Below are 111,250 nucleotides of genomic sequence, written 5' to 3'. Positions count from 1 at the left end.
TCACAAATGGTGACATTTGTGCTTGCAAGTTCACCCAGTCGGGAGCAGAAACCGTGTCACACGAATTATCTGACCACTCAGCCACAACGGGAAACTTTGGAAAAGCTGACTGCTTGGCAGGGAATGCATCCAAAGGAGCTGTTGTGTGCTCCTCAATAACCCACCTGGAGCCACGTTCTGGAATAAAGGACCGCTCTGGAGTTAGTCACCCCTCTCTGCTGGGTCTCAGGAAGGCTGATCACAGTGGTGCATGACCATGCTCACTGAGGGGATTGTTCCTTGCCCCCTGGAAGATGGGCATCCTCAAGCCCATCTCAGCACCCCAAATGCTGTGTCTCCCTTCCCTGCTGGGGGCTCTCTGCTCTCCAGTGAGGGCCCAGTGATGGGTTTTTCAGAAGTTCACATTCTGAGCCTGCAAATGTCTGTGAGAGGCTGCTGGAGATGCCATGCTGTGGCTGTAACCACCCTGCAGAGGCCACGGAGCATCGTGTTCATGGCCATTTGCTGTCCTTCACTATGAAATCACTCCTTTTCACTCTTCTCTTACTTGTTGCTCTGCTGCACAACCTCCACACCCTGGTGTCCCTTCTTATCCTGTGGCCACTGCTGACTCCAAGCCCCAAGTGCTGCTTTTCTCAAGGGCTTGCCATCAAGGTGAAAAATCTCCCTCATCCCCTCTCCCAGCCAGCTGGAGAGCTGGCTCTTCTGTCCAGCCAACAATTCCCAGCACAAGATGGTTGTTCTTCTAAAGCAGGAAAAGGACAAGAGTGGAGAAAGCAAAAGAACTTTTGTTAAACCAGAGATGTAATGAAAGTCCTGCAGAAAAGGAGAAAATACTGCCTTAGAGCTGGCATTTTGGTGTAGAAGGTAGAAAACAGCCTGAAAGTAAATGAAGTGCACCTCATGAGGTGGAAATAGAGACAAGCAGAGGCCAGGGGAGTTTTGTCACCTGGCCTAGCATACAGCCTCTGTCTCCTGCTGCAGCTGCATCCAGGACTGAGCTCACCAGGTCAAAGAGCCTTTGCAATTCCAGTCCCAGGTTCCTGCAGGAAAGGTTTCCCTCAAGTTGTCCTACAGGACAAGTGCTCCATCATCAACCACAGTGCCATCTAAACTCCCCCAGGTGCTGGCAAGGAAAGACCACAGGTCACAGCCCTCATGGACTGGTGGGGCTGACAGCTACCAGCAATGGCTTGGGCAGCTGTGACTCCTGTTTTGGAGACTCTGCATCCTCTGATTCACAAATGCCTCTCTGCTTGGACACACCATGTGCTGGATGTTACATATTCCCGAGGAAATGCCTCAGAGTGCACTCAGAGGGTCTTTGTCGAGTTAAAGATCCTTCACCACTTTGCAAGGTAGTGCAGACTGGTCCAGAGGAAGAGGAAATGTTGACCATTCTTAGGAACTGTGAATGGAGGAAATGATGAGCAGAATTTGCCTGCAGTCCTGTGTGTCCTGTGCGCTCAAATCTCTTTAAGTGGAGCAGGGAAAGGGTGGTGGGAAAGGAGAAAGGATTGTCCATGGAGGTGAGTTCATGCACCACCTCCCATTCCAGCCCGTCTTTAAGCTTAGGAGGCTGCAGACAATGTTTAGGTTGGGTTTTCCTTCACTCGAGGAGTGCTCTGGCCGAGCAAAGGTGCTTTGGTTCTGAGAGTGCAGAAGTGCTGTGCTGGCTGTGGTTGTTGATAGCTGTGGTTGCTGAGGATTAGCTCTCGTGCCTACAATGAGAGAACATCACTCCCAACGCCACAGCCTCCTCCTGCCATGCACAGACAGCCTGCAGGGTGACAGTGACACCGTGCTGAGCCTGGGGCAGGAGGACAGCCTGCTGCAGCCACACCCGAGGCGGGCCATGGGGAAGGCAGCCTCAGGGCTGAGGTGTGAATCCATCCCCTGGGTGCTGAGGGATGCAGAGCCCCAGCCCCTGAATCCGTGTCTGTCTGTAGGTCCCCTGGCTGATTTTCTCTTTGTGCTTCCATGGTGGTGTTCAGGACGAGCAGTGATGCCCCTTGGGACTGGCACTTCTGATCATGTTATGACCGGCAGTGTGAAGGGCACAAGGCAAGGAAAAGGCCCTTTGGCCCCTGCAGACAGTTAAGAAGTGCCAAAAGATGCCTCCCTGTTCATCACTGTTAGTGATGAGATCTGCTCTGGCACTGAGGGCTGGGCCCATGTGCCCCATTAGGCCTTCCCATCTCAGAGGGTGCAGCACCTCTCACTCCTAGGGATGCTCCTTCCCACCTGCGCCAGCAGAGAGTCCCATTCTGAGTCAGAGCTCCTGGTCTGAGTCATGGAGCTACAACAAAAACATCTGGAAGCAGCAGCGGAATGGATTACAAGGATCTAGGTAAAAAATTCCACTCCTGACCACCACATGGAGGTGAGGATGGTTTCAGCTCCTCTTTCTCCCTCTGTCCCCACAGCTCTCCCATCCCGAGGAGGGCCAGGGCTCAGCACCAGCACCCAGGAGGCAGGAGGAGCTGAGAAGCCCAGCTGCTGGTCCGTGCTGGCTGCAGGGACAATGTGTTCCCAGAGCAGGTGCCACCTGCCTCCTCCAAAAGCCCTGCAGCATCCACCACCTGCGCCAGGGGACACTGCAAAGGTGACAAGAGAGGGTCCCTGGGGACACCTGCACTCCATTCTTCTGTCAGCCTCTGGGGGTCAGGCCCAGATCTCCTGGAGTCCTCCTGTGTGTTTATCCCGTGACAAAGCTCATGGTGTGTCCTGCACAGGCAATGCCCCTTCCTCCAGGTCACGGATGGATTAAATTGGACGGGACTGGGGCCAGTAGTGACCCCTGGGGAACAGCACCAGTTACAGGCCTCCAGCTGGACTCTGTGCCACCATCAGAACCCTCTGAGCTCTGCCACTCAGCCAGTTCTCAACCCACTGCCCAATCTCAACCCCTCGATCTCCCCACCCTCACTACGAGGATCTTGTGGGAGAGTGTCAGAAACTCTGCTGAAGTCAGGGCAGACAGGAACCACTGCTCTCCCCTCATCCACCCAGCCATTCCATCCCCGAAGGCTATCAGATTGGTCAAGCATGATTTCCCCTTGCTGAACCCATGTTGACTACTCCTGGTAACCTTCTCTTCCTCCACATGCGTGGAGATGACATTCAGGATGAGCTGTTCCATAACCTTTCCAGGGATGGAGCTGAGCCTGACTGGCCTGTAGTTCCCTGGGTCCTCCTCCGTGCCCTTTTTGAGGACTGGAGTGACTGGGCTTTTCTCCAGGCCTCAGGTACCTCTCCTGTTCCCCCTGACCTGTAACTGTGATGAGATTATGGCTCTGTGACCACACAGAGATCTCTAAATCTTCTTGTTTATCCCCCATGCCATGTGCATTGGTGCACAGGCATTTCAGAGAGCTAATGGAGCATGAACGTTTCCAATAAAGGGTGCAAGAGGAACCCCTAACCTGTCAATCTATACCCTTCCAGTGTCACACGGTGCCAGGGAGCTGCTCTGCTCAGTTGCTTCCCTGGAGCAGATCAGAACCCCCTTAACCATGTTCTGGATCAATAGGTCCCCACTGGTAGTGCCCCATTCCCAGCTGGGAGGTTTCTGTCTTCCCAAATTTGGTCTCTCTCAGTTTTGACTGGACACCTAAGCCAACTTGCAGGCTTCTTTCTGTGGTGGAGGCACTGCTGAGTCCAGCTTTCAGTGTGGAGATGCAGGAGGACACATGCAAAATGTGCTTTCTGAAGGCATGTCCAGCTCTGGGAGAGGTGTGCTTCCTTCCTCTAGCACTCCTCCTGCCCAGGACAGGGCATTTGCAACACATTCCCACTGGGAACACCATGTGTGCCCCTCCTTAGCTCAGCATTTCATGTGGGATAATTCACATGGGCTTTTCCACGGTGCTTAACCACTGCAGTGGTTGCAGGAGGCTTTGGCTGACAGCTCTAAACAGGTGGCTGAGCGCTGAGTGACTTTTATGACCTGAAAAGGGTGATAATTGTGCCAAAATTTGCTCTCAGGAGTGTTATATGGCTGTCATGAAACGCAGTTTGTGCATTATGGGTTGGGAGACAGTGAGACGTGTCCTGCTCCTGAGATGGATCTGACAGTCCATCAGCCCACTGACAACGAGCAATCTCGGGTCATGCCTCAACTTCTGGAGCCAGTTCAGCATTTGGAGCTGGGAAAACAGAACTCCTGTGTAATTACACAGCCCTGTGCAGCCTGAGGGTGGGACAGCTGTTCAACAATTCCCTGTGGGAGACAAGGATCATACCAGGGTTTCCCACCACTCCAAGTGGGGCTGTGCCCGGAGGGAGCCACTGCTTTCCAACAAAACTCAGTGTGTGACTTCCCAAGTGCCAAACTGGCAGATGGGGAGGTGAAGAGAGGAGCTGCAGCTCCTCCAGTGACTGCTGGAGACCCCTCAGACCTGCCAGCGAGGCAGGTGAGGTCCCTCTCTGGAAGAGTAGGAGAAAAATCCCCTGTATCTGCAGTTTGTTTGGGAGCTTGGGAGTGCAATCCATGTGATGCTGCGTTGCCTGGCAACAGGCCGAGAGTGATGGAGCACAGGGCAGGTCTTCTCCAGGCTGGGGAGCAGCAGCTCCAGGCACGGTGGCTGCCTGTGCATGTGCAGGGAGCTGAGGGAAGGGGGAGAGGGACTTGGAGTGAAGACGCGGTCACAAAAACATACGGAGAACCAAGAGGGAGATAAAAGTCTAACTGAGGGGAGGAAGAAAGAGAGAAGTCAGGGAGGGGAAAGGAGAGCCCAGAGAGGACATCTGGCCACTCAAGGAGCTGCAAAGACTCCTGGCTGTCACCTCCCAGGGACAGCTGCTGTCTCTCCTCAGGTGTGTCCCAGCTTTGACATAAGAACTGCAGGAAAATGCAGTTCTCCTCTGAGCACCTGTAGTGACTCTTCACCTCTGAGGGATTCATTCCCACAGTCCTGCTGCCCTCACAACCTCAGACAAGTCTGGAAGAGGAGTGCACTGATTTGGGCTGAGGGAACTGTTCTGAGCAGTGATCATCCACACAAGGCTGCACTGGGAATGGCACCAGCTCCCAGAGAAATCCCTGGGAGGGTCCCACTCCCAGTTAAACTGTTTTGAGGGGGAACTTGGGCTAAGGGGTCAGGCAGGGTCAGCACAGAGATTGTGAATCTAAGCTTAATTTCCTTTCCCTGGAAATAATAATAGTGGTTTGGAAATAATAATAAGAATTTTTAAAACAAGAAAGAAAATTAAAAGAGAGAGAGAAAGAGAAGGAAGGAAGGAAGGAAGGAAGGAAGGAAGGTAGGTAAGAACAGGGCAAATGACATGCAAAGCAGGTGGTTTCCATCCATACTAAATACTTTTGGTCTCAAAATCCCTCTCAGAGCCACAGATCTCCCTGTACATCTGTCCTTGCATTTGCATCCAGAGCAGAGGGGACCCCCTGCCAGACATCCCCAAGAAATTTATTGAAGTGCTGTTTTGCCCCACACACAAGGTTTCCCCAGACCTCTCTGCTCACATTTCAGCTCATTTTCATCACTAAATCAGGGTGGAGGCTGAGCTCAACCCTCCACACCACTCCCCTGCACCAAAACTGCCCCTGCACAGAGCACATCGCAGAAAATGACATCTCCATCCCTTTGGCCACCCTCTGGCTTCCCCTTTTGCTGTTTGAGCCTACCCACACCATCCCACAGTGTCCTCAGGAGGAGGAATTCTTCCCTGTTTCCTCTGGGACACAAAACCCAGGGTATTCTGTTCACACTCACACGGTGAGGGAGCAGTGGGGTTGTGATGGACTGTGATTTCCCCGTGCTGAGCTCGAGAGTCTTCATAATTAGAACTTTTACCTCGGTACTTTCCATTTTGGTGTTTTTTCACCCCGTCTGACTATAAACACTGCTGTAACAGGACTTTGACCTGGCAGGAAACTCCAAATACAGCAGTTAATTCATCCCAATTTGAAAAGACGAGCAAAAAATACTTCATCTAAGCACAGCTGCTCCTGAAATGTCAGGATAAAGTTTTGTTTTAGCTGTACCTTCCTTGTCATTTATAATGGGAGGCAATACTAAATTTACCCTGATAAGTACTGCAACACTCATCAGAACAAAGCCTATTACAATTTTCTGTCATGAGTACGGAGGGAAAAAAATAATTCTCTCTCTGCAGAACATCTCCACTTTGTACCGTGTTTTCCGAGAAAATTAATTCTCTTGCTCTCTCTTTAAAAATTCAGGCTCAGCACAGCACCTGGGAGCAGCCGGTGAGCTCTCCTTCCTGGGAGATGGTGCTCCTTGCAGGGTGAAGCAGCTGGAGCCCAGGACGTGCTCTGGTCACACTGGCTCTGTGTCAGCTGCACTGCTGACCACGGCTGTCCTTGCCTCAGCTTCCCAAGGAAAATCAAGTTTTCTTTTAAAGAGTAACACTCACAAAATCTGGACAGAGGAAGGTTGCAGCGTGTTCCCTGTGAATCCTCTCCCAGCCATGCCCGTAGCAGGCTGCTGTCCCTCTCAGTCCACTGCCTTTTCCCAGGCAGAGCTATCTGTAATTGAAGCAATAGCTGAAACATCTGATTTTCCACCACCCAACACCTCCTGCTGCAGCTAGCACCAGCCTAAAGTGAGGGAATAAAGAGACATAACACTTCACTAACATGCTACATTTGCTTTTTGCCAGTGCCAGCTGCTGCAGAAGGTGGTGGGGAGTGAGTTGAAGCTGGAACAGGAGATTTTGGGAAGCTGTTGCCCTAAATCCAGGCCACATCTCACATACAGAGTGACCCCAGGTGTGGATATAGGGGTGCAAGATTTCTCAGGGCATGCCTCTTTTTTCCTCACCAAAAGGTGCTTGTTGGGGTCCCTCCCCTGCCGTGTAGCCCTGGGAGAGGGGCCCTGAGGGCACAGACACGGGGCTTCCTGTCCCTGCTCAGCCTCGTTCCCATTGGTTGGTTTGTGTTCCCTGCGCGGGCAGAAGGACCCTTGGTCCCGTGACTGGAACAGTTCCTGGGCAGAGCTCCGGCCATGCGGCTGGAGAAATAAACATCTCTGAAACAGCTAGCAAGAATCTGTCTGTCCGTATATATATTTCCTTTCCACGGGACTCCTGGTTTGATATATGCGTGTTGCAGGATCCCCACTGCAACAAATGGTGGAGATTTGTGAGCAGAACGATCCCCGATCCCTAAGCGACTGGTTTGTGTGAGTAAACCCTGGAAACTTTGGATTCCTCTTCTTGGTTTTGCTTTGCTATTCCGTATCTAAACTATGGAGGAACCGTGGGAAGACTCTTGGCTCTCAGAGCCGCATATGGACATTTATCTTAAACTTAAAATGATTCTTGAACAACGATTTGTAAATTTTAGCTTGATTCAAGCTCAAAAAGAACTGAAACACTTCCTGGCATGGTTGTTTAAGAACTTTTTCTATGTTTCTTGGGATTTAATTATTACCAAGGGCTTTTGGAAAACCGTTTGGACACAGTTAATACTAGAGTCAAAATATATGCCGATGGAAGAATATTTTCGTGAATATTATTTAGTTACTGAGACTGTTGAGCAATGTCAGCTGTGTCCTGGTGAAGGGAAGCCTGGCGCAGGGACCGTGCGGCCCAGGCCACGTGCGCCGAGCGCTCTGAGAGCAGCAGCGAGGCAGTTCCCGCGCGCGGGCGGAGCCACGCGAGCCGCAGTGTCGGTGGCGGAGCGGGGAGCGGTGGGACCCGGCGGGACCCGCACGGCCGCGTGCAGCGCGTGGTGGAGCGAGCCCCGTGAACGCCCGACCGAGAGGGGCGGCACGCGGGCGGCGGCTGGCGGCGATGGCGGTGGAACGGAGCCGCGCCCGGCCGAGACGCGCGCTGGAGCGGAGCACGGGGGGGTCGTCGCTCGGGGGCCCGGCCGAGACGTGGGTGCAGCGCCCGGCAGCGGCAGCGAAGCTGCGACCAGAGGAGGCGACGCACGGAGGACTGAGCGGCGTGGCCCGGCCCGGCCCGCACAGCCCCGAACGCGACCCCGGGAAGAGCCCACAGGCACGAGCAACCCCGACAATTCCAACACGGGAGCGACCGAAGGAGAGAGCAAAGACGCAGCGAGACAGAAAACAGCAGCCACTCGGAAAAAGGAAAAGATCATAGCAACTAAGACCTTAGGGATAGTAAAATGGTATAATGTTAAGCAAAATTATGGTTTTATAACAAGGTATGACAACCAGCAAGACATATTTGTGCATAGAACTGCTATTAAAAAGAATAACCCTGAAAAATGGATCCCAAGCTTGGGAGATGGAGAAGTGGTGGAATTTAATATTGTACTAGGGAGAAAAGGGTTACAAGCGTCGCAGGTCACTGGGCCTGATGGTGTTCCTGTAAAAGGCAGTATATATGCAAAAAATCGTAGTCATGTTAGACAGTATCTCCATTGTAAGCCCCCCCTACAGTTTCCCTTTCCTAATCCCACCTTTCCCTTTTACCCTATGTCCTATTACCCCCAGTGTATTCCCAATCCGTTTTTTCATCCATGGTTTCCCTCACAAAACCATGCTTTTGCCAATTGTTTCCCCAAAAATCCCTTTCCAATGCCGAGTGGGGGATGAAAAGGGGGAGGGAAGAAGTTAAACCCTCTCCTGCCTCAGTTTCCCCACAAAGCATGCTCAGAGAATTCTGTCTCCCTTCTGTCAGCCCTAAGATGTTCCAGAGAATCTGTTTGGACATTTAAAGACTCAGGAGGGTGGCTTGTTTTGTTTTGAAACTGTTCTTGTTATGTTTATCCAGTTGTTTTCATTCTCCTTTTATTAAAATAAAACGGGTGAGGTGTTGGGGTCCCTCCCCTGCCGTGTAGCCCTGGGAGAGGGGCCCTGAGGGCACAGACACGGGGCTTCCCTGTGCCTGCTCAGCCTCGTTCCCATTGGTTGGTTTGTGTTCCCTGCGCGGGCAGAAGGACCCTTGGTCCCGTGACTGGAACAGTTCCTGGGCAGAGCTCCGGCCATGCGGCTGGAGAAATAAACATCTCTCTGAAACAGCTATCAAGAATCTGTCTGTCCGTATATATATTTCCTTTCCACGGGACTCCTGGTTTGATATATGCGTGTTGCAGGATCCCCACTGCAACAGGTGCTTCTAATTATTTCTGTTCAGGCTCAAAACTGATGTTTTCTGTGCTCACCAAATCCATTGAGGGGAATGTTTCCATCTAGAGAAAGTCTATAGGGGAAATTAACTTTTCCAAGGAAACAGCAGGGAGGCGAGAGAACAAAGCAACTGGAGGGAGAAGTGTAAAGCACTCCTGCAAAGCTGCTGGGTGCAAACCTCCTCCAGGACGGGAAGGCAGCTTCCCTCAGGAACGGAAAGCAGGAATGGCCACAGCGCTCAGCTTTCCTGTGGGATGTGCAGGGAGGGGCTTGCACCTCTGGGCTGGGCTGTGCTGGGACCCAGCAAACCCTAAACTCCCAGTTCCTGGGAACGCCACCTTTTTCTTTGCTTGCTTTGGTGTTTCTGGCCCTCATCCGCAACCCAAAATGCTGTAGGAGATGAGCAGGGGCTGGGCTAAAAGGCAGGCACGGTGTGGCCCCACAGAATCACACCACGGGCTGAGTTACACGTTTGGCTGGTCATGGTCTTCCACAGCCAGCAGCTACTCACAGTGGGCTTGCAGATATCAGTGATGCATTTTTGCTCGTTTCTCTAACTGAATAAAAGCAAATCCCCCCCGCTGCCTTCCCTGGGGTCCCAAGGGAAGCCAGCTGCCGAGCCTAAAAACCCCACAGCTCAAGCTCAATTTAGGCCTTCGCAGCTTCTTGGGTCGTCTTTAAAGGAGGACGCAGCACACCACCATCCTCACTGGAGTGAGCTGACCTGTATTTCTGCTGTTCCCTTGCTCCAGTCTCTGCTCCCTGGAGCAGGGGAGGCTTTTCTTCCACGCTTGGAGAGGACAAAGCACTTGGGAGACAAAACCATAAGGGACAGGCTCCAGAAGCAAGGCCAGGGGCAAAGACAGAGCTGGATGCCTGTGTCCCCAGGGAACCTGCACCTGAGGTGCCTTAGCCAGCAACCACCCAGCAGAAGGAAGAGCTTCCAAGCCTGCTTCCCAGTCCCCCATCCCAGCCCCTGGCTGTGAAGCTGTTGCCCAGACTGCCAACACAATTTCTTCCAGCAGCAGCTGCCCAGCTTGCAGAGAAAACCGAACCAACAAATCGGTGATGCCCAGGCGTTAATCCCAGAAACACTGGTGGCAAGAGAGCTCTGGGGATCCAGCCCAACCTCCCCTCACACCGTGAGCCATCCAGCAGCACGGGACAGCCCTGATCCAAGGGGATTCCTGTTTTCCCAGGCTCGGGTAGGTGCTGGTTGATGTGCTCCTGTTTTCTCTCCCAGCACAAGCCCTGTGCCACGTCCCCACGATGCCACACTGCCGCCTTTTTGCCCCAGGCACAAGGTGTGACCTCAGGACCAGGCAGCAGATCCGCTGCTCCCCTGTCCACGGAGTCAGCCAACACCCTGAGGGCGTCTGTTGTGTGCTGGTGGTGCCACTTACATTTACACCCACAACTCTTGAGGCTTTAAGGGCACTGCAAAGGCTCTTTGCCTTATTAAATTTAATTCGCAGTGGAAGTGCAGGGGTCAGGAGGAGGCTGTTTTTCATGCCAAGATGTCCTGATTAAGTCAAGCACCGATGATGGCATCTTAAAAGCAAGGAAGAGAGGTAAATCACCTCCCAGCACCGGAAGTTCTGGGGGAAAATCACCAAAGAATGCACTTGTTAGGAGTCAGAATCAGCCATCCCTCTGTCATACTCCTCTGCCAGGAGCCCGTGGCCCTCAGGAAAGCAGAGTGGCCCCTCACGACACAGGGGCTGGCAGGCTGCTGTTGGCATGGCAACGCGGGATGCCGGAGCAGGGACCGCTGGGCGGGAGTTTGCAGTCGGCAACGCGGAGAAATGTTTGATAGATTTAAAAAACACCAACCTCACACACTCTCGTCGTCTCCTTCCCTCCCTCCTCCCTCACTCACTCACTCCACCTTGTGCTGCCAAGTTGAATAACGGCGTTACTGTGGTGGGAGAAAAACGGCAGGGTCTGTACCCTGGCTGCCAGGGAGAGGGGCAGGGAGGGTTGAACCACTTTTTTTCCTGACTTTTTTCCCCATTTTCTGCCGGTATCTCTCCCTGTGGAAGCAAAGGCAGGCGGTGGACAGGGATCTGGGGTTCCAGCAGGAGGTTCAGGCTCTGTTTGTGCCCTGATATCCCATATTTCTCATCAACACTCTGGACTACTTTACCCTCCCCACTGCAGGATAGAGAGGGCAACTCTGGCTTACCTCTTTTATTTTTAAAATGGTTTAAGATCCAGGGCTTTTCAAGCATTAGGTAATTCTTGTTCACCATTAGAATTCATGCAGAATGTTCCTTAGGGAGCATAGGGGAGTGAAGAGGCAGAGGGGTTAAAAAAGCAGATTTGTCTGCATGACCAAAACCTTCACTGCTTCCACAGGGGATCTCTGGGATGCTGGAGAAGACACCAGGACTCCCTGCACAAATGACAACTGCAGAAGTCCCTGCTCTCACTCCAGGGGTGACGTCCCAACCCAAAGGAGTTTGTCCCCCACTGCAGCAGGCAGGCACAGGTTACCCTCCTGCACGTAATTTGGGACAGTGTGACAACCACACGGTGTCCCACGGGTCTGGCTAATGCCAGGACAAACATCCTGCTGCTTTTGGTCTGGGCATGATGTCAAGGGGAGGTTTCACTGTGGTTCCAGTTTCTCCCTGTCCAGGGCTGCAGATTGCTCCAGGCTGCATTTCAGGTCTCGTGAAGGGGCTCACCGAGGCTCCCCTCCAGCAGCATCCAGCTCTGCAGTGGTTCTGTGAGCCTCATGCTCCACACCAGGGCTCTGTGTGCTGCTCCTCCCCAAGCCACAGGAACCAGCCTAAAGTGAGAAGTGACTCTGTGTCACCTGTGACACCTGGAAACACTCAGGGCACCCGCCCCTGAAGAGTTTTTCCTTTGTTACAGCTGTGTGACAGCCCTGAGAGTATCACCAGGCCCCACCTGCCCCAACCAGCCCCACCTGGGGGATGGGATGTCCACCTATATCTTCCCCAGCACGGAGGAGGGCTGCTTCTCTGTGGATCCTCCTGCAGCTCATATCCAAGAGGGAAGGCAGCCAGCAGAGGTATTTCTGGAAAGAAGGTACCAGTTGAGTCCCCTACAGTGCAATTTCTATTGTAATGCTTCCCAGCTGGGCAGAACATGAGCCAGTTCCTGCTCCTAATCCCTCCTCAAGGTAGGAGTGAAGGTGACCTTTCCCTTGGCAAGAGGGACAAGAAATGTTCTGAGGTCACCATGGAGGTTGATGCCAGAGATCAGAGTTTTGTCACCAGAACACACCGTGAGCTCCAGACAGGGGTTTAGGGTCTGATGTTTTGCACTCAGATGTGGTTGAGCGTGATCTGAAAGAGGAGACAGTTGTGTCCTTTTCTCATGAGGGTGAAAAGGCAGAAAGAACTTGGTCAGTGGGAAGAACCCAGGTCCCCGCATCTCCTGGGCTGCCTCACTTGGGCATCCTGCACACACAGGAGCACAACTGCTCTGCAAGCCTGGCTGGTGGCCGGGTGTCTCCATCTGTGAGGACAGACAGGACCTTCCCATGGCTCAGGGGATGTCTCAGTGACAGCAGCTGACGTGTTGGCTCTCACCAGGGACTGAGTTTTGAGTCCTTTCCTCAGTGCTCTGCTGGTACAGCCACCTTCCCCCTGACCCTTGCAGAGAGGCACAAATCCCCCTGGATTTCCTTGGAGAGAGGTTGTATGGTTTTGTGTGAGAGCTCAGCCCTGCTGCTGCTGATGGCAGAGGGAGGAATCCCCCATCTCTGGAGGGGGATGGGGCTGCTGTTTTCCCATAGCTCTGGTTCGTGTGCAGGGAAGAGGAATCCGCTCCAGCAGCTCGTCACTGCGCCAGCGCCAATCGCGGGCGGCACAGGGAATCCCTCTGCAGGGAGCAGCTCTGCTGAGCCCAGCCAGCTCCTGACAGGGATCCTCCACGCAGCCCCCCTGAGCAGCATCTCCCCTCCATCCCCCCCCAGAGCAATCTTCTGAGCTTCCCTCTCCTCTGTTCTTCTGTCTCCCCCAGCACAACCACCTCTCTCTCCTGAATTTCTACTGCCTTGCTCCACGCTGCTCTGCAGCTGTGCTCAAAATAATTTCTGCTCAGGGAATTCCTCTCCCTCCCTCCTCCTCTCTCCTGCAGTATTTCTCACTGGCCTTTGCCCTAAGAGATGTAGTTGAGGATTAGCCCAAACATCATCTCCCACTGGTGATCTGTAGCAGACTGGATGACTTTAAAACCCTCCTGCAAAAACATCTTGTTTCCCAGAGCATGAGAGAGGAAGGCTTTGCTCTCCAGGTGGGGTGTTTGCTGAGGAATTATTCTAAGCCCTGAATACCTTGGTGAAGCGCTGTGCTCACCCAGGGCACTCCCAGCCTGAGAAGGAACAAAATCTGGGCCTGGGAGCAGCAACTTTGGCACTGCTGCCAGCACCCATCTCCTCTCCAGCAGTCACCTGTGGTACTGGGGGGAGCCTCTGCATCCACCCCACAGACTGCAGTAAAATAACGTGCAAGTAATCACCTGCACACACAGTCAGTGTATTTACTGATTGATAGGTGCTGTGCCTCTGTGGGAGGTCTCACAGGCTGGGCTGGGTCAATCCTGGCAGCAGAACTGTGGGGCAGAGTTACCTGGACCATGATGAGGGACTCAGTGTCAGCAGCCCTCAGAGATGGGTCTAAGGCACTGCAGAGCCTGGGGTTTTTTTCATTTTTGATGTAATTAGGTATTGTTTCTTGCTCCTGCCTCTTATTTTAGCCTTCTTCCTTCTGCAGTGAGCTGCTGAGTTTTGTGATTCCTTTGCAAAGTGCTGAGGGGATTTGAGCAATTACTGCCCCAAACATGCTGGGTTTTGCCTTTTGAGCTGGACCTAATACTTGCTGAGCCCTGAGAGCAGCCTGGTTGCCAGGGTGCTGTGCATGCTGTAGTGTGTGTGTGTGCATGTGCTGCAGCTGCTGCTCAGAGACTCAGTGAGGCACGAGGAGGAGGCTGTATGTATAACCTCCCTTTTGAAATACTACAGCAGCCTAATGCGAGCTTGTGACGGGGCTAGAGCAGCTATTTTTAGCAAAACGCTTCAGGTGAGTCGAAACTTTCCCCTTTGTTGCCTGCATCTTCAAAGCTCTTCTTTCAGCCTGGAGAAACAAGGCTAATCAGCCTCTGTTGCTTCCCAGTTCTCCCAGCAGCGAGTCTGCAGGCTCTGGGATGCTGCTGCCAGCACGGGCACGATGTTGCAGCCAGCTCTGCTCCGTGCCTCAGTGCTGGGTGAAAAAATGAAAATAAAAACACCATGGATATGAGAAAGCTGGGAAATTCCCTGTGTGGCCTTGCTGTCCAAACAGGCTGGGATGTACCAGAAGCTGCTCTTCAGGGTTTCTCCAGACCGTGACCTGGATGAGCTGGAGGGTAGGTGATGCTGAAGCTGTAGTGCCAGGGGGTTGAGGAGAGTGGCAGTCATCCAGAGACTCTGGAGAACCCAGAGAAGACCCCAGACCAAATATCCCCATTGGACCAAGAGGAAGGTGTATGGGACGTGAAGGGTGTGTAGGAATGGGTGCACAGACTGCCAGGGCAGACAAGCCCAGGGGTTGCTTTGTTGGGGTCCCTCCCTGTGTTGAGCTGTTGTTATGTTGCTGCGCCACAACTAAAACACTTAAAGGAACCAGATGTCTGAGACTCTGCTATGGGAAACCCAGAGTGGAGTGAGCAAGAAAATACTGTCCGGCAGTGAGAGTGTGGGCTGTAAGGAGTCAAACGAGGAACCTGGGAAGGGACTTTGCTTCCAGCAGTGACAGTGGTGGTGCAAATGTGACCCCAGGAGTGGCATCTGAAGGGTCAGATGGCAAAGCTTCCTTGACAGTAGCTTTTTATTGTGGAATGTCCTCACCCAGCTGCGATAAAAACAGAGGGGGCTGAGGATGCCACCCACCCACCCCGCACTCCTTGCTGAGGAGGAAAATTGGGCTGGCAAAGGGCCACAATCTTAAATTCATTGGATAGCACTGAGGACTGTTTGGCTTTTGTCTAAAAGATCCTTCTCCCCAGGTGACTGGCAGAGCCAGGCCCCCAGGGAGAGCAGTTCTGTCTAACCCACTTTTAGACTGTGCACTTAATGCAATGAATCTCCTCGCTTTTCTCCAAGATCTTCACTTACAACAAGATCCCTTGGCACCCTCTTTAAAAAAAGAAGCCTTGCTAACATGCCTTTATTGGGCTGCTCTTAAAGCTGGCACAATTAAACAGCACAGATAAGAGCTGTTATGCAGCCTGCATTCAGTTAGTAAATATTAATGCTGACTTTTTTTTAAGGTGAGTGGTGTGCTCCAGTGTTGCTGGCAGTTAGCTTGGCTGGTACAAGAAATGGCTTCACTTTTGATAAGGGTTCAAAGAAGGTTTGAGCTCTTGGAGTTTGAGGCCAGAAGGGATAATCTGAATAAGTCTTTTTTTCTCTGTCTAGTGTATCCTGAAGTTTCAGCTGGTTGACACTTCAGTTGATGACGCCAGTAACTCCAGCTGGATGAAGGCAGAGGAGGTGTTTGGCCAGCTTATTAGAAGGGCTGTATTTTGATTTATAGATCTCTTGTAAACAGAAGATCCCATGCAAACAGACATGGAATGCAGTAGCAGCCAATGCAATATTTAATTACCCCTGCCATTAAAAACGTGTGGTTTGTGACTTTTTTCCCCTAGCTAACTTCAAACTCTGAAGGTCACTTCTGGCAGAGAAGTGTTTCTCCATCCTCCAAGCAAGACTTGTTTCTCACCTTCTTCCCCTCTCATCCCCCATGGTCAGACTAACCCAGCTTTATGCTGAATTTAGAGGGCTTTGCATTTGCAGCTTCATTTTTAATGGTGTGAGCACCTGCAGTGTCCTACCATGGGCACAAGGTGTGGGAGTTGCTTAGCTGGGCGAGCAGGTCTGTAGCTCCTCGAGTGTTCATTTGGCATTTAAGCTCTCACTGGGAGCTGGTGAGGATGCCCAGAGTTGTCCCTCCACTCCAGGGGATTACAAATGATCCCCGTGGAAGGCCTGGGATGAATGCCAAGCAGCCCGTGCTGTCAGGGAGATGCTGTATTACAAATGCAGCTTATCATCACTCCAAGACTCTGTCTGGGGCCCAACAGGTCACAAAAGGGAGAGGAAATCTGGCTAAAAGTCTAACTGGAAGGCAGATGCTAATTCTCGAGGCTGCCACAGGTCCTAACCAGTAACAATCCCATGTCTTGTTTGCTTTGTGCTGTCCTGAGGCTGCCGGGGAGGTGCCGAAGGTTTCTTGGCCCCTCTTTGCACCTCCTTCACTCAATTCTGCATCTGCAGAAAGCAGTGTGACTTTTGCCCCATCAAAAACCTAATTGGACACAAAACAAAAGCCGGGCTTGGCTGGTGGGAGGCTGGGTTGTGACACTTTACAAGGAAATACAGAGAAAGAAGGCAGTTTATGCACCTCTATCGTACCTTGCAATGTAAATCCGCATTTAGCACAGGGAATTGCTGGCTCCGTGGGGATTGAGGGCTGTTTGGCAAAGCAAGCACTCTGCCATCAAATGAAGAGATCAGCCACGCTTCCTGGAGCCAGCGAGCCTGGGTTATATTTAACCCAGCAGTTTTCACACTGGGAGAGTAAGTACATACTTTATATCTCATTTCTGTCCTGGGTGCCATGGTGCATCACAATTGTGGCAGGGGTGATCCATTCCCCATTAACACCTTTACAGGCTGCTTAGCACATCTGAGGCTCCTGGAGGGTGGGGGAGAGAGGAGAGGGAGGCAGAAGCAACTGCAGAGCCTGAAGCCTCTGGTCCTGGCTCTCCTCCTTTCCCTGGCTGGCTTTGTGACATCCTCCCAGACCTGCAGGGAGTGCTGCCGGCAGGGAGCTGAATTCGCTCTGGAATGTTAGAAGTGGATGAAGGGCTGAAGCAAATGGAGGAAGAGGTGCAACCTCTCCAGCCGAGGAGTCTGGGACAGCTCTGGAGGCTGAGGAAGTGCTCTCCTTCCCCCTGTAGGGCTTGGCTTGGACCAGGGTGGTCACCACTCTCTCTTGAGCCACCTAGCTCAGAACGGGAGTGACCCTGATGGGCCAAGGCTGAACCAGAGCAAGATGAGCAGGAAGGACCGAGATTGGTGCTTGCTCTCCTGTCCTTCCTCTCCTCACCCTCTGGTAAATGCTGTTCCATGGATCTGGTGCCCTGTGCCTGGCAGCCTTGGGGATGGCTCTGCTCAGGGCCCACTGTCCCAAGAACACAAAGACAGGAGGGGTGTGATGCCTCAGCCTGGAAAAGGGGGTCTCTAGGCCTGGAGCAGGGAAGGAGAGCAGATAACGCCTGGGAATGCTGAATGCCCATCTCACCCCAGAGGTGAGCTGTCCCCTCAGCCCTGCCTGCAACAGCAGAGGCAAAGGGGACCTCAAATGTCATGCTGCTCGTTGTTTCTCTGTACCCTGGGGGAAGTTGTAGCATCCGAAGTCTTCAATTAACACCAATCAACACCCGTTCTCCTCACGGAGAGCCAGGAGTGGAAGCTGATGGGGGGAGCAGGAGCAGAGCTGCCCCTGGGGCACTGAGCACTGTGACCTTCTGCCCTGTGGAGAGCTGAGGTTTTCCTGCCCCTCCTGTCTGTCCCATGGAAGATCTGGCATCAACAGCTCTGTTTACAGGTATACATGGAGAGATAAAAATGCTTTACAGGAGCAGGCTTATAGACCAGGTCATCTTAAAAAATAGGGGGAAATGGAGCATGTTATTATAGCAACATGCTCAGTGTGGCAGCAAGTCTGGCAGTCAAGAGCACAGAACCTTGCAGGACCTTAGGAACCCATCCTGAGCAGGTTTGGGAGAGTGCGAGGGGTCTAAACCCATTTCCTACACGGCAAAGGCAGTGTGGATGCCTATCGAGGCCGAGGACGGGCTGGAGATGTGGAAGAGAGGCAAGATAACAGGGTCTGGAAATTGCTGACCAGATGTGTGATGTGAAGGACAGAGTGTCCCGCCTGGAAGGGAATTGCTCCCTGAGAAATGGGTCTTGGGGCATGGGGTGAAAAGAGGGGCAATGCTGGCAGCTTCATTTCAGGTTAATGAAAATATGATTAACAGTTGTAATTAACTGATGAAGTGCTGACTGGTTCTCTGCCCCCTCCTGATGATTGATGAGGTGCAGACACTGCCCGTGTCCATGGTTTCTGCTTATGGCAGCTCGAACCTTCTGCCTCTGACTGGGGTCTGCAGGGGGTTTCTGTGGCCCTTGCTGCTGAGATGGGCGTGTGCAGCTGCCCTGCAGCCCAGGCTTGCTGAGGCTGACCCCAGCCCTGCCTGGCTGGGAGGTTTCACAGCAGGGAAGGGAGTGCTGCGGCAGGAGCGGGGTGAGGATGTTGATCTGTGGTGGAGCAGCTGCTCCAGAGCCAAGCTGGGAGATGAAACCTCACAGAGGGCTGGGGCTGAGCAGGAAGGGGGCATTTCCTGATGTCAGGGGCTCTTGTGTGCCCTGGAACTGTGACACACGCCCAGCCTCGGCCCAGAGGGACTTGTCGAGTGCTCACAGGTGGGAGCCGATGTCCCAGGTTCACACTGAGCTGAGCTTTTGTCAGCAATTGCCCGAGGGAGGGGCCCAGCACACAAAGTGCTGACCTGCTGCTGCATCATCCGCTGAGTGAGTGCCCCTCTCCTCTCAGCAGCACGTTCGTGGCAAGGTCACCACTGCAAAGTGCCAGCCACGAGTGATGCTCCCTGCCTCCGCCTGGGCCGGGCAGTGATTATCAAACTGTATAAACAGGACTCCAAGTGCCCATGGAGCTGAACTTGCTGCCTTAAAAACCTAGATTAAACCTGCACAAATATGTGAGAGCAATACTGGAGGAAGGCACTGTATGCATGAAATGAGCAGGGCGACTGCAGGGGTGACAGGGGAGCGACTGACTCTCGGTTATTCCAGTATGAGGGCAGCATTTGTCCCTACAACGAAGACAGATGGCACCAGAAGTGCCCAAGGCAGGTCAGAAACTGGTGCTCTGTCCCATCTGAATAGCTGCTGCTTTCTCTGGAGCAATGGTTAAGGATGTGCTTTTTGCTGTAGAGGGGAAGAACGGGGCAGGTGAGCTATATTTTGTTTGTCTGATTACATATGCATGATCTAAAAAAAGTGACTCTCCATTTTCTCTAAGGGTACCTGATGAGCATTAAAAATACAATTGCAGGAATAATCAGGTCAGACTTCAAACAAATGCAGGGAAACAAATCTGTTCAAGAAATAGATTCCCTGTTATGTCACGCTTTGGCTGAACAGTCCTTAAAAAACGATCTTCCTTTTGGAGATGAAACCAAGGCTTTTCAACCCAAAAGCTGTGAGTGGCCAAGGAGTTCTAGTGGGGAAGAAAAGCAAATCCCACGGTTTTATGGGGCCCCTCCAGAGCTTACAGCAGGGTATGGCTGGTGCAGGGCTTGTGCCTCTGTGGCTTAAAATAGGTGCAAACAGAGGGATAGGACCCGAGAGGGTGTGGGGGTGGCCCTGAGGGCAGGGGACTGACCCCAGTTCCATGAGCCTTGCTGCCTGTGGGGCAGGGTGAGCCTGAGGAGAGCAAGGAGCCTCTTGCAGTGAGCCCGTGGTGTGCCTGTGGTAGCCTAAGCTTGGTGCAGAGTTGCTGCCTGGGTCTGGTTGGGAGCTGCAGGGATAAAGCTCTTTGTGATGGAGCCTTTTCTCCAGCAGTGCCCGGGTTAGAGGTGCTGCCAGCTTTCTGCGGGGTGTTAGCACGGGTGTGGGGAAATGGAACTTCCCCATCCCTCCAAAACAAAGCCAAAGTCTTCTCAGATGCCCAGCTGGGACAGCCATGTGGGCAGAGAACCTGTGCAGATCTGCAGGTAGGGTTTAGCCCCCTGCCTTTGCTCCTTACCTTGCTGGGGAGGTTGCGGGGCTGGAACAGCAGAGACTGTAGCTCTAAATCGACTGAAAAGCAACAACTTGAAGAAGGAACTGTCCATAGCTCAGCTTGAAAAGAAAAAATCCCAGATACACGAAAATGCCATCTTACAGTCACTTTGCCTGCAGAGGGACACTTCCGTGCATCACTGGGATGCAAATGCTTGAATAAGCTTCAGTTTAAATGGAAGTTCATCTGGGAAGGGAAGGCAGAGGTCTCCTGTGGGCATGGCCACTCACCAGGAATGAGCTGGGTGACCTGAACAGCTGTGGCACGTGTCTGCAGGTGACACTGCTATGGTTGTACAGCTTTTCATGTGAGCACGGGAGCCTTGCAAAGGTACTCTGGGAACCCTGGGCTGCCAGAAGTCCTGTGCAAGAGGAGAGGGGTGAGGGAAGCTGCTCTGTTTCCATCTGACTGGAGAACTTTGGCTCTACTGGAGTCTGGAGAGAGGCTCTGAGATCAATCTCCTTCCTCAGGAGCCAGGGAGCTCCCTGCCTGCTGTTCCATCAGGTATGAATATGTGTAAATAAACCAGCCATGGTTTTGCACACTCAGGTCACTGCTGCTGCCCAGCATCCTGTTGTCACTGTGCTGGGGCTCTGAGGGGTCTGTCCCAAAAACAAAAGCCTCGTGCAGTGCTATGGGCTTGGGGCAGAGCGGTTGAGAAGCAGCCCAGCAGAAAAGTGCCTGGGGGTGCTGGTTGGCAGGGGCTGGACATGAGCCAGCTGTGCCCAGGTAACCCAAGACCAGTGGCACTTGGCTTGTATCACAAATAGTGTGGCCAGGATGGCCAGGGCAGTGATTGTCCCCCTGTGCTGGGCGCTGCTGAGGCCACACCTCGAGTGCTGTGCTCAGTTCTGGGCCCCTCAGTTCGGGAAGGACATTGAGCTACTGAGGCAATGAAGCTGGGGAAGGGTCTGGAGCACAAGTCCCATGAGGAGAGGCTGAGGGAGGTGTGGGGCTGAGCCTGGAGAAAAGGAGGCTCGGGGTGTCCTTATCACCCTCTACAGCTCCCTGACAGGAGGGCACATCCAGGTGGGGGTCAGGCTCTGCTCCCAGGGAACGAGGGACAGGATCAGAGGACATCATCTCAAGCTCCACCAGGGGAGGTTTAGGTTGCATATCAGGAGTAATTTCTTCACAGAAAGGGCTATTAGACATCAGAATGAGCTGCCCAGGGAGGTGCTGGAGTCATCATCCTTTGGAGGTGTTTAAGCAAAGCCTGGACGTGGCACTCGGTGCCGTGGTCTGGTTGACAATGTGGACAAGGTCCGTCGGAGGTTGGACTCGGTGATCCGGGATGTTTTTTCCCACCCCGTTGATGGATTCTGTGGAATCCGCGGCGGGGCCGGGGCCGCTGTCGCTCCCCCCGCGGCGGGCAGGGGGCGCCAGACCCCGCAGAACACGCGGGGGACACGGGGACAGCGAGCCCCGGACAGCCCTGTCCAGCCCCGGACAGCCCTGTCCAGCCCCGGACAGCCCTGTCCAGCCCCGGCACAGACAGCCCCGGACAGCCCTGTCCAGCCCCGGCACGGACAGCCCCAGACAGCCCCGTCCTGGGGGGCACCGGGCAGAGCAGCGCCAGCCGCGACAGGGACGCGATTGTCCCGCTGTGCTCTCACCTCGAGTGCTGGGGCAGCTTTGGGGTGCCACAGTGTTAGAGGGATATAAAGCTGTTAGCGTCCGAAGGAGGCCACAGGGATGGTGAAGGGTCTGGAGCTGCTGAAGCCACTTGGTCTGCCCAGCCTAGAGAAGGACAGGCGTCAGGAGCCTGCAGTTTCCTCACAGGGGACAGCGCCCATCTCTGCACTGTGGTGACCCGTGACAGGACCCGAGGGAATGGCTGAAGTTGTCAGGGGAGGTTTAGGTTGCATATAAGGGACAGGTTCTTCACCCAGAGGGTGGTTGGGCATTGGAACGGGCTCCCCAGGGCAGTGGTCACAGCACCAGCCTGACAGAGGTCAAGAAGTATTTGGAAAACACTCTCGAGCACATGGTGTGAGTCTCGGCGTGTCTTGTGCAGGGGCAGGAGTTAGAGTTGGATCCTTGTGTGTCCCTTCCAGCTCAGGGTATTCTGTGAGACGCTCGTTTCCCGTGGGGTGGTGGGGCTGCTCAGAGCTATGGGGTGGCAATGCCTGTTGGGACCAGCCCAGTCTGGATGTGGCTCCTCCACTGGACCCCTCTGGGACAGCACGCTCGGGGCTGGGCACTGCACAGAGATTTTCCCCTCTGGAGCAGTTGACTCCAGGCTCACATTGATTTCCATTTGAGTCGGGCACTGCCTAAAAGGCCTGGAGGGAGCTTGCACAGCATCTGTATTGCTGCAGCTTCCAGAGCGAGCCTTGCCAAGGCTCTCTGTGTGTGAATAGTTGAGGCAATCCCTCTGCAAGCTGCCTCTGAGGGATGCCTCTGGTCTCCTGACACAGGGTGTTCTGCTGCTAATCAGTGCCAGGGCAAAGTGGTCCTGACCTGCACAGCCCAACACCTTCCCAGATGTGGTTTCCCTTCTCCTGGCAATGCAGGGAAATGTGTCGCTGTTCTCATCACAGTGCCACAGAATGGCCTGGTTTGGCAGGGACCTTAAAGACCATCTCATTTAAACCCCCTGCCATGGGCAGGGACACCTTCCACTATCCCAGGGTGCTCCAAGCTCTGTCCAACCTCGAACATTTGCAGAGATGGAGCAGCCACAGCTTCTCTAGGCAACCTGTTCTGGTGCCTCACCACCCTCACAATAAAGACCTTTCTCCTAATATCCCATCTAAACCTGCTCTCCGTCAGTTTGAATCTATTCCCCCTTGTCCTGTTGCTCCATCCCTTGTAAAGAGTCTCCATCATTTTTGTTGGCTCCTTCAGACCCTGACAGGCCACAATTAGGTCACTGTGAAGCTTCTCTTCCCCAGGCTGAACAATCCCAATTCTCCCAACAGAGCTGTTCCATCCCTCTGCTCATCCTGGTGCTTCCTCTGGACTTGGTGCAGCAGCTCCACATCCTTCCTGTGCTGGGCCTCAGTGCTGGGGACAGCTCTGCAGGTGGGGTCTCACCAGAAAATGTTCCAGCAGCAAGGACTGGGGCAGGTTGTCATCTCCCAGCACCAGAGCACCTTCCCAGGTGTGCAGTCCCACTGCAAAACACCTCTCGTGGGTTTAGGGTGCTCCTTAGACCCTTCCTCACTCAATTCCAGGGCTGGGAGTGTTCCTTGCTGTGCATCAATTAGTGCTCAGCACTGCCTGGCTCCCGAGGCTCTGAGGTTTGTATGTGAAAGAAAAGCAGCTTCGCAGTTTCTTTGCTTTGCAAACTGGTTGCTATTATCAGCTCAGGTTCAAAAAAGTGTCTTCAGCAGCAAGTACTAAACCCTCTTTTTTATTTCCTTTTTTTTTAAGAGGAATGTCTCAGCACAAGAGTTGAACCTGGTTCAAATGGGTGGTTTCTCATCCATTTTCACCTGACAATGCTTTTTTTTTGTTCTGGTTTATTTTTTTAACCTTCTAATGGGAAGACTTACCAGGCCTTCCACCTCCCTCAAAGTGATGAAATCCCCTCATTGCTTTTCAGGCTGGTGAAATGGGAGTGAAGAAAGGGACTATGGCAGTAACTACTTGCTCAAATATTTTGACTTCTTTGTCACTCAGGTGGAAATAGAAGGATAAAAAGGAGAAAAGAGCTGGTAGAGATTGTTCTGTTTCCTCTGAAAAATTCATCTTTCTTACTGCTGGTCTGGCTTGTAGAGAGCTTGAAGTGGAAATGTAAGACCCTACAGGAAAAAAGAAAAAGGCAGTTTTTTCAAAAGTTTCATTTTACATTTTTGAAATAAAAAATTCTAGGGTTTTTTTGTTTGTTTGTTTTGGTTTTTTTTAGACGAAAGGTAACAAATCCAGTGGAAAAAAATAGTTTAAAATTAAAAAGGATCACATCCTGGTAACTCTGGTTCTTCCTAGTGGGGCAGCTGATGTGCAGCAAGGTCTCTTTGGTTCTCGGCAATGAATCTCCATCACATTATTTCATTCTTTTCTTCCTAATTCTCCACTAGTTCCTTCCAAGGGATGTGGAGCCCCCTCACCTGCTGGACTTTGTGTGCCCCAAAAGCAGCAGGAGATCTCACATGTGCCTCAGTGCCAGGTCCCCTGGAAGCACTTTGGACAGAGAACCAAGACAAAATGAAAACTGTCCCCTAAACATCACCCAAGATTTGGGGTGGGGATGTAGAGTGGGGGAAATGGCTCAGTTGTACCTCCCCTCGTGCCAGGCAGGGAAGAGGCTTTGGACAATCCTATTTCTAAACGTGTCACAGCCCCTCTGAGTGCAAACCCTGCTAAAGGACAGCAGGGGACACTGGGGCAAAGAAATTTCCCTGGACACAGCTGTAGGTTGTGCTATAAACGTGGAAAAGAACAAGGCTGTTGTAAAGTTTATCCCTTGGGAACCCTCACAGGAGGCAAAATGCTGGAAAACAAAGGTGTCAGGGGCAAGGTGCTCTGAAGATGGGGCTTAAAGATCCAAACCAATCTACCTGAGGATGACTGGGATGGAAAGCAGTCTGCCTGCAGGAGCTTCAGGTGTGCAGGACCACATTCCCTGAGGAAGCCAAGAGCTGCAAGCGGCCCAGGGAGCCTTTGCAGTGGTTCATGAGCTGCCAGGCACAAAGTGTCCAGAGCAGAGCCCACCCAGATGCCTGCCCAGCTGACCACAAGAGTGGCTCTTCCACACTCGCCATCAAAAACATCACATGGAAGGCGGAAGGTTAAATCCACATGATGAATCCTCTCCTGGCCAGCAGCAGTTGGCCATCCCCAGCTGTTCCAGATGTGTTTGCTGTGGGCTGGAGGCCAAGGACAGCTGGCTGCTGCTGCTCCGTGAGGCTCAAGCCGCAGCTGTGAGATCCAAGCCAGGCAAAGGCATCAGATGGCTGAAAATTCCTCCCCAGAGCCTGTGGTGAGACCTCATTGGTGTGGCAGTCCTGGGAGGGGTTGCCAGAGCTTCCTAGGTGTGCTTTAATGTTTGTTAGGATGTCTGGAGCCTGCTTTCACAGAGCTTTTAGGGTGTCAGCTCTGCTTTCATACGTGTGCCTTTCCACCTTTCTATGTGCCCGCTGTTCCTCTCCCCTGACCTCTGCCCCCTGGAAAACTTTTCTTTTACAGCCAAAGGGTTTAGGGTTAATGAAGTACTGGCTCTTAGATCAGCCTGTTCAAGAAGTTGTGCTTCCCTGTTGGCAGCTGAGCTTTTTTTGCAAACCTTCTGTTCTCTGCCTTGATTTTTCATTAGTCTTTTTGGCCTAAAAGTTTTTGTTTGGGGTTTTTTGATTTTGGTTTTTTTCTGTGCTGCTTTTATTGTTGTTTGTGCTTTTTTTTTTGGTTGGTTGGGTTTTGGTTTTTTTTCCCCTACCTTAATTTTTAACCTTCTGCTCCTTACCAAGCTTTTCTGTGCTATGCATGCTGATGTTACCGAAATGTTTAAGCAGTGAAGCCTGAAGTTCAGGGAGATGAAAATGGAATCTGCCTTTCCTACCTTACCCCACCCCTTGCTGGGCATATGCATCAATACAGCCCAATTACGTGACCCCCCACTGATCATCTCCCCAGCACCTCTGCCTCACTGAGCACTTGCACTCAACGTGGCTTTTAGGGTGGTTTTTTTTTTTTATTTTCTTTTGCCTATTGAACAATCTGCTCCTTTGCTCAGTAGTACTCATCACTATTGTGTTAGAGTGCTTCACACATGGTAATGAATTTAATTTCACACCACCACTACTGGAAGACAGGTTATTTTTAGCCTCTCTTTAAATTTGTGAGAATTGACATGCAGAGCTTCAAGCAGGAGAGCAGTGGATGCTTTTGGCTGTCAAGCTGGAGATCTGTGGGGTCATGATTTTGGAATACTTAACCCCAGAGGGTTCTCTGCAGGGCAGCTGCCCCTGAGTAAGAGTAAGGGGTGCCTGGCACCCCTGTAAGTCAGGCCCAGGAGGTCTCTCACACCTCTGGGAGCCAAAGCACGTGGCTCCCCATGGAAACTTGGGATCAAATCCTTCTGTAAGAGCCAGAGGCAGCACCTGCTCCCACAATGTGCCCTCGCAAGAGGAGCATCCTCTGTCTTCCTCCCTGTCTGCTGTTTGTCCCTCATTATCAGCTACAAATAGCAGCTCCCTGTAAACAGGAGCTGCTGCTCCTTCATTGTGCTAACTCCATCTGGGACAGACACATCTGGAAGAGCTGGAGGTGCTGTGGTGAGGTAATGGGATTCTGTAATTAAACACCACCTTAATTTGCTGCTCTTCTATCTGTGTATGAGGGCACTGGGGCTGCTCTGAATCCTGGCATTCCTGATTGGAGTGCTTGACTCTCTGACCTCGTGGATATTGCTTCTGGAGAGGCTTCACAGGCTGCTGGCAGCAGACACTTGTGGCCATCGCAGTGTTTATGGGCTCTGGTCCCCTCCCCACGTGCTCTGGCTGCTCTTTATGACCCAAAGTCCTGTGTTTTCAGCCCAGCATTTGACCACCGTGGCCTTGTCTCAGCTGTTCCCACCTCCCCCACCAATCCCAAAATCCCCACACTCACATGTAGAGCTGTCAGACACTGAACTCCCTCTTGTCCTTTTTAATTATTCCAGGTCTTCCCACCCCTCCAAATACCTTCCTCAGCTTTCTTTGTCAGCCCAAAGGAGACCCTGGTCCCACCACAGCTGGGGAAGCTGAGCTCAGTTTACAGCTGCAGCCAAACAGCAGCACAAAGGTGTTGCTGAGCTTTGGGGAGAATAAATCCCCAGGGAAGAGTGAACTCTGCCCTCAGGACCTGCCACACCTGGACACCGAGTGTACTTCCATCCAAACCAGATGTATTCCCACTGTGGGTGCTCCGTGGGTGTTTATGTCCTTTCTGAAGGGCACTCAGGTTGGTTCAGGGCTGAGTGGAGTCCAGCTCCCTGCAGCAGTATGGGAAATATATGTTCCTTTATCCCTGGCATTTCTGCTCCTGTTCGTAGTGATGTTGGCCAACACTGTCAGGGGTAATGATATGGACTTCAGGCAATGCCATGTGATCGTTTTCCTCGTGGATCGATGCTCGGGTTGGCTCAGCAACACAGCCACAGAGCAGGGATGTCAGCGAGAGATGGGAGAGCAGTGCAAGTGGAAAGGAAGCCGGCAATTCCTGCTGGAATAGGTGACTAATTGCTGTGCTTTGAATCCAAGGGATTTGAGAAATGTCTGTACAGAGGCTGATTAATTAGTGGTGATGTCATTCTACTGGCAATTCCAGGGCAGGCCAGCTGAAGCATCACCTTTGGATGTAGATATAATCCTCGACAAAGTGTTCTGCATTGGAGTGCATAATGTGGAGCTGCTTTAAGGCAGCCACAGGGAAGCTGGAAATGCTGCCACTGTCAGGGCAGGGAGTGGGAGTTTGCCCTTTTGTTGTGCAGTTTGATTGAGGAGCTCGAGTCTGTGCCTGTCTGAAGGTGATCACTTGGACTTTCTGAGTCCTGGAGAAGTTGTAGCTTCATCCACTTATCCTGCTGCTCAGCAAGAGCTTTCCTGCAGCATGCCCCTCCCTGGCTTCTTCGGCATCTCAAGACTGCTTTACTAAACCCCTACAACCGGCAAAAAAAAATAGGAAGGGATGAAATTCTGCAGGTATGTCATGTTGGGCTGCCTTGCTGAACCTTGCTGCCATGCCCTGCAGGAAAAAGCTTGAATTTGGATGAATCTTTGCAGGTTGACAAAATGGCCCTTTGGAAAAGGTTTCTCATCTAGGGACAAAGCTTCCACCATTCTTTCCTAATAGTGTTGAAGTAGAACACGTGGGAGGGCTTGTCTTCCTCTAATGGTCTGCCAAAGCCTTTTCTACCTGGGGGCTGCTTTGGCTTTGTGGAACAGGTAGAAATAAGCAAAGGACTTCTGGGATTATTGGGGTGAAGTAGAGCCAAACCTCCTCCTTCCCCCACAGCTTCTCTTCAGTGTCTTTTCTTCTCATAGGTTCTGCTTTCTTCCCACTTCATTCTTTTTTTTCCCCCTCCTCTTTATATAATTTTTTTCAATTTTGTTGTTGGCAGCTCCTCTGTTTCAGATCCTCTTCAAACTTAATTAATGTGCTGCTTATTCCCTCTTCCAGATCGGTAATTATTATATTTAATAGGACCAGATCTAGTCCTGATCTGTGCATTACCTCCTGCTATCTCAACTCTTTCCAGCTTGCCAGGATGTTGCAGCTCACAGCAATGCAACAGCACCATGCAGAAAGGTCAGAGGGGCTTTCTTGGCAAATAAAGAACAAAAACATATCAGGCCTAGGGAAACTCAGCTTGTGTTGTTAAACAGAAGGTGGAAAGAGAAGCTGCTGGAGTGGTTCTTTTCCTGCTGCAGCTCCTGACAGGTTAGATGGATCCAGATCTGCAAATCCACAGAGCAAGGCCCCCTCTGCTGCTCCTGGCAGAACACGTGAGCCCACTCCCTCTGTGGAGCGGGACTGTGGGCTCCTGGAATTCAGCAGAGCTCTTTCTTTTCTCTCTGCCTTCCTAAGTATCATCTCTGCATCTGCTAATTGTCAGGTTTTCATCAAAATCTTGGTGGTTTGCATGCGGGGAAATTTCCACCTATGGAAGAGGGAAGGAAAAAAAAACCCGTCCTATTGACAAGCTGTGTCGGGGGCCCTTCGAGGACCTCGGGGATGTGTTCCACACCACCAAACTCTGCCTCCACCACTCCCCTCCAGGCCAGGAGAGCTTTCTGCGGGCTGCACAGCTAATGCCTAACGCTTCCCACTGGTCTTTTGTACGAGAAAAGTAACAAAGTGGCCTGATTAACCGGGATTGAAGGAATTAAGCCCGTGTTTGTGGAGATAGTGATCAATGAGGTCCCCCTTAACACACTTGTTACTCTGGGCTTCCTTTGATTGTCATGTCAGGAGCTACACACCATAAATTACCTTGATGGATTCCCCTGTGCATCTGAATTTAAAAGAGATGAGGCAGAGGGTTATTTTAGTTAATATTCCAGTGTGTGACTTGCCAGGTGCTGTGCAGCTTCTGCCTTGACTCATAACCTCTGTTCTTTCACTTCTCAAGCCCCATCCCATGGAAACAGCACTGCAGCCGCCCTTGAACCTGCCCCTGGGCTTTCTGTAGCTCCCATATTCCCTGACCCAAGAGTCCTTTCTGCCCGGGCCATTCCTTAAACAGTTCATTCCTTGAGGAGGGAGCAAGCGCTGTGAGGCTGAGGCAGATTAATTACTGACACAAACTCTTGGCAGGACCTAGCAGCTACTCCCAGGTGACCAGCTGGGGCTGCTGGCATGGATCCTGTGGAGAATTAGCTAGAAAAGTGTTCCTGGGTGCGTGTAGGTCCACAGGAGAAATTTTGGTGCCCCCCACTGCAGCCCATTAGCTCAGTGAAGTGAGAGGCTGCCTTCCTCGGATTAGAAAGCACTTGAGGATGTCATTTACTCAGGCAGATTTCCCAGCTGACTGAGCATTCTTATTCCACTAATTACAAATCAAGAAGGTGGTGTGTGCATTGGCTCCCAGACAGGAGGAGCTCTCCTCCCTAATGGTGGGGCTGGCTGGACTGGGGGGAAAGCAGAACAGATCCTGATCATCATTATCCTCTCCCTTCCTATCAGCTGGAAAAAAGTAAAGCTCTCTCGGGTAAATCCTGCGAAGTTTGGTGCTCAGATGCTGCAGCCTGGTGCTCTCTACATTACTGGGCCCGAGTCCAGCCCTGCAGGTGAGTTCTGTCAGCACTGGGGCTCACTCAGAGCCAGGACCCCAACTCACTCTGGCTGCTGCTGTGGAGTCCCCAGAATAGCCCAGCACCTTCCATGAAGGAAATAACTAAGCTGAATCTTTGGTAGGTTATGACCAACCTTGTCCTGTTGTAACTGTTTTCAGCTGGTGTGGGAGGGAGAAGACATAGGAAAAGTTGCTGGTTTAAATTTCCCAGTACTAAATGCTGGTGGCTTTGGGATATGGAGTGGAAACCACAGCCCAACCAGCTTCAGGGCTTCCTGCTACATAGGGCTGTTCTGGATCACACAGCTTGGCCTGTTGTGAGCATTGCTGATTTTGGGGAAGTTCCAGCATCTCTTTTCTCATTTTGAGTGTCCCTGGGTCTGTGTTTTCCTACTTGGCTGAGGCAGGCTGCATTTCCAGAGGCTCCATGTCCCATTGCCAGGCACTGAGAGCAGCAGAACATCTGCCTGTCTCCGCGCCCTGTGGCGCTTCCTCCCGTGCAGAGCTGTTCTGCTCCGCCGTGAGCCTTCCTGCCATCAAACGCACAACTCTCCTGGCTGTTTGTCTCTGACCTGTTTATGCCAAACACCCCCTCCTGAAGCAGGCAGGCCCTGGGAGAGCACTGCTATCAGCTGTACATTGGTAGTCACAACTCCAGCTGGATTCTCCAAAGCACCGTGCCAGGGAGGAGCTCCAGCTGCCTGCCCTGGGACCCACAGCCTCGTGCCTGCCACAGTGCTGGCCCAGTTCTGGCAGCAAACTGGTGCTGGGGCTTCTAATGCGTGTGAGTGAGTGTGTTCCAGAGGGTGGGGGTCACCATCGGTCTCGGGGAAGGCAGGGAAGGCCAGGACTAAGGGCTAAGCCAGGGCCCTGGCAGGGAGGCACCAGTCCCCCAGCCCTGGCACCAGCTGTGCAGATGGTGCAGCACGAGGAGCTGTGGGAGTGGCAGCAGAGCCCTGGGGCTCTGAACTGCTCCTTTTTTTGTGCCTTTCTGCCAGGACAAGGCTAACACACAAACCATTTCTGAGCAGTTCCTCCTTTCATTAACCCAGCCTCAGCTTCCATGAGGGTGGCTCCAGCAGCCAGGGCTTGCAGTGGCCTGCCCCTTGTGGCCACCTTAATATCATGAAGAGCTCTTGTTACCTGAGTCTCTGCTGGTTTTTTCAGCTAATTAGAGCTGGTAAAACACCCCCCGCCCCCCCCCCCCCCACTGTTAGGCATTGCCTCAGCTTCCTGTGCTCCCTGTAAACGTCACCAAACATAACAACATCTGAATCCTTCCAGGGACCACGGCACAGGCAGTGTGGTGACATTTAGAGCCTTTGTTAAAGGAGCAGGTTCAGCTGAGGTCTGTGGGAATCTTCTACAACCACACTGCATGGGTGATGCTCCTGCTGGATGGAGAGGATCCCGAGATGGCTGTTTTGAGGGAAGTACACTTGTGGTAGATGTGGTGGGTCCTGAGTGCACCAGAGTCCACTCTTCCCTGGGGATTTATCCTCCTAATGGTCTTTGCACCCAAAGCTCAGCAAGAGCCGTAAAACCAGCTCAGTTTATCAAGATATTATGAGACCAGGGTCTCCTCTGAGTTGACAAAGAAAGCTGAGGAGGATATTGGGAAGGGAGGGAAGAGCCGGTATCACACACTGCATGAAACATGAACAGAGGGCATTTTCCAAACGCTTCAGCTAGCGTTGTCAACTCCAGCAATTTTTAGTGTGAACTTCCTCATATCTGGCCCTGTTTCAAGTTCTAGGTTTTGGCTCCGTGCCACTCTATTCCTTCTGAATAAAAATTGAGTTCACAGCTTTGTGGGTGCAGAGAAAAACTTGGAAGGACCCTGGATCAGAAAAAACCAGGCTCAAACAGGGACTCTCAAAGCCAGCCTTCGTGAGCACTGGATTTAGGTGTTAGGTATCTAAATTGTTTAAGAATACTTGGAGTTGACAAGCATGTGCAATGTTAGAAATAGAAATGCTGAGGCATCGAAAACCTTATGGCTCCACAGGGAGATTTTTGAACTGATGCTGCTGTTGTAACTGCAGAACAGAAAAGAGGGAGTATGTTGAACAGGTCTTTCTCTCCAGGTTTATTTTTGCTCTTGCCAAGGGACTGCAGGACAAATACAGTCTCTTTCAGGCCCATTAGCTTTTATGAATTTGTTCTACTGCCGGCACACAGCTTTTGAATTTTGACACAGCTCCCCCCTGCCCTAAGAGCTCTGGTACTTCTCCATGTAGTTGGACCCAGCTTCTGGAGATTTGGATGACATGTTTTGTCATAGAAACAAGACTCCAGCTCTCTGCTCTACCAGGATCTGCCTCAACACAGCCCTTGAGCTCTGCAGTGCCTTGCAGGAAAGGATTTTTAGCTCTGTGAGCTGTTGTCCGGGTATGCACGTGGAGCATCTGTGTGAAATGAAGATAAACAACCATCCTAATGGTCACTGCTGGGTTTCCTTGGGCATGTCTGAGCTATTGGTAAACCCTCAGATACACTGGAACCCTCAAATAAGGCAACAAAGATTGTGGTCTTGTGTAGAAACAACACGAGCATCCCTTGGGACTATGTATCAGTAGAGATACATAGACCAGGGAATGTGGAAAGGTGAGGAAAAAATATCTTTTCCACTAGTGCACGTTTGGTTGTGGCTTGTGAGGGACCTCAGGTGTGCCACTGGGTGGTTGTGCCTTAGCCCATCACCTTCCCACCAGCACAGCCCTGCAGTGCCCCAACAGCTTCTGAAAATGGTCATTTTTCTCACTTGCTTTGCCAGGCTTCTTCTTCAGTTGCCCAAACGTCTGGTGGCAGGAGCCACCTTTGCGTTTGTCTTGGCAGGATTTAGTCCCAGCATTATCAGGTGCTTGGAATTTATGGGCGAAGTGACAAACTGCGTAACACGTGGGATGCAGAGCAAAAGCTCTCTCCGTTTTCTGAGGTTTAGAGGGGGAGTTTCAGCAGCAAGAACAGGTTTTGCTGTGTGTTTGAGAGGGTGAAAGGAGCATGTCCTGTAGCCCCTTCCCATGAGGAAAAAATGTGTGGGGAAAGTCTGCTCCTGTGGGGACCAGCAGATTGTAGTCACCTGCTTTGAACTGTGCTGGGGTAAAAGAGTTCTTGTGCTGTTTCTGGACACCAGGGAGAGCACAGCATTTTAGGTGGCTTTTGTCCCCTCAGGGCAGGCTTTGTGGGCTTCACCATGGACATGGAGGGGAAGTAGCTGCCTTGCCAAGGGGAAGGAGATAGTGCCTTTCTCCCTCAGCCCAGTGCCGTTGCTGGGGGTTGTCCCTGGACTCTGCTCCCTCCCCAAAGGCAGCAGAGCTCCAGCTCAGTGCTGGTTTGTATGGGTGGCTCCAAACCACCAGCTTTTGGATGCTGTCTCTTTGGATGGATATTAGACTTTGCTTGAGGGGTGAAAACGTGGTGCCACAGATGGCAAACAGCAGCCCCAGCTGGGAGGCTGGGACAGTGGCATCCAAGGCGAGCCGTGACCCCGCGTCCAACCAAGGATGAAGACGGGTGGCTGATTTATGGCAGAGAGGAGCTGGGGGTCTCTCCGTGTGGAGCTGGAGGCGAGTTGCCATGGAGATGGGCTAATAAAGCACCGGCAGCAGCCGGCTCTGACGCTGCTCCGGTTGCAAAGAGAGGGCGGGCGGGGAGAAGGGGCAGCTGCCACGTGGGGATGGAGAGAGAGAAGGTGACACCAGCAGAGTGGGACAGGAGCTTGGTCGGTAAGGCTGTTGAGCTGTCCCTGGGTGCTTTAAGACTGGAAGGGAATGGGAGAAAAGAGCCCTCCTCTCCCCACTCTTTGGGATGCAGGACATCATCATGGTGCTCCTTGGCGGTCAGTGACCAGCAGCTTCCAGGGAAAGGCAGAGGATCTTTGTTCTGGCCTCCTGACTGCTCCAGCCACCTGTCTGCAGGCTGGCTGCTTTCCCTGGCAGCAGGAGAGGACTCCAAAGTGGATGTCAGCTTGCAGGGACCACCTCACACAGGACTGGCACAAAGGAGTCCGCTGTGCCCAGCACTGGGTCCTGTTTTCTCCACATGCCAGCTGCTCCATGCCAAGGCGAGTGCCTGCACACCAGCAGGACCTTTGTAACTGCACTGTCCTCCCTGTGCTGATGATCTTTCATCCTTGGAGCTGCTCTGTGCCTCCCAGTGCCCCTGTGGGAGGTGTTACTGGGACATGTCCCTCTCAGCATGCTGCCCTCCTGCCTTTCAGCGCTGGAGAAGCTCAGCTGTGCCCTGGCTCAGTCCTTCACTGCAACATACCTGTAGCCAGCTTCCTGGGATGCTGACTTTGGGTGTAGGGTGGCAAGAATGGGGATAGGCTGGACTTGCCCCCAAGAGCTGTGTGTCCTGGGGCTGTGCTGCACGTCCCTAAGCTCTTGCTCCAACCTGCCCCTGCAGAATGGACCCTCCTGCTTGGCTGTTGTAGGGCTGAGATCTGCAATTCCATTCAGTTCAAGGGCATTGCAGCGTGGACCTAAAACCAAGCAGACTTTTATTCTGGCTTGTTGAGCAGGTTGATGGGAGGGAAAGGCTTTGCTAACTATTAGCAAGATATTCCCAGGCTGCTGTACTTCCATTTTGAGAGATTACTCTTCGGTAATATGGTGACAGCCATATTTTAACCTTGATCACCATAAGAAGGGTTTTGCCTCAAAGCCATGAGCTGCTGGACTGTGCCAGAGTTCAGGGAGGTGTTCCAGCAGGTAAAGGCAGAGACAGGGAGGTTATACAGTTTAAAAAAGAAATAAAAAGCCTTATGATGGAGTGATGCATTAAAAGATAATTGCTTACAGGTTTCACAAGATGTTTTTATGCCTCTTAAATTGATGAATGCATCTACAGAGACTGATACTCTTAATGGAGGGTTACCTTTACTTCTGAATAGAGCAGAGATCAAGGCAATTACAACCAGATATTGATAACACTACCCATACCCCCCAGAGAAAAGGTTGTCTAAAATAGGACTTGTTAAGCTACCTAATACCTGCTTCCCTGGCTAAAGCCTCTTCCTTCCATCCTGACAGCATCCCCCGTTGTCCAAACCCCTCCTGTGCTACTGCTGGAGAGCCCTTATGTCTTTGATACCATCCTCATGCACTATCCAGATGGTGGGAGCACTCACTTCCCTTCTGGGTCAGTTGGTTTTCGGCACTGGCTGGGATAAAGGAAGATTTCCATGGCTTCCCTTGATGTCTCTGCAGGGCTAACAGGAGGGGTGAGCAAATCATGAGGGGCGGGAAGATTTTTGGGATCTCTGGTGCAGCCTCTTCACTTCAGGAGGGCTTTGACTGGTGGATATTCTGATTAATGGTTTGGGAGCTGGAAGCAGCCCTCGCTGTGGTGCACAGGTGCCTGCTCTGCCAAGGATTTGCAACAGTTGATTATGGCTTGGGTTAGCACACCTGGAGGGGCAGAAAGGGTTACAAAGTGCACATCCCAATTTGGGAGGTGTACCTTTCTTGGGTGCTGCACCTCTTGCTCTGCTCGTGGCAGCTCACTGTTCGTGTGGTGCTTTCTTTTCTGTCTGACTCCAGTTAGTCTCTTCCCCACCTCCACAAGAACTTGGCGTGCACTGTGGCTGCAAGGGGAGGGATTCAACTTGATTTTTGGATTCTTGGAAGAGCTTTTCCAATAAAGGGGCCTTATGCCCAAGACTAGTTCAGGCTGCTGACAGTGTCAGAGACCTCTGAGCAGGGGAGGCAGCTTTTGATTAAGGTGTCTCAGGGCAGAGTGAGAGGTGTTGCTCTTGAGGAAGTGTGTGTGGCTGTCACTGATGGAAGAACAGGCCTCAAGAGAAGCATGGTTTTCATTGCCTCTGACTGTTGTTAGCACTACTTAAATGTGTAAATCTTGGAACGTTCTCCAATATGAGCCATTTAAAATCCTGAGTCACTTCTGTCTCCGGATATGCCTGTCTCGCTGATTCTGTTTCATGCCTCTTCTCATATCCAAGGCAGCTCAATGCCAGCAGCTGAATCAGTTTGGAAAGGAGGAAGAACAAGTATTAGGATGACTTCTGCATGGAAGGCAATCAATGTTCTTCAGGAGGCCAGTTCCCAGGTCTGGTCCCATCCCTGGGCATGGTCATCCTGGTGTATTCACCAGTGGAGCATCACCTCCCAGTGGGAAGATGGTGGGGCCAGATCCTTGGGGCTTTTAACCAAGGGAATGGCTGTGCCTTGCGACTCCCTGTGGGCTCTTCCCTGTTCCCTTGCCAACACTCTTTTGTTCACAAGCATATAAATGAGGAACAGAAGATGTGTCTTGGAGGAAACGTGGATGTAAGCAGGAATTCCATGTGAGGAAGTATGGCCAAATTGTGCTGCTCGCAGGGCTCTTCCTTAGCTGACCATGCCCTGAGTAGGAGGCTGGACTAGCTGCTGATGTTCTGAAATCTCTTCCAATATGAGTTTTCCTATGATCCTATGATTTGTCCTAGTTTTGGAGACCAGCAAAAAGCTCCTCTGCCAGCGTGCACACACAGCTGTCTCCTTGAGTGATGCTTTATATTATGGCAGGAGGAATTCAATGCAGAAACAGACTTTTTTTAAATGGCAGCAGCCCTATACCACGTACTGGGTGCTGTCATTCATGTGTGAACAGTCTAAGGACAATTAAAGTGTTGGCTGTCCGCACGAGATCTCTAAAGTAAAGTCTCTGCTGCTTAGGCAAAATATTTTTCAGAGAACAGAAAATAACAACTTGAAGGTCCTGCTGCTGCAGAATTGTCCTGTGAGTATTTAATCTCCATTGTCTGGGGTTGGATGTGATGGTGAGGGCTGGAGAAACTTATCTTGATTACAGTTTGCGGTGGTTCAGCGTTCCTGTAAGAGAGCCAAGTGTTGCAGTAACACTAAGGACGCCTCCTGCTCTGGTCTAAAACATGGCAGATTTGATTGTGGGGGCAGTGGCCAGGTTTTGTTTGCGATGTTGGTCTTCAGGTCTTGTGAGCTCCTCAGGTCTTGCCTGTGGACCCTGCCCAGCAGAGCAAAGCAGAGCTCTGCTGGCATTTAACCTGCTGCTTACAGATACATCTGGAGACATGGGTTAGTAAAGAGCACCCTCAGATCACAGGGGGCTGAAGTTTGGCTTTGAAAGAGAGATGAGGTTCTCTTCCTACTGTCCAGGAATATGTCACGATAAATGCTCCTACCTCCCCAAAGTCAGGATGGCTGTGGTCTGCAGGAATGAGGTAGAACCGTGATTGCCCCTAACTTTCTCCTGGAAGCAGGAACTGGGTCATTTTCTAATACCTCAATGCAGAGAACTGACAGTTAAATTGGATTTAATCACTCATGCCTGGAGGGCCCTTGTCCTGAAGTATGTTTCCGTGTTATTTTAAGTATTCAAAACCAAGAATATTTTATAGAGGAGCTCTGGGGTGGTCAGCACTGCCTGCAGTGATGCTCCTTTCTCTCACCCCGCACCCTCAGTGATGGAGGGCTGGTTCTGTACCTTGGAGTCAACTGCGGCTGAGCCTTGCAGCGCGTGTTTAACAAGGAGAGCTCTGCAGGGACAATATATTTTGAGTGCGCCTTACTGTCAGCTTTCGCCTTCCCAGCTTCGCTGCCGGGAGGCTCTGCAAAACCTCCCCAAGCCCAGCCAGCTCCGGCCAGCCCTTCGTCTGGGCTCCCTGCATTTCCACACCGCTTCTGCCCTTGCTTTCTCTGCCCACTCCTTGCTGCATTTTAACCTCACTTCCTCCTCTCCCCTTCCCCGCGTTAGTTCCCCTCTGCCTATCGTTTTATTGCGATATACGCCTCGGCAACCCCAAGTTGCGGGCCAAACTTCCCTGCCCCGGCGGAAGACCCGGGATTCGGCCAGGCCTCGCAGCGTGGAGGCAGCTCGGGGTGCTGCCCACCTCCTCGCCGGAGCATCAGCGCCTCGAGGAGCTCCCCCCTTCAACAGGTAGGGAGCAGCCAGCCCTGCTCTGCTCATCCTCCTGCGCCGAAACCATGGCGGTGCTCTGAGGCCGGGGCTGGGCGGAGGACCCCGGGGCATCCATCGCTTGGGGAGGTGGCCCCAAACCGGGGCAGCGACAGCGACCCGTCCCCGCTGCCTACGCTGCGGGGCGGGCAGCTCGGCACAAAGCGGGTGGGTAAACCCTCCTCCGGCGCGCGGGGAGAAGGAGGAGGAGGAGGAGGAGGAGGAGGAGGAGGAGGAGGAAGGCGGGGGGATGCTGCTCCCCTCCCTCCCTCGCTGTCTGCCTCGCTCGCCGCGGCCGGAGCAGCGCGCAGGCGGCACTGGCAGCCCCGGCCGGGCGGCACGGCGGGCTGGGGCGCGGAGCCCTGCGCAGCGCTGCGGAGCCCAGCGGGCTCCGGCCGCCCCCCGAGCCCCCCGCCGGGGCAGCCGGCGCGCCGGTGAGTGCGGGCGGGTGGGCGGCGGGCGCGTCCCCGCTCCCCCGGGGCATCCCCGGCGCAGACCCGCCCCGGCGGGGGCGGACGCGGGGGACAGCGCGGAGCCGGGCCGGGGATGGGGCTGCCGGGGGCTGCGCCGGCCGCCGGGTATTGTGTGGGGGGTCGGCGGACGATAGGCGGAGCGGCGGGGGAAGGGGGGGCTCGGCCGGGCGGCCGCGGGTTCGGAGCATCCCCGCTCCCGCAGCAACTCCCGCGCGTGTCGGTCCGGAGCGGAGCCGTGCCCCGGTGCTCCCCGCCGGGCATCCAGCCCGCCCGCCTGGCACTGCTGGCTGGGGGACGGGGAGAGCGGCCGCGGGGAGAAATGCCTGGAGGAGAGCAATCCTGAGCCCCCCCTGGCTGGAGCCGGACCGGGAATGCAGGGGAAGGGCTGAGCGGGGAGAAAGGTGTAGTAAAGCAAAGTCAAATTTCCCCCTGAATCCTGCAGCCAGGCCTAGTGGGCACAGATGCTGTGTTGGGCTGGGGAGGGAAAGGAGTTTTGGGGGCTGCAGTTTCTGAGGCTGGTACGAGGGAAGGGGGGGGGGGGAAAGAGGTCTAGGTCTTTTCTCCTTCTCCCAGAGTTACTAGGACTGAGATACGGATCATTAAAAAGGAATAGCCTAATGCAATTAAGTGGCAGACAGTCCCCACTGCAACACTTATCCATTGTTCCTCGCTCTGCCTTCTGCCAGAATGGTTCTCGCCCGGACAAGAGAAGTACAATTGAACAAATAGTTCATTTCCCTGGCCAATTGCATCTGTAGTGTCTCCCTCGAATCTGCTGCTGACTGGCTGCAAATGCAGCAGCGTCCCCAGACAGAAACAGAGAGCCGGGACCCTCTGGTGAGATTCCCGCTGCCGTGGGCTGGCAAGAGCAGCTCCCAGTGGCTGCTCACCCGAGTTGTTCTGATGGCAAGAGCAGAGCAGGTTTGCTCCCTCACCTCTCCATCCCCTTAGTGCCCTTCTGGGGAGTGCAAAGAAGAAAAACAGCAGGTGCTGAGGCAGGACCAGCCCACACCTAGAAGATGCTACTTGTGGTTCAGGCAAGTCGTCTTTCTGTAGTCTGTCTCTTAACTTTTTCCTTGCCCTGGAGGATGTGGGATTTTGGGGTGTTTTGAGGCGATGCTCTTTCGGTGGCGCTTTGCCAGCCTGCCCTTCAGCCTGTGCCCGTGGTGCCCGGGTGCCCCGCAGTGCACAGCGGCAGGAATGCTCAAGCCTGACCCTGCTGCTCCTTTCTGAGAGAGCTCCGAGCAGCTGGAGGGATTGCGGCTGCACCTGGGCCCTCGGCACACGCTGGCCCGGAGGCTGCTGTGTCCTTTGCCCTGGAATCTCCTCCCGGTTCAGAGCGCGTGGGGAGGCACAGATGCATTGTCTGCACTGCTGCGAGACACCCTCGGCACGGGGTGACTGCTGCTTTTCCTCGCTTTGGAGCTTCTTGTCACAAGTCTGCATCATGGAGCTTTTCTCCTTCTGTTCTTTCTGCTTTCCTCTCCCTTTGTCTGTAGACTGCCACCTGTCCCACTTCACTCTCAGCTTCTCCTTCAGCTTTTCCTGCTTAATGTGTCCTTTCACCTCAGTTTCTTTTTGTCTAAGTAGACCGTGTCCTCTTCAGCCTGCTTCTCTCAACACTGGAGACAGAGCCCAGCCCCTCATCTCGGTCAGAGTATTCCTGCCAACTGTTTACAAAAAGTAGCACAATACCCAGGCTGAACACTGACATAATTACATGCCCAGCCAGAGAGTGTAGTAAATAATCCAGCTTTTCAGGCTTTTGCCCAGTGGTGAGTCTTTTGCCATCTCCTTTGCCCATGGGCTAAATGTATTATACTTGGCTTGCATTTACTCATATTCTAGAAGCACAGAGTCGGTGCAGCCATGTGTGGCATTACAGTGGATGTATAGGGATGTCTTGCACCATACACACTCCCTGTGCCTGTGTGCATCGTGTGTCTCAATCTGCTCCTGGGGCCAGGCTCTGAAAGTCGTGCTGGGCTCCTGCGGGGGCTGCCAGGGCAGGGACAGCTGCTGAGGTGTGGGGATTGTTCCATCAGCGAAGGAAAGATGGCTCTGGGGTGAAGGTCAAAAGCACCAGCAAAAGAAACGCAGGGCTTGGTGTGCAGTTTTCCAGAGGTTGGTGTGTACATGGAATTGCAGACCGTGGGTATTGGCAGCACAGTTGTATTTCCAGTTGTGATTGTGAGCCTGTCTGCAGTTGCTTTGATTGTGAGTCAGTCTGTCTGCAGTTGCAGTAGCTGTGAATCAGTGTCTGCCTGTAATTATGTGGGTGAATCAGTGTTGGCTTGTTACACTATGAGTGCAAACGGTTTCCCATAGCAGTTGTGGGTGTGAATCACTCTACAGTCCCTCTGGATGTGTTTTTGAGTAGAGAGATGCAATACTTGGATTAATTTTGTTTTGATGAGGAAAAACTGTCAAGCGGCTTCTCATTTTGGAAAATTAAAGCTGGGTTGGGAGTTGGGCACGGACCTTATTTCTTCGTTACCAGCAGAACAACTTAGAGAAGAAATCCACTTCAAGGCTTGCTCCCAAGATTTACATGTTGATCTAAACCTTTAATTTCTTTGCCTGGTGCCTCTGCTTACAAGTGTCTTCTTCTGCTGGCATCCCTTGCAGAGCCGCAGACAACACATTTGGTAACCATCACGTGTGCCTCGTACCTTCTGCGTGTGGCAGATTCACGGGGAGGTTGTTTATGGCTTGCACGGTGTGTGTGTGTTTGCAGGGACGAGCCGGTGTGTGCCTCTTGGGTAGGTGAGCACAAACATTTCCACGCTCGGGAGTCGAGGACTGTGTGGCTCCTCTGCCACGCGCCCCTCGCTGCGAGCCAGGGCTGTTTCTCCACGTAGGTGGTAAACAGCAAGTTTCATCCAGGAGGACGGAGGTGCTGCTGCCGGTTTCTTGGTCTCTGATTTCTGCAAAATGCTGTTGTAGCTTCTGGCCTTCAGCAGCATCTGTGCAGCACCAGAACTAGAGGCGAGCTGGAGAAATTCGGGCGACCTCAGGTGATGGAAACAGAGCACTGGGCTGGATCCAGGCTCCCAAAGCCAGCCTGGCCCTGTGCTGGCTGGTGCCGGTAGAGCTCGGGGCTGGCAGGGCTGGGCTGCCTCGGTGTGTGCTGAACTGGGTGTCTGTGCCTGCGCCGTGCACACGGGCGTCCCAGCGAGCTCATTTCAGAACAAAGGGATGCAAACAACCTGGGAAGCAAAGGGATGTTGAGACAGGGGTCTTGTGAAACACCACGGTGCCTTACTCTGCCGTTTCCGGGCTTCCAGATGAGCTGTGGCTGCTCATTGCTGCCCCTGCCCTCAAATGAAAAGATGTTTTTATTGTGAGGCACCCTCCTTTTCAGCTGGAGTGATTGAGAACTGAAGAAAACCCTCGCCAGTGGGGACACAGGGCAGCGTGTGCCTCGCCTGTGTTTATTGCTGCTGCGCTGAGCACTTGCTGGCTGCGGAGAGAGCTTGGAGCTTTGCTCAAAGAAGCACTGAAGAGGCACAGCAGTGGTCACCAGAAGCCTGGTGTGCTCACAGAGGGTCAGGGTCAGCTGGACAGAGCACAGCCCGTGCAGGCTGGATGATTATGCAGTCCTTGAGGGGTGTTGAAGGACCTCTCCTGCTGCCTGGGACCTGTTTTGGAGAGGCTCCAGTGCAATGAGGAAGGGCTTTAATGAGCTTCTTGTGCTGTGTAAGTGCTCCTGAATTTGGGGGTAAATATGCAGGTGTTGTGAGGTCACGTACAGTGCTGTGCTTGGCTGAGCTGCTGTGCAGGTGGGCAGATGGTGCTTGACACCACCAGGCTCTGGATCACCCTCTTCTTCCTGCACAGAAGTGCTTTGATCTGGGATTTTGGGCTGAGGCTGCCTCTTCTTCCCAGTCTGATTTCCAGCTGGCTCCCAGCATCAGCTCCTCGCTGCACAGCCCTCCCCGAGATATCTGACTTGACAAAAGATGAGGAACTACTGCTGGTCCTGGGGGCTCAGTGGGGGCTGCCAATGCTCAGCTCCCCTCCAGCTGATGCCACTGGTGTCCCTGCATGGCATGTGGGGATGCTGATCCAATGACACCACAGGTGGACAGCAGCTCTGGGTGCAGTGCTGGGGCAAATCTGTCCTTTGGGCTGGTTTCTGAATGCTGCCTGGGTGGTGAGACTATTGCTGAGTGAATCAGATGGTTCCCCTGGCTGTGTGTGTTCCCAGGAGGCAGTAATTTGGGTGAGATACCCATGTGACTCTCACAAACATGCCCGGGGGGGTTTATGGGCCTCTTCTGCCTTCATTTCTTTTCTGGTGCTTGCAGTACCCCCCTCTCTGGCCGTTCTCTCAGGGTTTTTTTGCAAGCTTTACCTTTCATTCTCCACCTCCAGAGTTCTGTGTCTCTCCCTTGTCAGCAGTAAGCCTGTGCTAATCACTCTTTCCTGGGAAAGCACTTCAGAATATTTAATGGTTTCTAGAATAAGGGTTTCTGGGAAGATCAGGCTCCTTGTGCCAAGTCAGGAGATACCCAGTGTTGGCACAGTTACTAGGGTACCTAGCTGATTTGGAAGGTTCCAGCACTTTTTTTTTAGTTCCCAGACCTGCTTCAGTGGGAGCAGGGGCTGGAGCTCATCGCTGTCATGAGGGGAAGGAAGGAGGGAAGGTTTTCCAATTCCTTGTTCACAGCCCATCCAGCAGGAAGGCTGTATTTCCCTGGAGTGTCGATGTCGGACAGAGAGCGTGTCTTGGGGAGGAGTGGGAATGCTCGTGAAGCCCTTAGGTGCGTGGTTATGGAGACACCTGCCAAATTCCGTGTGTTGTAAACTCCAAGCGTCGCTGGGTTCCAGCTGCAAAGCGTTAGCAGGGCTCCTCAGAAAACCTGCGTTGGATTCGGCTGTGGGGGTTACCAGCGGCTGCACAATCAGTGCTGAACGCATTTGCTAACCGTGCCATTAAGGAACGAGCAGTGGACAGATGGAGGGAGGAAGAAGTGCAGGGCTGCTCTGAACACACCCCATCCCTCTAGACTCCATCTTGCACACACACAGATGAGAACCAGAAGCTCTGAGGAGATGTTCTTGAACTTACATCAAAGAGGGGGTCAGTCTAAAGAGTTGTACCACTCTTTTCCGAGCTTAGAAATTTGGGCATTCTGCACTTCTTTCCTCATGGACACTGTGCAGTTTTCCCTTCAGCAAGTCCTAGTAAGAGATTTGAGGGTTTTTTTCTTCTTCTTCTTTGAGGCTGTTAACAGCCAATTAACATTCCTAAACCCTCGCTTGGTTACACGCAGTTAAATGCACGTTGCCTGCATCCTCCCCCCGCTTTCCAGAGGATCAGGGATCCCTGCAGGTATTCAGATCAAGGCGTTGGCTGATTAAGAGCTTTCCTGAGTGGGAAGTGACAGCTGAATAGCCTTGCACGAGGACAGCCCCAGCACGGGCTGGAGGAGCTCCAGTGCTGCTTTTCCGGAGGCACACTCGTGGGTGTTCCCATCCCTTCCCTTTGCTCCAGCTGCTGCTGTGCACCGAGGGACCCCTTCATCTGCTCTGCCATCAGCATCCTCTCCAAGAGCTACTCTTGTGTGCTGAAATCTGAGGAGATCAGTTACTGGGCTGTTGGAACCTCGAGAGTGATTTTACAAGCTGATTTTAGTAGGGAGGCTGCGTGGCCAGTAGCTGTTGGGCTTCTAAAGCCCTTTGCACCAGCTGGGTTCTTGTGTTTGCCTGTGGCTGGGCTTGCAAGAGCCCCAGGAGAGGGAATAAGTGATGCTGAGAGCTGCTGTGCCATGGGAACCACACTGGGATCTGGCTGTGGGGAGCTTTGGAAGATGCCCTAAACTGTCTGAATGGTGAAACCTCCTCCTCTGCAAAAGCCTCCGTGTGTTTTCCACCACGTTTCCTGCTTGGCAGCAAGGTGATGAGCAGGACTGGGTCTGCTTCTCAATCCATCTCCAAGTGTAAAGTAGCCAAAGAACGAGGAAAACGCCCTGCAGCCTCTTCTATCCAACTTCCCAGGGAAAACACAGTGCAAGAACCGAAGGAAAGGGATAGGAAACAGTGCCAGGCTGTTTTCTAGGCTTTGTCCTTCCCGAGCCCGTAAGTGCAGCCATAGCAAACCCCCATTTTGGGGACGTTCTCAGTGTGAACAAACTGAGATGTGGCTGGCAAAATATTCACTTGGGCAAGTAGTGAAAACAGATTTTCTTCCCAGTGTGGGTGTGTAGAACAGGTTCTGATGCTTCAAATGAGACTTAAGCATAAATTTGACTTAGTTCAAGCAGCCCTGTTACCCTTGGCTAGCATCTTCCTCATCAGAACTATCCAAAGTAGAAAATTAACCTTCACCTCTGTAGAATATTGAAGGAAAACTCCATGAACAATGTTTAGTGGAAATGATGTTGTTTAGAGCTTCTTGGCACCCACATGGAAGGTGTTCTGGATTTTATCACTGCTCCTGACCCTCTGAATTACCTTGTTCCTCCATTTTCTGGTACTCTTTTCTTCAGCTTCACTTTTCTGCTGTTGGTGCAAAATGTTCCCCACCCACGATCTCACCAAATCTGATCAAGATGGTCCCAGATGTTCTAGAGGAGTTCCTGCAGAGCCAGGAGGCACCTGCTGCAAATCCAAAGTGTCCTCGTTTGTGTGGAGATCCCTGGTCAGAGTCTGCTGGCTGTGCAAATTCTGCCCAAACAAAGCATTTTTTGAAATCAGCAGCTGAATGGGAAAATGTTGATTCCAGTGAAAATTCTCAGCGGTGTTTTTGGGGAGGGGAAGAGTGAAGAGAGCAGTGGTTCTTGTATTTTTTTATATATCTTTATTTTTTGCTTTTGGCTAGTGTTTGAAATTGCCTTAGGGAAAAAAAATCAATTAAATATTGTTGTATAATATGCAAGTTGAAGTGAAATGAAAGGGAAAAGTTGAAAGGAAATCCACTGAGAAGCTGCTCATTGAAGAAGTTCTGAATTTGCCTTGTAAGGAACATCAACATTTTATCTGTCCTTGTCGTGATTTGGATCGAGTCTCCCTGAAATGTTGGAATTTCCCACAGAACAGATGCTCAGCCAGTTAATTTGGGCTTCATCAGCAAATACGTGAATTTCCAAGGCTGTGTGTCCCTTTGTCCGCTGGAAGGTGGCGAGAGCCAGAGGAGCCATCCCAAATCAGGGCTTTTCCCACCAGAGCTGTGGGTGTGTCCATGCCAGAGGCTCCTGCAGCCTCCTTTGCTGTGAGGATGAGCTTCCCCGGCTGGAGCTCAGGTAGAATCCTGATTAAATCAAGCCTGAGCACACTGTGCCTCAATTAATCCTTGCATTAATTTTCGAAAGGATTTTAAGTGAGTGATGGGGAGGAAGATAAAGGCAACCAGGGCCAAATGCTGGGTTTGTTTTTTCCCCTGTGCCTGCTGTTAGTGACTATCTTGCCAGAACAAAAGCTGAGGTGGGTGGTAAGGACTGGTGGTGTCTGGCTCTTACCTTCTGCCTGCCTGGCAGCTCTTGTGCTCCTAGAGCTAAAAAACAAGCATCACGCTCAGCCTCCAGGAAGACTGTAGGGCCAAAATGCTGGGCGGGGGGGGGCAGCTAAATGCAGAAATGTGACAAAACATCAGCCAGCCTGGCCTCGTGCCTCTTCTCTCCCAGGGGCAGGGGTAGCCAGGTACTCCTGTGTGATCTCCAGGTGTTTCCATCCCGCTTGGCTGAGCCTCCTGCTCCCTCTGCACGGGATTTCTGCTGGGGCTTCACCTCTCCCATGTCCCTGTGCAGAAACCCCTGCTCCTTGGCAGCACTAAGGTAGCTCCCCTGCTCCCTTCACCCTGGGGCAGCCTCACCTGGCTGAGATTTGCTGTCCAGCTGCTGGAGTTTGGCTTTCCCAGCACCTCCTTCAGTGCTGGAAGGAGCTGCCTGAGGCTCTGCAGGGTTGAGTGGAGGAATGCAGAGGTCCCATTTGGCTGGCCACCAGCATCTTGCCCTGGTTTCTGCGTGCTGTGATTGACTGGAGCCTTCGCTGCTGGCTCTGGGGGCTCACAGGGGCTGGCTGTGCCTGGCTGCCACAGTGCTGAATCCCCCGTGTGCCAGACAAGGAGCGTTGTGAGGGGGAGATGTCACGACAAGCTGTATTTATCCAGGCTGTTGCTTGGCAGTGCTGCTCCAAGGTGCATCAACATAATGAGATACATAAAAGGAGAAGGCAGTTAAATGTGCAATAACATCACAATAAAAGTAAAACTGAGCATTAATGAAAACTCTGAGCACGCTAAGTGTAGTATCGTCGAGCATTCCCACCACCTTGGGCCTCGGTGGTCAAACTTAATAATAATTTCTGGCAGTGTCATTACCGGAATTAGATGAGGGTTTAACTGTCTAGAAAAAGATGTTGGGAAAAAAAATGGGTCTTGAGACTTCACAAGTGGTTCTGCTGTGTGGATGTCACCGAGGTAGCAGAGGCACCGGGTGAGCTGGGGACTGCTGCGAGGGGCAGGTGGTGACTGGGACTGCAGGGCGAGGTGGAGGGAAGGGATGGGTGAAGAATAGCCAGTGTGGTTACTTTGGAAATGGAGCTTTGCACTTGCTGCTGAAGCACCTGGGGAGCTGCAGGATCTGCCGTGAGGGTTTTATGTGTATTTACCTGCTCGGCTCTCACCCCACAATGCAGCTCCCCAGGGCCAGCAGTGCTCCAGGGCACACTGCTGCCTTTGTTTCCTGGGGGTTCCATGAGATTTCAAATATGGGACCCCAGAAATACTGACTGCTGCCCAACATTAAAAACTGAACTGTTTGCTTTTCCCTAGTAAATAAAATCTCTTTTCTCTCATTTCCCTCCCTGGCAGGTTTTGGAGGCTCGTTTTGCAGTGGCTGAACGCTGACACCATGGCGCCGAAGCTCCCAGGAATGGGGCCCTTCTCCCTCCTCAGCCTAGGAGTCCTAGTTCTGCTTCTGGCTCTTCCTGCTGATGCTGGGTAAGGTGGTGAGTGCTGAGCTGTTGGCCAAGGCTGCAGTCCTCTTGCTGAACTTAAATATCCTGGGGTCAGTACCTGCATGAAGTAGCCCAGGGCAAAGCACCAACAAGGGTTTCTGCTGTGTTTGACCCTCCCCTTGTCCCTGTCCCCCTGCCTTTCACCCAGGGACTGTTCAGTCCCTAACGTGGCTGACACTGGCATTATTTGAGGTGCTCTCACTGAGGACAGTTGTCAGCATTTTTTGCAACAAAACCTATTTTCAGCTTTGGCCTCTGCACGATTCATTCTGAGCAAGGACTCTGCTTGCCTGAGTTTTAACTTGGAAGAGAGATTCCCCCCCGCCCCATTTAATATTTTAATACTATTTTAAAGAGCAGAAAATCAATCTGCTTCATCTGTTTGGCTGCTAATGGTGTAATGACCCACGGGCAGCACACCTGAGCTGCTGCAGCGCTGTGGTTATCTGCCAGCCCTGGCTGGGCACGCTGCTCTCCTGTGCCTGGGTGTGCAGGCTCTGGCTGTCCTGGCAAGGAGAGTGCTGCTGCCAGCCTCACCTTCCCAGCCTCTGGAAGCTGTCTGGAGGAGATGAGAGCCTGTTAGTCCGTGACTGCATCCCACCAGAGCCTGTGCTGGGTGAGCTCGGGGAGCCCTTTGAGGAAGGAAGACAGAGATGCCGCCAGCTGTGGGGAGAGAGGAGCTCTGCTCAGAGGGACAGAAATGCAAATAATACATGACTTCTATAAAACATTTAGAAAAGCCTTTAGAGTGCCAGGTATGGACACTGAAATGCTGTCTGCTGTTACAAGTCCAGTAGGGATCAAGGACCCTCATGCATGAGAAGACGTCAGTGCTGCCCCTGCCGCCCTGTCCTGCCTGTTTTGCTTTGTCTGCTTGGGTCTGGCTTTGCAGCTGCATCCTGAGCCTGCCTTGCCCTGTAAACGCTGACCCTGCCCTCCTGCAGAGGCACAGCCAGCCCTGGGCTCTGCTCTCTCACCTCCAGCTGCTGGGGCCAGGTCCCCTCCCCACGATGGCTGTGGGGGTTGTCCCCATCCCCTGTGCCTGCAGCTCTGCCCTCCTCACTGCTGCCTTTTCCTCCCCATCGCGTATTCACTGGAGCCACTGCTCCCTCGCCACCTGCCACGCAGGGATTGCTCAGAATATTGGTCCCCAGGAGGATTTGCTTCCTAAATTGTGTGCAAAGGGACCCCTGTGCCACTGTGGCACAGCTCCCCAGAGAGCCTATGCACAGGTGGCAAGGTAATGACTTTTCCTCAAGCCTGTCCTAATTAAATTTGCTGTAAACCTCTGTCCTTCCTGCCTAAAGGATTTTAATTATTTTAAAACCCTGATCCCCCACATCTCTTTGCAGTTCCTTTGTGCCTTGCTAAAGGGCAGCTTTAGCTTTATGTTGAGGTGAGGTGAGGCAGCCCAGAGCTTTGCTGGGGAAGGAATTATTAGCCCAAAGCAGGTGCCAGGCAGAGGTGCTGCTGGCTCTCCCCTGCCTGCACCTTCCCTTGTCCTGCCTAAGCTGCTCTTCCCCCAGCACCTCCCGAGTGAATCCCACACTGCTCACATTGAAGTCAAACCCTCAAATGCCAGGCTAAGTAAAACAGCTTTGAAATTTGTAAACTCATTTTTCCCATCACCGCTGAGCCTCCGCCAGGAGTTCCTTCACAAAAATCCGTCCTCTCACTCTTTATATGATGGGTAATTTTTAAAGATAGCTTATAAAACATTAATGAATGAGCTTTCATGAGCATGCTAGCTATTCATAAGTTATAGATGGTTATATACTCATCAGCAGACACTGGGACAGATTGCTTTTAGCCATGACATCTATTGAAAGCTGGTACAATTGAAACCCCACTAATTACTGCAGGCATTTGTTAAATTTCTCAAAACTCTGCTTACCTGCAGGGAGTTCCAGCCCCGATGAAAAGCCAAAAGCAGCATTTTGCATTCAGATGGAAATCTTGAGGGCTGTGATGCAGTTTGTAATGTCAGGGGTGGTTTGGATCCGGCTGGTTGTGTTAGGGCTGGGTTAGGTGTTATCCCAACCATGCCTCACCTCCGTACCCTATGGAAACTGGGATTCCAGCACTGTGTTACCCTCCTGTGCTCCTGGAGGCTCAACTTCCTGGCTTGACCACTCCTGCAGGTGTTGCTTTGCTAAAAAGCAGAGGCCAAGTGGTCCTGTGAGAGGTGGGATGTGACCCCTCAGAGAAGTGGACCTCAGGCACTTGAAATGCAATTTCCCAGAGTGTTTGGTCAATGAAGCCAATGAAAATTAATGTCAGAATTGCCCAAAACGGAGTATTTCAATTAACTGCAGCATTCTAAATAGTATTGATTCAAACTGACTCTAGAAGTACCCGTACCCTGCTCTCAATTTTTCCTCTTTTGCTAGGAAATACTCTTTGCTCTATTTTTATCTCACAGAATCTGGGTTTTCTGTTGGGTGAACATTTTGATAGAGAACTCCAGGCCAGCTCTGGTACTTGTCACCTTACTGACCCTGCACAGTGTATTTACAGGTGCACCAGTAGTGTCAGGGGTAACCATTCTGACCAGATGGGATGCAGCAGGATTAAGCTTTGAACTCCTTAAATAATATCCCTTTTCCTGTAGTTTTTTGTTGGGTTTCTTTTTTCCCCTGGTGCATGCTCAAACCAGCGGCTGCACACAGCAAAGGAAATAAGGCTGAGGTGGGAAGGAAAGGGGCAGAAGTGTTAGGAAGTGACAATTTAGGGGCTTCTCTTCCCCCAGGATGACGCTTCAGATGATCATAGGTGCTGTCCTTGGTAACTGTAACCATGAATTTCACCTCCACCACCTCTGGTTTGTGGCATTCGTGGTCTTCCTCTGGCCAGTGCTCCCCAGTTATTCCCCTCTCCATTTAGTTCCAGTTTGCCAGTCAGGGCTTCCCTGCTCCTGAGAGGCCGCTGGAGCCACTGCTGAGCATCCCTCTGCTCCAGCAGCCTTTTTTCCCCTGCCTGGCTGGGCTCCCTCAGCCATCCTTCTGCCTCTCTGTGCCTCTTAATCATTTTTTTGGGCCTCATTTGTCTCTCTCTTATTTCCTCTTCCATCTTCCTTGAAAACTCTTCATCTCTATAGATTTTTCTTTTTTGTTTCCTGTTACTTAATCTTCTGCCTTTCCATTTGTTTTGGTCCTAACAGCTATTTCTGCTGGGGAAAGCTGTGCTTGAAGCCACAGCACTCTGTGCCATCTGAAATCTCTTTTAGAGGCAGGTGGTTCCAGAAGGACTCGCAATCTCCTTTTCTGTTGATTGAAAGGAAGACACAAAATGCAAATGTATTACTTGAGCCCCTTGTGTTTGCAAAACTGCACTGAAGGTTTTGTTCAGTGAGATGTGCTTTTTTTAGAGGAATTTACTCCTTGTTTTATTCCACCTGGGGCAGAATGTGTTCTGAGAAGATCATCTTGTTTGGGGGCTTCCAGGCTTCTTGTGCTGAGCAGAGATGGGAATGTGGAAACTCATTTGTTTTTATGAACAGGGAAAGTTCAGCAAACTGCAGAGATGGTTCACTGAGTGTTTTAATGATCAGGCTTTAAGCCTGAATTCTTACTTTTCTGTCTCCCCTCTTCCCTGGGGCAGAGATCTTTGAAATGGCTCAATCTGGCAAATCACTGGTGTCACTTTTTCCATGCTGCCTGTAAGGAGATGGTGGCACTTGAATGACTGAGCTTCCCACAGCCTCTGCTCAGAAAATGCCCCATCTTAGGGGCAGGCAAGGGACACTGGGGCAGGCTCCCTGTTAAATTAGGGCTCCTAAACCACTCCCTGTTCTGCTGCTGGCTCTGAGCAAGGAAAGGTGGGAATGGGGCAGCAGGGAGGCCTCAGTGGTGAGGTCTGTGGGGAGTTGATCAGAAATGCCCTGTGGTGAGTCCTGCAAACACATCACTCTATCAGAAGCTGAGCCCCATCCTGCAGTCCAGGCTGGAGCAGGAACCAGCATCCCTTCATTCCCTGTAGCTGCTCAGAGCATGCACAGCGTAGATTTCCCTCCTAACCTTTTTTCCCTGGTTTTTCCCCGCTCTGTGTGTGCCAGGCTCTCTCAGAAGCACGTCTCAGACGTGGTGGATGACAGCAAAGACAACATCACCATTTTCACGCGCATCCTGGACAGGCTCTTGGATGGATACGACAACCGCCTGCGGCCTGGGCTCGGAGGTCAGTCGGGTGCTTCCCACAGCTGTGTGGCTTTAGCAAGGAGAGGCAGCACAGATGACTTTTTAAAAACTCTGGTGCTGTCAGGAGGGGAGGCAGGCTCAGTGCCAGGCTCAGCCTGTGGCTGGTTCCCCATTTTGAGCCTGTGCTGTTTCGCTGTTTGATATCTCGTGGGCTGAGAGGTGCAAGTCCCTGGGTGCTGTGGTGGCCTGTGAGAGTGAAAGGACAGGCCTGTAGATGGAGCAGCTGTGGATGAACTTATTCCTGCTGTTTTAGAGGCTCTACCCTTCTAGAAATGCTGATATATTCAGAAAAGAAAGACATCGAGGGGCTGGAGCATGTCTAGAGAAAGGCAGCAGAGCTGGGGAAGGGTCTGGAGCACAAATCTGATGAGGAGCAGCTGGGGGAGCTCAGCCTGGAGAAAAGGGGGAGACATTCTCACCTTCTACAGCTCCCTGAAAGAAGGCTGTAGCCAGGTGTGGGTCAGTCTGTTCTCCAAGGTAACAAATGACAGGACAAGAGGAAATGGCCTCAAGTTGCACCAGGGCAGGTTTAGATTAGATGTTAAGAAAAAAAACTTCACAGAAAGGGTTGTAAAGCACTGGAACAGGCTCTCTGGGGAAATGGTAGAGTCACCATCCCTGGAAGTGTTGGTGTGGCACTTGGGGACACTGAACATGTGCTGAACATGCTGGTGGTGCTGGGTGGACAGTTGGACTTGATGACCTTTTCCAACCTGAACGATCCTGTGGTTCTGTACCACCAGCTTGCAGAACCTTCAGCTCATGTTGGCATTGCCTTTTAGTCAGTTTGCTTTGCTACAGAGCCTCTATCTCCACATATTCTCAGTTATTTCCTATGCAGCTGTCACCTGGCAAGCTCTCCCCCTGTGCTGCTCTGGGCACCGGGCACTCACCCAGGCCCTGCTGCCACCATTGCTGCTGCTGCAGAGGCTCTCTGCAAGCTCCTGCACTTGTCTGAGGTGCTTCAGAAAGCAAAGCCGTGGCAGTCACCTTCCCACCTAATGCCTACAGCTCCAGTCAGCATGATGTGAGGGGGCAGAAGGAATGGGGAGGTGTGTGGGGAAGGCAGCTGTGAGGGTAGGGAGACGCGGGCCTGGCTGGTTTCCTGGTGTGTTGTTGCTGTGGCAGAGGGGGCCCCTCTCAGGTGCTGACAGCTGTGTGTCCCTGGGGCTGCCAGGGGGATGTCCCTGCACTGCTCTGAGCTCTCCTGCCCAGCAAAGGTGTGCTGCTGGACCATGACTTCACCCAAAGCTGGAGTCACCACATGCTGTCCCATTTTCTGAAGGTCCTGCTGCTTTCCTGAGCTCTTGCTTGCTGATGGGATCTCCTGGAATGGCACTTTCCTTCCTCAGAGCAGCCTTTGCCTCTTCCCAGCCCCCTGTCCACCTCTGTGCCACAGCCCAATGCCCTGCAGCTGCCCTTTGAGACCACGCCAAACCTGGGGAAGAAGGGCTTTTCCCGTGAGCATCCTCCTCTCTGCTGTGCTGCGGGACGCAGACAGGAAAGGGTTACCGTGGCTGCATAAGCAATCAATCAGTTTTATTGCTTTTGTTGCTTGTTTCTTTCCCCTGGAATTAACTGTGGTCCCACTAATAGCTTTGCTTCCTCAAGTCTCCCCGAAGGCTGTATTGATTGAACTGAAACGGGTTCTGCGAGAGGACTGAGGGGGCATTTGTGTTCACTGCAGGCTCAGCTGCAGACAAGCCCGTGCAAAGTATTAACAAGAGGACTCCCAGGAGCCCCTTGCTGGGGGAGTTCAAACCTTTCTTGGAACATCTTTGCTCTGTTGCTTTAGATCCTTTAATAACGTGTTTAACATAATAAATTGCCTTTGCCTGAGCCAGCCACTGCGTGTTTAAAGACTGCTTTCACCTCGGTGTTCCCCTGCTGAGGTACTCTGGCAGACCCAGATGGGAGGTGTTGATGAGGGCTGCAGGTTTTGGGGGCTCTTGATTTGAGTGAGCTGTCCTCAGTGTGTTCCTGAGTGCATGGAGCAGCCTGGTGAGCCAGGCTCTCCCCACTTTTAGCTGTTTTTCCCAACCCTTGGAGGTCTCTCAGGAGGAGCATTAGAAGCAAAGACCTTTCCCACTGCTGCTGGTGGCCAGAGAAACTGAAATGGTCCTGCAGACTCCAGAGTTTGGGGTTGATGGAAGAGCCTGGGGTGGCAGTCAGCAAGAGATGGGCTCCTGCTGTCCAAGGCTCTGTGAGGGCTGGGAAAGTGATTGCTTTGCTCCAGGTGAGCAACTGTGCTGCTGTGGGAACGTGTGATGGACAAGGAACATTGGTTTTCCTGTGAGACAGCACTGGGCAGTCCCTGCAGTCTCCCCATTTCCCTCGGGAATGAATTCCACTTGCTTTTCTGAAGATGTCAGGCAAGAGCATCCATTAGTACCCTGCAGTCCATGGAAAGGGCAGATGTGATGATCTTGTGCCCACACCCAGGCTGGTGGAAGGATGGAGTTCCCTAAACTGTGCGTAACCTGTGGGAAGCAGGACATGCAGGCTCTTTGCTTGGTTGATTTCCCTGTTCTGGATGGGATCCCCCTGCAAGCACTTGGGGTATGGAGGGCTGAGCAGGGTTTGGGGCTGCAGCACCTCTGAGGGCTCTGCAGTGCTGTGTGTGCTCAGTGCTGTCCCCCTCCCTCAGCTTCCTGTGCGCCGGGAACCGAGCAGTGTTTGTTTAGACTTTGGGAGAAGACACTGTGTAAGCAGCAGAGTGTTAATGTGGTGACTTCTCCCCTCAAGATAGCCTCTTTGTATTTATTTTCTTATCCCCTCTGTTTTCACCATCTGCTGCCACCCACTCTAATAGCTCCCATGCCAGAGCTCCTCTTCCTACCAGGATGCTGCAGACATGAGCTGAAGCAAGCCCGTGCTGAGGCTGCTCAGGAGTGCCTGGTGCTGCAGAGCCAGGCTCCAGGTGAGGGTGGCCCTGGGCTCCCAGACCGGACACATCCTGTGCAGCCAGGGGTCTGTGCTGTCCTGAGGCAAGGGGAGCTTTGTGAGCACAGTCCAGGCTGACTTAGAAGAAGAAAGGCAGAGGGAAGGTGGCTGTCAGACCCCTCCTTCTGCACTGGGGACATGACCATTTGTGTCCCAGTTTCTGGCAGGAGGTTTCTCCCTGTCTCTGCCAGCTGAGCTAGGGCTGGATTCCTCTTAGGAACAGACCCGAGTCATTCCTTTGGCCCCATGACCACTGAAAGACAGTTTGGGCTTGGGGAAGGGGTAGCTGCATAAACAGATCATCTTCTAGGACTCAGTGGGGGAGGAGAGGAGGGCACTGTCAGCAGATAGCCTGTGCTTCCCCTGGGAGAACACGGGGCAGATTGGTTATTAAGTCAGAAGAGGAGCAGCAATGGACCCCAAGGGAATGGAGACATCTGTTGTCCTGGCCAGCTTTGCAGGATCAGAACATGTCCCAGGAGAGCTTCTGTGGACAGCACGGGCCTCTGCTCCTGGTGTGGAGCTGTGAAGTCGTGCAGATCCTCTGCCCAGCCTGGAGGGGCTGCAGTGGGAAGTGTCTGTTTGTAGCTCTCAGGTTCTCCTTGTTGGGGCTCCCTGCAGAGCCTCATTTATGCACCTGGAGCTTACCTGGAGCTTGCAAGAGCAGGAGAGAGGAGATGTGGCCAGGAGAAGGAGGTGGAACTGTCTGACCAAGGGAGAGATGCTCAAGGAGTGGGATGCAAATTATGGGACCATGAGTGATGCTTCAAAGTGATGGATGCACGAAACTCCCCTGTGTGCCCCTGCAGTCCTTCCAGGGCCAGTGTGCTGTCCAGCACAGTGAGCACAAGGGTCAATGCAGTGGTTGGGGCTTTGAGGGTCAGTGGTGCTCCCTGGACAGCTGTACCCCCTCTGCCTGCTTTCCTAACTGATGACATTTGGGCCCAGTGTGCTGCAAATGAAGCAGAGCCATCCTGGGAATGCCTGGGCAGGGGCAGGAGGGGACATTTCCAGGCTTTTCCTTCCTTACAGCCTCGAGAATGCTTTAAATATGCTTTGGCAATGCAGGGCTATCAGGGAACACCCTGCTGTTCAAGGAGGAGGCGTGTGGGACCTTTCCACAGCTGTTTGCAAAGCAGGGCAGGGGTTTCTTCCAGCTCAGCCAGAGACTGCCTGCTCCACGGGGCCAGGGGTGTGCCTGAGGTACATCTGAGGTAAGGCTGAGGAACCCAGAGGGCATCTGGAGCAGTGCTGGATGAAGTCTTTGTATTGAGTGGCTGGGAAGCATTCCAGAAAACTGCTGGCCTTTTCCAGGGCATGCCAGGAGGGAAAGATTTTTGCCCCAAGGAAGAGGAGAAGAGAGTAAGCTGGTCAGTTTTCTAAAAGATGAGTTGTAAACATCCCAGATAAGCCAGTTTCTCCAGTTGCAATTAAAAAGCAATTTGTGCCGTGCTAAGCAGCTAGGCTGGGATCAATCAGTGTTATCCCTCCTGGATGCAGCATAACTGACAAAGTAACTCGTGGTATTTCCTTGAAGCTTCTACAGCATCTCTGGAGTCCCTGAACAGCTCAGCCCTGCTGAGGGGGTGGTGGCTGCTGAGCATCCTGCCAGGCCAGCTCTGCACCAGGGGTTTCTGGACACTGAGGAGCTTCCTGAAGTGTCCATGGGGTTCAGCAGGACGAGCAAACACAGGCATCTGCATTAAAGCAATGCCATTCCCCAGGCAGAGCAAGGCACTTCACCCCTTGGGATCCTTCTTGCTTGGGCACAGGGCGTGGCACGTGTTCCTTGTCCCTGGGCTTGGTCCCATCCAGGCAGAGGAGAGCCCCAGCTTGTACCCTCCCAAGTGGGCATATCCAGAGAGTGAAAGCAACCCAGGCTCCTCCTCCTCTTCCCCACTGAGGTGTTCTTTGTGGCTTGGTGACAGCACTTCCCAGCCCATGTTGGGCTCAAGCAGAACTCGGTGCAGTCAGGGCCTGCTGCTCACTACAGGACTCAGATCAGGGCTGCCCACCTGGGCCAGTGGTGCCTTTTATCTATCCTTACAGTGTCAGCTCTGTCTTGCCAATGGTTTTGATCTACAGCCACCTGTTAATATTTATCCTGCTGTTGTATTTCCATTATTATTTTGTTGGTGAAGTGCACCTCAGTTGGGGTTTCTCTCGTTTCCTCTTTCTGCAGTGCTGTGTTTCCTCCTGCTCTTTTAATGGTGGTGTAGTCTGGCAGGATGGCTCCTGAGGAACATCTGTATCCCTGTCTGGCCACCTGTATTTCACTAATTCACGTGCTGATGGCCAAGAGGTTTTGGATCTGGGTTCAGAGCAGCTCCCTTTAGGCTGAGACATTCCCAGGAGATGCTTGGTGTGTTACACCTCAGTGCATCTGTCATTTTGGCCTGAGCTCCTGCAGGTAAGGGCTGGTCTGTCACTGTGGGAGCGTTAAGGCAGAGGGGCTGAAATAGTCAGAATAATTAAATTACAGAACTTCCTTCTCCTGAAAGTACAGTACTCTCCAAGAGGAAACAGCGAGACCTTATCTGCCTGGCAGCATCCAGGAAGAAATCTGTTTGCAGTGAAAGTAACCTATAACAGAGGTAGAAATTGTTAAATTGTCCAGATTGAAGTTTACGGAACTTTTATTTCCTAAAATCCGGATGAAACGTTGAAATTGTCCTTTTCACTCGTGGGTAGGTTTTTCACCTGTGTGTGATGAAGCTGCCTCAAAAACATTATCTAGATCTACTGTTTGTGTGAGAGAAACACGAGATGACAAACAGAGGGGTCCTCTGTGGTTTATTACAGTTTCTACGCTTTCAGGTCTGTGTTTAGTCTGTTTTTCTGTCTTAATGTTCCACTTCTCCCAACTTCTCATCTCTTCTCTCTGATCTGACTTCATGCTTTGTATTGATTACTCCAGGGAGGAATTTGATCCTTTCTTAGGAAAAAAATCCCCCAAATCCAGGTCTTATCTCAGATTTTTGTCTTTGAGCTTCCTTGATGAGTTTTAATTTGAAGCTGAGGCATTGCCTGAGCAGCGTTTCCTTCTGTTTACCTTTCTGGGCAACGGGGACCCTGCTCTGTCTTGTCAAACTTGTGAAGTCAAGATCTGTGAACAAATTAAAGAAAGGTTGTCTCCTCCTCGGGGGCAGCTCTCCGAAGACAGCTTTGCCATGGATTCTCCTCTCTGGTGCAGAATTCCTGGTGGTGTTGCTGTTTAAACCCCTGGTGCACGGCGAGAGCAGGCTCTGTGTGAAAAGGCTTGCACACATCAGAAGGCAGGCGAGGAGCAGGGCCCTGACAGCTGTGCCTAAGGGTGGAAGTCTTTTCTTAAATAAGTTATGAATGTGCTGAGGGCAACAAGCCTGTATGAAAGCTTCAGGGATATCACAAACACTCGGGAGGGGTCAGGAACCCACTGTGAAAAGAGATTGATTGATTGCTTTTGGTGTGAAACAGCACCTGGCTTTGGGTCAGCACTGGGTGCTTTGGGAGCATCTGGCAGCTGCCAGTGCCACTGCAGAGCTGTGAGTGGGTCACCACGCCGGGTCCATGCCCAGCCACCCTCTGAAGGGGCAGCTGTGTGGCCAAAGTCCATCACCAGCTGTCCTTGCTGTGCACGCTCCTGGGCTCTCCAGAGCGCCCGACCAAGCCCTCAGGCTGTGGGGTTGTGATCTGTGAGGAGGGGAAGGTGTTTCTCCTGCTCCTGTGGATGCTGTTTTTCAGCTGGTGCCTTCCCTTGCTCTGTGTGTTTGCAGCGAGGAGCTGCTGACCCTGCCATGCACCCACGCAAGAAGATTTTCCCCAAAGGGCGAGAAATTTTTCTTGGAAAGGAAAAGAAAGGAAAGCCATCTGGAGGGGATTTTTGCCCCAGTAATATGTACTGGAGTAACATTTCAGAGCTCCAGTGCGGGATCAGACACCTGCAGTGAAGCAGTGTGAACATCGGGCAGCTGATCCCTGCCCGAGGGGGAGCTGTGGATGTGTCAGAGACGGAATGATGGTGTTTGTTTGTAATGACTCTGGAAGGCGATAGCTGATGTTTCAGCATGTTGAACATGTGTTAGATGGGTTTAAGAACATTAGTAGATGATGTTATAGATGGCTATAAACTGCTTGTGAGGATGTCTTTATTGATCTGTTGGACTATGGCAGCTTCTCCTTTATTAGAATTTCCATTCGTTCAGTCCCATGTAAAGGATTTATAATGTGGCTTGGATATGGATTGAGAAATAAGATTTTTTTTTTTTATTGGATGTTAGAGTTTAAAAACAACTTTAATTGGTTTGTTCTGGGAAGCTGGTGGTGTAACAACTGGTCAAATAGTGAGGAAACAGCAGCTATTTCATTTGTTGAGCTAGAGGATAAAATGCTTGCAGCAGTTCATGTAGTAATACAGAGGCACTGTTTATGTCTGATGAGGCAAAGTCATTGATTGTGTTGGTGGTGAATCCGTCTGGAAGAAGCAATCAAATCCCATCTATGTGAGCCCCCTGTGGCGGGGGGATTAATGCTGCTGGTTCAGACCTGTTAGCTTCTTAATGCTGTTTCATTTATTTCAAGGTTATTGTTTGATTAAATAAAAATACTGGGGTGTTTGTGAGGGTGAAAGATGCATGGGGCTTTGGGGAGTGCTGTGAAACTGTGCAGGGTCCCTTAAGCAAATACTACTAAAAGTCAGAGGGAAATACCCTGTTGCAGTAAGTGGCAAAACTCTCACATGGTGGGGCAGGAATTTCCTGTAATATTTCTTTGTCTATGAACCTGTAACTTAACTTTAAAAATGTGCCTCTGAAGGATGTGCAGCTAATGTTTGTAGAAAAAAAAAAAAAAAAGAGTGCTCATGGAATACTGACAATTATAGGCACAGAGTATAGCCTAGAGAGGGATTTTAATCTGCAGTTTGCATTGTGAGAAAAGGACACCCTGTTCTCTTTACCTGCTGGAAGGATATAATTCAAACAAAAGTTTTGATAACAACAAGCATGGAAGAAGCATATGATTTTTTTTTCCCCCCCCCCCTCTCCCAACCTGCTAGAAAATCCTATTGATGACAAAGTTCAGGCTGAGTCAGTGGCTGGAACAGCTCGTGACTGGAGAGAAATAAATTGTGTCTGAAAAGTCCAGAAGCTGTTTCAACATAGCAAAAGCCATTTCAGACAGCTCTGGTTTGGAAGGATCGGTTCTGATATGAGAAACTTTGTTGAGGGAAAGGGTCTGAGGACCATAAGAAACCCCCCCAAAGCACAGGCATTGGCTGGGTACGGTGCCAGAGGCTCTGCACAGGGCTTAGTGCATCCTTCAGAGCTCTTGTTGAGGAAGTTTTGTGTCCATGCAGGCCAGATCAGGGGCTTTTTGCTGTCTGCATTCCTACTTACTCACCTGAGTACTTATCCCATCACGTGGATGTCACTTTAGCCAGCTGTGGCCACTGTCCTGCAAAAAATGAAGGTGCAAATTCTGCTGGGCTTTTTTTCCCCCCTCAAGTCGTGTTTTCTGTGAAGGGTCTGTGCACAGGTGGGAATTGAATTCCAGGTTTTTGTGCATGAAAGATTAGAGCTCTTCCCTTTGGAGAAATGCACCTGGTCTCGCCTGAGAATTTGAAAATGCCTTTTCCTAGAAAAGGGCCTTGTCTGCTTTCATGAGCAAGGGTTAAAGAACAAAAGCATGAAATCTCCTTTCTTCTCCCCTGATCAATCTAGCCATCATTATGAGAGCAGCTTTCTGATAGCTTCTCTTTGTCATGTAATGTTAATACCATTAAGTCCACTTTGGCAAGGGAAGCGATGTATAATTAATTTGCAAATCAGTAAAGTGGATGTGATTTTTATACAAAGGAGAAGGTCTTTAACTGCAGAAGGCTTTGTGTGGGCATGGCCATGCTTGGATGGGACCCCCCTGAAGCATCCCTCTCCGAGCAGTTCCTCTGTGTGTCCCTCTGGGGACACAACTTAAGTGGGGCCCATTTGCTGCCCTCCAGCAAAGGGACTGAGTCTAACAAATAAATGGGAACCAGGTGGGGCAGGGCTGAGGTTAGGAGTGTGCAAGAGCCTCTGAACACCTGCCCAGTGAGTTGGTGGAACCAGCTGAAAATACCTTTAAGACTTTGCCTCCATCCACTTGTTTTGTTGATTTAGGTTTCTTAAAGCTTTGGCTCTATTGGAATTATTATTATTTTGATGCAGAAGGCATTAAAAAGGGGAAAGGAAAAAATTCCAAACCCTATCCGGACTGATTTGTTCCCAGAAATATGTTCAATTTTGTGTGTATAATTGAAAGGGGCTAAATATAGCTGTATTAATATTTATGGACCTTATGTTGGAGTCAATACAAGAGTTGCTGTTCAAGGCAATTAAGCTTTACCTTTTCACATGTAGGATTTCGGTGTTTGGAGATGACATTAGTGGTGTGACCTGCATCCAAGACAGAAAAAACGAAAAGCATGCCATCATCTGTCGAGTGTGATAGCCTGTATTTAGTGCTGTTTGCTGACAGGCAGTTTGTCTCCAGCCAGGGTGATCTCTCCAGAGCAGGGCTGCTGTCTTAATAGCAGGGAAATCAGTGCTCTGGGAGGCTTGCAGGAGAATCATCCCTGCTGTGTTTTGGGAGGAACTGAGCGACGAGACTCTGGTGACATCAAAAAGTGACGATTGCCCACCTCTGCTGCCTCTGTAGGTGCTGGGGATAAAGGGAAAATGATGATGGTGGCACTTCATGGATCCCATTTGTCTTCACACCATCCACATCCCAGAGCTGAAGCATGGGAAATGTGACTGTCAGGAGTGGAAGTGCACGGGGCCAGGAGGGCTCTGTGCCCTGTCCCTGGGCTCGGGCTCTCTGTGCCAGTCTGCAGGGCCAGTCACAACCTTCATGTCACCAAAGCACCAGGGAAAACAAATCCTGTCCAGGGCTCTGAGCTGCTGTGGGGAGCGCGTGCACAGGGAATGAGGTCGGGGCTGTAACGATGAAAACAAGTCAGTTTGCGTTAGTAACGAAGGCAAAGGGATGGTGTGCTGGATTTCTGAAGCACTGCCTTTCAAGGGAAGGGTATCACTGGGATAACATGACAAGAATCCCAGCAGTGGCTGAATTGCCCTGCATTGCTGCTTTTTGGGAGCTGCAGCTCCTCACTGCTCCAGTTAACAAAGAGCTGTTAGATGCTGTAAAACCTCTCACTGATGGGGACTGTCTGAGTCCCGCCTGTCTCCTAAATTTGATCGATGTGTCAGGCTTTTCCTTTCTTCCATCTGGCTCTGGCAACCGCCTTTGGGAAGGAGAGCTGCAGCAAGGAGCCGTGGCTGGGGTTAACCTGCCCTCCCGAGGGCTGCAGGTGGAGATTGTCTCAGTGATGCTGATCGTGGTGCTCATCCCTGCTCCAAGGACTCTCAGATTCTGAGTGGGTGTGTTTCTGTTCTTTCCCTGGTGCGTGGTGTGTTTTGGTAGCTGGAGGCCTCTTAACCTCCTTCAGTAACCATCAGGGGGGTGCATTTTCTGAGGATTTTCATTAGCTTTGGCTGCTGGAGGACAATGACTGCTTAAACAGGGAGGGAAAAGTGGAAATCAAAGGGCACACCTGCTGAGGTAAAAATGGGGGCCATGCTGTCGGTGGTGGAAGATGAGTTTTCAACTCCAAGTGGCCCTTTGGAATTCCACCTCAGCTCTGGGGATTCACTCCGGGTGATGCTGACCCCAGCACTGGTATTTCCAATTACTGGTAACATAATCCTGGCCCGAGGGTGCTGGCTCCAGAGCAGAGGAGTTTTCCTTGGTGTGCCTGTGAGTGAGCCAGTCCCACCTCATCCCTGTTCCTTAGCAAGGGCAAGCCAAGTCATACATTAAGGAACAAGGAAATTGCACCAGTTAAATTTAAAAAACTCATTTAGCTAAAGCAGTGTAAGCGTCCATGAATATTTATCTGATGTTATGGAAGCGTGTGGACTCCCACCTACTTTATTAAATTGATTTTCAATAAAAATGCAAGTGGAAGACGTTTGATTAATGGCTGGTGGGACGGGACAATTAATGTGAAGCCTGGAGTCAGCAAGAAGTGTCCCCTGAGCCTGTGTGTCCCGGCTCGAAGCTGGGCTAAGAAAACGTTTCTAAACTCCTCCGAGGGACACCAGCAGTGTTTATCCATGTGGTTTTCTAAAACAGGGTAAACAGGAGCTGCTCTTTGGCTGAGGCTTTGCTGAGGTCCTGACCTTGAAGCTGGCGTGTGGTGTTTGCTCCCAGTGCTCTGATTTTCCCTGCTTTTCCCACCCCTCGGAGGAGGCTGCACCTGAGAATTAAAGCCAGCAGCACGCTCCGGCGCTCGTGTCGGGTTTGAGTGAGGCTCCCTGGGCCTTTGCATTTAACATGCCTGGGATTAGCTCCATCAGCCTCCAGATCTGCTCAGCTCCTACCAATTTCCTCGCTCGGATTTGTCTCCTGGAGGAAGGCAATTTGGAGCTGTAATGTTACAGCTCTATTAAGGATCTCCAGCGCGGTTTCCCGCCGGGATCCTTGCGGGGCTGGTGCCGCCTCTTTCCGAGGAGCTGCTGGGAGATGCTGATGGTGGGGCAAGTGAAGGTACCTGGGGGAACCTGAACAGCCCTGCATGGCCTGGGGGCTCCCCTATCCCAGATGGCAGCAGAGCTGGAGGCTCCTTGCAGCCTGGAATAGAAACTCCCCGCTGGGGTCTTGTGAAAAATCTCGGGAAGCTGCTGTGGGAGGGATGTTACCTGTCCCGTTCTCTGCAGGGCTTTGCAGAGCCATGGGTGTAGGGTTTGGGGGGTAATGGTTAGGGGCAGGCATCGTGCCTTGGTGGGGCAGGGAAGGCTGGGGTTAGGCAGGGAGGTGGCTCCATCGTCAGCATCCCTCAGCTCCACCCCTGTGGGGCATGGAGAGGTACCACAACACCCTGAACCACTGAAACTGCTGCCCAAGTGGCCCCAGATAAATTATACCTGGGGCATGAATCCTTCCCCCAGCCAGGATGGGAGCCCCATGCCCAGGCTCCTGCACCGGGGAGAGGGATGAGCGTTTTGATGCCGTCACCCCTTCCCAAGGGGCACATGGCACCCAAAGAGCTACAGCCAGGTGGCACAGGGAGAGCATCCAGGGGCAGGGAGCTGCAGGTGCTCCTGCTGCTGCACCTCCAGCATGGAGAGGCTCGTGCAGTCTCTATTTTGCTGTTACTTTGGGGTTTTCTCTACATGCCAATGTGGCAGCAGAGAATAGGCACAGACACTGTCAGCACATGCTGAGCTGGTTGGGCACTCCCCTCATGCTCTGCTGGGGAGCTGGGCATGGACAAGAGTGATGGGAACAGGAAGGAATTAAAAAAAAAAAAAAAGATGGGAGCAGGTGCTGGCAAATAGCTGTATGGCAGGAAAAGAGAGGGAGAGTTGTGGTTGAAAACAGAAGCTGAGGAAAGGCAGATTGGCAGGCAGCATATTTCTGGAGACAGCTCTCTCCTCTGTAGGCTGAGTCACCTAAGAAACGTGTCAATAAAACACACTCTCGGGCACTGTCTCTAATAAATATATATTTAAGAGAGACATTTCTTCAAAACTTCTGCTAGGAGATGTCGAATTCTGAAGGGATGCCATGAAAAATGACATCTCCCGTGGAAGCAGGGAGTTGCCATGGGAACTGGAACGCTTTGAACATACATCACTAAAACAAGAAAACGTTTTCCCCAGCAAAGGAAATTAAAAATTACATACATCTGGAGGCATCTGCCCTCTGCCTGTCTCTGATGGGAGTATCAGAGTACCATGCAGCATATCATAATTCATGTAGCGGGCAGGACTGACAATTCCCTATCAGGTGCTGAATTTCTGTGAGTAACTGTGATAAAAAAAGCCTTCCTGTCCTTGGGACAGGCAATGCTGGTGCCTGAACAGTGCTGGGGAGGGGGAGGTTCAGAGGCAAAATGTAATTTCCTCTGAAATTGTTTTGCTCACCTGGGGATAAAACAGCAGCCTGAATGCACAACTAAGCCCATCTTGCCACATGGGCATGACTCCACTGCTGCCAGGGTTTGCTGGCCCCATTTGGCAGCCAGCAACTTTTCCTGGGAAGCAGGGGGAAGGCAGCTGAGAGGAGCACAGTGCAAGTTTGGGGGTTTATCTTGTGCTTTGGAGACTCTGTTTTTCCGTGCAGCAAACCCAGGAGGAGTTATTTGCACCTGGCAGTCAGTGCATTTCTTTCTCTCCTTTCTTTCCCAGTGCCTTTCTTGGTGCGTGCAGAGGTGGCACAGGGTGAGCTCAGGGGAAATGCTAAATTGACCAGCGCAGGGCAGTGTGAATTAAATCAGTTTATTTGCACACTGTATTGGCATTGCTGAAGTAAGTGAGCGCTGGCCACACAGCCCAGTGACCCGTGTGTGACAGGGGACGGACAGCTCGCTGCAGAGCTGGGCTCTGGCACAGCTCACACCACACTGGGGTGCATAAAGAAGGGAAAACGTTTGTCTGCAGTGCCCTGGCAGTGGAGGAGGTGAAGGATGCCAGAAGCATCACCGGAGGGACACTGTCTGAGGAGCTGATTGAGTTCTCCACTGAAGGAAACGCCAGCCAGGAGCTAATGGATGAGGGAACCAGAGTGCAAATTACAGTGTTGCTCCCTGCTAGGGTACTCTTGTATCTTGTCTCAGTACCTGGCGCTGGCCTCGGGGGACAGGCTTGAAAATTAAACGGGCCCTTCCTCTGAGCTGTACAGCAACCCCCAGGAGTCACTTTCTATTTTTTTATTTCCATTTTTTGCCCACTACAGCCCATCACGTGGCCTGGCAATCCTCAGCCTGCAGAGCAGCCTGGAATGAGATACAGCCAGAGGCTCGGGAAGGCAGCACTGGGGCTGGAAGGCAGGTGGGGAGACCGAGGCACAGCAGAGCTGCCTTCACTGCATGCTCAGTGCCACGGTGCAGAGAGCAGCAGTGGTGGGGCTGGAGCTCGGGGCTCAGCCTGCAGACCTCGTGCACCTCACTGAGACATTTCTTTTGTTCCTTCTCCCTCGGCAATGCCATAAATGTAATGCAGTGTGTGTCTCATTTGGTTTGAGTGAGACTCCGTTCAATTTTGGGGTCCTCATGACAAGAAAGACATTGAGGGGCTGGAGCGTGTCCAGGGAAGGGAATGGATCTGGGGAAGGGTCTGGAGCACCAGGAGTGGCTGAGGGAGCTCAGCCCGGAGAAAAGGAGGCTCCGGGGAGACCTTATCACTCTCTACAACTCCCTGACAGGAGGGCGCAGCCAGGTGGGATTGGTCTCTTCTCCCAGGCAGCCAGTGACAGGATGAGAGGAAGTGGCCTCAAGTTGAGTCAGAGGAAGTTCAGCTTGGATATTAGGGAAAATTTCTTTACTTAAATGGTTGTCAAACCCTGGAACAAGCTGCCCAGTGAAGTGCTGGAGTCACCATTCCTGGAAGTGTTCAAAAACCACATGGATATGGTACTTGAGGACACAGCTTAGTGGTGGTGCTGGGTTGATGGTTGGACTTGATCTTAGAGGTCTTTTCCAGCCTTAACGATTCTCTGATTTTTCTTGCATTCCCCCGCTTGCTTCCTGCCTTTCCAGTCTTTGCAGCTGCTTTCTCTGTTGTCTCTCAATGATTATCAGCTTGGCAACAGCAGCTTTGTATTGCACCTTTGTGCTTATCTTTTTCCTGGGGATCCGCCTGATGAATTGCAGAGCTCAGTAATTGCTTTACAAACGCTAAGGATGTTACTGGCACCGATCTGAAGGTTTTGCAGCTCCTCTTAAAGCAACTGTGGCCTGTTGGGAGGTGGTGATTTCTGTTAAAGAAAGGCTTGCTGAGCATGAGTTAACAAAAGGCCTCGGTGGTTTTGGGAAAGAGAGTAAGCAAAAAGCTGCCAGGGACAGTCTGCCTGAGGAAGAAGCTTCAGAGGCACACGGGGTTCATGTAGGTTGTGGAGAAGCCTGGTCTAATAAGTGGTTTTGCCAGGTGGGTTGTACATGTGTGAAGGGGTACAGCAAAGGCCCCTGTGGCTGCTTTGTTCTGGTGCCTCATCTCTCCTGTGTTTGCAACCTCAGCCACGGCACTGAGGCACTGAACCTGCTGCAGTCCTTCCTTGAGGGTGCTGTTCTCCAAGATCCTTTGATATGGTCAGCAAGAACGCTGTCATTGATCCCTAAAGGGGAAAATTAACTTAAGATGAAGTTAAGGCAGGCCCAAACCAGAACACAGGTGGTTTGCAGGTAACACGGAGTGGTTTGCCTATTGCTGAGGTAGCAGACTGGCATTTTTGCCCTCATGTTACTGCTCCTGCAGCAAAATTCTCCTGGCTTTGGTTTCCTTAGGGCACAGCTGGATGTACCAGCTGGCAACACGGCGTTGCCTGACTGCTCTTCCCCTGTCCACAGGGACCAGCAGGGATTCCCTTTCCCAAGCGCCTCTGGCTTAGCCATCAAGGACAGGCTTTAATACTGAGTGTGTTAAATTATGCATGCTAATTTATATTCACACGTTTTCTCACTGTATTTATAATATATAACAAACACGTTTACGTAGCATCTCCCTTCCATTACCACGGGGTCTCAGAGCACTGCAGAGCCTCTAAAAGCATGCTCATACATACATATTCCTCCTCTGTCTTCCTGGCATCTGAGGGTGTCCTGAGTCCTTAAAATAGTAACGACAGTAGCTTTGTTCATTCTGTCTTAGTTCTGTCTGTGGCAAAAATAGCACAGCTAATTTGTAGGCTCTGTTTGTAGTCTGTATGTGTGAGAATGAGGGGTGTGTGTAAAGCCTCTATGGCTGCACACCCTCCAGCACTCGCTGCTTCTGACTCTTTCTTCTATTCCTGCTGGACTGGATGTTTATCAATAACTTGCACCACATCCTGAGTCTTAACCCCTGGATGTGTGTCTTAACGTGGTGATAAGAACACGTGCACGTGGATAAATGGGGGGGAAGCTAAGCTAAACTACGTTCTGTGGAGCCTTGTGGTAGGTTTTTAGCCAGGGCTTCTAGTGGTCTAAGGCTTATCACACCCATCTTCCTGCCTTTTGTCTTCTATAAGCTTTAGAGCCCGCTGGCTGATCTGAACAGAGCCTGACAGAAAAGGTAGGTAACTCTGAGATCTGGAGTCCCTGCAAGATTTGTGGAATTATGAAGCCGAGTGGAAAAAGACCCAAAGCAGAGAGAGGTAACTAGGTGGGATCAACTGGTGTTAGGCATCAGAAAAACAGGGAGGAAAAGCTGATCTGCAGGAAGCAGGGTTTGTAGGCTCCACTGCTGGTGAAGCAGCATCTCTCCTCGGCTTCTCTGCTGGATAAAGCTGTAACCTGCACCCCACAACAGGTGGGTTGTGACAAGGGTGAGAAAATGCCTTTCACCAGCGTGGGAGGGTGCGAAATCCCTACAGCACCTTCTGCAGCAACACCTGGACTTACCCAGCGTGCCAGGTGAGCCTGGAGTCCCCTTATCCAGTGTGTGTCGAGACAAAGGGGCAGTGCAGCGAGGTCAGACCAGAAAACTGGGCTGCTTTGTGCTGTTACTCCCACAGAAGTGCTGGGGAGGGAGCGCAGTTACTCACCCAAAAGGGACCAGCAGATGCCCCCTGTGCCTCTCAGCACTGTGCTGAGGAACAAGGTGTGTCTGACTCCTCTGCTTTAAGCAAGAGTTGTGCCTTGATCCAAACTCAGTTGGTTATGGAGTTGTGTAGGTGTAGAGAGAGCTCAGACCTGGGTCAGAGCCACGAGCACATGTACAGCACATTTGCAGGCTCTTGAGGGATTTCTCTTCCAAAAACTGAGCTGATCTTCCCCACGCAACCTGATGCCTTGACGTGACTACCTAAAAACAGAGGCTAGATGAGAATAAGAGACTAAAAGCAGGTATTTGTTTGAAGGGCCTTCAAAGGTACACCCTGAGCAGTCAAAAGGCTACACCCAAGATGGACCCTGGGTCATGGGTTCTTCACACTTTTATAAGTTTGGTTCATTTGCATATCAGGATCAATTCTCCAATTACAACTTCAGTTAATGATGTAATTACCCCAAGTTTTCTCCTCCTCTCAAGGCTTTAGTTTACACATTTTGGGGCCTGGAACAATCAAGGTGTCCTTGAAGAGCAAACCTAGAGAGGTTTGTTATGTCTGACCAGCATGAGAGAGCAGCAGCTGACAGGCCACACGAAACTCAGTTACACACCAGGCAGTGCAGGGTTTGAAAAATATAAAAGGTAAAACCTAAGGCATCAAACTCAAGGAGTTTTCCACATCCATCTATGCCTGACAGCGTGCCATAAATCCCAGACAAGCCACACTCAAGTGGTAACTGGGTCACTTCATGGTCCTGCAGCTCATTCCCGCAGAGGACATTGGTTGCAGCCATGTGAGAACTCTGCATCTGCAGCATGGGGTGGGAGACAGGGAATAAATCTATTCCCTGCCTCAGCTCTCTGTGGCCCTGCTAAGAAAGGGAGGCAGGGCAGGCTGTCTCTCTGAGGGTTTGACAGGCATCATCTCACTTCATCTGTGCCGAAGAATTGAGCACATGTAATTGCAGACCATGCTGATCTCTCTCATCACGTGTGAGTGGCTTCGTTGCTGGCTGTCTCTCGAGACAGCCCCTGAAATTCTTTTGAACTCCTCGTTCTCCCTGAAATATCCAGGTTGAGGGGAGAAAGGAGAGAAGCACAGCTGGAAGTGACACCACATGTGTAGCTGTGTTTACAGATCGGATGATTTCTCTCTAGTCTGGCTGGAGGACATGCAATTGTAGACACTGATGTGCCATCACACCAGAGAGAAGGTAGTAATTAATCACCATGGCTCACAGAGCAGCAACTTGGGAACTGGCTGTACAGCAAATGCTGGCAGTGCCAGGGGATTGGAGCAGCAGCAGTGGGTGAAAAAAAGCCACAGCACCCCAGGATTGGGGAAACAGGCTCGATGCTTTCCTGGCGAGCAGCAGATAGCCTTGTTCCCCATCTGGATGTGATGCCTTTTTGATCATAACCCTGCAGAAGTCACTGGGAGCGTAACTGAGGGCGTCAGAGCTGTTACACAGACCCAGTTATTCTGGAATCAAGCAAGTAGCCAGGCAAAACTGTGTGAGAAAAATCGTCGGTGACACGGCAGAGCTAGATAAGGATCCAACCCAAAGGTCTTGTTGGCAATCCCCTGCAGGCTCTTACTCACCCCTGCTTTTGCTGAGATAAGACATTTGTTTCAGACGTTTCTATTGTTTCTTTCCTTACTATGTGGTTTATTCTGCAGAGTACAGATTTCCCAGTGCTCTGTCCTTGGCTGACCCCACTTTGCAGCAGATGAGCATCCTGTCATCTTTAACCACACTGTCCCAGGCCACCAGCCTTCATCCATGGACCCTGCTCATCCTCACCTCTGTGCTCCCTAGAGAGAGGCAGGTGCCATCAGAGGTGGTGAGGTCTGGGTGGGCTGAACTACCTGTGGGATTACCTGCAGGGCCAGCGGGGTCTCAGCTGTGTCGTGGTGTTTCTGCCCAAGTGAGTTTTCCTGGAGACGTGGGGGTGTTTTAGGCAGTTCAGGGAATTAGAGCTGATGCTGCTGTTACCTCTGTCTGGCCTCTGAAGGGCTGGGCCAGCTGCCAGCCCCCCTGGTGGCACTCCTGGCCCTGCTGGCTGCCATTTGGCCCTGACAGGACCGAGACATCCTGTGTAGGTTCTTGCCACTTCTTCTCAGAAGAAGAACACGTACACACTGCTGTCCACTTTTGGGAAAGGTGCCCGGGCTGAGCTGCCAGACAGGGGTGAATGTCTGTGATAGGAGACTTGGCTTTCGCTTATGAGCAAGTAATTTCATACTCAAGGTTGCTGGGCTGCTGCAACAGCCAAGCAATGTCTGAAAAGATGTATTTTTACTTTGGGACTGGGAGTTTGAAGAGGCTGATCATGACCTCTGTCTGTGTTGTCTGAGATCCCCCAGTCATACCCAGCTGAGGAGAGAGAAGGGCTTGTGCTGAGACCTGCCTGCATCTCTGCACTCCAGCTCTGCTCTCCCTTTCCCTGAGGCTGGAGGGAATGCCAGTAGGTTCTCATTGTTTTTGCCACCTCTGTTCCCCAGCCTTTCCCTCCTGACCCCAGCACAGCCTCTGCTCCCAGGATGCCTGGTGTGGAAGCACTCCAGGTGCAGTAGGGATGTTTGTGGTCGTGACATTAGCAATAGCTCACGCTGCTTTGTGGCCTTTTGTGTGGCAGGAGCTCTGTCAATGTCCTTGGAGTCAGCTTTATCCCCTGGCTGGGCTGGACAAGCCTAGGAGGCATCAACAGCACTGCAGTGATGTTCACAGAAATGTTTCATTCTCTGCTGCTATTTCTGAGCTCCCTCAGGAAAAAAAAAAAAAATTGCAAGAAAAGCAACTCTTAATGTGTGTGGGGGAGTCTTACTGCCCCCACAGCAGGAGAGCAGCAGTGAGGGCCACATCAGGGCTTTCTGGTGTGTGCTTGGTGATGTGATGTCTCCATTTCTGCAGCTTTAGGTTGTGGGCAGAGGTCACCCTCTCCTCCTGGGCAGCTACCCCTCTGCTTGTGCTTCCCTGTCCTCTGCCAGCACTGGCCTGGCAGTCCCAAGTGCCGAGCCACAGCGAGGGTGCCACGTGCCACACCACCCAGAGGTGTGCCACACCACCCAGAGGTGTCCCTCCCTTCTTCAGTGCTTCTCTCCCTGCAAGGAGACACCATTCAGCTCCTGCTTTCCAAAACAAGGCAGCACCACAGGTTAAAAGGCCACCTGAAAAACCACGGGTAGGGACTGGGAAAGGCAGCCCATGGACTGAAGTTGTCCTGAGGAGGGAGAGGAGGCACCCGAGGGTGGAGTTTCTGGCTGGGGCTGGAGAGTGACACCTCTGAAGGCAAGGGCTGCCCAGGGCTGTGGTGCAGCTCAGCTCCAGTGGGCTCGTGGAGCTTGTAGCAAAGGTCATGGAAACCTCTTTTGTTCCAGAGGCTAAAAGTGGAAGGAAAATTAAATCCCCCCAGTGGGAGGCTGAGAAGGCGAAGAACGAAACACACAAAGAGCTTCTGTGTGCAGCTGCAAAAATTACCTGCTACTGCCTGTTAATTACTATGGCAAGGAGCTGGGGGAAGGTATGAGGTGGAAGTCAGTAGTACAAGCTGACTTCTTGTGTTTCCTTTCCCAGGGATGCCGAGTTAGCTGGAAAGCACCGCCCTGGTGTCCGGTGTGGTTGCTTTGGGTTGTGTGATGTGATGTGGGAGAGAGCAACGCTGCATCCCCTCTCTTCACAGTGACACTGCTGTCAGCACAGGCCGGTGGGAATCCTTCCCGAAGGATTCTGTGTGTTTGAGGGGACACTGAATAAGGGGACCTCAGAAGCTCTTGAGCTGAGGGTAAATGCGGTTGTCTAGGAGGGAGTTAAGGGGCACTGTCAGCTTGTTCCTGCCCTTCTTAGGTCGTGACCACACCTGGAGGTGGGATATTGGAGGCCAGAGCAGAAACATCTCCCTCCAGGAGCTGATTGGAGTGGATTGAGGGTTTGCACCTCTGAGTGCAGAAAAACCTGAACCCTTCTGTTCTCAGCCACACCACCCCGCACAGAAACACCAGCACAGATGGATTTGTCACCTCCGAGCTCCCTTCAGTCCTCGCACAGCCCTGGCGCTGCCTGGAGGAGGTTCCCATCCCCTGGCTCATCCCGTTCATCCGCGCCGGGGCCGTGCAGCCTCCCTGACGTCAGCGCAGCATCCAGGAATCCCCTGCACGGAGCCGCAGCGCCTTCGCCCCTGTTTTTCGCAGCACACATCGCTCGGGAGCCCCCAGCGCCCGGCTGCAGGCACATCATTCCGGCTGGCTGGCGGCACAGCCTCCGGGAACCCCCGCCCGCCGAACGTGCGCTCAGCGCAGCCCCAAACCTCCGCAGCTGGCACACGGCGGCCGAGCCGGGGCATCGCGGGGTGATTCCTCAATAAACAGCTCTCGATGGGTGCAGGGCGAGGTTTAAGGCGAGCCTGCTCGGCCCCCGGTGCCCCCCGCCCAGGATCCCCGTAGAGGCGGCTCTGCAGCCGGGGAGGGAGGGGCAGCGAGGCGGCGTAATTTGTATTCCAGCTCTGCCGCTGCTCCCGGTGCTTCCAAGAAGAGAGTAAAAATAGCACTCTGTCATTTTGTAAATAATAGCTATCTCCTCCCGGGCCTGGGGAGTCACGAGCGCTTACGGGGGGGATTGCAGGAGAAACGGGGGGTGTCTGCCTTGGGCCAGGGCATGGAAGATGGGCAGGACTCGGATGGGGGTGCAGGGCAAATGGAAAGCCCAAAGCACCTCAGCAGCAGCAGCTGCTGATTTACACCTTCTGCACAGCCGGGGAAGTGACAGACCCTGCTGGTGTGGGGCTGGATCTGTCCCTCTCCTCAAGGCTGGGAGCGGGGCTTGTGGCGTACACAAGCAGCCAGATCTGGTAGCAGATTCCTGGAGGAGAGGGGTAGCTCTTAAAAAGCAGGCAGGTGTAGGAAGTGCCATGGTAACACTGTGGGAAGGGTTGTTTTGTTTGCCATTTGCATTGCAGATCTGCCCAGCTGTGGGGGATTTCTACAGGTGGGAGCAAGGCAGCGTAGCCTGGCAGGCAGAGAACGGGCTCTGTAGCCCGTGGGACCTGCAGCACCTTGTTCTGCTCACACACCTGCTCCACATTGTTTCTAGAACCATGGTTGTGCTGAAGCTGGGGAATAAGCTGAGCCTATAAAAGGGCAAAACCCCCAGACAAGGGAATTGGCCTCAAACAAATGACTTGGGAACATGGCAGGACACTTGGATTTCTAAATTCAGTTAAAATACTGAACCTGAAAATCCCTTGCTCTTCCAGTTTCATGTTGGCTCTGGGGTCTCTTTTGCTTTCCTGGTGCAGCAGCTCTGCAGGGTGGCTGGAAGGGGCTTGTGCAGCCCACCAAGGGCTGTGTTGTGCCATTCCTTAGGGCAGCCAGAGCTGGGCTCTGATCCTTGCTCTGCTCCAGCTTCCTACCTGAACCCAGTCCTTGCATTTTTGTTTCCCTGGTAATAAACAGGTCTGGCAGCATCCACCTGCCACCCCAGCAGGCTTGAAGGCTCAACCTGTGCTTGTAAAAAAATTGAATTACAGGGAAGGATGCTGCTAGGAAATGAAAAATGCCATTTTGTGTTCTGCAGCAGTTCTAGGAAAAGTGCCTACCCCCCTATACAGTCCTTAATTATTAAATCTTTGGGGAGAACTGGGCAAGACAGCCAAGCTGCAGTGCGAGCACAGCTGTGGATTGAGCAGAAAATAAGAATTTCCCTGCCATGTCTCTCAGCAGAGGCAGGAGATGCTCTTCTCTCAGCTTTCTCTTGCTGAAAAAGCAGATGCAGTTTCTTCTCGTTCAGGCTCAGGGTGGATAGGTGTGAGGGTGAGGAGGGGAGGCTGCCAGGGTGGCTCCTGATTCCTCTGCAGGAGGAGGTCTCACAGGCACAGAGCTGGGAGCAGTGCAGATGCTCTTGGGCTGTGGGAGCACAAAGGAAGCGAATCTCTGAGGCTGGAGCTTGCTCTGTTCTGCGGTGTTTCACTTATCTCTGGATTTCCCAGCCCTGCTGAAATCCCTGCTTGCGTAGCAATGATTTAATTTCAGAAATCCCTCCGGACCCCAGCCAAATCCTGCCCTGAGGAGCACATATTAACAGGGAGAGTTCAGTCTGGCTTTTGTCATGAGAGGTGCAGGAAGCTCATTTTTCTCTGTGCTGAGGGACATCAGGGAGCCAGCGATGAAGCCCCAGCTTGTCCCTTCACTGGGTGCTGCATGGTCTGGCCAAGGGGTAAATCTGCCGTCTGGAAATGGGGGATTCTCTTCAGACCTGGGTTGTAATTAGTTATTAATATTAATAAGTTATTATTAGGTTCTTGAAGTTTCCTAATGCCATTATCTGTGATTGGGTTTACCAGTAGATTGAAGGGTCGGGAAGGGGTCTCTGGAGCTCTGTGACAGCCAGGTTACAGCATGATGAGGACATAAAGGCTCATTTAAGGATTGCAGGATCACATCAAAAGGTGTCCAAAACTAATTCTGCCTTTTTGTCTTCTCCTGACTTCCTGAATCCCTTCCCCTGTGCTTGGACCCAGAAGAGCACACTGTAAGTGCTTTCATGGACCCTTGTCCCTCTGGTGCAGGCGACAGCTCATCCTGCACCTCCCAGGGACTGTCTTCCCCAGCCGTGGGTGGCCACAGCTTCTGATCTGCTGTCCATGGCTGCAACTGAATGCCAGGGAGGCAGGAGGGGAGGGGACGGAGAGTTCTGTGTTTTCTCCAAGACATAAAGAGCTTTCTCTCGCCGCATGGGGTAGTGGGAAGAGCCTCGCATCACTGAATGTTCTCTGCTGTGTGCCTCATCTGGGGACTTGTTTGGAGGGGGACTGAGAATACCCAGAGTGTTTCAGCCTTACAGAAGGGGCTCGTTTTGTTTAGACTTCTGGGTGTTTCATAAAGTGTATCGCGTACGTATTTCTGTTTAACCTTCTTTTTATTGCATCAAGACGAGATCAAGGGTTAGTTATATAGCACAATAACACCAGCCACGGGCTGCATCCAAAGCTTCTCAGCCATAATAACTAAAGACATGTATACGTATATTTTAGCCATTAAGGAGAAAACCATGCCAGAATGCATTATCTTATTTTGGGATGTAAAACTTTGAAGCACAAACCTAAGCTTCAGAGTACTGCAAAATAACTCTCAGGGGACAGAAGGATTTCCATAACTAAATTAAACAATGGGCCGTCCAGGCTACTTGCAAGGCTGCTGCAGTGGCCGAAATTGGGTACTGTGCATAAAACATGAACTCTGCTTCGCAGCTTTAAATTGGTTCTTTCATTAGGAGAGCAGCTCTGAGCCAGCTAATGCCACACAACAGCGTGATCTATCCCTAAAGTGGGGAGGATTTATGGGAACTGAGTGCTGAACTCAAGGCAGCTCATCCATCATGTTTTGAGCACAACCCAGTGGGCAGAGCATAGGACTGTAAATCTGGGAAATCGCCGTGCCTCGATTTCCCTGCAAAGTGGGGTGGCAGCAGAGGTGTCAATTAGGAAACATGCCAAAATCCAAGGGAGCCAAGAAGGAGAGCTTGTGTGCTGTTCAGCACGTGCTGGTGGCTGTGTTCTGCACAGCACTCCAGGTTATCTGAAGGCACGTGGTTAAAATTGCCCCTGGTTTTAGCACCCGGGCAGGGAGTGGGGCTCTGTGGCTTTGCAGGGGCAGCGAAGCTGCTGCTCAGCATCCGTGAGGGAATCTCAGCCCAGGATGCAGGGGCAGCACGTGATGTGGGCGAGCAGCAGCTTTGTGAGAGCGAGGCACTTAGGAGAACAGCAAGCACGGTGGCAGTAAAAGGCAATCAGAATATTGATTCTTTTTACATACAGATAAGCCTGGAGCTGTAACGAACCCAGGGTTTCCTAAAACGGCTGGAACATTGCTAGGCTGTTTATCTGGCTGGGAGACACAAAGGGATTTCAGATTAAAAAGGAGTTTCAAAGCATCAGGGCTTACCTCTCTACTGAAAATGTGTGGATCTGTACGAGGGTAGGGATCCTACGGCCACACTGATTCTGTAAATATGCATTGTCTGGCCGTGTGGGACAGATTTGTCCTCAGTGTAAGTGTGGGAAGCAGCAGAACTGCAGTGGAGATGAATGTGCCCAATTACGAGTGATAAAATCAGCCGTTGTTTGGGGCACAGAGCACGGTGCTGAGGGTTCAGCAGAGCAGGAATAAACACCATATAACAAACCTCAAACCCTTCCCTGCACAAGGAAATTCAGCTCTCTAATTGCTTTTTTTTCCCCTTTTTTTTTTCTTTTTTGTCCCAGACAGTGTAACCGAAGTCAAGACAGACATTTACGTGACGAGTTTCGGCCCTGTCTCGGACACAGACATGGTAGGTGCCCCTGGCTGGTCACCCCATGGGGAGGGATGGCTTCTCCTCACCTGCTGTGGATGTGTCCCACCCTCATCCCAGGACAAATGCGGGATTTTCCTAAGTGACAAGAGCTGGTGGTATCTCAGTGCCAGGGGTTGTTTCTCAGGTGTGCTTGCGCTTTTGGAAATCAGTTGATAACTGGAGGAAGGCAGATGCTCCCTGGGAAGAGGGGACGATGCCAGAATCAGGTCTGGTTTGGTGGCAGTGAGAATGATTCACCATCAAACCATCCTCAGTGCCTGAACCGGAAGGGAGGCAAAAGAGAAAACAGAAAAAGCATGAACTGATTGCACTATTTTGACATGTTCAGGGAAAATTATTAATGAAAAGGCCTGCGGTCTGAATTTAGGCTTGTATTCCCACAACAGTTTGTCTTCTAATTAAAACAGGACTGTGGAGCATAATTAATAGTGAGGTTTCTCGACAGCATTTCTTGCAGCTCGTATTCCACACGCACCCAGAGAAGGGTTGGCTCTGGGTGGTTGCTCAGGAGTTCCAGGATGCCACGTGAGGACAGTTGTGCATTCAGGCCTGACACCCTTCTGCGTGTCCAGCCCTTGAGGTGGCCTGGTGCTGGCATAGCCCGGGCCTGTGGTGGGCAGTGCCATGGAGGGAGCCCCTTTTTGGGGAGGGAGCAGGCTGGAGCAGTGTCCTGTGGCTCTCCCAGCCCCTCCAGAGGTGCAAGGGTTTAAATTGCTGGGCTGGCATGGCCTGAACATCTCTCCAGCTGTCCCACTGCAATCCTGTGCTGGCAAGCAGAGGAGCTGGGGGAGAATAAAATCTCCGTGTTTCATGGAGGTGCTCGCTCCATCACTCAAGCCTGCGTTGCTTTAGGAAGACCACTCCCTCCAGGGTAGGAAGTTAAGTTGGTGTCAGTGTAATCAAGATTATGAACCTCATCTGAGTTCTCCCTCTCTCTCTCCCTGCTTTCCTACCACAGCAGAGACCCATAATATATTCAGCAATCGTAGCCCTTGGGGAGTATCTGATAATTACTTCCAAGGTGGAGCATATTTGATTAAGGGAGTGTGTATAATGAACTGTGAAGAAAAAAAATATGAGGTATTGAAAAGAGGAAAGTATTCTCTGCAATGTGATTTGACAAAATGAATTTAAAATTAGGAAGACAGTTAAGGAATAATAAATTATTTCCCCTCCGCGTGCTTTCGTTCCATGTATTTTACAAATGCATAGCGAATGCGTTTTAGCTCTGCTGCTAAAAGTGAGCCAGAGAAACCTCATCTCCTGGGGAAGCTGGGGAGGGCCTGCTCTGGGGCTTCCTTTCATCTCGGGAGAGGGGAAGTCCCTCCTTCCCCGCCGGCATCTGCCTGGTGCTGTGCTCCCACCCCTCCCACAGCCGTTACTCAGTGCCTGGGAAGCGGCTCCGGCGCATCCCGAGCCTGTAATTATGGTGATGGAGGAGAGGCAGGTGAAGCTGCCGTGGGCAGCAGGGGAGAGCAGCTGCTTAGGAAGGGTGGAGGAGGAGGAGGATGTGGAGACCTTTTCACCGAGGTGCTCCAAGGGACTCCTGATCTCTCTTTTAGCTGGGAAAGCAGAGCCTGATTGGACCTGACGCACGCCCCGATCTTCGGTACTGAGCTCTTGCAACTTTGCCTCAGTCCCAGGGAAATTATACAAAGGCAAACAAAAATCGAAGGGGATTTTTTTTGTTTCGTGGATGGACTCTGAGGATGGAGTCAGACTTGATGTTTTCAGTCACTTCTGTAGGCAGAGAAGAGCATAGCATGGAACTAAGTGTGCTCCTTGGAAGGGGTGAGTTGGGAATGATGCTTTTATGGAAAGAAGCATAGAAAAGAGGGGAAGACTCTGAACATGATTTCTCTTTCCTTCAGGAAGGATTCCTAAGCATTAAAGAAGAAAAGCAGGGCCTTGGAAGTCGTTAAAAATGTTTTCCTTCTTTGTCTGGCACTTTTTAAATAGGAACAGGGAATGAGAGAGAGTTCTTCTCCTGATAAGGACTCTCCCCAAACCTCCCGGGACTGCACACAGGCTCCTTTCTTTGGGTTTACCCCGAGAAATAACAAATTAAAGACCACTTCCATGAAGGGGCAAAACACCTTGTACAGGGCAGAGCCCACAGGAATGTGGAATCTCCTCTTTCTTTGCCCCAGCCAAGCTCCAGAAGGTTCATATTTGAGCAGGGGTGTCTCCATGGCCAGGGAGCAGGGATGGATTTATTTCTTGAGATGCTTCCATTCTGCTGCCATCTGCTGCAAAACCTGTAGGAATCTCTCTGTCCTGTAGGAAAGTGATGCACAGCAGTTTTTAAGCACTGCTGAGAGGTGCTGCAGGAAAGAAATCACTCACAATGATAAGTTTAGTTGGTCGTGCAGCCTCCAGGAACCCATAAATAAAGACTACGAGTCTGCAGCAGCAGGGGGAGGAAGAACAGTTGGGACAGACAGGTTTTCCAAAGACCCCATCTCACCCTAAAAGTGGTTTCTGAATCTGCATTCGCTGAGAGAGGAGCTGGCCTTGGCTGCAGGGGTTCAAAGAGGTGACTTCTACCTGCCCCAGCTGGAATTTGGCCTAGGAAATGGGTCCCTGCACCTGCAGAGAGAAGAAAAAAGAACAAAAAAATAAAAGAAGAAGAAGAAAAGGGAAATAAAACAAGGAAAAGAAGACAAAAGAAAGTCACAGGATCTTGTAATGCAAGTCTGTGAAGTCCTCGATTCAATGATTTTCTAAAGGTGGCCTGGGGAACAAAATAACATTAAGACAATGTCATGCAAGTTAATTTCTTTTTTTTTTTTTTGTGAGCAGGGATATAATTACCAGCATCCTGGCCAGATTCCATCTCCAGGATCTTTATTTTTGCCTTCTAAAATACCTGTGCAGCTGCACATAATGGCCTTCCTCCTCTGAAACACCTGGATAGAGGTGCTGGTGCTGCAGGGCTACCCCAGCTCTGGCCACTGTAGGCTGTGCTGCAGCTTCTCTGCAGCGCTCAGAACCACTGACACGCACATTTTGACATCACGGGTAAGTCATTATCCAAAACGTGGGGAATCCCATCTATCCTGCACTGCTGTTAATCCCTGCTTCCTCTTGAACCACACTTCACATCACCTCAGGTGTGCCAAAACCCAGTTTGCCCGATGACCGAAGACGCCACCTCTCGAATCACCTCGTTTGCAATGAAGAGCTGAGTAAAACACGACTTATTTTTCTCCCCTCTCTCCCCAAAGGAGTACACCATTGACGTCTTTTTCCGGCAATCCTGGCGAGATGAAAGGCTGAAGTTTGATGGTCCCATGAAGATCCTTCCCCTGAACAACCTGCTGGCCAGTAAGATCTGGACTCCTGACACCTTCTTCCACAACGGGAAGAAATCTGTCGCCCACAACATGACAACACCCAACAAGCTGCTGCGCCTGGTGGACAATGGCACCCTCCTGTACACCATGAGGTGAGTCTGTGTCTCCTTCCAGGGAATTCCAGGTCCCTCTGCACATACAGGCACCTCAGGGTGCATCACAGCAGGGTTTGTGCAGGCTTCCACTAACTCTGTTAGCAAACTTGAGTCCTACCCTGCTGCTTTCCCTGCTCTCCTTGTTTCCTCCCTATGTACCATCCCTGATCCTCAGCTTGGCACATTTTTACAGGTGGATTTTTCCTCATCATCCACATTGATTTTTTGCCTTTATGTGCCGAGTTAGAAGTGTTGGGATCTATAGTTTGTGAGGTTAATGTGCCACCTGGCTTAATTTTCTTCCTGACCTGTGATGGGATATGAATAAGGTATCCAGTGTTGGTATGGGAACATCAGGATGGGAGAATTTGTTATTCTCCAGCAGCTTGAGAACAGATCTAAATTTGTTCAGCATGTTAGAGCAGAGCCATTTCACACATCTAATGAGACCAAGCTTGCTTGTGACAACAATGGGGTTGTTTTTTCCCACTTTGTGGAATAAAAAAACCCAAATCTATGTGATCAATGCACATCATTAGGGAAGAAAACCCAACAAACAGCTAATTAAAAACTGTGATTTGGAGAAGCCAGGGCTGCAGGAGCCATAGGTTATAAATGAAACAGCAAGCTGCTGATAAATGCACGAGAAAGGTATTGAGTTGGTTTTGGCAAGGTGTAAATCTTTGTTTTAAAAAATTATATTCTCTGTCTCCATCTCCAAGCCAGTCCTAACTAATAACAGGCTTCATTGTGGATTCTGTGTGCTGAGATGCTGCACTTTCACCTCTGGTTTTGAGGACCAGGCAGAATTTCATCTTTTCATAGTTAAACTGGCTGTGAATCTACATGGTGTCAGCAAGTTTTACAGCCTACATTGATAAACAATGCCTTGCTTTCGTGCAGCAGTTCTCAAATATGAGCTAATCCTGCCACTGCCCTGGGGGTTTAGGTCTCCACACATCAGTGATCTCACATTAAGGCAGATGGGGTAAATGAAGGGAAAAGCCCAACTTGACTCAAGGGCTCCGTTCTGCTCCCAGCTCTCTGACCTGCAAGTAGACAACTCACACTCCCCCCGTTTGTATCACTGTCTGACTGTAAAGTATTACAGGAGCTGCTGGCATAAGACAGCAAAAAAAAAAATACTGAATTTCAGGGCTTTTATATCATTTCACTACTTTATTCAGCAAACAGCCATTAGCTTCAGCAAGTTTTGTGTGACTAAGAAAGTATTGGATTTATTTTTCCATTCAGGGCTGGGCAGGTGCCAGGATGGCAGCAGCATCATGGGACTCTTGGGAATGAGCTTCTAGAAGAAAAGATAGCCTTGGGATTTTTTAAAATAAATTCAAACCATCCTTCAGTTTAGCTGTCTGCTGAAGAATTGGGGAGTGAAGGACCTCCTCTTATATGTGTTCCTGCCCCCCTTAAATACGTCCCTAAGGCTTTGTAAGAGGTGAGGAGCCCACTCAGAGGCTGAGGGCTGGATATGACACTTCGGTCATGTGTTGAATTGCACAGAACCAGGAGCTCTTGTGCACAGAGATATTTTCTTTACCCAGTGTGTGAAGCCCATGTGGTTAGAGCTGAGCAGATGACCACAGCATGCTGGGACAGAGCAGGACTCCTCTGGGATTGCAGTTAGACACATCCAGGATGGGATGTCTGTCCTGGGGCATCTGATGATTCCCTTTCTTCCTCTTGGTGCTGCTCAGGACCACCAGGGTATCAGAAAGGAAGATGCAAGGGCACAGACTGCAGGGCCAGGACCATTTCTCAGGCTCAGACACCAAATCCTACCTGGCTTTGCCACTGAGGCACTCCCACCTCAATTCCCCTGTCAAATGATGATGAGGGTATCACCCTCCCTTGTTAACAGCTGTGAAACCTCCTCCCAGGAAAGGGCTGGAGGGAGTCTCTTGTTTTCTGTCCAAGTGATGCATTTGCTGTCCTCCCCCATGCCCAGGGACGTGCATGTGTGTCCTTCTTAAAGGAAGAAGTAGAACCTTGAAGCCAAACTCACACAGCTGACATCCAGCAAAGTACAAATACCAAAGGGGTACGCTCTGCCCTGCTGGTTGGGGGGAGAGTTTGGACTTCCACCAGATTTCCAGTGGCCTGGCAGCACTGCCCAGTTGCAGGCTCAGTTTGACTCCTGAGAACCTCCTGCTCCTTTCCCTTGTCCCAGCCAATATCCTTGAGGGATCAGCTCTGCTGATGTGCAATTAGAGGCAGGTCTCTTGCTCTTTATCCTGCTGGGAAAGCCAACTTCTCTTAGTCGAGGCTTACAGTTATAGATGAACTTGCTCTGGTGGAACAGCAAGCCTGACACATGCATCCAGCAAAATTACGCCTGTGTGACAATATTTATAGCTCCTGGAGAGAGCCTCTTTATCACTGACCTGAGCTCCCAGGCACTGCACAGCAGCTGTAGCCGAGCATCCAGAGATTTCCTTGAGTCACAGCGCATGCTCCTCATGGATCTGTGCAATGTCACAGTGCACACCCCTGACCACTGACAGGCCTTGGCACCTGGGCCACAGAACAACCTTTGTGACCGGAACACTGAACTGCATTTCTCTATTGCCCAGGATTGCTGATCCCTCTGCATCTTCCCTGCTCCTCTGGCTGCCTCAGACGGCACGGGGGGTACAGTTTTATTATGTAGCCCTGCCTCTGCAGTCTCTTTTTGTGGAGCTCCTACACGATCCAAGTTGTTCACAAAAGCCCAGCTATGGTCTCTAAGCTCTGGTGTCAGACCTGAGTGCAACAACCTGGGAACTGTGCACGGATTTACATAAGGAAGAGACAAAAGCTCAGCTGCTGCAGCCATCTCTGGCTGTACTCTGGCTCGAATTGTGTGGGGCACAATGTTCTGGTTCTTCCCAGCCTTGAAACATATAAAAATAGTGAAAGTTTAATGCTGTCCTGATGGGATTCAACTTTGTGAATCAAGGCTTTGAAAAGCTCTTCTGCTCTTAAACAGGGCCTGTCAGAATGGCGTGTTGAGGCTTTGGGGTTATTGTCACAGTGGTTCCCAGACAATGTGTGCTCAAGTTATGCACTTGGAGGACGTTTTCTTTCCCTGTCCAGCTGACACATTCACTGCATGCCCAAAGACTCTGCCTTGAGAGCCTGTGCTGCTGAAGACAACGTGGAAGGAGGGTCTGTGCACCCTCAGGTGAGCCAGAGGCAGAGCAGGAGGGAAAGCTGAGCCCAGGACACACGCAGACCTACAGGCGCTGTGGAATCCCAGAACAGGTCCTCTACCGACAGCGTTTGAGCTTCCCACGCTGTCTTTTGAAATCACAGAGCTTTGCAGATGTCTCTCCCCCAGCAAAGGCTTTGGGGTCTCTTTACTGGCTGGGGGTTTTTTAGCCCCCAGGCAACTTGTGATTGCTCCAGGCTTTGCAGCACCCTCCCACACGATGGAGGTGCAGCCTTTCTGCAGGAGCAGCAGCTGGGACATCACAGCCCAGCTCTCCTGGGCTGCTTGTCTGTGTCCCACGCCAGGGCTGATCGTAGAAAACATCACAGACGGATCCAAGCAGACCAGAGCTTGGCTGGCTGATAAAAACACAAGCAGGCAACAAGGTGAGATTTGCTCCAGCTTTTCCCTGCCAGAGCAGATCCAAAGACAAAAATAATCTATTTTCCAGGCTTGGCTTTGTGCAGGCAGACTTTTTAAAGGAAAGTGTCCCAGGAGGGAGAAATCTTCAGAGAATACCTTATCTCACTGCATTTCTGCCATCATGGGCTGAAATCTCCAGGGGCTGGGGGAGGATGGAAAGTGAAATCAGCACTTCCAGATCCCGCACGAGCATCCTAGAAGCAATTTGGCTTTCAAGCTCAAACCCCGGCAATTAAACCTAACCTAGATTCTCCCACAGCCTAAACCGTAAACACTGCTCGGCCTGACTGTGGTTATTAATGAACCTCCTGGAGAAGAAATCAGGACAAAACTCCAGCAGTATCCCTGGCATAAACAAAGGCAGCCCTGCCGTGCAGGGTGCTGTCATGTTTTTGTACCACTCGCACGCCGAGGGATTATTACATTTGCGTCCCAGAGATTGGACTGAGATCCTGGCTCATCCTGCAGCTGCACGCAGGTAACGACAGGGGCTCTAATGACACATCAAAGGCTTTGCTAAGCTCCTGGTAACCATGAGAACGCAGCTGAAGAGGTTTGTTATCCCGTCAGCCCTGGCAGAGGGATGCTTAGCCTGATTCACGCTTCTTGCCATTGTGTTGGCGCAGTTCAAAGGACTTCCCGTGACTTTAAAGAGGGAAAAAAACACCGTTTCTGTCCTGGGTGTTCCACTTTTGGTGCCACTGTGCCAGCAAAGTGAAGAGAAAACACGAGGAGTTTGGGGTTTGGCTTCAAGACAGTTCTGCATAAGTTACTGCAGGCTGCTGGGACAGATGAGCCAGAGGATATGACTGCTGGCTGCTGTGATTTCTGGCAGCTTGGCTATTTTTTACGTGCTCTTTAGTCTTTCTAAGGACATTTTGGGGCTCCTGGATGTGAATATCCCATCAGAGCAATGAAGCAAAACCCAGTGAAGCTCTCTGGCCATCAGCTCCCTTGCACAGGGCGAGGGGCACAGATGAGAAATTCTGCCATAAACCCCTTTACCCAAATGCTGCAGAGGCTATGGTAATTGTCTGGGAAGGGAGAGACATTCCTTGCTGACATTTTGATGTTTCACATGTCACCTGTGAACCTGCTGACCTGTGGCTGGCTGAAGCTGCTGAACCAGACTCACCTCACTGGAAAATGTTGTGACTTTTCCTTTTTTATTTAATTTTGGGAGACTGAAAAACTCCTTCAGCTGTAGGTGGAGAAGTGGCAGATTAGGTTGCTTTTTCAGTGGTTTTTTGATGGATTTATTGTTTTATTGCTTGCTGGCTCAGCTAATAAAACAGGCTTTCAATTTAAAATGCAGGTGCTGCATTCCCAAACATCCAGGGAGTCACCCAGCATCCCTATGAAGTTGTCTGGTTCCCTTGACAACACTTGCTCTGGTTGGCCATGGCCTGGAGAGGGCAGGAGGGTATGGCCAAGGCCAGTCTCTGCTGCTGTCCTGCTCCCCTCTGAGGCTCTTCCTGGCTGCTCTCAATGGCACAAACCCACCAGCCCCACAATCTGCAGTCCTTGGGGTCGTTCAGCCTTATTCAGAGTGGCTGATGATCGCAGCCAACACTTGCAGAGAGTGCAGTGGATGGAAAAGACTTTTCTGGGTTTCTTGGGGTGAGTTCAGGATGCATCAGAAGGAAGGCACGGCTCAGAGATGAGATCCTTTGGAAAAGCCATCTTTGGGAACTCCTAGCTAAGAGCCTTTTGAAATAATAAAGCAATGAGTGAAGCAGATATAAAAATAGGAAGGTAAAAAGGAAAATTCTGGTGTGGGCTGCTGTGGGAGATGGGGGAAATGCATCAACATTTCCCTGACACAAGTGACAGTGACAAAATGAGAAGCAAAAAGTCCATTGCAGTTGGAAAAGACACAGAAAGAGTTGAAGAATAAGATCTGTGAGAGTATGCTTGACAAGCTTGCCAGCCGTGAGCTCCCCAAGTGAATTTTGAGCTGGCTGAAGAGAACATCACAAAAGAAACAGAACTGGAGGAGCAAGGCAGTCAAGTCCACACCGAGTTGCCAGGTTTCATACCTGCTTCTGGAAATCCATATTGGAAAAGAGAGGCATCAGAGCAAATGAGCAATTTGTTCATGGTGGCCTTCAAGTGTCCAGGAGAAAAGAATTACAGCACTGTGCTTGTAGGCTTGTCAAAATCTCTGTCAGTCTTCCATGAGTCTTGACTGAAGCCTAAAGATCAGGTCTTCTACTTTATCATGTAAAACAGGTGCATTCAGTGCAGTGATGAAGAAGAGATCATCGAGTCAGGGGGAGTGATTTGTGTCCAAGAAATTGCTTTGGGCACACAGTGGTTCTTGGCTGGGCTGAGAAAGCCAGGCTGGAGCCAGACATGAAGCAAGCAGGGCAGTCAGCATCCCTCTCTGTCAGGGTATTTACAGGACTTGGTGTTTCCACGGGCATGGATTCAGAAGGGACTGGCACACTCACTGTAGGCGAGGTCCTTGGTCTCTGGTGCCCTGAATTGTATTACCAAATTTAAAAAACAGTCTTCATCTTTTTTTCTTTTTGTCTGTCTGCCTGAAAGAAATAACCTTTATTTTTATTTTATTTCCTTTTTCAAAAAAAACCGTTATTCTTTGCTTTCAGCAAACAAAACCCAAAGCCTTTATTTTTTCAGGGTTTATTTTGCATTTGACTAAGCCTCGGTATTTTCTGTGAAGAATATCTTAGCTGAACATTTTTCTAGCCGAAGGAAAATATCTCAATAGTAGCTTCTTGACCTGAGTTTTGCACAAGCCACCTTCAGTCTGTGCAGTTGCCCTTTGCATCCACATGTTGCTGCTGTCGTGATTTGTTTGCTGTTTTGCTGAGCCATCAGAAGCAAGTACTTTTTTTTCTCCTACAAATGGTTCCTTCAGAGAAGATTGTTTTATACATCTCCTGGGAAGTTGTCCCTCCTGGCTGCCTCTCCCTGGCTGCACACTTTGCAGTACTCCAGGAAGGAACACGAGCTCCCTTTTTTGGAATCCTTTATAATGGATCCTTTTATGCCTGGCCCCATATTCTGTAGCACACTGCTTTTATGGCTGTGCCTCCCTCACAGAGCTGCTTCCTGACAAGGTTTATGTACTAGTTTGAAAACAAACCAGTGGGAGGCACCGAGTCAGAATAACAATTTAATAGGGAAATTAAAGAAAAGGAAAAACTAAAAGAAAACACTGGTTCAAACTGACAGTCAAGATACAACCTGAGTCCCTGTTAGTCAGGGTGGTGGTAGCAGTCTGGTAGCATGGTGGCTGCAGTCCTCTGAAGTGGTGATCCTGTGGGGAAAAAAAAAGGGTCTGCTCTTCCTCAGAAAGTCCAGTGGTGGCTGTGTAGCTCCTGTCCTCTGGAAATCCAGTGGAAAGGTTGTCTCTGGTGTTCAGAATCTCAGATTATATCCAGGATGGGATGCTTGGTTCCTCCCTCTGGGTGGAGCATCTCACAATGGGGTAATGAGTCATGAGGCCAAGTGTTGATTAGGCTCATTAACAGAAGATAGTCCGGAGGGAGTTATCTCTGAGTCAGGCGGCAGGACAATGATGGGCAATTAACAGAAAGATAGTCTGGGGGGAGGAGGCAAGGAAACACTGCCCCCCCTGATTTCAACAGCTCCTGAGGATGGTAATAGAATACACTGCAACCCAGGACAGTATCCTAGCAGGATTTGGTGGATTTGGAAAGCACAAATTGTCCTGCATGCCCCCAGGCAGCCCCAGGACGTGCAGTTCTGCACCTGCCTGCAGGGAGGAGGCAGGGGAGGTGGGATGAGGTGTCCCACATGGACAGGGGGATGTTGTGCCCTGGTGGCTTCATGGGTCTGGCTGACTTTGAGCAATCTGCCAGCCCTCAGCTCCTTCCAGAATACCAGGAAGAACAGGCCTGTTCCCTGGAAGCCTCTGAAGCCCTTTCCCTCTGCTTTCCAGCATGGTCCCTGAGGTGTCCCCCAGGCCCAGGAGCTCTGTTCACAGCACATAAGCAAACAGGAGTCCTGGGCTCTGGCAGATTTTCCCATTGCACTGAGTGGGTGAAGATGAACTCGGTCAATAGGGTTAAGTTTAGGCCATGGAAAAGGCTGCCAGATGTGTATCCTGCTGTCCTCTCCACAGCTGGGGGCCTTCTGCTGGGAGACCCCGAGGCTGGTGAGCACCTCGAGGCCTTTGTCAGAAGGGCCAGGCCTGTCCCTGAGCAGCCCCTGTGCTTTGTCTTGCAGGCTGACCATCCACGCCGAGTGCCCCATGCACCTGGAGGACTTCCCAATGGACGTGCACGCCTGCCCCCTGAAATTTGGGAGCTGTAAGTACCCCCAGCAGCCTCTGCAAGGAGGTGGCACAGAGCTGAGGAGCTGTCCTTTGTGTGGCTGGTGTCACACAGTGCTTTAGTAACAGTGATATTCATCGTTGCTAATGATAACGTGACCAAAAGTTTTTTGTGGTGTCTCGTAAGTGCAATTCCTACCATCACTGAGTGAGTCTGTGCTCAGTTCAGGCTTACAGGATGGGTTAGACACCCGTGGTTCTGCTGTAAATTTATTTAGAAAGCAGCCAGGTGGGGATTGGTCTTTTCTCCCAGGTAACAAGTGACAGGATGAGAGGAAATGACCTCAAGTTGTGCCAAAGGACATTTAGATTGAATATTAGGAGAAATTTCTTCACTGGAAGGGTGGTCAAGCATTGGAACAGGCAGCTCAGGGCAGTGGTGGAGTCACCATCCCTCAAAGTATCCCCATGCGTGGTTTGAGCACTTGGGGATATGGGCTTGGTATTGCTGGGTTAATGGCTGGACTCAATAATCTTAGAGGTATTTTCTAACATTAATGATTCTATGATTATGAATCTGAGTTGTGCTTTTCCTTCATCACAAGGGGATGCTGGTTTGGGGATAGCAGTGGTGGCTGCTGCTGGCTGTCCCATCCTGCCAATCTGTGGAGAGCCTGAAATACCTGGCTCCCCTGGCTCCATGCTCCAAGGGAGCTTACAAACCCCTTGCCCCTCTTCAGTCTGTCAGGCAGGCTGCTCCCAAATGAAACTCTGGGAATCTCAGTCCCAGCAGCCAAGGGTCCTGATTTAGGGAAGATTTGCAGGCTGCTGGTGAGTTGAAAGCTGCTCCCAGCCTCCCAGGCCTGCAGCTGCTTGGGCTCCCCATAGAAGTTCCCTTCTCTCTCCCATATGCAAGTTAAATTTCATTTGTTTTTGTTCCTAAAGCGAGTGGGAGCCAAACCCCAAGACCCCAGTTCACCGTAATGTGAAAATAGACATCCTAGTCTGGCCCTGCCAGGAGTCTTTTCCATCTCCAATGAACTGAGCACCACTCTGAGTCTGTCTTTGTGTTAGATGAGAGAGTTTCCCGCCTCCAGCTAAAGAATGAGCCCACACCAGTAACCCCCAGAGAAACCCCAACCTTCCCGAACTGACACTTCCTTCCTGTAGCCATTGGGGAGCTAACTGAGGACAAAGTAGAAAAGTTTGATTGGCAGCAGAAGAAATTGTGTTTATCATGTGCATCTGTTCCTCTGCCTCATGACAAACTGTGCCCATGAAAGTGGATTATTCAGAACTACTGAATTTCTTAGGCGGCACCTAATTAAATGTAGAACTCATTGCCACAAGACATCACTAAGGCCAGTAAAATAGCAAGCCTTAGAGAAGGATGAATTATTAATGTTAATTGACCTTGTGAGGAGGGATATAAAATCTCCTACCTCAGGCCTAAACTCTGGGATTATTACAAGACTTGCAGGAAGGCAGATTACTCCACATCTAATTGCTTATAATGTTCCTTGGTGAGGAAAAGAGATTAATGTGTGTGTTTCTGCTGGAACACCCTTTGGGGTTATTTTTTTTTACTGATTTGACCTCTGAATGATGAGAGTTTTGAGACAAGGAGCTCAGAAAGCTGCCCCTGGTTAACATTAATGTGGCTTTTTCTAAAGCACCCACACAGCATCCGAGCTCACCTCTCCTGTGTTGGAGTAGGATTAAACCAGTGTTTTCACTAAAAAGCCATTGACAGCTGGAAGCTGCTCATTTTCAAGAAGCTTAAAGTGGGTCAGATTTGTAATTAGAAGGACAATGCCAGTGCCAGACACATGCTGCTCAAAGTATGCTGAGTTTGCCTCACAGACCATTTTCTGCTGATCCCCAGAACCCAGAAGGCTCAGCAGTGGCCTCCTGTCCCTGGGCCACCATGACAGCCCCCCGAGGGGGCAAGGCAGAGAATTTGCAGGAGAATTAAGGGCATCAGGCATTCCAGAGAGCTTCAGCTGCCCACCTGCATCATCCCTCAGGCCAAGCACAGTGAAGGGATGGCTTTGTCTCTCCCCCTGCTCCCTGGAAGACGAATGTGCTCTACAGAGAGCTGTCCCTGGGCCATCATGGGACACTTGTACAGCAGCTAGCTGAGACTAGGGGAGGAGGAGATGTTGCTGAACTCACCAGCTCCTCTAAATGCCCACTAGCTGTCCTTGTTTGGATTGGATTTTGCATTGCAAATGAGACATGGAGCTGAACTGAAGCAGCTGCCTGGCATTAAACATGTTCCAAGCACCCATGCCATGCCTGTGTGACATCAGATACCCTTCTGTCCCAACCAGATATGTGGATAATTGAATGTTCAGGAATGATGGCAATGGAGCTGCGGGCAAGTTCCTTTTGTAGGCTGGCAGTGGATGGATTGTGACTGTAGAGCAGGAGGTGTTGCCCATCAGGTGAGAAAAGCAGCAGCAGAGCTGTACAAAGCTCTGAAGGAGGGTGGAAGGCTCCAGAAGCATGTTGAGAGCTGGAAGGAGGGGTTGGAAGAGCAGAGTGTTGCACATGGCGTGAGAGGTGCCAGCCTGCATCAGGAGTGCTCAGGCAGTGCTCTGGCCTGCTGAGAAACCTTTGCTGATCATCAGAACCAGCTCCCCCTGCTTTGCACAACCCCTGCTTAACATTTAATGGGTTTGCCAAAACCTGCAGGGCAGGGACAATAGGGTTGTTTTAAAAAGATCACAGAAATGTGGTTTTCTCAGGACACAGTCTTCCACAAAGCAGGAGCTGAGACATTTCTCTGGTAGACCTGACCCCAGCCAAAGAATTCCTTCATGTCTTAACAGGAGAAGCTGGTGGGTGAAAATGAACCGAAGGCTTGGTTTGGTGAACTTTGTCCTTGCTTAAAAAAATGGTGCAGAGTAGGTAGGGACAGGAGCTTTGGGCATTATGGGGAGAAATAGCAGAGTCCTGAGAGACTCAGTTTTTGGATAACCATAGGACTGGCAAAACCAAGAGCACATGGGCACTCTTGAGAGGGGGACTGGCTGTGAGGACAGACCAGGGGCTCAGTCACAAACACAGGGACAAAGCATTTTGGTGTGAGAGGACACCACCTCCAAATCTGAGAGTCTTGGAGAGTGTTGCCTCTGAGTGAGGGTAAAGACTGTTAACTTTTTCTATTTAACCTGAAATTTAGCTCCATTTGCATTCAGCCTTTGTTGCCAGCTGCTGCCAGCAGGACTTTCCCTGTCTCTGGCATGGCAGGGCTGTGGCTGTCCTGCTGCCCCAGCATTCTGCTGGCCTGGATGCCTTCCTGTGTTGTCCCTGCTTGGAGCCAGCCCTTGCAGAGTCAGCACATCACAGGGCCAGCCTGTCTCTCAATGACAGAGCTCTGCCCCTCTCCAGCTCCCTCCCAAAAACCCCAGCTCGCTCCTGCTCGTTTGATTTAACAGTTGTTGATCTGCCTTGGTCTCTGGCCATGCTTGGCTGTGCTCAGCCATGTGGCTCTGAGAGATGCACAGCAAAGATTAATTTGGCTACAGGCTAATTTTGGTGTATTTTAGGGCAGGCAGAAGCACAGACCTCGTTCTTCTCCCTCCTCTGCAGATGCCTACACAAAGACAGAGGTGATCTACACCTGGACCCTGGGGAAGGATAAATCCGTGGAAGTAGCCAAGGGTGGATCTCGCCTGAACCAGTATGACCTGCTGGGCCATGTGGTTGGGACAGAGATGGTTCGATCCAGCACAGGTATTTGTGGGACTACAGTGTGGGCTGAGCTCCTCCTGGGATGAGATGGAGCTTGGAATGCCACGATTTGGAATAATTATAGAGGCAGTCCAGGACCACAGAACTTCCTAAGGCAGGAGAATGTGACTGGTGACATCTTCAGCAGTCACCAAGAGGCAGCAAAGGGTTTGTTTTCCAGTGGTTTCCACTGAAAGAGCCTTACTGCCCACAGTCTTTGGGAGAACTGATCTCAAGCATCTCAAAATGATCTGCTGTGTGGAAAATATGCCCCGCGTTGTCCAGCTGGTTTGTGGTGCTGTGGGTTCATTTATCTTGGATTCCTTTCCAACCCCTCAGGAAAGCGCTGCAGGCAGGGGAGGCGAAGGCAACATCATGTTCAGTGTGATTTTCACTGCATCTGCTTGCACAAATATTATCATAACTAATAGAAGATTATCCCAAACAAATGTTTCCTCTGATTAATGACCAATATTAATCATCTTTTTCTCCCATCTGCTGCTCCTCCTTTCCCCTCTGAATCCAGGTACTTACAGCTTCTGTTATCTCATGTGTGTCTCTCATATTTCCTTTTTTTTTTCCCCCCTTTTATTTTTTTCCCCTGTATGCACCAGTAGTTCTCTCATTTGAGGATATTTCCTCTCTGGTGCACTTGATTTTAATAGTGTCTGTCTGTAACAACTCATTTCACCTCCCTTGGGGAAATGTGGGGAGCCCAGGGAAATAAATGTCATAATATCTGGCCCATCTCTCTACTTAAGTTGTAGTAAAATGTACAGATGAATAACCTGGAGTGGTAAGAAAGCTGCTGAAGGCTCCTGTGTGTAATGATTTAGCAGAGCCACGCTCACAACAAAAAGGCACAGTAATCCCACAAAATACCCAGAGCTTTGGGGAGGAATAGAACACTGAGGGAAAATAGGGACAGCTGCCTCTTCGGTTCACAGGTCAGACCTTTAACAGCAGAATTTGCCTCGGTTTTTGAGGTGGTTACAGTGAGGGAAGGTGGGATATTTTCGGGATTGCCAGAGAAAATAAAATCCTGTGTCCTGAAATCCTATGAAATCACTGTTGGGGTCTCTCTAGGCTTAAGGGATTTTACCCTCAGAGTGGGATGGGAGCAGGGTCAGGAGAGACCCCCCAGGGGCCCCTTGTGCCTGGGGCGAAGCAGGGAAAGGTTTTACTGCCCGATTGTTGACATTGGTCTGCCTTTGTCCCACACCCATTTTGCAGTGAATTAAAGCAGACTCGGAGAAGTGTTTGGAAAGGACAAATGTGATGTGAAAGCCCCCTGGGCTGTGCTGAGGCACACATCTGGCAGGGCACAGCAGCTGAGAGTGCCTGCTGCACCCCTGCACCCCTCCTTCCCACTGAAATCCCACTGAAAAGCTGGGAAGTTTGTCCAGGATGGATCTCTAGATCTGGGGTCAGGCTGGGGAGCTCCGTGGCTCAGCATCCCTCCCTGGCTGTCTCTGCAGGGGAATACGTCGTCATGACCACACACTTCCACCTCAAGAGGAAGATTGGGTACTTTGTGATCCAGACCTACCTGCCCTGCATCATGACCGTCATCCTGTCCCAGGTGTCCTTCTGGCTGAACAGGGAGTCCGTCCCTGCCCGCACGGTTTTTGGTGAGTCTGGGAGCACAGGGGCATCCTCTCAGGCTGGGGAGAAAGGGAAAGGTGAGGGGAAATACACTGAGCATCAGAGCTGGTCTTTCCCAGGCCCTGACCAGCGTTTCTAAGCTGCTGGCCATTCCCCAGGATAGCTTTCAGTGTCTTCCCAGTACCCCTGCTCCCCCCGAATCACTGCAAAAATACTCCTGGCCATGTCTCTGCTAGAAGCCAAGCCATAAATATTAACAGTAGTCAAGGTATTGATCATCTAATTATATGCATTTGGCTGTGGCTGCTTATCTGTAGTGGCTTGAGAGCTGAGCAGAGGATAGGGACACAGGGAGGCATTTAAAGCCCTGCCTTTGAAATTGCTAATGTGCCCCTGGTCACAGCTCCACATAACAAGTTCCTGGGCTGAGGCAGCATAACTGCACGGTGAATATAGTGTTATTATTTCCTTCAGCTGCTTTCAGGTCCTCTCACCGAAGCAAAGTGCCAGGCTGGCACTGCACATATATTAATAGCTTTTACAAGCATTTAATAACAGAATTGCTTTGTGCTTTCCTGTCAAGACCTTTAGTTCAGGATCTACACAGGCACCAGAACAGGTGTGATGCTGCAGGATTGTACCTCTTGGAAGTAACATTGCCCAGTACATTCCACTTAACAGAGAGGATATCGAACAAAAGTCCCCAAGCAGAGAGGGGATATGTGGTATCATATGTGATTTCCTCCTGTGTTACCCTGAGAATTGCAGTGAAATAGGTTTCCTCAAGAAGCAGCTCAGATCAAGCAGGCAAGAGCTGACTGAAAAATTAAAACCTACCTGTGTGAAAAATGTCCTTGCTCCCAAATTGCCTTGCTTTCCTATTAAGAAAATAATGAGAACTCCAATTGTTTATTCCTTTTTTTTTTTTTTTTGGCCCCTCACTAAGTATTGTCGACAATATTGAATTTAAACTCTTTAAATTACCAGCAGTATCGCTAAAGGGAACTGAAAATTAGTCAATATTTTTATAATGTTTGTAATGCATTTTTAATTGAAAAGTACATTATTGGGGGAAATGGATGGTAATGGTTGCTTGCTTTAATGAAAAAAGCTCTAAAAGACATTTTGCAACAGACCATTTTTTTAAGATAAATCATTGTGACATTTGTTCTGGCAGCTTGGGCCACTGACAGCAGGACCCAGGACCCCAGGTGTCCATCCATGCAGGTCACAAGACACTATTTCCAAAAGCCTAAGAGAGCTGTATTGGATGAGTGGCCAGTTTCTGATCCTCCTGGAGGATCTAGCTGTGCTTTTTACTGTTATTTTATTATTTTCATTTTGCTGCAAAAGCAGCTAGAGGCTTCTCCATGACATATTCTACATGAGCTGGGTGAAGCATCATGCAACTTACCCTGCCAACAGATAAGGAATGCTGTGCAGGTGCCTCCCTGTGAGCTAGGGCTCTTATGGTGAGCAGAGATCTAGTCATTGGAGTTTGGGGAAGGTTAATCTCATCCTCATGAAGATGTTTGCCATTGATTGTACTCAAAACTGAGCCAGAATAATGCCCTGAGCAACCTGAAGCTGGCCCTGATTTGAGCAGGGGTTGAACAAACTGTTGACCAGAGAAGCTGTGGCTGCCCCATCCCTGGAAGTGTTCAAGGCCAGGCTGGAGGGAGCTTTGAGCAACCTGGGACAGTGAAATGTGTCCCTGCTTGTGGCAGGGGGTGGAACCTGATGGTGTCTAAGGTGCCTTCCAGCCCAGGCCGTCCTGTGATTTTATGATTCTCTGAACCTGACCTCCTGCCCGCCTGTTCTGTTATTCTATGAGTTGCACTGAGGACTCGTTCTGGGTAAGACTCCCTTAATTACAGCGGGAACGTGGCTCAGGAGCTGGCTCCTGCTTTTCCATGAAGGGAGTGGCAGCAGTGTTGAGAGAAACGGGTACGAGTGCACGATCTCACACTGTCCTTGCGTCCTGCTGTGCCCCCACAGGTGTCACCACGGTGCTCACCATGACCACACTAAGCATCAGCGCCAGAAACTCATTACCCAAAGTGGCGTACGCGACGGCCATGGACTGGTTCATAGCCGTCTGTTATGCCTTTGTGTTTTCTGCGCTGATCGAGTTCGCCACCGTCAACTACTTCACCAAACGCAGCTGGGCCTGGGATGGCAAGAAGGTGCTGGAGGCCCAGGAGATGAAGGTCAGCCAAGGCTGGGGGGGAGGGGGTGGGGAAGAAACGCTGCACGAGGGAGCTGTGCCGGGCACAGCAGTGGGTAACGTGCGGCCCCACAGCACTCGGGAGGCTGGATGTTACTCACTGCCTTCCCAGCTCAGCTCCTGACTGCAGCGGTTCTTGAGGGGTGGGGAGGAATGGCCTGGGGCTGGTTGGTGTGCTTAGCTGGAGGGAAACACCCAGGCATGGCTGCTGGCTCTTCCCTCTGCCCTCTGCACGGCCGTTTGCCAGTGGGAACGTGGCGCATCCATGCTTTGGGTTTGCTCTGCTGGTGGTCTTGTGTGTCCTTCCTTTTCTGCCCAACCCAAACCCCAAAGCAATGAACCGAACCAACCCAGCCCTCCAGCCCCATGCCTTGTTGCTAGCATGCCAAAAAACCCAAATACGCCCCAGGACACCCACTGAGCCGTGTCCCCTGGCCAGCTCTGACACTGGTGCCGATGCCCACAGCTGCCAGCAGCTGCTGCTCTGGGAGCTTGGGCACGGAGGGTGGGTGGGAAGCCAGCAATCACAAACGGCAACTGGCAGCAAATTAGTGCCTGGCATCACCCACATTTTCCCTCCCTGCTCGGGATCAGCCTCTCTGGCAGCTTCCTTCCTGATAGGCTCTGCTACCCCTGCTTGTGCCCCCCTCCCTCTGAACTGATTTAATCTTGGCTGAGCAGAGAAATCGCTTACTGTAGCATGCTGCTCCTTGTTTATATTTATTGAATCAATTTGAAAATCAGCTTTGTCCTTGTTCTTGGTTCTGGAGCCGTTATATTTTTCTCCTTTGCATTTTAATGTGTTGTTGGAAATTGTTGTGGGGCTGTATGTTAAACACCTGACAGAATTGCAGCAACTTTTGGGAAGACGACAGCCAGTCATCTCTGGTGTGGAGGTCAAAGAAGGTGAACAGAGCCCTCCCTGGACGTTGAATGTCTCTCTCTTATCTTTCTTGGACTCTCTCTATCTGTTTGCTTTTGCAGCTGTGGTCTGAGCAACAGACTCATGGCAGAAAGTGTCTGGAGGGGTCAGGTGATGGCCTTCTACTTCCATCATGAACAGTGATGCTAACCTGGCCTCTAGAGATGAGAGAAGCCTTTCCTGAGTCATTGGCATGAGTGAAGAGTCAGGAGAGGCCCTCAAAACCACAGTGTCCCTTTCAGGGATGGCCAAATCAGCACAAAGTCAGGATTCACACAGCCTTGGGCAGTTTTGTGAACTGGGTGGAAAAAGCAGTAAAGGCTCATAAGCTTCAGTTTATCTTAGAAGCAGCGTGTTCCTCAATTTATCCACTGACCCAGCACTGCAAGACTAACAGTGCTGAAACAATAGGGTGAGAGCATGCAGAATGTTCCTGCACATGATAATCAAACAAGAAAACAAAGCAGGACCGGGAATGTTTCAGAGGGGGAGCTCTCTGTGAGTTTGCTGCAGTTGGTATCAGCCTGGAGAATCAGGAAGAGCTCCAAATTTGCGGTGCTTTTCCAAGCTAACTCTGATCTTTACTGACGAAGGGAACCCTCTCTGCAGCTCAGAGAGCTCCCTGAAGAGTGATGGGCTTTCAGGGAGCTTAGGAATACGATGTGTCAACATATTTGCTTTTCATCTTTATTCCAATGAGTATTTCCAAGCAGTGAATTTGCTACGCAATGGAGGTGCCTCACTGGCTCCGTTTCAGCCTTTAATTAGCTCTTCTTGAAACAATTGACAAGCCAGGTGGTTGAAACCACAAAAGGAAGAAGAGGCAGAAGAACAACTATTGGCATTTTAAAGTGTTCGTATCAAGGGTAAAACTGCCAGTGGCAAGCCCAGGCTGAGCCCTGGTCTCTGGAAATCCTTCTCCCCAGCCAAAAGCAGTGCTCTTTATTGGTGTGATGGCAAGGATCCTCACTCCAGGTTTGATTGCACGAACATGGAAAGGAATCAGTGCAGGCAGCAGCGATGTTTCCCATCCCACTTGGATGAAATCACTGCCATGGAAAAGCTGCTGGGTGCTGACAGACCCCCCCAGTGTGTTCACTCTCCCTTTCTCCCCTTCAGCCAAACCAGTGGTTTAGATGGGAACACCTGGAGTTTTTGTCAGGTAGAATCTAAAATGCTGATCTTGGTGAATTGCTGGTGCCTGCATCAGAAAATCATGATGATGTTCTGGCTGTAGCCACAGTTGGGTTCTGGTAGCTGGGAGCTACTCTGTACATTCTCTGCAGTTCTCCAGTGAAAAGCAGGCAGATATCACCAGAGATGTCACTAAAAACTCCCTTGAGCCTGCACTCTTGATAAGCTTTGATTAATGTTTCTTGGACCCAAAGATTTTCCAAGCCTTTCCCGCCTGGAATCAGTAATTGCTAATTGTAGATGAAAAGTTCATTTTCTTTTTGTATGGTAAAGTGGCTGCAGCCAACTTAGAGGTGCAGATCAAATTGGAGGCAGGTATTGGGGTCCAATGTGGGAAACTTGTTAGGAAAGGAAAGGTGATTTTTAACAAAAAACATCACCAGGAGGAAGGCAGGAGATGGCAGAGAGGTGTGAGCTGAGTGAGAGGCCAAAGAGATTGAAAGATGAATGAGTTCAGTAGCCAGCAAAGCTCCTGATCTCCAGCATCCTCAAAATATCCTATTAAAGGGATCCACTTCAGCACAGAAGGGCTGTGCCTGGGCAGAGAGATCCATCCACCATCCCAGCCACAGGAATGGCCACCTCTGGAGCCAACAAGGTCATTTCTTGAGTGGCTGTGACAGTGAGGATCTGAAGAGAGAACAAGCAGCGGTGACTTTGCTGCTGGGAAACTGCAAGGATGACATTTACCAATGAGTTTACCCCAAAAAACATGTTGTCTGTCCTTCAGGATGGAAGATGCTTTGGGTTCTTGGAAGACACTTAAACCCACTTCTGACTGCAATGCCACGTCTGTGCATAAAACCTGATCCAGCTCTGTGTCTGTGCCTGAATGAGATTGCCCTGAAATTCTGCGTGTCAGGAAGCAACAAAACCAGTACAAGTGTCTGCAGTCAGACATGTAGAAACAGAACATGCTTTGGATGGAGCAATAATCCTGGATCTTTATTTTTGTCTTAAGACAATAGCTCTTCAGTGCATGGTGAGGCTAGGTACAGGCTTTTCATGTACTTTTCTCTAAGAAAAACATGCATGAGGTGCCTTTTCTACAACCTGGCTTTTTGTCCAACCCACTCTTCAGCAATTCTCAAGTTTGCCCTTTGATCCAGCTCCCTTGGGAGTCACTTTTCTTTCTCCTTTTTGTCTTCCCACTTGTGGCATCTTTGTTACAATCCTAGAGGAACTAGAACCAGCCTTGACAGGCCACCATTTTCAACCAGGTTGAAGTCTTTAGGGTTCAGGATGGTTCACACCCTTCTCTTTTTTGTCTGCCTCACTATGGTCAGAGTGTTTTTGTTGCGACTTTCCCTTGCTGGTCATGCTCTGCAGCCCATGTGTCCTTTGTTCTTCTGCACTTGCAATCTCCATGATTTCCATGAGGCCTCCAGAGGTCTTTTCCAGCCTGATTGATTCTGTGATAACACTGCAAGTGATTTATGTTCTCAGCACCTTCAGTACAGTCCATGAATCGTTCTTCAGCAGCATTTCACCCTCTTTCTTTCATCACTGTGTGGTGGGTTGGGCTGATTATTGACTCCATCCAACCTCTTTGGTGATCCATGGAGCACCAGGTTATGGGGCTCAGTCCCATATAATCTGAATTATCAAGTCTCTGCCACGTTGTAGGAGGAGCTTTGGCTGGTGTGAGGAAGGAGTGACACCTTTGCTGTAACAGCAGCTGCAGTTGCTGGGCTTTGAGTTATGGGATGCAAGTATATCAGAGACAGGAGCTGCTTGGGAGTCATTAAAGTGACTTTTCTCTAGAATGACAAGTGGCAAATACTTGGATTTCTCAAGTTCTGCAGATATTGGTGACCTTAAGAGTTGCCTGTGAGAGAAACAGTGCTTCCAATCCAAATTTCTACCCAAGGAGCAGGCACAGAGAACTAAATCTCAAGCAGATCACAGACAGAAGCAGTAGTTCCCATAATTTAGATGGTCAGTTGTTAGCTCCTCAGCAGAGAGGCTTGAGGACAAGAATATTTTACAAAAATACTATTATTTTCCAGTGTGTGTGTTGTTGAAGAACTTGTCAGACTGCACCATCCAGGGGACAGATTTATCTCTAGACCAGATTTTACAGCTTTTCCCTCAGGAGAGCAGCACAGGGACATCTTTGTGCAGCAATTCAGTCTCCCTGTGCCTCAATGGGGCCATAAGTACAGGAGTTGCTTTGCAAAATAGGATGTTTTAAATAGGACAAGCTTTCAAAGCAAATGTGGGGGTTCTCCCTGTTTCTCTCTCTCCTCACAGAAAGGACTGGATGTGGAATTCCTCACAGACCAAGGTGCAGGGTGCAGGATGGGGGCTGCTTTGCAGCTGACAGCAGCAAGCACATTTTGCTTTGTTTGATTATCAAAATCTTGCCTGAAACACTTATTTCTTATAAAGCACAGCCCAGCAAAGAGGCCGAATCATTTCTTCTGACATCTCAGGGGCAGAACACACAGAGAGCACACGTGTGCCTTGGTGTAGGCAGCGTGGGTGTCCTGGGTGCTCCCAGCTCTGACCAGGGTGAAGACTCCATGGGCAGCTACAAAAAGGCCCTGGCTGTAGGTTCCCAAGCCTCTGCTCCACCTGAACAGCCTGACCTGAGGTCCAGGGAAGCCCAAATTAATGCCTGGGGACTCTGGACCACACTAATGGGAGCAGTAGCTCACTGTCACCCACACAGCAGGCAGATTTGCCTGACTTTACTCCGTTTCAGCTGTTTTCACATGGATCCACTTTGCGAACTCTGGGGCAGGAAAGCTGGCCAGGTTGAAAATGTCATGGCACTTGTATTCATCTTATTCCTCTAATGAATAGCATGGCTGATGAATACTAAAATAATCAGTGCACTGCCGATTGCGTTCTGCGAACAACAATCTATTTTTCATTTCATTACTGATTATTAATTATTTTATTGCCTCCTGTAGCTGTGTTAATAAGTAATCATACTGAAGCATACCTAAGTGTTTTAATAGGTGAAACATCTTTTGCCCTTTACTTGCTTCTTGTCAGTTCTTGAGCAGGAAAAGTTCATCTGCTGTGCAGAGGGAACGCATTAAAGTGGCTCTAACGACTGCAGAAGCAGAATCAGTTAATTGTTAAAGACCATAAAATACCATGAATATGGTCCAAACACTGGTTTAGTCTGATCTGGAGTCTGAAGACATCTAGACCTCCTCCTAACAAGTTAATTTCTGTAATTGCTGGCATTATTACAGGGCTGTCTGGCTGTGGTGTTGTTGGAGAGGGGTTTAAAGATTGCACAGAAGTCTGCTTTTAGTGTCCCTCTGAAAATCACTGTGGAAAATGTGTTTCCTAAGGTAACCAGGAATATCCATGGTGATTGTAGGTACATTTAAAATGGAAGTACAGCACTGAAAGCTAAAGCCCTGGGACCATCTCTGCAGAGCAGAGGCTGGGCAGATCTGGCCCTTCCAGCTCCCAGTGCTGCCCAGTTCCCAGGGTGGTGTGAGGAGAGGGACAGGTCCTGCTGGCTGCACTCTCTCCTCCTGAAGTGCTTCCCTCACAGGAACATGCATGACCATGCCCAGCACCCCTGGGAAATGCCTGGATGAGCCTCACCTTGTGTTCCAGTTGCTTTTGCATAGAAAAAAGTCATCTAAAGGCCCACTTTGTTTGAGTTTGGAGACCAGAGTCCCACCATGAGGCATCGCTGTGGCTGGTGCTGGCTCTTGGTGTAGTAGCAGGGGACGACACCTGTGGGCTACCTGAATGCTGGGACATGTAGGGTGCCTGATGCCTGGATATGAATATATTTCATTCAGTGGCCTTCTCCTTGTAGGCTTGGATTGCTTTATACAGCACAGTGCAGCTGATCTCAGGACCCTGGCAGCAGCAGGAGGATCCCCAGTGTGGGAGCAACACCTGCTGTGACTCCCTAGGTCCATCTTCCTGTGCACCCATCCTCACGAACACCTGCACTCTCTGATTCCAGCATTTCCCCTCCTCCTTCAGTGCGTCACATCTGACACACACAGGGGCCTCTCTTGTCATTCTCTCTGCAATTCCTCCTCACTGCAGCACGGATGCTGTCCCTCAGAGCCCTGTGGGAGGGATTCGCTCACCTCCCGTGATTTGCAGCAGCCCTTGGGTGTGCAGGCAGGAGGAAAGGCTTCCCTCTGCCCTGGGGTGCTGTGTCGAGCATTCCAGAAATCCAGGGCTGGTGCAAATGCCTTCCATCTGTTCTGTGTCTTAGCTGGGTGGGTCGTGAGGTGCTCTAAAGGGTTCCAGAAGCGTTTTGAACATCGTGATGTTAAATTGTAAGGTGTTCCTGTGAGGAACTCGGGGCACTGAGGAAGTGTTACGACATGGCAGTGAAATACGGTGCAAAAATATTGCGATGCTGCTGCCCATGTTCTTAATACGGCTTTTTGCCACCAAAAAAAGGAATAAAATCAAGCTGTAATCCTGTGTGCTGTGTCCTCCTCTCACCTGACCCAGGAAGCAGCCAGCCAAGCAGAAAATCCAGTTCCTCCCCAAGGATGACCACACGGGGTGTCATTCCTTTTTGCCATTCTTCTTTCACAAGGTACACTCCTCCCTTCTTGGGCTCCTGCTCCTCACTCCTTTCTCCACCTTCGCACCCGGACGAGCAGGTAAACTGAGAGGACAAAACGTTCTCCGTGCCTTTCTCTGCCACTTCATCTCTGTTGTTTTGTTCTTCTTTTTTTGTTTTCCCTTCCACCTCCCCTAGAAAAAAGAGCCGGTGGCACTGGCGAAGAAAACCAACAACACCTACAACATCGTTGGCACCACCTACGCCCTGAACATCGCCAAGGAGCCCGGCCTGCCCACCATCTCCAAGAGCGCCGCTGCCGCTGCCACGGCCACCAGCGTGCCCCCGAAGATGCCCCGCCTGGAGGAGAAGCTCCCCGAGAGCAAGAAGACCTACAACAGCGTCAGCAAGGTAGACAAGATGTCCCGCATCGTCTTCCCAGTCCTCTTTGCCATTTTCAACTTGGTCTACTGGGCCACCTATGTGAACCGGGAGTCAGCTATCAAGGGAATGATCCCCAAACAGTAAAACCGGTCACACAAACCTTCCATCAGTGAGCATCATCCCAGCAGGAATTCTCCAGGGCTTTCTTCTTTTCTTGTTTTGTTTAATTATTATTGTTCATTTTACTATTATTATTATTATTATTATTATTAGGTCATTCTTTTATAATGTAAACAAAACTGTGGTTTTAATTTAATCCCATATACTTTGGTTTCGTTTACTTTGATGATGAAAGTTAAAAAAAAAACTAAGGGATCATAACAAGTTGTGCCTCTTAACATCTTAAGTCTGCTGTCACCCATCTGACCAAGTCACCCTGTGCTGCCATCTCTCCTCTGCCACCTCCTGTGGTCCCCCCATGGTCTTCACGCCTCTGCCATTTCATGCTGTCCCCAGGGGCCGCTGCTCTGGGGCTCCTCCTCCTCTGTGATGGGCTGCCCTAGCATGGGGGATGCTCCTGGACACCTGAGCTCCAGGGTGTGCCAGTCACTCAGCCAGGCTCCTCTTCAGTGCCTGGCACTGTACACCCGGGCTGTGAGTGCAGGTGAGCTGGTCACCTGTGGGGATGAGGGAGCAGCGTGGCATGGGCCAGCTCGTAGCCCAGTGCCTGCTGGGGCAAAGCCACCACTGCTGTGGTCCCCAGAGCCATTGCAGGGGTGGAACGGGGTGGCAGCATCTTGTAGGTATTGCAGGTCTTACTCCTCTCTGTCTTCACCAAATCCATCCTCTCTCCAGACAAGAACAGGTGCGAAAGGTCCTGTCTGCCTGCCATCCTACACGCTTGGGGCAGTTCCTGTTGGCAGGAAGTGTGGCTCCTACCAGGGAAATCATTTTTCTCAGCATCAGTCAGGAAGTCAAGACAGAAGCCTTGGAAGAGACGGTGGCTGTGAGGCTGCACGCATTCAGCGTCAGGACTGGAAACCACAGAGGTCATGTTCACATGGGGGGTCTGTCACTTTCTCTTGGCCCCATCCACTTACCCTTCTTAGCATTTCCTCTCTGTCCCACCCCCTTCTTCCAGCTTCCCATCCATCTTCCTCTGGCTACTCGGCAGCCCTCAGTGGCATCTCAGTGCTCACACGAGGATTTAGGCAGGCCAGCTCCCTCCTCTTGGGTAAGCCATGCTGATGGGGAGGAGCAGAGCCTGGGGAAGTCCAGCTCATGGTACATCCCTGCTCTGGTGCAGGATGTTCCCTGTGGGACCCACCGCAGGGATGAGGCAGGGGACAGGTGGTCCCCAGGACTCTCCCTGCCCCTGGTGAGCTGGTGCATCCTCAGCACCGTGGGAAAGCAGCAGAAGGGGCTCTTTGGAAGAGCAGGGTGACACTTCTGTCCCATAGAGCCATGAGAGCCAGGTGCCATCCCACAAAGCAGCTGAGGTAAGACCCAGTCTAACACCTGCACACTCTTCCAAGGGAAGCCCTCCAGTGCCTTGGAGAGAGGCTTTTTCTCCCTTCTGACCACCACAGTGGACCCAAACCAGTGTTTGTCCCCTTCCCAGCAGCAGCACAAAGTGGTGACACCCAAGCCATCTGTCCCTGGGTCCATGGGCACGCTGTCCTGATGCAAGCAAGGACATCCCATGCCTGATGCTTCCTTGCCCCCAGCCCGTGGGTAGCACAGTCCTGCTGCCACAGTGGGAAGCCTCCCTCTGCCCCTCTGGCTGGCCCCCAGAGCTGCCCCCAGCACATTTTGGGCTCATGCAGCCAAGCCGAGGCCCCAGCACCCCCAGCGTGGTGCCTTCAGCATTGCTTTGAGCCGCTGTGCCAGGCTTAGTTTCCCCCTGCCTGTGCAGGAGCCGGGCTGAGCACAAGGCACAGGATTTGCCCCACCTGGAATATCCATGGGGGCGGCAGGATGGAGTGAGGAGGGCCAGGGCACTTCTTCCTGCAGCACTGGTGGCACTGGTGCATGTCCTGCCTGTCCCTTACCAATCTCGCTGGCTCAACAGCAGTGCAGTCATTCCCCTGCCTACAGCTGAGATTTGGAGGGGAGTTTGGAGATGTTTAGTCCAGTCCCAGTGTCTTGGGTCCACAAGGAAACCCACGTGGCTGGCAACATTGGGAAAGAGGAACCAGACCCCCCCCACGCCAAGCTGCTGCTAAGGAAACCAGCTCTGTCCACATCCTCTCTCACAGCATCTGCACCCCAAACCATGTCATTTCTACAGTGCCTTTCATCCCCAAGGGCTCCCTGATGGGTGGGAAGGCCCAGGAGCTCCCTTCCTCTGCCTGCAGCATCGGGGTGGAGGAGCAGAGGGGAGGGTGCACCATCCCCAGCCCTTCTGCTGGGCAGGGAGGACATCCTGGCTTCTTTGGCACCTGGTTCTACTTGGCTTGGGCCTGCTGCTGCTGCTGCAGCCACCCCACTAGGACATCCCAGCTGCCCCATCACTGCCTCGACGTGTCCCCAAGCCCCTCGCCGCCGAGGCACCCCGTGCTCCCTCCACCGTCCCTCCAGCAGTGAGGTCCCTTCCTGCCACCCTTCTGCTCTCTGGGCTCTCCAGTGGGGAGGGCTACAGCTGTTTGTTTTGGAAACATTTTCTTAAATAAGCTAGGTGAAGGGTGGTTTCATAAACCATTCATGTCACTGTAATACTCAGGCCTGAGTGAATGGAATAGAAACCCCACAACAAGCAAAAGCGACACAATGAAATGGTCACAAAGAGTACGTTGTGTTTACTAATGGAATTAAAGCAAGTTTAGATACTGCATCCAGTGACTTAGCTGACTTAGCTGGCCCTGCTGCAGATGTGGTTTCCTCTGCTAGCCTGGGAATTCCCCAAAATCCCTTCTCCCCCAAGAGCCACGTCGCTGTCTGTCAGTCCCTGCTTTGTAGAGCTCTCCCTAAATTATCAGCTCTTACCATCAGCTGCTCAGCAGCCCAAGCACCCCGGGGCTGCCTTTGCTGCCTGCCCAGGTGGGCTCAGTGCTGTGGGGTGATGCTCAGGAGAGGGGCTGGGTCTCTCTGAATTGGGGCAGTGCCTGAGCCTCCTCCCTCCCTTCCTGCTGTGATCCAACCGCTCTCACTGACCTGCCAGGGTGAATTCCTGCCTGTACCTCCCCACAGTCCTTCCCTCTTGTCCCTCCCCAGGACACTGCCCACTGCTCTGGCTTGCCCATGACACCCATCTGCTGGCTCATCTTTGCTCTCCCAAAACCTTTTCCTGATAAGAGGCTGCCTTCCTGTGTCTGTGTGAGCACACCTCGAAAGCCAAGTCTATTCCCAAGCAAAGCCTGGCATGGGCTCCGAGTCTTTTTGCCAGCTGGAAGCAGAAATACCGGCATCCTTTGGTTAAAGACAACAAACCAAACAGGATTTCTAGTTTGGCTTCCAAGCAGGAAAGCATTTCGGGAAGATAGTTATAAATAAGTGGTTTAACATCTCCTGCCAGCAGACATCACAGAGAAGATAATGTTCTTTTTTTATAAAACTGTCAGTGACTCAAATTAGGACTTTTCCTTCCCAGTTAACATGAGGCTGTTGATGGGGGCTTCTTCTAAGAGCTTGCCAGCCCAGAGCTAACCTAGCACCAATTACTGGAGGTTAGGCTTGCTGTGATGGCATATAAGGGCTCCATTTTTGTAGCTGATCCTGTACAGAAATTCATCTGTATATGGCCACTGATAATCTAATCTACAGCTGTGCAGAGAGCGGACACTTCATTTCACCGTGAACCTCAACACTCCACTATTTCTCTTCTTCTGGCACGGCCCAAACTTCCCTGACTTGATGAGAATCACCCAGGCAGGAATTGGAAGTCTTTGAGGGTGATAAAAATGATCTGTTCAGTCTGCACTCTTGTTTTGCAGCTTGCACTGCCTGGGAAACACAGAGCGCAGTCCCAGGCTGCAGCTGCTGCTGGAAGTGTCAGAGGGACATTTGGGCACAGGCAGCTCGCCCCTTCCCTCTTCTGAAACCACACACGGGCAGCAGAGAGCTGAGCCTGGGGAGGCAGGGACAGCTCATCTGGGGTCCCTCAGCAGGCAGGGACAGTAGCACATGGTCACTGAGAGCTCCACTTTAGTGTTAGCACGGAGAACATCCCTGTGGGGTGACAGGAGAGGGCTGGGGCAGAGGTACTCCCTCAGTGCCACCTGTTCTCCTAAGGGGCTGATGAAGTTACCCTCACAGAACATCTTGAAAGCTTCTCAAACATCACCCAGCCAGGCTGTGACGCTCAAGACAGAGCTTCCCTGCTCTCCTTTGTACACCCAGCTCAGCCTAAGCAAAGCTGGCTGCACCACAGCCAACTCAGTCCCCCTGTGCTGATCCCTGCCAGCTCGGTGGCACTGGCAGGGTCCTGGTTCGCTTGCTGCAGCACATCCCTGTGCAAGCAGACCCCAGGCTGGCTGTTCCCAGGCACAAGGTTGTCCCCAGCCTGTCCCTGCAAGCCCATCCTGTGGACACCAGGTGCATTCATTTCTCATCTGCCACCTTGATTTCTTCCATCCATGTCTTGGATTCCTTTTAGCCGTCCCTTGGGCAGGATCACATCACATCCCAGGAAATGGTTTCTCCTGTTACAGGTCAGCTCTCCTAGGGAGAGCCTCTGTTCTGCTGAGAATCCCTCTGACACCTTCAGAAACCTGGGGCTGCTGCCTCTCCCAGAGGATCCAGGAGAGTTCCACAGCACAGAGGGTGCTCTCCCAGCAGGCTTTCCTTGGGATGTGCTAGTGCCCCCCTCCCATGTTCTTGGTCCTGCGAGTGGTGGAGAGCTAGGGTGGGGCTGTCACAGCGCGTAGTGTCCGGCCAGTCCCCAGTCCAGGCCCTCTTCCCCAAATTTTGTCCCTCCCTGGGGCCACACTTCAGCCCACCCGATCAGACACCTGTGTGGATTTTGCAGACTGCAGAGAAACATTTCCATGACTCCTGTTGAGGTTGGGGAGGGCTCAACCACGGCAAGGGACACACTGATGGAAACATAAGTGCTCTGTTAATATCAAAGTAGGGAGAAAAATCATCCAAGCAACTCACCAATCCTCTCCATATCAAGCTACACTACTTCTGAAGGTAGTTTTGGCAAGAGGCCACAGCGCAGATGGAATCGATGGCTCCGAGGTATAAATATTTACTGTTTGACCTTGTTATTGTTCCATCAGCCAAAGGTTTTTACATACATATATATATATATATATATACACATGCTTGTGTGTATATTTGTGCTCACAAACTCTTTACATCTCAACATCAAACCTCATTGTCTTTGAAAGATAGAATGGCCACCACTTTTAATTATTTTATTTCCCTCTCATTCTCTTTGCTAAATCTTCTAGATTGAGGTGAACCCTCTCCACTGGGCTTTGGGAGGCACAGGGAATAAAGGGAGCGAGGGAAAAGAGCCTCTCCCCACTCTGGGGGCTCAGTGCAGGCTTGTTGCATGGACCAAGGTCACTGCTGGCAGTGCTGCCCAATATCTTTCAGTAAAACTTGGTCCCTAATTTCACACAGCCCTGCCCCAGACACTGGGATGTTCCTGAGATGGCTTTTTTAACAGCTGAGTGCTACAAGCAGTTGGTCCTCATCCCATTGCACAGCCAGGCAGTGTGCAGTGTGAGGTGTCCACCCTCAGTCTGCTTCAGGAGGGAGCACAAAACCTGGTGGGATCCCCTCCAGCTGTCCCTGGCTAGAGGAACACTTTGGCCTCTCCTGCCAAGCACAGGGGAGCTCTGGCACTTGGCCTCTGCTCACTGCTTGTCCAGGTGGGATGCAGGGATGCCTGACTGTGTGCTGATTGTGGGAGGTGTCAGCAGGAGCACAGGCTGCTGCTGCTGCTGCTGTCCTGCTCTCAGCACAAGCAGGACCGTGTTGGGTGGCCTGTGAGCCGTGGGGCCGTGGTGAGCAGCCCCTCGCAGAGGTACCCAGCGTCAGCTCCCTCAGCATCACCCCTGCCTCTCCCCCTGGCTTAGAAGAACCATTCAGGCAGTGATCCTGCAACTGCACTTGTAGCTCCTCAGTTTCCTCCTCTGCTGCTGGACAGAGGCTGTGGCAGGCAGCAGCGAGGGCCTTGTGGTGTCCCAGCTGGGAGAATGAAGGATGTCACCAATTCTTGTCCTGGGTCTGTGCCTGCCTCCCACCACGGAAATCTGCTTTACACAGTCTTGGGCTTGGGTTGGTCCCAGCACTGGGCCTGCCATCCTTCACCACGAGTGGGGTGATGCTGGTTTTCGCTTACGAAGCTCTAGGACAAAACATGATCTGGCTATTCTGTCCTGCTCCTCGCTGTCCCAGTGCAGATCTCTCCTGCACAAAACTTCACCAGCTCCATCTGCCGAGAGAGGGAAGCCTGGATCCAGGTTTGCTGCGTGAGCCAGGGTGCTCCCACAGTCTTTGAAGGCTCTTGGCTCTTGTCTTCAGTGCTGCTTGAAGGCCCTGTCAGCTTGATAAGACCATTGGCTCGTGCTGCACTGCGAGCTGCACTCTGTTTCCCCTGAAAAGTCTGTCGGTGCCTCCTGTGTTCCTGCAAGGCATCCAGCAAATGTAGCAGCAGCCATACATGGAATGATTTGATTTTTGCAACCACAAAAAGTAGGGGCAGAGCTGGGAAACCTGAGTCACTGCCACACTGCCTCTGCCAGGCTGCATTTAGAGTGGAAGGGTTCCTATCTGCTGTCACCTGGGAGTTTCTCAGCCTCCCAAATCCAGTCAGGTGGCCTCGAGCATCCCCTCATCAACTGGATTTTCACTGTCAACTGACTCGGGGATAGCTGCAGGCAAATGTCCTACCTGAAGGTGAGGGCACCAGCTGCTCCTTTAGGTACTGAGAGTGGCACTAGCACCATGCTAGGGCAGCCCATCCTGAAAAAGAGCACACCCAGCAAATCACCAAGGAACATGATCATTGTCACTGCCTCAGGTCCAATCCGTGCCCCAGCACGTCCTCAGCTTTGTTTTCCATCTTGTGAGACTCTCTTTACACCACTATGAGAAAGGATCTAGCTGGCAGCAGTTTAATGCATGACAATCCTGTTATTACAGCTGTAAATAAATAACAACTAGGAAAAAATTGCATTTTTAAAATTTTTTGTTGACTTTATTTTCACTATTGACTAGCTGGTAGCCACTTTCTTAAGGGATTTCTCATGGAAACTGTGACCTTTCTTCTCTCTATTCCTCTCTCTCTCTCTTTCTTTCTGAGATTTTTTTCTGTGTTTCAAATGCTTTTTGGTGCAATGTTCAATGCCTGTTTGTATTTTTGAATTGTATTTTTCAACCTTTGCTGGAAAAAAAAAAAAAGGCCCATTCTAATTGGCAGGATTTTTAGTCCTGCCATTTTTTTCAGCTTTTAGCTTTTTCAGTAAGTTAAAGCAAAGAAAAATGCCTCAAAAAATTACAGTGAAGTTCTGAGGAGAGATTAGAAAACATCAGAAACAAGAAGTACATGAGTAAGATCAGTGAGATGAGTGGAGGAGGAGGAGGACTCTTGTGACACCTACTAACCTCCTGATGTAGCACACAAGGTGGGACTAGACCTCTTCACTGAATTAAATCACTCTGCTTTTCCACTCTACCCACTCTCTCGAACTCCGATCAAAACAAATAAAAATTCATATTTTAAAAAAATAAATCTGGTTTTTGTCATCGGTTATTTTCCGTGGTCTGTTTCTCAAAGCCACATCCTCTGGGCTTTGGACTACCTGCCCATTTGGGGAGTTTGTCCCACTGAGAAGCAAGCAAAGCACCCATTAAAGAATAAAATTCTGGGGGAAACTAAAGGAGCTTGGGATTATTTTCTGGTCCCCGTTGTGTCACGTTTAAAACGCTTTCCCTTCCCATGACAGGGCAGTGGAGGGCACAAGGTTTGTTAAGTCAGATTGGCTGGGGAGTTTGGCACCAACTGGAAGGCAGCGTGGTGGTGGTGTGAGCAGTGGGAGAAGAGTCTGAAGCGTGCTTTGCCCTCGCAGTGGGTGACCCCAGTCAGACACTGCTGCTCCAGGGAGCTTTTGGGCATTTCTCTGTGTACAACATGAGTCAAATTTTCTGCTTCTCTAAGGACAGCAAGCAGAGACTTGGCCAAGACCTAAACTGACAGAGGGCAGGGTTAGATGGGATATTGGGAAGGAATTTTTCCCTGTGAGGGTGGGGAGGCCCTGGCACAGGGTGCCCAGAGAAGCTGTGGCTGCCCCTGGATCCCTGGAAGTGTCCAAGGCCAGGTTGGACATTGGGGCTTGGAGCAATCTGGGGTAGTGGAAGGTGTCCCTCCTGCCCATGGCAGGAGGGATGGAAGGGGATGAGCTTTAAGGTCCTTTCCAACCCAAACTGACCATGGTCCAGACACCTTTCCTGCAGGGAGTTTTGATTGTGGCTGCCCTGGGGGTATTAGATTTACACATGCTGTATTTAGCAGCCCATGGCTGGCCACGCCATGTCCCCCTGACCGTGTGACGTGCTCAGAGTGTGGTCTGCTGAAAGGGAAGTTCAAGGTGTAGGGGCTTCATTTGGGCACTCCACTGCATCTCCTTGGAGCCATGAGATGTTATATTTAGCAACTAATGGAAAGAAGGATTTTTCTCACAGTGTAGAAAGATCTGAAATTAAGTAAATCTCTTCAAATGCAAAAGCAGAGGACAAATCACCTGCAAGAAATGCTGAAGCTCACCCTACTGCATTAAGCTTGAAATTTTCAATGTTTCTTTGGACCCTTTTCTGCATTTTTGGCTACTTTTTAGTCAAAAATATTGATGACTTACCCAAACCAAACATATTCGATGAGGACTTCCCCCTTCCCCCCCACTACCACTGGGAAATAGGAGGAGAAGAAAATAACTCCAGTGGCAGCATCAGTTGTTTTCCACGCCTGAAAGAAGGAACGAAATGCCCTCTGCCTTCCCCGGATTCCCTGAGCACCATCTGGATGCTGCACCAGGGACTTGCTGGCGGGACATCTCCAAACGTATTGCAACCTTGGAAAAAAAGAAAAAAAAGAAAATAAAAAGTTACTCATTTGAATTTGCTGCATTCAGCTGAATCCTCCTTCTTCCTCTGAGATTCGGATGACAGAGGAGGCTTGGGAGAGCTGGGGCTCGCAGCTGCTGTGGCAGATGGAGAGTTATCATGGGTCTGAGCAGTACAGGCTGCATACTTATGTCTTCCTGAGGAAGGAGCAGAGCTTGT

At 51.1% G+C, this 111,250-nt stretch overlaps 1 protein-coding gene across 1 annotated transcript; it reads left to right on the top strand.

The window, feature by feature from the left end:
- The first annotated feature begins 14,404 nt into the window (after window positions 1-14,404).
- Window positions 14,405-109,703, top strand: LOC125333373 (gamma-aminobutyric acid receptor subunit alpha-3-like). The gene is made up of 11 exons (XM_048319237.1): window positions 14,405-14,462; window positions 37,864-38,059; window positions 46,914-47,042; window positions 51,114-51,235; window positions 76,002-76,069; window positions 79,321-79,541; window positions 87,394-87,476; window positions 91,037-91,180; window positions 92,656-92,808; window positions 94,781-94,992; window positions 101,831-109,703. Exons 1-11 carry the CDS (start codon window positions 14,405-14,407, stop codon window positions 102,158-102,160), a joined length of 1,716 nt encoding a protein of 571 aa, XP_048175194.1. The 3' UTR covers window positions 102,161-109,703.
- Window positions 109,704-111,250: the final 1,547 nt, after the last annotated feature.

The sequence above is a fragment of the Corvus hawaiiensis genome, chromosome 14 (assembly GCF_020740725.1).
Source record: "Corvus hawaiiensis isolate bCorHaw1 chromosome 14, bCorHaw1.pri.cur, whole genome shotgun sequence".
Classification (NCBI taxonomy): Eukaryota; Metazoa; Chordata; class Aves; order Passeriformes; family Corvidae; genus Corvus; species Corvus hawaiiensis.
This window is presented reverse-complemented; position numbering and strand designations above follow the sequence as displayed.

What these genes read in the sequence shown, in the direction of transcription:
- LOC125333373 (XM_048319237.1), top strand. Translation starts at nt 14,405, where the DNA reads ATGTACCAGAAGCTGCTCTTCAGGGTTTCTCCAGACCGTGACCTGGAT. An exon ending in CCGGGGCAGCCGGCGCGCCG is followed by an intron (nt 38,060 to 46,913) that starts GTGAGTGCGGGC and finishes CCTCCCTGGCAG; the next exon opens with GTTTTGGAGGCTCGTTTTGC. An exon ending in GATGGTTCGATCCAGCACAG is followed by an intron (nt 91,181 to 92,655) that starts GTATTTGTGGGA and finishes CTGTCTCTGCAG; the next exon opens with GGGAATACGTCGTCATGACC.